Source organism: Panicum virgatum, chromosome 5N (genome assembly GCF_016808335.1).
Source record: "Panicum virgatum strain AP13 chromosome 5N, P.virgatum_v5, whole genome shotgun sequence".
In the NCBI taxonomy this organism is placed as follows: domain Eukaryota; kingdom Viridiplantae; phylum Streptophyta; class Magnoliopsida; order Poales; family Poaceae; genus Panicum; species Panicum virgatum.
Window position 1 is genome coordinate 60,876,196 of NC_053149.1, and position 137,133 is coordinate 61,013,328.

The following is a 137,133-nucleotide window of genomic DNA, read 5'->3' on the forward strand; positions in this document are numbered from 1 at the left end:
CCCGTACAGCCCGTACTTATGTGATGAACTTAGTTGCTTAAATATTGGTATGAATTTATGTGATGAACTCAATGGTCTGCAATGATCTTGTCAATTTTTTAATGGTCTGTAAACAGTGTTTGCATCGCGCACGCAAAAAATCCGATCTCCAGCAACGCGGACGCAAAATCCAGCCCCTCCGGCTATCTCCAACAGCACGAACCCAAAACCGAGACCCATTCCGGGATTTAACTGTTTAACTGTTTTTGCATCCAAATTTAAACACCCTGCTGCCCTTTTCCATGAGAGTAAATGGTACCTTTGCGAAGCCTAAACATCCAAGTTTCCATTTTGCAGCTTTGTGGTTAAAGTTTATATGCAAAAATCTTTACGAACAACGTGCAAAGAGGGCTAACTGCTAATTGAAACTGACCGATTTGTCCTGTCAGTTGACCGACGCATTCAAGCTCCGTTTTTGCATCCAAATTTAAACACCCTGCTGCCCTTTTCCATGAGAGTAAATGGTACCTTTGCGAAGCCTAAACATCCAAATTTTCATTTTGCAGCTTTGTGGTTAAAGCTTATATGCAAAAATCTTTACGAACAACTCGCAAAGAGGACTAACTGAAAACCGATGACCGATTTGTCCGGTCAAGATAACCGTCAATACTTGACCGATTTGTTCGGTCAAGTTGTTCGGAGACGGCGGCGGAGCCCCGTCCTCTTCCAGCGCTCTCCTCCGTCGGAGCGCTCTCCTGTTGGGGTCAGTCTCACCTCACGCACGCACAGTCCACTCACGGTCTCCTCACCTCACGCACGCACGTCCATTCCTCCAGAGCGCACAATCTCCTCTCCAGACCATGAAGGGCAAAATAGTCTTTTCTCATCTCTGTTAGTATCGGTTAGCTTTTTTTTCATCTAAAATGGTATGAGTGTCACAACAAGTTAGTGCGATAGCATAAATGACTCACTCAGCTTTAATGACATACACGGCACGACAACCTTTCTTAACGGCATGATCCATCCCTCTGGCAGGCACGCAGCAGCGGTGTCCCCGTGCTACGCACTACGCACGAGCCGCGCGTTCCCCAGGCAGCGAGCGAGGCATGCTACTGCGGCGCCTGGGCCTGGCTGGGGCCGGCCGGCGGCGGGGACCCGCGGCGCGAGGCCTCGCCTCGGGGGCCCCGCGGGAGGCGGCGGATGCCGTGGTGGTGGGCGCGGGCGTCGTCGGCCTCGCGGTGGCGCGCGCGCTGGCGATGGCCGGGCGCGAGGTGGTCGTGGTCGAGGCGGCGCCCAGCTTCGGCACCGGCACCAGCTCCCGCAACAGCGAGGTCATCCACGCCGGCATCTACTACCCGCCGCGCAGCCTCAAGGTGCGCACGCCCTCCTGCCATTTTCCCTCGCCAATTCAGCACGCGCGCAGTGCGCACAGCGGGTATGATTGTGCACGATTGCTGCTTGGTCGAATTCACCCCAATTGTGTATCATTTTTGTCGCGCAGAGTTGTAGACTCAGGTATGTGCTGGTTCTAGTGTCACTTCAGTCGAGTGGAAGAGTGTACCCGGCAACCAGTAGCATTTAGTGATCCACCATGGAAGTATAGATGTATCTATGAAAATTGTTCCAGATGACAGCTGACAGACTGACACATTCTTATTCACAGGTTTCAACATTTAGTGCTTGGTAGGAATTGGGGCTTGTGCTTTGCATCGCTGAAGTTCAGAGAAATATGTTGAACTCAGTGAATTTGTAGCTGAGCTTTATAGATGGTGTCTTCTATGGCAAGTGCTAAGCGAGGTCTTGTTCCTGCAGAAAACTAAGAACAGTTCCCATCATGTTAGATAATCTTCAGTGGACAGAGCATTCGCAAGTGCAACAGTTGGTGTGCTTTGGAATTTTAGACTGTTCCACGAATATTAGTATATATAGAAACTACGCATCCATTGTTAGAATAATTCTGAACTTTTAAAGTGCACAATTTTTTTTCATGCAGAGCCCAATCACATTAGTGTGTTATTGATTCTTCCTGCGGGCTGCTTCTTGTAGGCTAGCCTTTGTGTAAGGGGAAAGGAAATGCTCTACAAGTACTGTGCAGAACGAGGGGTTGCCCACAAACAACTCGGTAAACTCATTGTTGCGACTGGTGCTGCAGAGACCGGAAAGTTGGACACGCTCCTCAGGAATGCTAAACAAAATGGGGTCAATGATCTCCAAATGATGGAGGGTTCTCAAGCTATGGAGATGGAACCTGAGCTTCGATGTCTTAAAGCTTTATTATCACCTAGTACTGGGATAGTTGACTCTCATTCATTCATGCTCTCCCTTTTGGTACTTGAACATCATACAAATCAGTTCTTGAATTTAAAGTGAAAGCTTATTTATGTTGATTATCTCTGTGATGCAGGGTGATGCTGAAAATTTGGGAACAACCATATCCTATAACACAGCAGTTATTGGTGGGCATGTCGGATATGAAGGCCTTGAACTCCATATTTGTGAAAGCAAAGAACTGCAAAACCATCATGGAGGGTCTCATGTGACCCCACAGCTTGTTTTGCTTCCAAAGCTTCTGATAAACTCAGCAGGTTTGAGTGCAATTCCGCTTGCCAAACGATTTCATGGTCTGGACCAAGCATTTGTGCCCAATCCTCACTATGCTCGTGGATGTTACTTCACCCTCTCTCAAACAAAGAGTCCTTTCAGCCACTTGATATATCCTCTACCAGAGGACGGTGGTATAGGGGTCCATGTCACAATAGACTTGAATGGCCTTGTTAGATTTGGCCCAGATGTTGAATGGCTAGATGGTGGCGAGGACCCTGTGTCATGTTTCCTGAATAGGTAAGCCACTGCAAACATGTCTAGTGACCAAAGAAGGCTGTAATAAGTTATCTCCAATAACTGGCTTGTATAGAAGGCCAAAGCTATTACTCCTAATTTGCCAGTGTCATTAATGTTTGATAGAATTTGCCGCAACTAACTAGTGATGATAAGGTAAGTTATAGGTATCTGGATGGCACATGGTTGAACCTGTGTTCGCATGTGAAAACGCAATTGGGTAGTATCATGTTTCTAGTGTGTAACTAGTGGCATGATTTATTGAAACTAGAACACGGTAGAGCTTGTTTGAAATTATTAGGTTGTTTATAACTTAGTCTATCTTCGTCAGGTTCGATTACTCTGTGAACCCCACCCGATGTTCTGTATTTTACCCTGTGGTAAGGAAGTATTTTCCAAATTTGAAGGATGGGTCTTTGGAACCTGGTTACTCTGGGATCCGACCAAAACTTTCTGGTCCTGGACAACCTCCTTCAGATTTTGTCATTCAGGTGCTTTTCTGGTATCATGCGTTACAATTTTGATCTGCATCCTCTCTGTATCAGCTCCAAAAATTTATTCTTCTCACATGCAGGGGCAGGATATCCATGCTATTCCTGGGCTGGTTAACTTGTTTGGAATAGAATCCCCTGGTTTGACATCAAGTTTGGCGATTGCAGAACACATTGTTTCAAGATATTCGTGATGGGAGTCTCCTAAACAACACTGCATTGTTGGATGCTCCATGTACTGCAGAAGGATGAACCTGGCATATCAGGAGTAGGGTTCACCAAATAAAGTGATCTAGTATTTTGAGCCGTTTTCTTTGGACCTTTTGGATTCTTGTTGCAATGTAAATGTTAGAAGTTGAAATTCGTAGAAAGTTTCAAAGAAAATGAATATGATCAAAATTGAAGTAGTATATGAACCTGGAGGGGGAGGGGGATTACATATTTTCTTTTGGGGGACTATCCGACTATCAGATTAGCTTGCATGTGGTTCTAGAATAACTGGATTTCTGTGGATTAGACAGATCAAGAATAATTCTCTTTTCGGTTGTGTAAATTCTGTAAAATCCTCATGTTCTTTGTGATATTGAGAATTACGCTAGCTTGCCTGATGTACGCTGGACAACTCCACTTCTAGTCGTGGAACAAAAAAATGTGACCAAGCCCAACATTGTCAACAAACCACAGCTCATCCATAGGCGAATTTGGCAGAATAGAGAGCGATGGATGAAGACATTGCCATTGAATTGAACCAATATAGAATCTGATTTTCAATGTATATATCAAAATTTACATCGTCTCCTAATTCTGTTGCCCAACAATTTGACAAAGAGATATAGTAGATCTTGCGGAGGGCCACATTTACTGGAAATATTTCAGGACTCGAGGAGAGATGTCCAAGCGATGTGCCAGTTTCCATTTGCTGTTACGACCACCACTTCCACTTGCAATGTCACTTTTTTCTTCCCTTTGTTAATCGAATAATCGTTCACATCATCTGAAGTTCGAAGAGTGAGGGTAAGAAAAAATTAACATGTCAACAAGACAGAAAAAAGGGTAAATGTGGGCACATTTTTACCTCACCGCTTCCTCTGTGCTCGCCACTTATAAACAGGATGTGATGTAGGACTCACCATCTCATCTTCGCGGAGTTTCCTCTTGCGTCCAGGTTTCTGCCCATGTACAAGATAAAGTCAGTGATTTGAAGAGCTAAAGAGAACACTTTTTGCACATTCTAAATGGCAGCAAACAAAATTTCAAGTACCGTCATAAGGTGCATGTAATTCGAACAAACTAGTTGGTTATAGATCCCAAAATTATGCCAATTCAGGCAAGCTGCTGCCAAAATATGAAAGAGATGGACAGATTGAGTGGGTTTCACATTTTATTTTACTTGTACAGACAGTAATGGAATGTGTTCTACTGAGCACAAAAGTATATACAGCAGCCATTGCCAAGTTAAGATGGAAATAGCCAACTTCCACCTGATATTCATTGCACTGTTATTTTTCCGTTGATCTAACAGTGAGAAACTTTATTTTGCAGTCCATTCATGGTAACTCGAGGCTGCCAATGACTTAAAAACGAGGCCCATATGATACTGAAAGTTCCTTTCAGAACCATGGTGGAAAGTGGACCTTAAGACTAAAAATAGTACGTACTCCTTCCGTTCCAAATTATAGGCCGCTTTGGCATTTTTATATACATAGTTTGTGCTATGCACCTATATATACACTATGCACCTAGAAATGCTAAAACGACCTATAATTTGGAACAGAGGGAGTAGTAACCTGGAACTTTTTTCCCCTATCGGCTTAAGTGACTGAGTGAGCAACTTAGAGCATAATACACCAATAGCATTTTGTCAGCGATGTGGCTACCTGCTAAAGGAAGGTTACATTCCATCTGATACTAAAGAAATTTAGGTCCAGAAATTGATTGGTAGCATCAACCCAGACACATATTGTTTAAACCTTCAAAAGTGGCACTCGAGGATTTTTTTTTAAAAAAAATAAAAGATGTGATACCTTCAATTCTTTTTGCAAGGCCATTTCTCCATACAACTTCTCAAGCTTTTGAAGCCTCTGCTTTCTCTCTTCTAACTCCCTGTATGAAGAAGCTGTTTTCCTGGTAGGAAAAAAGCAAAGCAAATGGTTACACAAGAGAAGACAAGTTTTTCACGTAGCCATCAATGAACTAAACTGCAAAATATCACAATCCCATGTCACATATAAAATATTATAACTGATCAATTTCCAGACTAAATGGATATAAATATAAATAAAATGGACTAAACACTGAAAAATGACTCTGCAAGCATGATGCAAGTGAGTGTTAGATATAGAAGTAACACGTATGTGGCATATCCTAAAGAGAAGCGCATATTACTTCTTAATACGAGAAGGGATGTTGTCAAAGCCAGGCATATTGCTGCATTCTCCTATCCTGGATTGTATTTCTTTGGCTTCTTCTCTGAAACAAAAGAGCCAGCCATTCAATATTAACACAAGTTTAGCTAGTAGATAGTTAAAATAGTAAGCAAAATGAACACATTATCTAAACCTGTCTTCAGCAAAATAAACATGCTTGTTTGGACGCTTGGTATACAGTCGATGAAGCGTTGAGCACAACTTTTCGATTTTCTGTGGAGTGGCCCCATCCAAAATAAAACAGAATACAGCTTCAGCCACAAGCCCACAAGATGAAACTGGACTTATTTGCTATGAATAGTTTAGACGTCATCACAAACCCTTTTTTTCACTTTGAATACTCTGAATGATATATCCCATATCTTTATTTTTCAACAGCAGAAGTTCCTCTTCAGTATACTTATTTGCTCCAGGCCTAACAAAACGTATGGCACAATCAAAATTGAAACACAGGGTAGATCAAACCTTACAATAGCGAATCTAGGGGGCAGAGGGACTGCAATGTACATACTTTGGCCTATGAACTCCACCAACAGTCTTACTGTTGATCATCTTAAAGTAGAACTGACTGCAATGTACATACTTTGGCCTATGAACTCCACCAACAGTCTTACTGTTGATCATCTTAAAGTAGAACTCATCTGGGTTCCTGAATGCTGCCTTCTCCCTCAGTTTCTACAATCAATCAGAAAAAACAAAGACCTTAGATTATGACAGATACAGCATCCGTTACCACGAACTAACATCAAGTACAATAGACTAAGATACAGATGGTTAAACTTAAACAGCTAATAACACGCTAAAAGTATCTAAGTCTGATATAACGCGCAAAATCCCGACTTTCTAAGCGCCAGATACAGGCATGGAAAAGAAGCAATACCCCGATAATTTCCTCTTTGCGATGGAAAGCTTTCGACCGGACGACATAGTCCTTGTGCTTCTCAAGAAGCCCAAACTTCTTCCTCGCCTCCCTGCAAAAACCCCACCCAGACCCCAACTGAGCCCCCGAATTTCGACCAACGGCGGCGCCATGCCGCATAAATTCGAATTACAAAACAGGGAGCATCTGCGGGCGGCGAACTTACGGCTGCGCACGCTCCTTATGAGCCCGCCGCGGAATTGAGTTCCGCAGCGACGACATCTTCCTCCCCCTCCTGTTTGCTTCCGACGGAGCACAAGGAATCGGCGGAGGAGCGGATTTAGGAGGAGAGCTGCACGGCGACCGTGGGAGGAAGGACGAAGGAGGCCCATTGTAGGTTTATTCGTCTAAACCCTGCACAAGCTTTTTTTTTTTTTTTTGAGGTAAAAACCCTGCACAAGCTGACAAGCAGATTAATAGCCGTTTGCTCAATTGACCACAAAAATAAAAGGCCATCCAGCAAAGTCACGATTCAGTTTGGTATCGAAATTAAATCATATTCGCAACTGAATTATCTGCATAAATACACGCCCTACATGGCCGATGAAACTGTATGTGTATAATCCATCACTCTGCTCTCAGTTACAAATTAAACTTTTCTGACAGGAAATCCGTCATATCGCTGGTGCTGCTCCTATTTGCATTCCTGCTCAAATAGTAATTTACAAACAACTGTAAAAGTTGTAACTCTAAATGCTGCAGTTGCCGATTTGCAAGTTGCAACATCTCTATTCCACCATTGCGGAGGAACAGTTGATTGGAAAGTGCCGAATTCAGGATTCCAGATCCCCACTGGCTCATCTGCTGTCCCAGACTCCCAGCTCAGGTTTCAGGCTTCAGAATAGAATGATCTCCTATTATTTCACTTCAAGATGCTGCAGTATTTTTAGCACTGCCACTGGCAGTCTCTTGGCAAGCGATTTGGCATCGATTACCCATGGAGAACATCCTCATACAGCTTTCGGATGAACCTGTTCGAAGTCGAACACCTCAAACATCAAGCGCCGCACGTCAGGTTTGCCATACACACAGTATGCAAGCCCATGTAACGCTTGCTGGACAGAAGTTGTCGAAGGATTCCTGAGACGTCGGTTGTGTTCGAATCTGTCTTGCACTGACTCCCCATAGATAACATAGTGGTGCAAGTGCTTGTCCCGCAAGTATCGTCCGCAATACTTGTTCATCAACATCCTCCTATGCTTCTCCGCCAGCCACCTGCCCGGTGCATCTAGATGCTTCATGAGCAGCCTCTCAGCCAGCACAAGATCCTGGCAACAAAGATGTTCAGATCTTCAGTATCACTCTTGGCCCAATGAATAGTAGTGAGATGCTGAAAACTTTATTAGACACAACATACCTGAATCTTCTGGCCGACATATTCGAGTCGCTCAAAACAGAATCTTGGATGCTCAAACTTATGTTTTGACGGGTGCAAAAAGCAGAGCTGCAAGAAAACAAGCCACCATGATGGTCACTTGTCATATTGTAAGACTAGTGGAAGCAATATTCGACATATCAAATAATTAAATCTCAACATAGTTTTTCCTTGCAAATGAAATCCAGGCATATCTTTGTTAGATATGGGTACATCTTAACTGTGAACAGAGATGTGACAAGTAGAACTCTTAAATTTTCTCTTGAAAATAACACATTAACCGAAGTGGCTAGGCAGGTGTCCCTTTTCCATGTTATGAAGAATTAAGAGAATATGGAGTGCCGATTGGTTCCTACAGAACTGCAACATCTTTCACTCGATGCTCAAGAATTTTAAGCATTTTGATTTCCTTTTCTGATTTATGGTTCACGGCTTCATGTTCATTGTTGCAGGAAACAGAATTTGCAGACATGCTTTGCAGATAGCCAAAGAAACATGCAACAAAGGAGAAGAAAAAATTGGACCAGGGACATCAAATTACCTGAAGAACACAAAGGAAGAAAAAAAAATGGACTTCAAATTACCTGAACAACACAAAGGAAGAGAAAAATGGACTAGGAACATCAAATTACCTGAAGACCAAGTCCGAGCTCTATATTCCTAGCTTCTGTGATTTCGGGAATTCTGTCATTCATGGGCAAGGGATATCCTAGGGTGTCCATGACCTTGGGTCTACTGTCAAAATCCCAGATGTTTCCTCTGAATCGATGCATGCCTGGTGGCACACAAGCTCGGAAAAGCCTTGGATGAGCGAAAAGAGCATCTGGTGGTGGCTGCACGAAATGTAACAAGTTAACAACGAAGCAAAGGGTGGTGATATAGGTCCAATGATTTTAAAAGCCATTACCCTGTAGGCAGCAACGTCCTGCCATGTGAGTTGTCTCTTTTCAAACTCCACCGAAACATAATCAACATCTTCTAGTTGGCGCCTCAATTTTGGCTGACAGCTCTCATCGTCAGGGTCCATCCCAAATGCCTCGAAAAGGACTCGATAGACTTCGGGCATCCCAAAGCACAAATATATAGCCCCAAATAATGCCCAGAATACAGCCCTGATACACAGATAGACATTTGAACGAGATGTACTCCAACAAGCAACATGCATTGCTGTAAGAAATCTAAACTCAGAAAGAATGTGCAACACAATGCATGGAATCATCATGAAAATATGAAGATAAGGCTATGAGCTACATATTTTCATAGTACTCGGTTTTCTACAGTGGATTAGCAGATAAAGAGTACATATCAATACACTATAAAGGGATGGAATATAGCAATAGTTTATTAGTATGATAACATTTAGGCATACATAGAGACAGCTCCACCATGAAAGCTGCAGATCATTGGATAGGTAGCACTGAATCATATAGTGACACAGAGGGAGAAAAAAAATCTAACCCTTTTCATTCTCAATGCCATCATGCTTTAAAGCTAACAAAATACATTTAAAAAGTCAACCACCAGTGTGTAAATAGGTTAACAAGCCCTAAATCATTGACAAGATACAGCTATCAGGATATTGTTTTCACTAATTTTGAAAATGCACGACTGTATTTTTTAAATGGGCTGTAACAAAAAAAATCCACATTGACCACTAACTACTTAAAATTATTTTAGCATATGATCAGATACAAGATTCCAATTTCTACACTTCCAACAGCAAATTTTCAGCATAACAAAGAAACCCACACTTTCAGTAAATGGATAAGAAAACAGAACACTCACTTGGATGGTGGCTCCCGGTCCTTGCGTATCATCTTATCCAAATCATCATAAGGGAACACCAAATTGTGCAGGCTGGCCGCCTTGAGCCATTTGGGCAACACCTTCTTCCCAATCAGAGCGAACGCCCGCTCCCTCATCGGCCCGGGTGACTCCCTGGGGTACCTTTGCAAGAAAAACTCGCAGAAAGCGAGCTCCAGAACGTACTGACCCAGGAACCAGAGCCTGGAGTGGCCGTTCCGGACGTGCCGCGGGCGCGTGCGCTCGCAGGAGGGGTCCAGATGCTGGAATGCGAGGTAGAGCGGCACATCGAAATGACGCGCGGGGCAGTCATCGCCTTCGCCGAGCGTCTCCGAGGGCGCGAGCGGGTACCCGAGCGCCTGCTTGGCCTCGAGGAGGTACTCGTCCACCCAGGTCCTGTCGGCGGTGGAGAGCGGGGCGGAGGGGAGGCAGGACGAGAGCAGCGGGAGCGCCTTGAGCGACAGCTGCGGGCTGCTGAGGAACCGCCGGGTGAGGCGCTCGTCGTCGAGCGGCGGCTTGAGGATAAAGCGGCGCGGCGGGTGCTTCTTCTTAGGGGATACGGCCTTCTTCCTCTGCGCGAGCTCCCGGAGGAGGCGCCTCGGGCTGTTCGCCGGCTCCGATGAGGGGACCGGCGGCGGCGGAGGGGTCTGGTCGGCCGCGACAGCCAGGACGCGGACCCGGACGCGGCGGCGAGAGTTGGGGAGCGAGAGGGGGAGTGGCGTGAGGGTGAGCGCTTGGAACGCCATGGCGGGTGGTGCCATTTGTGGTGGCGACCGGCGACTGCGCGCTCCGGCTGTGGGGTTTTGCGGGGAATTTCGTGGGAGTTGCCCAGTTGGGGAAGAGGAGGAAGAGGATAAGCGGAGGAGAATCATGAGCCGTTCGTTTCTTCATCGGTGGTTGAAATGGGCTAATTGGTTCCGTGGGGAGCGCTGGGAAAAAAATCTCAGCTAACCTTCGAAATGACGTGGCTAAGCACAACACTGTTTTTTTTTTTGAGAGGAAAGCACAACACTGCTGTACCATCCCCATGTAACGGCGCTTTTTTCTTTTTTATATTTTTAAAAAATAAAAATTTCAAAAATATATGTTCGTTTTGAAATATTTCAAAAATACCCCTGGTCGCCCCCCTAGGGCGACAGGCCTTAAGTGTAATTTTTTTTCTTCAAATTCGCAATGAGGTCCCTGGGAAAAAAAAGCCCCGTTGCACCCCCAACGGGCGACAGGGGCCTGTCGCCCACCCCTGGGGCGACAGGCCCTATATATGCTGTCATTCCCTTTGTCATTTGAGCCTGCCATATGCCGCCATTCCCTTTGTCATTTGAGCCTAAAAATTCAGGAAAAAAAAGAGGGGTGAGAAGAAGAAAAACGGCGAAACTCTGCCGAATTGCGTACTTTTTGAAATGGTGGAAGGGCACTGCTATTGGGTCACGTATGTCTGGGCAAAGAATGCCACATTTGGGAAACCCGTGATCGCCGTGCTGAGCAGTGGCAACCTGTGATCTCGTACTCGCAGCTAGATACACTATGGTTCCTATTTTGAGCTATTCGAGCGTGTAGTCGTCATCATCGTCGGCAGGATCTCGGCCGCTAACTCCTACCGCACCTAACTTGTCCTTCATTAAATCACGGGAAAAAATCGTAAGAACTTCCCTTATTTCACGAGCATTATGGAACCCACAAACATAATAAGTTCGCATCAATAGTATGAATAGAAATAAATGACAAGTAAACTAGCACAATCATAAACATCGGATACAAATAAGCGGTCCACAGCTATCTCATTACAAATAAACATCAGAGATACAAACATCAGATATATCTAACCACCCCTAGGGCGTCGGACCCTCTTAGCCCTCTGCTGGGCACGGACATGGCCCTCGGAGTAGGTGAGAACATCCGGAGACCTCACCTATCGCTCAGGACACGCAAGGAGCTGCGGTGTCTGCTGCTGAGAGATCCCAAGTGGTGCTCCTCCTAGCTGTGAATACCCCAAGACATCGGGGTCACCTTGCGCGGCAGGCTCTTCTGGACTCAACCTGTCGAAGTCGTCTAAGGTAAAGGTCTCGTTATCTGGTCGAAAGGAGGAAGAAGAAGGTCCGGCGCCCGCATGGGGGTAGAATCCTACGCAAAAAATGTGGATGTTAGCGTACGCTCGTATATTTTGTCATGACATGTAGAAACCGAAATACGAAATATAAACTAACCTGTGTAGGCCGGTATCTGTGGCCCCGGTACCATCCCTGGATACGGTCCGCCAACTGGTGCTGTCCCTCTAAACATTCCAGTATGGCCGAACGCAGTAGCTGGATCGTATCCTGTATGTGATATTAGTAAATATGTAGGAACACTTGATGTAATTTTAAAGAGATATGTACGTTACCTGCACTTGGGAAGAACTGCAACGTCGGCCCGTGCACGGTCGACGGACACGGGAACGACGACGAGGTCTGAGACGACCCGTGGCTGTCTTCGTACTGCACACGGCTTTCAAAGTTGTGCACTACCTGACGCAACTGATCACGCTGCCTCGACCATGCCTCTGTCTGCTCAAACTGGGTCATTGGGGATCCGGCACGTACCCTCGTCAAGTAAGTCGAGCAGTCCGTCTCCATCATGTTGCAAAGGCGAAACTACATCAATTCAGTAAAGGTACAGTTACAAACACATGAATTATCTTATGAATATGATTATATATATATATATGCAAATATGATCAAGAGACTCACCGCGCCAGCTAGTGACTCCACGTGGTGCCGGGCATAGCCATCCTGAGGCCTCGCCTGGTGTGGCTGCGGGTGAGTGTCCACAAAAACCAGACGAGCCCGAGTCCGGGGTAAGTACCAGGTGAGGTAAGCCCTAAAGGAGCTGTCTGTGTGTGGTCCTGTTGGATGGACCAAGTGCTCGTCTGCCTGTTCCCATTGGTCCACCCACGGCTGGATCTTGGTGAGCCAATCATCAGAGCACGGCAAGCCACTCCTAGACAACCTACAAAGTGGACCACGAAGAATCGTTAGATTCGACACGAATGTATGAGCCAAGTTCATTCATAATTACCTGTGGTCCTGGCGACTGACACGCTCCAACGCGGTGGGCACCGGAAACTCCTGGCGCTGCCCAAACTGTCTCCTGACTCTCCAGGGGCAATATGCCTCAACCGCGATGTTATAAACCAGGACGGCGGAAGTAAGCCACAGGCTCGCATTCGCGGAGCAGTGCGAAGACAGGTCTGCTGGTGCACGGGTAGCCACAGCCTCTGGGCTGTAAGGCTCCCAGACAACGTCCTCGGGCGTCAGCATGTCGAGCTCTGAAACAAACTCAGGATATGCGCGTCTAACCTGCGCATGCGCTCAGGACCTCTGCATTCGGAATAAGTAACATTAAAAGTGCGCTAATGCATCATGTAACAATGAATAACAAAATTAGATGTATAAGAACGTACCTGACGCCAGATCCAGATAATTCCCATAGTGGGCCTCTCGTCCTCCTCTTCGCCGTACATGCCCCCATGGTAAGGCTCGTGGCTGACCATGGGCCAACCAACGGCTAGCCTCTCGTACGACCAAAGCTGTAGCAGTAGTGGGCACCCTGCCAAGATATCGTTCCCATGTGTCTTCATGCAGTCGTCGCAGAGTCCACGGTAAGTGGCTGCAAGTACCGCCTCACCCCAGCTGTAGGGCGGTACGTCATCGTCCCCATCCGCAATCTCCCGTGCATACGGAAGGAGAATCCTATCGACCGAGTTGCCATGAGTGTTGTTGAACATGATGTAACCAAACAACCAAAGTAGGTACGCCTCCAGCGATCTGGTCACACTGTACTCGTCTGCATCCGCAGCCAACAGGGCAGGCTGCATAAACAATTAAGATTAATGGTTTCAACTATCAATGGAACATGTGAATTGTAACAATTAAATTTATATATGGAATGAATACGTACTGTAAATTATAGGAACCAGGTCTTCGAAGGACCTGCTGCTCACGGGTGCGGGTTGATCGGACCTGCTTCTTCCACGCGGTCAACCAGGGCAAAACGGGCGAGGGAACAAACGCGGTCCATAATAAACTCATACATTTGCTTTGCAACAAAGTCGCATGATATATTGCGATGCGAGGGAAGAACTTCTGACAGCAAATAAGTGTGCTCTGTGACAATGGAATATTTCCAGTTGGACTTCCATTTTTTCTTGAATGCATGTACTCGCCATGGACATCCATCATTCACACACTTCACCTCATATTCTTTACTGCCAGACTTTACGACTCTGAATTCTCATTTCAATGATATTGCCCATAGTCTCACAGCATCTTTTACGGCTTTAATGTTTAGATATGTTGCACCTTGCACTACCTCATTCCCCCTGTACTCCCACTCCAGATTTCGTACATCTTCTGCGACATGACTGCCAAAACCATGCTCCTTCCACTCTTTTGGCAATGAGTACTGCTCGTCATCAGATGAGCCCTCATATTCTTCCATCTCTATTACGGTTTGGTCTTCTGCCTCCATCTCGTCCACAATGCTATGTATCATCTCTCCCTCATCAGCAAGGCCCTGTGGTCCCATGTTTTGGTTCCCTGTCTCTTCTGACTCATCTTGCTCAACATAATTGGTCTCTCTTTAAATACTCGGAGTTCCTTGATCTGCACAATATTGGATTTCATTTTGTGTCTTCTCCCGGATTTGAACAAGAATGGCCAGAGGCCACCCACGCTCTAGAGCTGCTTGCATGTACTTCTGCCAGTCATCAGTGCTGTGTATCATCATCAATTCTCATAATTCACTTTCTACCTCCCAATTAATAAGAGACTGGACAGTGATCACATGTGTCAACGGATCAACATGGAACCCACGCTGCAGCCACTTACATATGGAACCAAAACTCCTTTCCAGAGGTTTATCTATGTCGCTAGATGTGCGCTTAAAGGCAGAAAGATCTACTCCATTTGGCCCATACATAACATTGTATTCACCATAAAATACTTGAAACTGCATCTTGCTCGACATATCTGTATATCACATAATACTTATCGAGTTATACTCTTTACTCCACTACCTTATTCAATAATCCGTAAAAACTAAGTATGAAATTCAACTGCAACGTATAAGTATTCATAACTACGTGATGACACTCAAATTCTATACTGCATATGCCAAATTCTATTCTAAATCATAATTAATTTATAAACACATCTCTAATAGTACTGCAATTGTAATAATAAATGCGTAGAATTAATTTTCTAAACTAATTTACTACTACGTAACTACAAACTAAAATATCATTAAACTCCTACTTAAATGGTTTTACTGTAGCACTAATTAAATTAAATTACTCACCCCTACTTAAATTACTCATGCTTAAATACGTAGTACTTAAATATAATAATATATAAAGTAAATGTACTAACCTGCAGATTACAAGTGCTGAATCCGGCAGGGTTTCGCCGCTTTCCTTCTCCTCACTCCTATCTTTTTTTCTGGAATTTTCGGGCTCAAATGAGGAGGGAAGGGGAAGGTTGGAGCTTATATAGGGAGCCATGCCCCGGTCGCCTGAGGGGGGGGGGCGACAGGCCCCCCTGCCGCGCCCGTGGGCTGGGCCCAGCGGTCGCCCGAGGAGGGGGCGACAGGCCACCCTGTCGCCCGTTGGGGGGCGACAGGCCTCTTTTTTTTCCAGGGACCTCGTTGCAAATTTAAAGAAAAAAAAATACACTTAGAGCCTGTCGCCCTTTGGGAGGGCGACCAGGGGTATTTTTGAAATATTTCAAAACAGACATATATTTTTGAATTTTTTATTTTTTAAAAATATAAAAAAGAAAAAAGCGCCATGTAACGACGGTCCAATAGCAGCCCAACAAAAAAATCGCGACAAACTTTCGGCCCAAAATAGTCCAGTACTGTTGGATGGGCCCCGGGACAAGGGTGTACAGACAGGCCGCTGAACCCATGGGCTGAGCCCTTTGCTGCGGCGGCAAGGCAGCGACCCGTCCCCAGCACTCCACCAACAGTCCAACAGTCCGCCACCACCGCCGATCTGCCCGGCGGCGACCATCGATGGCGAACCCGAGGCGAGCCATCGCGCTGCACGTCCAGACGCAGCCGCCGCCTCTCCCCACGTCGGCCGCCGCCCTGCCGCCGCACTCCTCCCTGGCGTCGTCGCTGCTGCACTTCCTGAAGCGGCCGGCGTCCTTCCCATTCCTCCTCTCCCTCTTCGTCCTCCTCACATGGCTCTCGCTCCGCTTCCACCGCCCTTCCCCGCCCCCGTCGCTCGGAGGCCGCCCCACCGTCGTGCACGACCCCCAGGCCAACCTCGTCCGCTTCCCCGCCGAGCTTCACCCCACCCCCATCGCCCGCGACGGGCGCGGGTGGCTGCTCGACCCTGTCGCCGCCGCCCGCGACGCCGGCCTTCCAGGTGAGCTCCCCGTTGATGACGCCTCCCATACTCCTGAGTGTTCGGAGGTACGCTTCCGTGTGTGTGTTCCAGTTTGAGGACAGAGATTAAATTGGTGATGACTGATGAGGCAAATAGCTCCTGCTAGTTTGGTAAGATGTGATGGTAGAATACTAAATCGATGGATGATGTCATTGAATACAGTAGATTGTATTACAATTGAAGTCGATGTGGCTGGATATAAGTGGACTTGGTACATCTTTCCTGCAAACCTAGTTAATGTTTATTCTGTTGGTAGAGATTGGTGAAAATAAACACTGATTTCTGATCATGAGGCCATTGAAACTTACAGCATATATATATCATGTGTGGCTTTGAAACTTCCAGAGTCTATTTGCAATGTTTCTCATAAAACAATTATGCTGCCAGTATACCCTTAAGCTTTTGAACTTGTGTTTTGAGGGAAATACATGAAATCAATTGCCGCATCTTAGTTCTAGAATTCTAGTGTGGCTATTTGGTTGCTATATAAGGCCATCAAATCCCATTTTATTTGCATTGCGCTGATATTCAATTTTGAATGAGTTGGATTGTCTGTGGTCTATGGATGTCCTAACTCAGTGATAGGAATGTTTCGTGTTTGCAATACGTTGTTTTTACATCAAATTGGTAAAATTGGTGTTGGTTAGTTGTTACAATACACCCTGTTTCTGTCATTGCCATTGAGCTTCAAACTGAAGGGATTTCTAAATCATGTGCCATACTGTCCACTCGGCAAACTGTGTGCCGTAGAAATGCTCTGGACTGCCTTGAACCCTTTCTATCATATGGAATTTATTCCAGTTATTAAGGATATACTATTGAGATAATGGATATGTGGATTGCTTATTTGACTTGCAACTAATCAAAAATACATTTACTCAAAATTAGACATGTCGTTTTGCTTTGTCCTCTACATGGTTCTCATGGCGTTTCCTAGGCGACAAGGCGCTCCCCTTGTTTTGGGCTAAGGCGTCGCCTTAGCCTGCCTAGGCAGCTGGGCGGTGGTGACTCGCCACACCTCGCCTTACCGCCGTAAGAACCATGGTCCTCTAGTGCCCTATTTGTAGTAGTGAATTCTGGTTTGCATCCTTTCTACCTTAGTGAGGAAGTGAAGAAATAGAGAAACTCTGTGGTAAGGATGCAGTAACCAATTGTTTTTAGCTAACCAAGTTGAAGAACATTATGATGCCCTTATGGCCAAGTGGAGGACCATCAAATGCATTAACACTGTTTGTTACTGCTTACTACTGTGTCGAACTTGAGACCTCTCTCCAGGGCAGGATTGGTAGTCAGAATGAGTTCCTTGTATAAACCCACAACACCCATCACTCCAAAGAGTTTAGCTAGTAATCTTGGAAGCAACTATGTTCAGCACAACTTGATTTCAAATGCTCAGTGAATTATGCTATTCCGAGTATTTCTGTTGATGATGCTATTAGAGATTTTGTGTTAGTTGAATGTAGATATCAATCTTCCACAAGTGCAGCAAAGCGTGGAACCAAATTCCCATCAATCAATTAAAGAACTTGTGGAGCCTTTTCATTATGCAAAGCTAGTATGAGTGTATGATTATCAGCTTATCGCCATGTGTTGGAATTTAGAAAATACGCTTAATGTTCATCCAGTAGCTGCAGAGTTCCAAGTATGCTTCGATTTCTTCTCTTGGTGATTATCGTGGGGGGATGTACATTCAATTTGAGAGAAAGATCTGTCTACTCACTTAATATTTTTGCTGTTTATGATTGCATGGAATGTGCTTAAAAGAACAGTTGTGAATTGAACATAGATAAGATTGTTGAATGCTCTGATTAGACATTATTGATGCCATCTTTTCATTAGGTGGTGCATTTGCTTGTTTATCGCTGCACGTAGGACAGATCCAACCCAGTGGTTTACGTGGCAATCATCGTCACCATACATGCAATGAAACATTCGTCATCTGGGGTGCAAAGACAAAATTCAGGGTAATGATCTTCCCTTTTTTCAGTTCCTGAGAATTGTGTGCTTTCCAGTTTTTAATGTTTATTTCCCATAATCAATAGCTAGAAAATGCTGATGTAAAAGACAAGGGATATGGAGAGGCCATAATTGCGGCTGATGAGGTCGGCATTGTTGCAAGTACAAGATCAACTGCACATGCCTTGATCAATATGGATGTGCAACCTACCTTCTTCATCGGATGTCAGGATACAACGATATATCCCAACAGCTCAAATACTGACTACAAGGTCTGGAAAGATCTATGACACACACATTGTTTATTTGTTTGTATAATCTGATGATGAGGAATTGTCTGGCCAAATATGATGGGTACAAATGGGAACCGACTTGGAGCCTGGAAAAATCATTTTGGTATAATCGTAGTTCATTCTATGGTCAGCTATTCATGTATAGTTGCTGGGGGTTTGGGGGCAAAAGCAGTTGACCAAATATTCTTTTGGCTGTCATGGTTTTCATTTGGTAGCAAGGGTTGTTTTTATTTTTATTTTTTCCTCTGCTGAATATCATCGCCTAGTCTGGTGCTCGTATCTCGTTATGATCAGCTTTCTTAAATGGTGGTTGCTAAATTTGCATTTGGAGATTTACTAAAAAAAGAAAAGAAAAAGAACGTACCCAGTGCCGTAGGCTCCCGCACTGTGCGGGGTCTGGGGAAGGTTATTAGCAGGAGGTCTTTCCCACACACCGTGCAATGTGTAGAGGCCACCGTTCGAACCTGTGACCTCTCGGTTCACATGCGGCAAACACTATCACTTGCACCAGGCTGCCCTTTTTATTTGGAGATTTACTAGAAATTAGAAAATTTCTTTGAGGTTCACTTTGGCTGTTACTTGAGCTACATTTATTCCTTCTCATTTTTCAGCTGTCATTGAGTAGATAGTAAAGGTATGTAATAGCCTTTTGTTACCACAATGACAAGTATTATCGTGATGCTGGCATAAACTGTGAATCGAATGTGCATGGCTGGCTCTGTTATATCAGAAGTTTTCTTTAATGGCCTCACATCCTTTTCCTTGACTGCTCTGTTATATCAGAAGTTTTTTTTTATTTGCATGAATCGAATGCATGGCTGGCGGCCCCGGTGCAATCAGATTGTATCAATCAAATACGAAAGGGGTGTTTATCTGTTGGATTTGACGTTAGTAATGGGCTGATGGTCCGAGCCACGTGATTTGGTTGCTTGGGTTGCGGAGCTTGCGTGGGAGGAGCTGTTGACCTTGGCTGGGAGGAGTTGTGCATGAGCACAAGCAGTAGAGGCGGCGACGCTCATTGACGGTGGGGCAACAAGAAAAGAACAGAGTGTTTGGGGTTCTTCAGATCGATTGCCCAGGGCCAATTCGGACACTTCTACTGGGAAAAAAGGTGAAAAGTGATTAAAGGGTTTGGTAATGAGGGAAAAGGCATTGTAGCATATGGATATTGTTTCATAATGGCATTCCGGCAAAATCTATTTGCAGGATGGCATTTTGATGAAATCGACTTTTGATAATAGCAAAATCACAAATTTCTCTACTCCACGGTGGCACTGTACCAGGACACATTCTCTAGCAATATTCGGCTAAGGATATATTCTAACTTTTTAAACGCACAACCAGATAAAAAATTCCTTCGGAAATATAAAAGGAAGATAATTACATATTTTTTTCAGAAGGAAAAGAAAATACTTTTTGGTGTAGTAGAGTGGAAGGTGGAGAATCAGATACTCATACTGCCACCACGGCCCACAGTTTTAATACCCAATCGTCTGCTGTTGGGCTGGGCCCTTCTACCGAATAAACCCCAGCTCGCTGCTTGCAGCATCCTCAGTTCATCATCTCCCTCCCCCGTCTCGCGCTCGCGCACGAACACACGCCCCCCGCACGCGCAGTAGCCATTAACGCGTGCTCGTAGCATTCCCTGCTTCTGCTTCCCTAGTCTTCTCGAAGCTTCATCGCCATGGCGGACCAGCTCAGTGACGACCAGATAGCAGAGTTCAAGGAGGCCTTCAGCCTCTTCGACAAGGACGGCGACGGTATCGACCTCCTCACCTCTCCCTGCTCTCCTTGACTTTCCCTGGCTTACCTCTGATGGCCACACCGATCGAGCTATTTTTTTCTCGCCTGATCTAGCCCACTCCTCGTCCTCCTATAGGTTTCCATCCGATCAGTCGACGTTGGCTGTTTCATGCCAGATCTATCATGCGCCGCCGCGCTTAGGATTAGTGTCGCCATGAAGCGCTTGTCTTAGTGGAAGGCTGGCTCTGAAATTCAGCTGTCTTGATGCACGGGTGTTGGGGTTGGGCATAGCGATTGCCGGATCCATGGAAGATCTGCTTTATGAGCATTTCCAGCGTACCTATAAGAGCTTTCTAAGTTCGTCTGTCAGCTGCCGCTTGGTTTTTAATAGCTAATAGCTGTGCGGACATGCGGTTTACTTTGTTATTTGATTCATGGAATCAGATTCTAGTTCAGTCATATCACAAAGTAAAAAAAAAGGTAGAAGAATAAAGTGATGTTGGGAGAGAATCCGAACCTAACATGAACCGGTGAGCCATGTTGGCATACAATAGAACAGAGCATGCTTTTGTAAATCAAGTGATGGCAGAACGAGTAGTCAGCACAGCAATGTTTTTCATAAGCTTTTTAGATGGCAGAATGGTGAACCTCACAGTGTGTTTTTTTTTTTGATAGAACGGTGGACTAATCACACTGCTATTTACTTTAATCGGAAACAAATTCGAACTTCGAAGCCTCAACATGTCTTACTGTCTTCTATTGACGACAATCCATCATTTTTGTTTCCTTTTACTGCAAGTGTCCAAGAAATGCATTTGTAATTGTAACACACATTTTTTTCCTAAATAAACACTTTTTAACTAGATCTGTGACAATCTGATCATTGCGTAGTAAATGTCTTCATATAGATAACTCCTTAATAACTTATTTTGGCTTATAGAAAATGAAACCATGGATTCCAATTTGGGTGTGTGATAAAACCTGGGCAATATGATGTGTTCTATGTGTTCTCGTGATGAGATAATAAGATGCAAATCAAGTTGTTCCTTACTAGTAATTATCAAGTTTCCTGATGGAAATAAGCCTTTTCCATTTGATGCTGCTCATAGTTTTTTTTAAGTCAATTTTTTTCTACTAGCAGTAATAGGCTGCTAAGTTCTCTGAAAGATTGGATCAGTATGGTGGTTGAGACTGACATGGTTTGCTGAATTCGTTAATTATTTCTTGTGCTTTATGAACCAAATTGTTTGTACGATACGGTACAGTCTTGAGCATCATCTATCTGACCTTCAGTATCCATGCAATTTTGTTCGGATATTACCTCTCTCTCTCTCTCTCTCTCTCTCTCTCTCTCTCTCTCTCTCTCTCTCTCTCTCTCTCTCTCTCTCTCCTCTCTCTGTTTCATGCAATGAGCCTGTTGTCCGAAATGCCCCAGGTTGCATCACCACCAAGGAGCTGGGGACCGTGATGCGGTCCCTGGGCCAGAACCCCACGGAGGCGGAGCTGCAGGACATGATCGCCGAGGTGGACGCCGACGGCAACGGCACCGTCGACTTCCCGGAGTTCCTGAGCCTGATGGCGCGCAGGATGAAGGATAGCGACTCGGAGGAGGAGCTGAAGGAGGCGTTCCGCGTGTTCGACAAGGACCAGAACGGCTTCATCTCGGCCGCCGAGCTCCGCCACGTGATGGCCAACCTCGGCGAGCGGCTGACCGACGCCGAGGTTGACGAGATGGTCCGCGAGGCCGACGTGGACGGCGACGGGCGCATCAACTTCGACGAGTTCGTCAAGGTCATGATGGCCAAGTGAGGAAAAATGACCAGTCCCTGAACCTTTGCTCTCTCTCTCTCTCTCTCTCTCTCTGATGAAAAAAAAATAGAACGGTAAGTTGGTGACCATGTGAACTTACTCATGGCTCTCTGTGCAGACGAAGGAGCAAGAGGACGGAGGAGAAGCCGGCGTGCGGCAAGAAGAAGCCGGCGGGGCCGTCCGACGTCGGCAAGCGCCCCCAGAAATGTGTCATCCTGTGAGCTGCAGCTCCGTGTACCCGACCGTGCTCACCGTCGTGTTCCCTTCTTCCGGTTGGCTTGGCACTTGGCAGCGTGCGGATGCTCGATTCGACACCCCATCTACCTGTGGGTGAACCATGGAGCTCTGCTGCGTCGTACTCCACCCAGGGTGTGCAAACGTGTAATACTATCTGCTGGAAGAAATAACGCTGTAACGTCCGTGTTGCATTGCATATAGCCATATCCACACTGTCATGGAATTTGGAAATATAACGAGCATCTCCAACAGTTTTTTTCTAAATTTACTCTCTAAATCATTATCTAGAGAGTCATTCGAGTAACAATTATTTTTCTATATCTTTGTACTCTGCAACAACTTTTTCATATCTTATGCGTAGTCTAGGGAGCAATTCTCGCTCTCTATCTTTAGCTAGCGAGAAATCCGAAATAGAAAAAAAATCTATATTTAGATATCCAATTGAAAAGCCTGGGAGGTAATTTTTTAACCAAAAAATATACCTAGAAAGGCTCAAGCAAATTACAAATATTAAGTTCTCTATGAAAATTGAGCCCATGGGCTACTTTTCCCACGAGAAACGACCCAACGAATTCCAGCCCTCGAATCGGACCACGCGCAATCTGGACCGTTACCCCGCCTCGTCCCGTCGGGTCCGAGTCCAACATACGCACGCGTGCCTTCGGTGCGTGTTCTTGTCTCTGCTGCTCTGCCCGTCTTCTAGGGACTTGTTTGCCATTCTAAAAAAACAGCGCATGTTTTTTGAAAATAGAATCTCGCATGCATGAAGTATTAAATAAAGTCTATTTATAAAAAAATTTAGAGATAAATGTAACTTTTCGCGACGAATCTGATGATAGTAATTAATCGATGATTAGCTACAGTAATGTTATAGTAATCATCCTCTAATCACACAGTCAAAGGCTTTATTAGATTCTTCAAGGTCACTGGCACGGAAGTTCTGGAGTTGATTTTGTAAACTATTTTTGTTTGATGTCGTAATTAACCGTCAAAATATCACTATTTATATAGCACGTTAAAATCCTAGCACAACCAAACGAGGCCTAGGTATCGGGCTCGGCTTGGGCCGGAAGAAAGAAAGCGGACGACGCACCCCCTCCTTCCCCATCGATCTCGTCTTCCCCAAACCCATCACAAGCCGCCGATCCACCCGCCGCTCCACCCCCAGCGTCGCAGGGGCTCCGCCTCGCTCGCCGCCGGTCCAGATCCAGGTAATTGCTCCCCCCTCCATCTGCCCATCGGCGTCCTCGACGCCCTCACTCTCCTTGACTGCCGCGGGGTGGAGATCCACCCCGTGGCTTGACTCGGTTCGTGCTTTCGTCGGTTAGGGTGTCCTAGTTTGGTTGCACGGGTTCCTCGTTTTAGATTTTGACTGCGGATTTGCCCCTTCCTTCGCCCTGAAATCCCGATATATTTCAACCCAACCCGCCGGACTTAGGGTTTGCGGATTCGTTAAGGCGTCGCGTAGTGGACTACTGATATATGTTTGTAGTGTGGAATTTTTTTTCCGACAAACCCTTATGCCTGCCCGCGTTAATTACACCACTGTGTGTTCGTAACTAGTCAACTGGGGTTCTGGTACTTTGTTTACAGGAGTAACCCATACTAGCGGCTTAGAGGTGACGGAAACAAGTCGACAATGAGCAGCATAGGTACAGGCTACGATCTGTCGGTTACCACCTTCTCTCCGGATGGCCGTGTCTTCCAGGTCGAGTACGCCACCAAGGCTGTCGACAACAGCGGGTTCGATTCCACTGGCTTCCCAGTCTGTTTTGTTTCACTTGCTTCCTTTTGATGTGCGATCTTATGGTGATGCCCTGATATCTGTGAATAGGACTGTTGTCGGGATCAAGTGCAAAGATGGCATTGTCCTGGTAAGATTGGGCTCTCTTACTTTTATACTCTGTTCAGCTTTAAAGTTAATGGAGCCCCTCTTTATGTTTTGACTGGATTGTGATTTTGTGTTTGGTTCTTTAGGGTGTTGAGAAGCTGGTAACTTCGAAGATGATGCTGGAGGGGTCCAACCGGAGGATCCATTCAGTGCACCGCCACTCTGGCTTGGTACATTCCTATACAAGTGTCTCAAAATTGATATTGATTTTGATCTAAAAATAAATCCATGCTATGATAAATGAATATAGGAGCAAGATTGCATTTCTGCTTTTGGCCTCCTAACATGTACTGTTAAGTGTGTGTTGTAACCACAAATTACTGTATTGTCACTCACAGGCTGTTGCTGGTTTAGCGGCAGATGGCAGGCAAATTGTTTCAAGGGCCAAATCAGAAGCTGCTAGTTATGAAAAGTAAGCACATAGTCTTTTGGACCATGTGGGCATTTTTATATGATTATATTCTAAAACTGTAATGCACCAGGGTCTACGGGGAAGCCATTTCTGTGAAGGAATTGGCAGACCGTGTGGCAAGTTATGTTCATCTTTGCACGCTGTACTGGTGGCTCAGGTATATTCAACAGTAGCGGTCCATAATTACTGGACTCATGACTTGTGTTTGTCAATACATTATTTGGCAATCCTAACTTGTTTGGTTTTACATTAGGCCGTTTGGTTGTGGCGTTATTCTTGGAGGTTATGATAGGGATGGACCACAACTCTACATGATAGAGCCCTCAGGAGTCTCCTACGTAAGTTGTTAGATTAAGGATTGTGTCGTTGTGACTGCAAGGCTCCTCGCTTTAGACTTTTATTAGTTTTTGCATGGTCCTCCATCTGTCGCTTGTCCATGTTCAGTATGGATGACCTTGTTTTTCTCGTAACATTACATATTAGGAGTCTTGTGATTTTGACATAATTTTTATTGACTTTGCAAACCTGAACAGAAATACTTTGGTGCTGCATTGGGGAAGGGAAGGCAGGCCGCAAAAACGTATGATTTACCATTTTTTTCCATTTCTAATGTTCTCTTTGCTTCTTGTTCTGTTGCAATTACTTGTGAATGCATAAAACATAGTCAACAAATACTTATTGCAAGTATAAAAGCGCATATTATTAAAACCCTGCTTACTGAGAAGTGAGAAGGAAAGTACATGAGAAAGGAGTATCCTCCAAATATCATATTAACATCCAATAGTTCATAGCTTCAACATTCTTTCATTCATCTGTGCTTTTTTTTGAATGGAAGTATGGAACCTTTGGACCAATGTTAGCATATTGATATAGAATAGTGACTATATCATTAACATTGTCAAATGATCTCTCCTGCATATGCAGATATGCTTCCTTTTTATGATCATTGGATAAAGTTCGCCACTAAAGTGTAGGATTCATGTATATAATTGGAGCTCGCGTACCTCATTTCTTCATGTATATATCTTTCCCCTTGTTTCTAATAAAAAAATGGGCGAGTTAAAACAATCTGATCAAGGTAAATATTGACTTTAGCATTTGTGTTTCCTAGCCTTGTTTACAAGAATACTTTTGCAATTGCTGTTAAATAGATTCCGGATTTTTTTCCTGCAACCCTGCTAAATTCTTTTATCTTATGGATGGATCTCTGAATGATTCTAAATCCTGCTGTTTGACTATTGTCTTGCAGTGAGATAGAGAAGCTGAAGCTTTCTGAGCTTACCTGCCGGGAAGGCATTGTTGAAGTTGCAAAGATGTAATTCTGAGTTTCTTTTTTTCATTAACAGTGCGATTTTGCTGAATTCTTCCTGAATTCATTTTATTGTCTACAGCTTTGCTGGTTATTTGTTTTGCTTTAGTTCGCTTCACTCATTGTTCCACTGTTCCATGTTTTCTAGATTTTTCATATTAATTATACAACCCCTGGTAAAGGGTGTACCCAGTTATCTTTGTTTAGTCACTAGGAACTTCTGTGAGTACATTCCTTTTTATCTATACTTTTTTAGATCAAAAGTTTTGCTGGTAAGAGTGTTATTAGTAGAGAACTGCTTATCATGATTGCCCTGACATACTGTGATAGTAATGCAAGCTATTGGCATAGACAAATTTAAAAAGCAACTCTTATTACAGTAGAGGTGTGTAATGGCTTACAACTAATGTATAGTGATGCTAAAGAAAATCAAGTTTGTTGTGGGTGTTTTAACTTTGATATTTTAAGATATTGCCGAGTTTCTTGTATAATATTCTGCTTGATGCCGATCAACCTGAAAAGGCTACTGCTGTTCAAAATTGCATCCTCACAATCTACCCAATGCAGAATTTATGGAGTGCATGACGAAGCGAAGGACAAAGCTTTCGAGTTGGAGTTGAGCTGGGTCTGTGATGAATCAAACCGCCAGCATCAGAAGGTACTGGGATGTCCACCTGAAAATGGCCACTGTTCATCCTTCTGTGTGAATTTAGAGCTAAACTTGTTTGCTCACTCGTCGTACAGGTACCAAATGATCTGTTGGAGCAGGCCAAGGCTGCTGCTCAGGCGGCTCTGGAGGAAATGGATGCTGACTAAGAAACACCGACAATACGTTCGAACTTATTTCATCTTCTGGTGCTGTTGAAATCTTTGATCCCTTTGGGGGGACATACTGAACATGGCCAATTTGTCGGTTTCTTTAAGTGTCATGTGAACTTCATATGTACTTAATGGAACTAGCGAGTGATATCAGAGCTCTGGCGATTACTTTCTGCTTGATGAAAGGCACTCGCGTTCTCCAGGAAATTTTCATTAGACCATGCTTGTTTTCATCCCTTGAGCACGGGCTTTTCCACCTGTATGAGGCTGTTACTTGCTGCTGTATCTTCGAAGCGTCCTTTTTTTAAAAAAAAATTAACACCTACGCATGCTAAAATCGCGCTTCTGGTCGCATCAGAGCGAGTGCGCAGACTTATAGCTATTTGCATATAGTTGTCAGGCTTTTGTAATCTGCCATTTTTTTGGTATGTAGTCGCATATCTCGCCCCAGGGCTTTTTTCCTTTTTGGAGATTATCTCGCCCCAGGGCTTAGATTTGAGTAACTAAAAGAAGATTTGGCCAACCCATGAGAAGAAAGCGAAAGCGCGAATGATTCTTCGTAAAGAAAGGTACCACATGCTGGTGCAGGTAAAGTAATTCCCATCGCTTTCTCTTCGAGAGGAGGCAATCTAAACTCAATTTTCGTTAGAAAAAAAAACTCGCAACGTCTTGTATTTTATACTTTTTATAAATAAAAAATTTGCATATAGTCCATTTTTCACGTTGCAAGTTATGCGCGCCTTAATTAACTCGTCGAAACGACCAAAATTCGGCAAATACTATTCTGGGGCAAGGTGAAACGGGACAAGAGCAGGCGGCCAACCCAACGCCAACGCGGTCCAGCCAAGTCCAACCCAAACCACCCCACCCACCACGCCGACCGGCCGACGCGTCGCCAACGGAAACTTCTCAAACGGCCGACGGGTTCCGCCGCGCCCGTAATTCCATCCCTCCCCACCGCCGCGGCCGCGTCCTCCCCGACCCCCAACGGCGCCGTGACTCCCGCCCCGCCCCTCGCCGGCAACCATCGGCCGCCGGCGACGCCCGGCATGCCGCCCTCACGCTTCGTCCACCTCATCCTCCTCGTGACGCTCTCGCTCCTCCTCGCGCAAACCCTAGCCTCCTCCTCCTCCCCCGCGCCCGCCGCGTCGGCGGCAGGGGCGGGGGCGGAGGCGGCGACCGGCGACCCCTGCGCGGCCGCGGCGACGGACGGCGACGGCGACGTCCAGCTCTGCCCGGTGCGGTGCTTCCGCCCGGACCCGGTCTGCGGCGCCGACGGCGTCACGTACTGGTGCGGCTGCCCCGAGGCGGCCTGCGCGGGGGCCCGCGTCTCGCGGCGCGGCTACTGCGAGGTCGGCGCCGGCTCCGCGCCCGTCTCCGGCCAGGCGCTGCTGCTCGTCCACATCGTTTGGCTCTTCGTGCTCGGCGCCGCCGTCCTCCTCGGCTTCCTCTGACGCGCGCGCCCTCGCCCCGCCTCACCCGCTCCCGCAGCCGTGCTCCCCTCCCCCCCCCCCCCCCTCCCCGTATGTAAGGCTGCTCAATTCTTTTTCCCGATTTTTCGCTGGCTCGTGCCTTGGTGTATCGTTGAGCGCTGAGGAATGGTCATGTGGCGATTTCATTGCTATTTTGAGAGGATTCGGCCAGAGCCATAACCCAATTCTTTCTTAGATCTGCTGGATTCAGCTGTGCTCTAGATTTAGGGGCAGAGCTGTGATGCTTGGTTGTCAAATCTTGTAGGTTGAGATCATGTAAACAGTTGTAAATTCGCTCTAACATTTGCTTTAATCAGACTGCTATTTTTCAGAAATTTGAGTTTGGCAGTAAATTCGATATATAATATATGGATTTATGGTTCTACATTAGTACATATACATATTAATTCCGATCGACATTGAGAGCTTCTGGAGGCACTAATTCAAATGAATTGATGTTAGATTCGATTTGAATGGTTCTACGCATGTGAACTTGTGAGTGGTGATTGAAACTTCCAGCTGCTAATACCATTATTCCTGGTGTCAACATTATGTAAAATTCATTGCTTTAGATGTACTCTGCATACAATTTGGTTGTCCCACTGCCATTGCTACAAGGTTGGCCCTGTTTGATTACTCCAGTAGCATGAGTATGAGTAGCACAAATTTTGACTAAGAATTAGGGGTACTAAATAAAGTCAGTTTGCAAAACTAACTCCACAATCCCTGCGCTATTTCGCGAGACGAATCTAATGAGAATCTAATGAGGCCTTTGACTGCACGATTAGAGGTTGGTTACTGTAGCATCACTGCGGCCAATTATCGATTAATTACCGTTATTAGATTAGTCACGAAAAGTTACACACATTCGTAAAAAAAATTTGCAAATAAATTTTGTTTAGTGCGTCATGCAGGCAAGATTCTTTTTTGTGCTACTCATGCTAGTGTCATCCAAACGGGGCCGTTCTTACGTGTTGCAAGGGGAGCCTCGACCGAAAAGCTTTCGCCGTACCTCCAGTTTGCTCCAGAGAGAGCTGTTGTACACAGACCAAGCAAAATTTTGTACTATGGCACACGGGGGTCCCGTTACAACAGTTCTGTTATCATGCAACACTGATATGATTGGTAGCGCGTATTGTTGGTTCATGACCGATCGAGAGAGAATTCCCCTCCATTTCTCATGTACCAATTCACGAGGGATCGAGAGAAAATCAATTCATTTTTTATTTCAATTCACACACTGGTTCATTTCCCAACTCCAATTTCGCATATTTTTTCCACTTCGAAGGATCCAAACAACACACTATTATTTATTACCGAAATTCACAGTTCGCGGAGCGCGGAGGCCGAGTCTTCGTCTCGGAGAGAACGGGAACAGATCAACAGACACACTCCGGACACAAGCAACCACTACTAGTAGCTACCCTATCTGTCTATACTACCAGACTCCAGCCATCCACCACCCGCAACGCCACGCACGGCGATCAGATCAGGTGAAGACCCTGGCGGCGCCGGCGGTCGTAGTCGCCGGGATGTCCACTTCACGGATCTCGGTCTTGAGGCCCTTGCCGGCGGCGTTGGCCAGCGGGTGAATGCCGTGCTCTGGCCCGCTCATGTACGCCCGGTCCTCCCTCTCCTTCTGGAACGACACGTCGAACTTCTTCTCCACACCTGCAAGCAATCGATAAGATCATCAGGCTAACTTCAACAAGAGGAGTCATTGCCATTTATGCTTCTTTGGTAATACTGCGCATCATGAAGTAGGTCTCCACCAGAGAAGGCATCCACCAGAGGATGCATCCACCAGATGTGTCGGTACTCCAGGACTGGGGTACCCCCTCCTGCTGTGTCTAGGCAAGGGTCTCGTAGTTATCCTTAGCTACGCCCTGACGGCCGAGCAGCCGGACCCCTGTGGTCCGGAGCCCTACTCTCCCGGCAAATGGCCCCGGACCCGCTCCCCACGGTCGACTCAAGTCCACTCCGGTGGCCCGCTCCGGCGGAGACCGCTCGCCACGGTCGACTCAAGTCCACTCCGGTGGCCCGCTCCGGCGGAGACCGCTCGCCACGGTCGACTCAAAGTCCACTCCGGTGGCCCGCTCCGGCGGAGACCGCTCGCCACGGTCGACTCAAGTCCACTCCGGTGGCCCGCTCCGGCGGAGACCGCTCGCCACGCTCGACTCAAGTCCACTCCGGTGGCCCGCTCCGGCGGAGACCGCTCGCCACGCTCGACTCAAGTCCACTCCGGTGGCCCGCTCCGGCGGAGACCGCTCGCCACGCTCGACTCAAGTCCACTCCGGTGGCCCGCTCCGGCGGAGACCGCTCGCCACGGTCGACTCAAAGTCCACTCCGGTGGCCCGCTCCGGCGGAGACCGCTCGCCACGGTCGCCAGGAGCCAAGCCGGGGGAAGTGAAACCTGGCAACAGGTGATCCGGCCTCCAAGGGGTCCGGAGCACCCGCTCTCGACAAGAGCACGCCGACACAGCCAAGCTGCGTGGAAACACATCATAATGGTGGCCCCACCCGCGGGTTCGTACTTCTCCCGAGGTGGGCCCGGGGGCCACTGTCGGTACCCCAGGACTGGGGTACCCCCTCCTGCTGTGTCTAGGCGAGGGTCTCGTAGTTATCCTTAGCTACGCCCTGACTGCCGAGCAGCCGGACCCCTGTGGTCCGGAGCCCTACTCTCCCGGCAAATGGCCCCGGACCCGCTCCCCGCTCAGGGAGGGTTCGGTGACGCCACGTGTCCAGGAAGGAGGTAGCCCTCCGCCGAAACCGCTGGGGCCCCGGACCCCCGCCGGGTCCCGGACCCCCCATATACTATCCGGACCCCTCAGCGGGTGGAACCGACACCCCGCCTGGGTCCGGAGCCGCCACGTGACCACAGGTGCGGGCACGCGCGCGGTATTGCTTGGCTTCCACTGGAAGACACGCCTACCTACCGCATTCAATACTGTAGACGGAAGTGCGTCTTGCCACAGCAGAGCCCGAGGCGGCTTTTGCCAGGTTGCACTGTTGGCCGCGTATTACCAAGGCGCATAGTACAGTCGCTGGCGCCGTCCACAGTCTACTATGCCAGTTGGACACGACGGCTCGGCTTCGCCCGTTATGACGCCTACACGGTAGACCCAGCAGTCTACGCCGCAAGCTGCATTGCTCCAACGGGCGCCTCGCCGATGGGACAAATAAGGACTCCCCTCGGTCAGAGAGTCTACAGGGCGATGAAGCATATCCGAGAAGAGATCCTCACCCGCTGTAGCTCCATTGAAGCTTCCTGTGCAGTATACTATACATCCACGTTAGACCCACCTGTCGGGGTCTAACGACTGTGTACGCGTCCCCTTGCTCTATAAAAGGGAGACGCCCGTTAGGAAAGAACTCAAGCCCCAGCTGGGCAGAGGATAGACTCATTCATACTAAGAGCAATTCATCTCACAGTGGATGTAGGGTATTACGTTCCGGCGGCCTGAACCACTCTAAATCCGTGTGTTCTTGCGCTCTTGCCCCCAAGCTAGATCGGCGTAATCGCCTTGCGCTTCCCCGAGTACTTCCCCTCGGAGAATAGGCGGGTGCGTTCCGCCACCCGGCTATGGGTACCCCCAAAAGCCCACGACAAGATGCATTTTACATCGGAGGAGAGAGCGCGAGCTAAAAATGCTCTCCCTCTCTCCTCTGAGGCATCGACTCCGCCGCCGTCCAAGGGAGCGCCTCCTCCTCCCTCACCTCCGCGCCGCGAGGCCTCCTCCTCCCTCTCCTCCAGCTCGCGGCAAATCGCGGAGCGCGGCCTCGGCGGGGAGCGGCCGGGCCTCCTCCGGCTCCCCTCTGCTGCACTCCACTGCCCCCGCACGCCCCTGCCACATGCCGGGCCTCGCCGTCCAGCGGTGGTTCCTCAGCTGAAGCGACCGGGTTCGCTTTGTGTCTCCTGCACGGCACTGCGATGCTGGCTCTGCGACGGGCCGGTGGTGACTTGCTCAGAGAGCTTGCGATCCCGCGACCGTGGCGGGATGGGGAGGGCGGGCAAGTGGCTCCGGAGCTTCCTGTTGGGCAGGAGGGGCAAGGCCGGGGAGGCGGACCCCGCGGACCTGGCCCTGGCGCTGCCGGGGGTGGGGACGACGACGCTGGCGTCCACGCTGGGGGCCAAGGAGAAGAGGCGATGGAGCTTCCGGCGCCCGGCGGCGTCGTCGCCCGCCAAGGACGCGTAGGGCGGCCGGCTCGCACACTACGGGTCCCTGGAGCCGCGGGTGCTGGACCCGGATCGAGCAGCCCCGGCGTTGGAGCTCGCGCTACTCCACTGGCCGCGGCGCCCTCCTCCTCCGATTCGAGCTCCTCCACGGCGGCGGCATCGCGGCGCTCGACGGGGGCCCCTCCACGGCGGCGGCGTCACGGCGCTCGACGGGGAGGAGGGAGGAGCTCCACGGCGGCGGCGTCACGGCGCTCCGCGGCGGCGGCGGCGGCGCGGCGCTCGACGGGGGCGGCGTCACGGCGTCACGGCTGCCCCTCCTCTCTCTCCTCTGCACCGAGCCCCACGGCCGAGCTCCTCCACACCGAGCTCCGCCGCCTCTCCCTCCTCTGCACCGAGCTCCGCCGCCTCTCCCTCCTCTACACTAAGCACCGAGCCCCGCGGTCGAGGTCCTCTGCACCGAGCTCCGCGGCCGAGCGTCGGTAGAGGCCGGGAGCACAGAGGGGGAAGCGGCGTGGGGTTTGGGTTTGGGGACGAGGGTGACTGGGAGCTTGGCGGCAGTGGAGGAGGCGGAGGAGCAGGGGCGGAGCGGCCGATTCGAGCTCCGCCACCACCGAATCGAGCTCCGCCGGCGAATGGGCTGGCCGGCGCCCCTCCCCGCGGTGTTTGCCTCGCGGCGAATGCTTCCGTTGTTGGAGTGATCCAATTTTTGCCTCTCGAAAGAGGTACGTGTGGCTCTGGAGGAGGTACGTGTCTGCGGAGATCCATCTGTTGCGGCCGTGGGTGTGGAGACCTGGCAGCGGCCACGTGTCGTGGGGACTGCTCTGCTTCATTTGCCACGGGGGACGCGCACACACGACGGTGCGCAAATCGTGCATGGACTACACGTGTGGGGGCTTCACCGTTAACTAGTTTGCTCGTCCGGCATTTTAGACTCTGTTTGTACCAGATGATCAGCTTACAGATTATAAGCTGGATTACATACTAATTGATTGCGAAAAACAAATGAATACCAGGGTGAAATGCCTCTGCAAGACTGCAAGTAGGCAACCATCTGTCGACACGGTTCGGTCCGATCGCTCCGAGTCCGATCCTCTGAATTCTGAAAGAACCTGACGGCTGGCGCGTCTGAGCTACTCCGTACTGAAGTGAATAAGCCGCCAAACGCCCAACACGACGGCGAACCGGCTGTGCCCAAGTGCTGAAGTGCCCCGTCAAGAAACCACAAAGCGAGAGACGCGGCCGTCAGGCGAGGAAAAACCCCAAGTCCCCAACCCACTCCACCCGGCCGGAGCGCCACTCAACTCTTCCCCCGGCTCCGCCCAGCAGATCACTCGCTCGTCCATGGAGGCCGTCTCTTAACCTCCCGGCTCCCGCTCCCCGCGCCGGCCCCAAGCAGCCGGAGCCGCAGCCGCGAGGGATTCTGATCTGGTGAGCGGTCGTTTCCTTCCACTGAGCTCAGTCGGTGCGCGACTCCTCGAGACCGCCGCCGCCGCCGGTTGCTCGCTACCCCTCTTCCACGCATCGGTCCGGTCGCTTGTCCTTGTTCCCCTTGTCACACACTGGCACCTGGCGGTGGGTAGACGCGCTCCACGCCTCGCGGCTCGCCTCTCCTCTCCCGCCCCCGCCCGCGCCGGAAGTTAAGGGGGCCAGGCCAAAGATAGGCTCCACCCTTAACCGCGGCACCGCTTCACTGCCCCGCCCGTCGGGTAGGCTTCTCGTGCTAATCGCTGTGCACCTCTTCGTTCCCCTTCTCGTTCTCTCTAAACCCTAGTAGGTCCGGAATTTGCCAGCGAAAACCCCTGTTTCCCGTCGTGGTGTTGTATACTGGTAAAAAATTGAATATTTGCCAGGTTGTGTGCCACATTCTGGTGTTCGAAGCATTCTGTTGGAAGTCAATTTTGTTCCGTAGTTTCGAGCTGAATATGTTCTACGTGGAACTTTCGTTTGACTGAAAGGTGATCTTTTGTTTTTGCCAAGTTGATGGTTTGATTCGCCTATTGAAGATTTTACTTGTCTTGGTTTTGGGGAGGAGGGGAATACATGCTAGAGTGGAAGAGGAATCTAGCTACGGGGCTCGAAATGGGTTTGGTGAAAATCAGCAGAGGTGACCCCGGCGAGGTGGCCGCTGGTTGAGAAATGCGAATCATTCATCCCCAATTGATGATTCCGAATCAGAATGCAGTTAGTCATGTCCTGGACTATCTGTAATTGCTAAACTGATAGTGTTCTGTGATTAGGAGCCGCAACTCAGATAGCTATGCAGTTATCCTTGTACATTGTTCTACTGCCATGTGTTGACCCTTATCCATTATAGTCTGATGTTCTTCACTCTCGCTAAGTGATGTGTGCATATTTGATTTAGAAAACTTGCTTGCAAAGGCTGTCTAAGTTTGACCGATTTGTTAATCAGGTAGGTGAAAACATCATCATAAACTGTGCTTTCTTCACACAGGAACTCAATTTCTGCTAGTCGAGATGAACAGGCCATCAAATTTCATGCCTACTCCTGGTCAGGATGTTCTAGATGTCAAGCCTTTGAGGACATTGGCTCCCATGTTCCCTGTGCCCTTGGGTGTCAATACATTTAACCAGTCAACCTCCCCACCATTGATATTTGTCACTCCTGCTGGGCATTTTCAAGGGGGTTTTGGTGATTGGAACAATTCTGCTGCCAAGTCATTTTTCGCTTTTGGCAGCAAGGATGCTTGTGTAGGCAAGGCTCATACTTTTGGTGATCAGAATGCTGATGATGGCAAGGCTGCCACTTTTGGTGATCAGAGTGTTGATGATGGCAAGGCTGCCACTTTTGGTGATAAGGATGCTGCTGGCAGCCAGAATGCTGATATTGGTGATCAGGATTGTGCTGGAGGCCAGCCTGCTGCACATTGGTCTTCAGATGTGAGTGCCAATGCTAATGGTCCCATTGACGCTACTCCCATTTCAGCTTACAGGGCAACACAGCCTAGTATTATCTCACTGGATGATGATGATGACGATGAGAATTATGTTGCTAACCAGACATCAGCATCTGGAAGGAAGATTAAGAGGCCATCCCGACTAAGTGGATATAATATGAACGATGGTTTGGGCACTGACAGCTCCAATAGTATGAAGACTAAACGCCCCAAACCCTCTCGCAAGAAAACTTCTGCTGACAATGAGCACACCATGGTGCCTCCATCGGGTGATCCCAGGGAAATTGTGGAGGCAGTTCTCATGACATTTGAGGCACTGCGGCGTAGGCATCTTCAAATGGATGAGGCACAAGAGACTAACAAACGTGCTGACCTGAAGGCTGGTGCCATCATGATGGCAAGTAATCTCAGGGCCAACACTGTGAGGAGGATAGGGATTGTTCCTGGAGTTGAAATAGGGGATATTTTCTACTTCAGGATGGAGCTATGTGTTATTGGGCTGCATGCTCCTAGCATGGCCGGAATTGATTATATGACTGCCAAGTTTGGTGATGAGGATGATTCTGTTGCAATATGTATTGTTGCTGCAGGTGGTTATGACAACAACGATGATGATACAGATGTGCTGGTTTACAGCGGTTCAGGAGGTAATATCAGGAACAATGAGGAACGGCATGACCAGAAGCTTGAAAGGGGTAACCTGGCTCTTGAGAGGAGCCTGTCCAGAAAAAATGTAATCCGGGTAGTACGGGGCTATAAGGATCCAGGTTGCTTGACTGGGAAGGTCTATATTTATGATGGCCTCTATAGGATTCACGAGTCATGGAAGGAGAAAACAAAGACTGGAATAATTTGTTTCAAGTACAAGCTGCTGCGAGAACCAGGACAACCTGATGGTGTTGCAATTTGGAAGATGTCCCAGAAATGGGTAGAGAATCCAACAACAAGAGGCAATGTTTTACACCCTGATCTATCTTCCGGTGCAGAAAATCTCCCAGTGTTTCTTGTTAATGACGTTGACAGTGATAAAGGACCATACCATTTCACCTATATTACTCAGGTCAAACACTCAAAGCCCCTCAGTTCTATGAATCCTTTACAGGGTTGCAGATGTCTTAGTGTTTGTCTGCCTGGTGATGCCAACTGCTGTTGCGCACAGCGTAACGGAGGCAACTTACCATACAGCTCATCGGGATTGCTTGTCTGCCGCAAGCCTATGGTTTATGAATGTGGCGAATTCTGTCAGTGTTCACTCAATTGCCGTAACAAGGTGACCCAGAAAGGAGTTAGGATCCACTTTGAGGTCTTTAAGACCGGAAATAGAGGCTGGGGTCTTCGTTCATGGGACCCTATACGAGCTGGTTCATTTTTATGTGAGTATGTTGGTGAGGTTATTGATGATGCTAAATGTGATTTGAATAATCATAAAGATGATTATATGTTTCAGACATTGTGTCCTGGTGAGAAGACTTTAAAATGGAATTATGGACCTGAATTGATAGGGGAGCAAAGCACAAATATTTCACCAGACACCTTTGAGCCTCTGCCCATTAAACTAAGTGCAAAAAAAATGGGAAATATCTCACGTTTCATGAACCATAGTTGCGCTCCCAATGTCTTCTGGCAGCCAGTTCAGTTTGACCATGAAGATGAACGTCAGCCGCATATCATGTTCTTTGCATTGAAGCACATTCCTCCCATGACAGAGTTGACTTATGATTACGGTGACATTGGAACTGATTCTAGTGGTGTTCCTAGAGCTAAGAACTGCCTTTGTGGATCCTCAAACTGTCGGGGGTTCTTTTTCTGACTACGGAAGATGTGCATTCTACATATCAACATTACCATCAGTTAGGTAAAAAATTCTGATTGTTTCTTTTTTCAGTTCTAAGCATCAGCCATACTTATAGTTACTGTTGAGATTGCTGCTTTTTGTGAGGGTTGAGTTATTTCATAAACGGACAGTTTTGGTTGATACTATTCCTGTTTAGTTTCTTTGCTGTTGAGGTTTCTTATGTAAAGTCATATTTGCCACTATTTAATTTTGTTTTCGTATTTATTTTACTCAGCTGGTTACCTGATAATGTATCGACTAAGTTTTATATCCATATGTTATTAGGGTGTTTGGTTTGGGGAATCAACTTGGTTAGAATAGAGTGGTCCATCATGGGGCCCTCCATGAATTTTGGTGGAATGAGACCATTCCTCATTACTAACTAACCACATGCTTGTGAGAAATAAGATGGTGATGGATCAACTCATTCTATCCATTGCAAGCACTCTATACGTGCATCCCATGATGAAGAGGACGAAACCATTTCCATTGTTTCATATTCAGCTTTTGAAAATCTTTAAAAAAATGTGACACCCTTTCAATCTAGTCTACATATATCTGTGGAAACATGTTGTGGAATTCTCTCTTATCTATGGTCATGCATGTCTTTTGCAGATCCTTTTTGTTGATCCGAAAGTAAAAGCAGGACTGTTTCGAATGGCTCGCGTCGATGCTGTTGTGGAATCATTAATTTATTTAAATAGTGTCCTGTTTTTATTAATGATTGTTCCCGCACAAGTATGCCTTTTGCAGGCGAAGAACGTAACTTAGGTCTTGCAGGATCAATTTTGTATAGTTTGTAGTAATGCTGCTAATCATTTGGACGCTTCCGGCTTTTGGCCCTTTGGGGATAAGAGTAGCTGAGCCCTTGGTGGTCAATTATGAATTTAAGTATGCAAGATATTCTGAACTACCGCTAGTATGCTGACATCCTGTTGTCTTTCCCTGGCATGAATTTGGAGGCAACATTAAAAATAGATAAATTCTCAAATAGATCACCACATTTTTTTTCTTGTGCGTGACAAAAATATCCAAACTACTGCACAATTATAAGATACTCCCTATCTCCTCAAATATAGCAGTTTTAGGCTTTTAGCGTTCACACTTGGTTAGGTGCTGACGGTAAAAAAATATTGACGAGCATGTATGTTTAATTTGGTTCCATCAAAAATAGATTTGGACCTTTAATCGAGTATGTAGTAGCTTAATAGCAGTCTTTTCATGCTGAAGATATATATATATATATATATATATATATATATATATATATATATATATAATAGCTCTATTTAGTACCTTGGTTATGGAATAGTTTATTCCATACCCGAGCCGGCCCGCGCACCTGGATCCGCCTGTCGCCGATGGCCACTTCCGGTTTTCTGCGTCTGGTTCGCCCCGGTCTGCGTCGACATCCGGACATCCCCCACCACCTCCACCCCCGTCCCCACGCCCAACCGCCCAGCTCCCATTCCCCGGCGCCGCTGCCCCCCCCCCCGCCCCCACCCCCCTCCCCCCCCGGGCGCCGCTCGCCTCCACCGCCCAGCTCCCGTCCCGGCCTGGCACCCAATCCCCTCCTGGCGCCGCACCCCCTCCGCGTCGTCGCTCTACTCCCGGCGCCGCTCACCGCCCAGCTCCCGTCCCGGCGCCGCACCTTCCCCGTGCCGTAGCGCTCCTCCCGTGCCGCTCGCCTCCTCCAACGGTGCCCGCCTCCCAACGCCACATTTTTTTTCCAGCCAGCCCCAAATCCCTCCCGCCGCCGCACCAACCTCCTGCGCCGTCGCTCTCCTCCTGGCGCCGCTCGCCTCCTCCGACGGTGCGCCCCTCCTCCGACGGGAGTCTCCGATTTGTTCGCCAGTCGTGTGCCACTCTCCTGCGGTGATTCTTGCCCCCCTTCTATGCATCGGTGGCAACGGCAACACAAGCGTTGGATGGATCCTAGGGATCCAATCTTCTCCACGGCAGTTTGCTATTTCTCCCGTGGAGATGCTCTAGCGAGTTAGGTGCCCCGTCGAGCTCCTCGCTCTGCGCAAGTTGCCCCTTGATCTACCTCACACCGAATCCCCAAGGTGTGCAGATCGACCAAGGGTGCCCTGCGAGGCTGCGAGCATGTTTCCCATTCTAATTTCCTCATTGCGTGCAGATCAAAGATTCTTCGAGAGGATCTTAATTACCTCTAGTTTAATTGGAGCACGGCGGATGTGTGGATGGATATTGGTTGTTTTTTTTCAATCGACTGCTGTTTTACTCCCTATTGTGGTGAGATGGTGCCACTGCTGCCTGCTGGGATGACTGGATCTAACCCTGGTGCCAACGACCATTCGACAATATGCTGAATGGCAGGACCTCCTTGCGAAACTGTCAGGTAGTGCTTTCCAGTGCTGGTTTAGTCTCGTTTCCCATTATCATTAGTTAGTACTTCAGCTACTAAACATTTTGATCTGGCTCTTGCATGAGATGGGTCCAGCAAGCTGCAGTCTTCTCTGCATTTTTATTTTTTGTTAATAGTTCAAGTTATGCAGTAAAGGTTAGATCAGGGCGTCAATTACATGGTTTCCTTACAGAAATATCTTTTGTTTCCTGAAATCCTATCAGTATCTCTTCTTAGATCGCACCTATTAAACTTTGGGCATAATACCCGGTATCAATCTATCTATCTTTATCTGTATATAGGTGTTGATATTTCAGATTTAAGGTTTCTGATTGTTACACTTTATGGCATCCTCAGTAGAACCTATTATGTGACAAGTAGTTGCTCATATGCTCATAAATCTCAGATCTGATGAACATTGCTGTCCATTTGCATGCTTATGTATTCTGAAATTTCAGTATATAATTATGCATGCCACTTTGCTTGCTGCAAGACCATAAATATATTGCTGAGATTCTTATCTTTGAATATGCACATCATTGTATCTTATGAATTTGATGCACACCTCATAATTGCAACTTGCTGCCATATCTTGTCAATATAATGCACATTGTCCAACATTTTGACTGTGCACTAATGTCCACCCCACTGCCTTATCTATGTTCATGTAAACCGTGGCATAAGAGGTATGGATGAAGCTTCATCAACCATCACAAAATGCACTATTTTTGGTTGGTAATTTGACTTGTTCTGTATCTCTGGGTTGCTGTGAGATGGATTTTTTTTTCAAAATGCACCCCTTTATCTCTGAAAGCAAAGAATTCGGACCTATAACTGCTTTTTTCTTCAAATGCCAATTTGTGCTTTCTTATTCATATCTTCAGTCTCATTTCAGGATGATTGCTTGCTGGGTGTCTATATATACCTTAATTGATATATAGAAAGAACAAGTTCCGAAATGAGACTGAAGATATGAATAAGAAAGAACAATTTGTGCTTTCTATATATCAATTAAGGTATATATAGACACCCAGCAAGCAATCATCCTGAAATGAGACTGAAGATATGAATAAGAAAGCACAAATTGGCATTTGAAGAAAAAAGCAGTTATAGGTCCGAATTCTTTGCTTTCAGAGATAAAGGGGTGCATTTTGAAAAAAAATCCATCTCACAGCAACCCAGAGATACAGAACAAGTCAAATTACCAACCAAAAATAGTGCATTTTGTGATGGTTGATGAAGCTTCATCCATACCTCTTATGCCACGGTTTACATGAACATAGATAAGGCAGTGGGGTGGACATTAGTGCACAGTCAAAATGTTGGACAGTGTGCATTATATTGACAAGATATGGCAGCAAGTTGCAATTATGAGGTGTGCATCAAATTCATAAGATACAATGATGTGCATATTCAAAGATAAGAATCTCAGCAATATATTTATGGTCTTGCAGCAAGCAAAGTGGCATGCATAATTATATACTGAAATTTCAGAATACATAAGCATGCAAATGGACAGCAATGTTCATCAGATCTGAGATTTATGAGCATATGAGCAACTACTTGTCACATAATAGGTTCTACTGAGGATGCCATAAAGTGTAACAATCAGAAACCTTAAATCTGAAATATCAACACCTATATACAGATAAAGATAGATAGATTGATACCGGGTATCATGCCCAAAGTTTAATAGGTGCGATCTAAGAAGAGATACTGATAGGATTTCAGGAAACAAAAGATATTTCTGTAAGGAAACCATGTAATTGACGCCCTGATCTAACCTTTACTGCATAACTTGAACTATTAACAAAAAATAAAAATGCAGAGAAGACTGCAGCTTGCTGGACCCATCTCATGCAAGAGCCAGATCAAAATGTTTAGTAGCTGAAGTACTAACTAATGATAATGGGAAACGAAACTAAACCAGCACTGGAAAGCACTACCTGGCAGTTTCGCAAGGAGGTCCTGCCATTCAGCATATTGTCGAATGGTCGTTGGCACCAGGGTTAGATCCAGTCATCCCAGCAGGCAGCAGTGGCACCATCTCACCACAATAGGGAGTAAAACAGCAATCGATTGAAAAAAAAAACAACCAATATCCATCCACACATCCGCCGTGCTCCAATTAAACTAAAGGTAATTAAGATCCTCTCGAAGAATCTTTGATCTGCACGCAATGAGGAAATTAGAATGGGAAACATGCTCGCAGCCTCGCAGGGCACCCTTGGTCGATCTGCGCACCTTGGGGATTCGGTGTGAGGTAGATCAAGGGGCAACTTGCGCAGAGTGAGGAGCTCGACGGGGCACCTAACTCGCTAGAGCATCTCCACGGGAGAAATAGCAAACTGCCGTGGAGAAGATTGGATCCCTAGGATCCATCCAACGCTTGTGTTGCCGTCGCCACCGATGCATAGAAGGGGGGCAAGAATCACCGCAGGAGAGTGGCACACGACTGGCGATCAAATCGGAGACTCCCGTCGGAGGAGGGGCGCACCGTCGGAGGAGGCGAGCGGTGCCAGGAGGAGAGCGACGGCGCATGAGGTTGGTGCGGCGGCGGGAGGGATTTGGGGCTGGCTGGAAAAAAAATGTGGCGTTGGGAGGGGGCACCGTCGGAGGAGGCGAGCGGAACGGGAGGAGCGCTACGGCACGGGGAGGGTGCGGCGCCGGGACGGGAGCTGGGCGGTGAGCGGCGCCAGGAGTAGAGCGACGGCGCGGAGGGGGTGCGGCGCCAGGAGGGGATTGGGTGCCGGGCCGGGACGGGAGCTGGGCGGTGGAGGCGAGCGGCGCCGGGGGGGGCGGGGGGGGGGCAGCGGCGCCGGGGAATGGGAGCTGGGCGGTTGGGCGTGGGGACGGGGGTGGAGGTGGTGGGGGATGTCCGGATGTCGACGCAGACCGGGGCGAACCGGACGCAGAAAACCGAAAGTGGCCATCGGCGACAGGTGGATCCAGGTGCGCGGGCCGGCTCGGGTATGGAATAAACTATTCCATAACCAAGGTACTAAATAGAGCTATATATATATATATATATATATATATATATATATATATATATATATATATATATATATATATATATATATATATGGACTTCGACGTTGGACAATGGACATGATTTATGCCCTGAATTCCTCAAATGCAATGACACCGTTGGGTGTTTGGAGTATAATCAGGTCGAAGGAAACTATCAAATACTCCAGATAACTGATTATATATCTGGAGTATTTGATAGTTTCTTTCGACCTGATTATAGAAAAGCTCCAGATAGCCAAATGCATTGAGGTTATATTGAACCTAAAAGGCATTCAATATGGTTCATTTGTTTCGCGATAGTTTGAAATACATGTGGAAAAACTACTTCTTGAACCATGTATGCTCAGAACCGGTCGAGCTTAAAGTGAGCCTTTACGTTAAGCCTGAGGAAAGGCAACCAAGTAAAATCTCAGACGTGACAGGATTTCACATTTCACAAATGGTAGTGTCACAACCTTCCCCAGTTACATACATCGGAAAAAAACCCTAACTAACTAACTAACTCAAAGCTCGCACTATTGGCAACTAAAAATTGGCTATGCTACACAAGTTTTAAAATTGTGAGAACACAAAGGGAAAAAATTGGTTCAAAGCATCCTCGTGCTGTTCCCAACTCTGCATTCACATGTACATATGCTCCTTGACTCTCTGACCACGCGTTGAGAGCGTCGGATGTGCAACTTGATGTTTAAAAGCTTACCGGCAATCTGCATTTTGGTTTTGGAATGTCAAAATGGTTAAATAAACTGTGCCTTAAAGTAGAAGTAACAAGATTCATGAGAAATATAAATGCAACTGCAAATGAAACAACTAAACCTAAGATCCTTAAAACTTAAGAGCACTAAGTAACGGAAATGTCATGAATCTGAACAGATAGATAGAGTACAATATAACCTATTTCATGATACAAGTATCCATGGACCATGGATGCTACTGCTAGAAAAATCAATAATGTCAACGAAATTACCATTCTCCATGTAAGGTCTTCTGGTCCAAGAGGCTGAGCAGGACTTGAATACAAAAAATGTCTGGAAAACTGTGAATGAATCACAGGTAAATTATTAGTCATTAATACTGAATAACTTTCCAGGCTGTATGTACAATAAGAGGTGGATAAAGCAATCACCTTCACAAGATTAGATTGCATTTCTCTTATCCTTGTGGCATCCATTCTTCTTAGGTACTCCACAAGCCAACCAGGTTGCAAAGTATCACTTGATGAAACAAACAATGCTATCTGCACAATAGACCATATCATTGAACACTGCAGAAATGCAGATTCACACTAAGAGTAAAAAGGAGATGCAATTATATATCATCATGCTATAGTCAGTCAGCCACAAGGCTGAAAGAAACCTTGACAATACATGATATTGCAGCTCCAGCAGACTGCAATCATAACCTGCTGCATGCTTCCACATAGCACACAGCAGTTTGGTGTACATGCGAGTAATAATCATGTTCTCTTTAGTTTGCAATCAATCACTATTGCCACACTTTCTCCTTCGTTAATAGTACCATTATCAACATGTGCAACTAGCTATTCTACTGTTGACGATACCAAAGGTATCTGTCAATATTACAGGAATGCAACTACTAGATATCCTTCATTTTCTGGGGAAAAAATATGCATACCTTGAAATAACTTACCACTACAGAGTAAGAGAGACTGGTAAAGGCATGTGAAATTAGCATAAAGATATTAAAAGCTGTCTGGATCATCATATTTACCTCCCTATAGTCAAGTATTCCTTCAAAAGGAAGCTCCAGTTCATCACTTATTATAACTGGGATACATCCACTAACAATTGCATCAAACAGACGCGCAGAAGATGGGGTATCTCCGGCTGGACTCAGGCAAAAGAGAGACTTGCGCATGCCATCCTGAGCTGCAGTTTTTCCCTGAGCACCAGCAGAGCCTTCTTCTATAACTATGTCTTCTGCACTTTTTAGTTCCTCCACAAGCTTACTGCGGATCTTCCCTCCCTAGAGAGAAAAGGATCAATGAAATAGATGTATAAAAAACCATAAAAGGCACATACAAGTGGAAGTTTTGCATGCATATATTCTGAACCGTCAAAACTCAAAGAGTGGTACCAACTACCAAGAGACTTACAGCATTTCTCTTCAGTCTTCCTCGAAAGAACAGCAATATACTTCTTTTGGACTGAGTTTCTAATACACACCTAGAATCACAATGATCAACATTTGGAACATATGGAAGGATGACATCCTTTTCCAGATATACCTGTCCTGGTTTATACCTGAAATAAGACGGTGAGAGTCCTATTGATCAAGTGACTGATCAGCATGCAAGCAGTTTTACAAGGTAAAGTGGCAACAAACACTGAATACCATACCAGTTGCCAGTTGAGTCCATATCAGGTAGAAGCCATATTGCCTTCTTGACAAATCTCCGGACTGATTTAAATGACCATGGGTGATGAACAGGAATGACATGATCTCTGCCTTCTGAGCGTTGCCAAGCAGGCTGATCAGTCACCCACTTTAAAGCTTCCTGAAAGCAAGGAGTAGTTTTGATAAGGTCCTCTAGGGGGGGGGGGGGGGGAGGTGAATAAACAACATAGGTAAATATGTTAATCGATGTCCTAATGTTAATAGAACCAGACTCATGCAATGTTGTCTGCCATTATAATTTCAGATATATTTGGAGAAACAAATCCAACAACCTGCACTAATTAAATCCAGACTACCAACAGGAACGACATAATCTTTAGTTCATCAATAGATTTGCCCACATAAAACTAGTTTGTCTATGTGGATGTCCTAAAACAAACATTTTCTGAAACTTAAACCTTAAGAGATGCTCCCACACCCTATAAAGTGCCTTGCATTCTTGTTTCTCCAGCAAGAAGTAACTGATTGTTGTGAAGAATGGCACATAGAAAATGTCTGCTTCTTCTTGCCGCTGAACCCTGACGATACTCTTCAAAAGTCTTTGCGGTTCAGGCGCAATGAGATCCGCCCACAGCCAGTAGTCAATAGAATGCTGCAAATGTGAATGAAGAAACAATTTGATTCTGTAGACAGATGTAGTACAGTCCAATATCTTAAAACCTATGTGATATCTGTTACATGATTAGACACGTGATTATTTGCTGGAACAGAGTGCATTGAAAACTATGCAATATTTGTTACATAATTACACACATACGGATTATGATTCTGTAGCTAGAATTGCGGAATCAAAGTACATTGGCTTTGGTATAATGTTTGCCTCACCACCCAAAACAATGCCAAGAGTGATTTATACATGTCGATTTTTATAGTACTCAAAAAAGGCATTCTCAAACTGCTTTAAGAATAAGATGCGGTACTCTGGTCTAAATCACATTCACCTCACAACAGAGACTTGGTATAATGAAAAATCTACCAACTCTCTGGGATCTAGCATACAAGCAAGCAGCCCATTTCAGCAACTTCTCCAAGCTTTTTTAAAGCATCAGAGAGCAGATGCATCGCAGAGAAGAATAGAAAAGTATGATTATCCCACTCCAACCAGCAAGCAATCCGCATGAAGCAATGTGCTACGATTTTAAATATTTCACAAATCCGGGCGAAAGTCCCCAATCTCCGAAATCCAATACTCCACGTGACCAAATCTAGAACTAGAACCAGGCGCCTCGTATCACCTCGACAAGAGAAAACAGAACAAAATTGCAGTTCGATCTCACCGCACGCCCACCTGCTCGATGAGCCGGTGCACGGGGCTCCCATTGGACGTTAGGTTTTCAGTCTTGCGGTACGAGTCCCTGAAGCGCCTCAGCAGATCGTAGGTGAACTTGCTCGGCATCTCGTACACGTAGACCCTGAGCGGCCCCGCGGCGGGCGCGGGCCACGCGGGGTCCCCGAGGAGCCGGGCCTCCTCCTGGGAACGGATCGCAGAATCGAGGTCGCCGGGAGCGGCCGCGGAGTCTGAAGGGTGCGGGGCGGCGAGGAAGCTCTCGAGCGAGGCGAGGAAGGAGGAGGTGGTGGAGCTAGGGCTCGCGAGGACGGTGGCGGCGGAGCGGGGCGAAGAGGGCGAGAGGAGGAGGAAGTAGGCGGCGGAGAGGAGGACGAGGGCGCCCGCGGCGGCGAGGAGCCGGCGGGAGGAGGCGGAGGCGGGGCGCGCGTGCGCCAGGGAGGGGAACTGCTTCCCCGCCATGGTGGTGACTCGCTGGAGAACTGGAGAGTGAAGAGAAGCTGTGTCCTTTGCCGAGAGGAAACCGTGTATGGGCCGGGCCGGCCGCGGCGAGAGGGGTTGTGGACTTGGCCCAAAACTAATGGGCCCATTTACATATTTCTACAGATTTCGAAGTCCGTTTTTTTTTCTTGTACCAATTTTTCTCTTAAAAGTTGTAGTAAAAGAGAGAGGGTCTGTGTGGCACAACCTATTCTTCAGTGACCAGTGTCCTCACATTTTTCTATTATTGTATATTGTTGAATGTCTCCGTATACATGCATCCGATGAAAGGCCATGTTTGGTTGGAGGGTGGAAAAGTTTTGATGAGAGAGAAACGATGCTTTGACTACTAATTAGAGGTATTAAATAAAGTCTAATTACAAAATTACCTCCACAACTGTGGTACTGTAGCAGTTGCTCTAGCTAATGAGGTCTTTGACCGCATGATTTAGAGGATGATTGAGCGCGGTTACTGTAGCATCACTGTAGCCAATAATGATGAAACTTGGCTCATTAGATTCGTCTCGAAAAATTACACCCATTCCTAAAAAGGTTTTGCAAATAAACTTCGTTTAGTACTTCATGCATGCATTCGTCTTTTTGTGCAAAAGTTTTCGTGGATTCATCCAAACACGGCCAAAACCAGTCTACCGCCCACTTGGCAATTGACATGCATGACGAGGCAGAGATCGCCATCAGAGAAATTATAGATGCATGGCGTAAGATAAAGAAAACGGGGGCCTCGGTCGCTCACAACGGGGAGGCATGATCATGCGCGCACCATACGCGCGCGCCGAAGGATGTGTGTGAGTGCGCGCGCATCCCGTTTGGGTGGTGCATGGCGGAGCCAGGAATTTATTTTTTTTATTATTATGGGGGTAACTATATTAATTTATATAAAATTTTAATTAAATTTTAGATTTATAATGCAAAATTGGGAACCATAGGGCCAGGCCCCGCCCGCACCCCCCCCCCCTCCGCCCTGGTGCATGCATGCTTTGCGTAGCTAGACCAAACTAGACGCGCAGCTCGCCACTTCTTGCTATCCTCCAATACATCAAGAACGCCCAGCGAAGGATTCGTGCGTCAAGCCAGCCCCGCCCAAGCCCAACTCTAACGACAAGATGGTATGCTTTCCGTGGCCTAGCTAGATACATGCATGTTTACTATAGAGTAAATTGCACATCAGGTTTCTAAACTTATCCCGCAATTTTATATAGGTCTTTAAACTATCAAATCATCCATTTAGATCCCTAAACCGTGTTAAGTGCCCGCTCCATCCAAGTTCCAAACGCTCACTTGTAGCTGAGTGGTAGTGGGGCTCACATATCAGTGAGTGAGAGTTGCAGTACTACAAACGAACCGCTTCCGTTTAGAACCCCAAATGGGCGATTTGAGATTTTTGGGACCTAAACCACCTAGGTGAAAATCGCGGGATATATTTGGGGACCCGAAGTGCAATTTACTCTTATATATGTACATGATATCATCGTTCGATTGCCGATATATCTATGTATATATAGTTTCCAGTCCAAACCTGTAAATTTCATGCAAGGAATTTCGTAGTATAAAAGGAGTATCACGATGGAAAAAATAGATAATGATTCATTTCGATGCTCTGCTAGTTACAAACTCGGCAGGTCACGACGGATGCGTGTTCTTGTATGCATGGTTTGGGTACGTTTTGGCCATATAGGACGATCGAGTTGCGTGCTGCTTTCCTTTCTCCTTTTGCATGGTCTCATGAGGATTTCAAACGATGAAAAGCATATGCACGAGCGAGTCTATATGGTGTCTAGTATATATAGGGTATAATCCTTCCCTAACCTCATAATTTTCCTAACAAAGTGGCGAAATCGTTGACCTTAAGATCCAGAAGCTATATATCTCTACTACTAAAAAGAGGGTAAAGATCACTTTTTTTCCTTCGTCGTCCCCACCTTCGTACGTCGCCCACTCCCCTTCGTGCGTCACCCGTCAACCGCGTCCCTCGCCCAATCCCGATCCCGATTCAACAGCGTCGCTCCCCCAAAACCCGGCCCCAAATCACCGCCGCGCCGAATCCCGGCCGCGCCCTAGCGCCGCACCCCTACCCCAAATCTCCGCCGCGCCGCCAGCGCGGCGCCGTCGTTGCTCCTTTTTTTTCGAACAACTTCGGGGAGGGGGGATCCCCACCTACTTTCATTGATCGGAACACACAACGTAGTGTACATGGTCAGCCTCGGCATACCGAGGGGAGATTACATGGGTCACTCCAGGAGGAGTGAGAGGGAAAAGCTAACGTGAGATGGAACAATTAGTTGGTAACGGACGCCAGCCAGGAGCGCCAGGACTGAAGATCCTGGTGAAGACGCCGAAACCTGCAGCTCCACAAGTAAATATCTTTCGGCACGCGACGGATGATGTCAAGAGGAGAAGAGTTCACATGATCGAAGATTTTTGCGTTGCGCGCTTTCCACATGTGCCAGAGAAGTAGCAGGACAACATCAATGCAAACCGTATCTGGCATAGGGTTCAAAATTTCGGTCGAATTTCGCCAAAATTTCGGTAATTTTTTCGTTTTCGCTAGACACCGGGAAAAGAAATTTCGGTTTTTTTCGGTATTTTTCGTCTCAAAATTTAAAAATTCAAAAAAATTGTAAAAAAATATGTAAAAAATATGATTAAAAACTAGGTATTTTTCTGAGCGAGTAGCACTTGAAATAATTGAAATATAAGTTGATTTGTTGGTTAAATTGACTAAATGGGTTCGGACCCGTTAACATTTATAACCTACCCAACGCCCGTGGGCGGAGTCTCGGCCTTTCCCCACTCCCCTCGTCGCTCAGCTCTGTCGCTCCTCCATTCCCCTGGCCGCCCGCCGCCGAAGCAGCTGATTCCGGTGTGGCGGACCGAAATTTCGGCAGTAAGGCGACGGGTTTCGGCCGGTATCCACCGGATCTCAGGGCCGGGAAGGCGCGGCGGTTTGCCGCCAACATCCCGGGCGGATTTCGGTGAAATCCCGGCGGAAAACCGCCCCTTCGGGCCGGATTTTTCCGCGGGCACCGGAAAAAAAGGTATGAGATGTTATTTTGTGATGGTGAAGCTTGTTGTTGTTGATCTAAGTGAGTTAGTTTTGATAAATGATGAACTTCATACTATTTTTGCAATGGGGAAGCTAGGGTTAGAGGGAATGTTAGGATTTGTTAGTTGTTTTGATATTCTAGTGACAATGTGAAATGCAATGTATAGAAAAAATTATTCCAACGTTTTGGATATGAGTTGTATTCAATATTACTAATGAAATTAAGAGCCGATTGATTCATGTCACCTAGGTAGTAAGTGATATAGAATAGTATGTAACCATAAAAGTATTTATATATATGGACTTGCATTATGCTACTATGTGATATTCATGAACTTACACCGTGCTATTTTTCTGTAATTGTAGGACAATGCCAGACGTAGTGTGGGAGCATGGCCAAAAGGTCGGGGTGGTTTCAAATGCAAGTATTGCAGGGAGGAGAAGGGTGGGGGAGGAGCAACACGGTTCAAAGAGCATTTGGCACATAGGGGGAAAGATGTGAAGGACTGCCCTTCGGTTCCGACCGAAGTTAAGGAATTCTTTAGTGAGCAGTTGGACAGGAACAAGGTTAGAGCAAAAGCAAGGGCCCGAGAAAGAGTGCTGAGGGACCAAGCAGCAAGGGGGCGGCACACTGACCTAGAGGAGGAGGGTGGCCAGGGGCACGACGAGGATGCAGAGCTACAGGTTGCCTTACACCAGTCCCGCCAAGAGTATGACTTTATGCAGCAAGCTGGGCCACGATACGAGAGGGGTGGCGGATCTGGAGCTACTTCTGGATCTAGAAGTGGTGGTGTTGGAGGCAGTGGTGGACCACAGCCTTCGATGTTCAGAAGGAGTCAGTCACAAGTCCCCGAGAGGGTTAGGGACTACCACCTAGGTTTGAGCAGTGCTCCACGGCAGCAAAGGATTGATACCGGCCCATGGACTGTCAAGGGGAGGACATCAAGAGAGCTTCTAGGGAGGGCATGGGCGAAGGCGTGCCATGCTGTCGGTATTCCCGGCCGGAAAGTCGATGACCCATACTTTAAAGCTGCGATCGTGGAGACCCAGAAACAAGGTAACAATGTATATTTTGAGCTACATTACATATCCTTCATTGTGATCTTAATACTTTCTCTTCTATGACCGCAGGTGTTGGAATCAAAATACCATCAGGGAGGGAGATAGATGGAAAATATTTGGATGAGAATGTGAAGGAGATAGAGAAAGAGATAGAGAAGTGGAAGAACGAGTGGGATGAATGTGGAGTCACGATCATGTGTGATTCGTGGACGGGGCCTATGCGTAACTCGGTCATTAATTTCTTGGTGTATAGCGGTGGCACCATGTATTTCTTGAAGTCCATCAATGCGTCCGACAAAATACAGGACCATCAATACTTGTTGAAGGTAAGTCCATGTATCGATGCATTGTTCTCACCTTGGCATAAAATATAGGACCATACGCATATCACATTGGCAATGTTGTGCAGGAGATACGAGCAGTGGTCATGAAAGTGGAGCCTCACAATGTGGTTCAGCTTGTCACGGATAATGGTTCGAACTACAAAAAAGCCTGCAAAATGCTCTGTCACGAGTTCCCTACCATTGCATGGCAGCCTTGCCTTGCCCATACCATCAACCTTATGCTGAAGGACATAGGTAAGTGGCTGGAGTATGATGCTTGTATTAGAAGCGCGCAACGAATTTGCAGCTGGCTCTACAACTCCAACAATTTACACAGCATGATGAGGGAAGCCATCGGTGGAGAGTTGGCCAAGTGGAATGTAACAAGATTTGGGACCAACTACATGTTCCTTGAAAGCATGTATAAGAAGAAGGACCAGTTCATGACATGGTTAGTGTCACTTGAGTTCCGACGGTCCCGCCACTTCAAAAGTGAAACTGGAAGGTACATTTACGAATGCATCACAAGTCTTGAATGGTGGGCGAATATGGAGTATGTGATCAATGATGTTGAGCCTCTGTACATGTTTCTGAGATTTGCTGACATAGACAAGACACCTAATTTGAGTGAGGTGACAATGGAGTATCAAAACACGAGGCAGACATATGCCAGCAAGTTCAGCAGTGACTACCCCCGGTTTGAAAAGATCATGGCTGTGATAGATGCAAGGATGACCACAGTGATGTCAGGCTCATATATGGCCACTGCGTGTGCTCTTAACCCTTACGTGCAGTACAGTTTGGGCACATTACAGACAGTCATGGCAGTAATGCGCAATGGTCTGGAGAAAATATTGAATACTAATTCAGCAGCAATTGCATTGCAGGAATTTGAAATATTCAGGACGAAGCAAGGTGAGTTCTCTAGTGACATTGCTAGGCGAATGGCCATTGACCGGAAAACTTCACCAGCTGCTTGGTGGGCTACATTTGGGGGAGATACACCAGTGTTGCAAAGGGTCGCCCGACGCTTGTTGTCGCAGTGTGCAACCTCTAGTGGATGTGAAAGGAACTGGAGCACCTTTGCTTACATCCACACCAAACTGCGCAATAGATTGAGCCACAAAAAATTGGATAAATTGGTCTTTGTGAACTACAACCTCCGCTTGCGTCTGCAACGTGCTACTAGAGGGGTCGATCCATATGACTATGATCCAGTTAGCAGTTTCATGGATATTTCTTTGTACCGGCAGTCATCAGCAATTCAAGATTGGATGAAGCAATCAAGGTCCAATGGAGACCCAGCATTTGATGAAGACTCAGACTTCACTGACACTCCATTGCCGAGCCCTATGTTCACTGACATAGGCTCTTCTCATGGTCACGATGAAGATGTGGAGACATGGGTCGAAGAAACAATTGGGGACACACATCTGGGAAAAAGGAAGACTAAGATTGGTCCCGAAATGAGAAAAGGGAAGAAACCACGCACTGAGGAGGAGTTAGGTAGTGACGATACCACACCTGAGCCTAGTGGTGGTGAGGACATTGGTGATGATGATGATGATGATGATGATGATGATTCCAGTAGCAGTGAAGGTGATGGCAATGATGACAACAAAAGTGGTGGTTATCGTATATCTCCTACTATAAGGTTCACTGGGGAGGAGGACTTCACCCATGCAACACAAGATACAGATCATGGAGCACCTACTTCACAACGACAAACAACATCGACACGTCGACATGGTCGACAGGCCCCACTTGCATATGATGAAGATAGCTCCAACTCTGCCTCCAGTGGTCAGTACTACAACCCTTACAGTACTTCTCTCCCTGCAGGGGCTTTCTGTGGCCACCACCAGGGGTGGTGAACCCGCCACTTCCGCAGGCAGTTGCAGCATTGCCTTATTTGGATTATCACGGCTACCTACCATATGGAGCTCCACAGTTGCAATATCACCCACCTACGTACGTGTATTTGCCACCAACAGACGAGTCGTATGAGGGACCACCGGGAGAGAGATTTGAGGACTGAAGAATGCAGGTACTTATCCTATCAACATAACTTATCTATACGTTTTGCTTCCTCTACTTATTCAATTTATTTCACATAAATATTTAAATGCAGAGAATATGCTACATGGATTATTCTGGACTATGCCTTTGCCTCTGTTGTATCTTTGGATTGTAATAATTCTAATGGACTTTGGATGTATTGCGTTCTATGTGTGGACTTTGGACATGAGTTATGTGTTAAATGGTGTATTTGTCATTATTTTGTGGAATTATATATATTATGCATTATAAACTGTCAATATACACATAATCAGGGGAAATTTTGCCAAAATTTTCAATTTTTCCATATATACACATCATTTTCTGTTAATTTGCATCATTTTACGGTGACAAAACCGAAATTTCGGTCAAAATCACCAAAATTTCGGTCAACAAAACCGAAATTTCGGTCGGAATGCAACGAAATTTCGTTTTTCGAATTCAAAATCACTTTTCGGTCGAAATTACCGAAATTTAGCGGAATTTCGTCCGAAATTCTGTTTCCGCCGGATGGCGGGATTCGGTGCAAAAACGAAAAGGAGAACCTTGATCTGGCAGCATGGAGTTCAAAGGAAATTGCCAGGGGCGCCGTAGGTCGAGGGTGTCCGCGTCGAGGCCCAGGCGACGCCAAACTTGTCGAGCTACAGGGCAAGAGATGAAGATATGCTCGTCTGTTTCCATGACAGTGGAGCAACTACGCTTCTTCCAATTTCCGAATTGACCTGCGGTTCAAGTATTCCCTGGTGTTCAACCTTCCGTGACTGAGGGCGCGTTTAGTTCCCAAAAATTTTCACCCAAAAATTTTCACCTCCCCTTTAAACACATGTATGAAGCACTAAATGTAATTAAATAACAAAACTAATTACACAGTTTGGATGTACATGACGAGACGAATCTTTTAAGTCTAATTAGTGCATGATTAGCCATAAGTGCTACAGTAACCCGCATGTGCTAATGACGCGGTCAAAGGCCTCAAAAGATTCGTCTCGTGGTTTCCAAGTGAGTTCTGAAATTAGTTTTTTAATTAGTGTCTGAAAAGTCCTCCCGACATCCGGTCAAAATGCTGATTTGACATCCAAAATTTTTTGGCGGGGGAACTAAACGCGCCCTAAGGACTAAGGAGCCAAGCAAAGAATTTGACTTTAGTTGGCAGACGGGTGGACCAGAGGAGCATAATGTCAGTTTGCTGCTCGGTGTCCTGCTGGAGAAGCCGGTAAGCTCCACTTGTGCTGAAAGGTTCAGCCTTCATGCTGGCAAGCACACGAGTGTCTGGGTCATTTGAGAGCTGAATGTTGGAGACGCAGTCGCTGACCATCCGTCGTTCAGAGGAGGCTCCCTGACTGAGTCTCGGCCGGAGCTGGGGATCAAGCCCTTGGCTTAGGACTCGTTGAACCGTAGCATCAGGACGGATGCAGTGCGAGTAGAGGACAGGGAAGGTTTCAGCGAGAGATGTGTTGAGGATCCACTTTATCATGCCAGAATGAGGTGAGTGTGCCGGACGTCGGCCTCCTTCGACGGCGCCCGGACGTCGCCTGCTCCCTCCATCACTCTCACACCCCGCCGTCGCACACTTGGTGCTCGTCGTCCTGCCAAATCGGCCGGGCTTTGCTAGGCCTCCCTGTCGTACGACCCCCCCCCCCCCCCCCCCCTCTCTCTCCCTCTCTCTCTGGATTTGCTGCATCGGCTGCTGCAGCATCCCCTACCCTCGTGAATGAGGGATTGCAGGACAGAAGCCGCGTGCCTCCGCATCATCCACACCACGATGACCACACCACGATGACCTCGCCCCCACACGTCGTCCTCCTCGGCGCTGCTTGGCATGAGATGCAAGCGACCGTGGCCTTAGGTGAGTTCGTTAATCCTTCTCCTCAGCACTCGTTGTGTGATTTGGGTGAACAGGATTGTTGGATGTTTCTTCCAATATGCCAATAATTACTGACACCACCACTCCACCCTAGGATTTTTGGGGACGTACTGACGTTCGCCTCCAATGCTAATGAAGCATTCACTGACCACTGCATACCAGGTGCTTGTGTTTTTGCCAACACCATTGATCTTTTATATAGGATAATCACTGTAATGTTTTGTTTTGTAGAATGGACACTTTAAATCAGCATGTTGAATGTGCGGATATATCTACACACAAGCTTTGGTATACTTGTTCTCTGCTGCTATTCTAAATTAATTCCTTATTTCTTCTCTTATATCTATACAACTAAAAAGAGGCTAAGGGTGACGTTTTTCTTCGTCTTTCATCCCCCGTCTGAGCGGCGCCCCATGGTCCTTCGTCGTCCGTCCTCGGGGAAACAAGGAGCATCTGATCATCTCCCGTGCAATCTGAGCGCTCCCACACCCTCACCCGACCAGCCTCCCACACAGCACGCCGCCTTCCCCATCGGCTCCGCCCGACGCCCTCCCCCTCACAAAGGAAGATGCTGCTGCTCGGGTAGGTTGTGAATCTCAGATACAAACATTTTCTAACCTGCCTTGAAAGTTCTTAGTAAACAGCTTAGTTTTAATGTACCATTTATTTGTCTACAAGCCTATTACCATGTAATATATGTATTTTTTTATGGGCACCAGTAACATATGTCAAGTCCAGGATTAGCTGTCGATTTTCCTGTTTGGGTTTACCGTTTATTTTGATTTTGTCTACTACATTAAAGTAGAGTGTGCTCACTAACCTTCATATCATAACACCAGAGATTCAACATAGGAATGTGATGTGGGGGTTCTATTTTCTGAAAGTAATATTTATTTAGATTTTTCTTCTATATATTGAGAAGAATGGTTATGATCATAGGCTCAATTTATTTTTATAACCATAAACCATTTAATAACTAACCTAATATACAAAAAGATGAATACTTGCCTTGGAAAGTTACTCTGTTCCCCTCTACCTGTTTGTTTCCTAATATAGACAGTGCTGCATAATTTATTACTATTTAAAAAAAAAGAAAGTTTAACATGCACTGTCCTGACACGGCCTAATTTTACTCAGCAGCTTCTTGCTGGCTCTTAAATGAAATGTTTATAGTTCTGTGTTAGTATATAAAAAGCCCCGTTGGTAGCTGTAAACCAGCTTTTTCTTTTTTGAATGTAAGATAAAATCTTGAGTAAATCTTTTCTGTAGCTGTAAAAGATGGTGTTGCGAGTATGAAAGCATGCAATTGTTTGAACTCAGTCTGTCTTGCTATAATCAACATTTCTAAATTGTGGATATATTAACCACTCTATCTTGAGATCCATTAATTTACTACCTTCTTAACACTTTTATTTCTTCTTAACACGCCATTATGTTGAATAGTAGTAGCTTAACCATGGTATTCCTTTTCTCTATATAAACAGGAGGAAAGGAGTGCAGCCACTTAACTTGCTGGCAAAATGATCGAGTCTTTGTAATTCCAGTATGTTCTGATTAATCTCCCCCCAGTTTTTGTCTTAGAAGACTTTTGCAAGTCTTGGTTAACTTTCCAAGACCTCATTTTCTTCAGTTATCACAGGTTCATGTTTATGAAGAAGAACCCATTTAAATATTCTCAATATTTCAGAACTTGGTTACATACAAGGTTAGTTTTAACCAAATTCATGTGAATAAACTTCTGTGAATTCTTTCTCCTTATAGTGCGATACGATTGTTGCATATGTGTATTTTACATTTTCCCACTGATACTACGTGGTATTAGTACTGGTTATAAGAGATTTGTCTCGGAAAATGGCATTAAGGATGCTACCTATATTCAGTAAGTATGTACTTTTCCGAGTTCAGAGCGCAGGTCCAGATAAGATGCAAGTTACTATTCAAATTGATAGGGTACTTTCTTAGTGGACTTTGTTACTAGCTACATGGCAAAAGATAATGTGATGATTCTTATTTTTGCAGCGTATTGAGGGAATTTTTGCAGCTGGGGTACAATGTTCTCCGCTTTCTGACAGAATCTCTTTAACTATCTTTGCAGTGATTCTGATGTAGTGCCCATGAGTGATAGCCACAACAATATGATAGCTTATGGATTCAACGATGTAACGTTTGGAGGCGACCTCACAGAAGCCATGATATCCTTAAGACCGTTGAAATTCACACGCTATGGGTGCCCGAATTCAGAAAGGCCTGTTGGAGCAATATTTTATTTGATGAAGATTATGTATGTATATGGAGTAGGCTATATCCTCAACTGCGCTATACATATCCTGCATTGAGTGTACGTGTTTAACTCTTCTCTGAAATGTTATTTGCTCGTAATAGTTCACTGTGGAGAATTCACCAGGGGGAATCTATTTTGTTTACTGTATTTTTTAAATAAAAAGCTATCACATTGCACTTTGTATGTGATGAATCACATGCTGGTGTATCCTACGTGCAACCAATATGCCATTAATAACACCATATTTTTTTATACTTTGTGTATTGTTATGAAAATTATTTTTACCACTCATAGCAATGCACGGGCATACACCTAGTAAATATAAACAGCCGTAACACGGCTAGCTTTACCTCGAGAAAAAAAAAAGTTCGTACACGAACTAGATCGCTGTTCCGCTGAATTCTCGTGCAGTTTCTTCCTCTTCTTGTTTCTTTAGCGGGGTCTTCGCTCAGCCTCTGCCCTCTTGTGCCTTGGCACGTATAGAGTAGTACAATCATTTGAGTTGCCAGTTTGCATGACTTCAGGGGACTTACCAGACGGATCGTTCGATGCCACCACACCACTTGATTTGCATGCGTCGCCAGCCGCCGCCCACGTAATAACAGGGGTACATGACCACATGCACGTATGGCACACGCAGGAATGGCGGCCGCCGTATACACGCGCGCGGCCCCCGTTGCGCGACGTCGTCCGCAGCCGATCCCTTGCCGCACGCACCCACCGAAAACCACCTACGCGTCTCCACGCCCTTCGTCGACGCCACTGCCCGCCCGCCCGACGATCAGACGACAGAACCGCGTGCGCTGAGCTCATCGGCCGGCCGGCCCTCGATCGCTCGATCGGCCACGGCACGCCGGCTCTCGATCCGCCGGCCTCTTTTTTCCACGGCGCGGCTCGTCGGCGGACGGCGGCTGCCTACCGGCCGGCTTGCTTCAGCAATCAGCATCTCGATCATCCGATCCAACGGCCCGGGCGGCCGCGTGCGCAAAAGCAAATGACGTCGCGCGCACGACCTGCGCTCAGATGGGCATCAACATCATCTATCCTACAAGATCGAGTTACATTTTCCTCCCTGTACAAGCACAACCCGGTCACATGCACGCAGAGGTTTTAGCGTGTCGGGTCAATGGAGAAGTACAAGTAAAACCGTGGACTAGACTGCCACGACTCTGACCTCGAAAACGCGTGCGCGCACTACGTCGTCGTCGCTACACCTGCACGCACCAGAAATAGCAACGCCAGTGCTGAGGTACCGACGACATTGACCCGGCGCAGCAGTACTTGGACGACCCAACACATCAGTACATGGTACCAATGACTCGGTGAGAGATTTGGTCGAGGAAGCTAGCGAGCCAGGTCGCGAATGCCGAATGCACGGGTAGCATTTAGGCCCTGTTGGAGCTAACGCGGAGGAAACCTGGCGTTTGGCAATCCAACGGTTCCGTCGCAGGCGCAGCAAAGTTCAGCGAAATTCCTGCATGCGCTTCCTCTGCTGGTGTCTGCTTTTCAGTTCTCGATCTTCTCTTTTCCTGGGCACCAACTGCCGGGCGCGCGGTAGTAACTCTGAACCTGACGTAGCCAGCTTAACATGCGTTTGAACCAAGGAAAGAAAGAAAGAAAGAGATTGCAGGATCTACGCGCGCATCAGCTGATGAACGGCCACGCTGCGGACCTGACGCGGTAGTATCTTTCTTCCCCTGCCGCTGCAGTTCTTCACCTAGCGGCCTGCGCGTGTACGGTGTACCCGCGGATTCCTGGCTGTGCCCACATGCGAGGTCGGGCCGAAGGGCAGCAGTGACGGTGTCACGGCGACTACGCCCTGCGCTCGCTGCACAGTGCTGCTGCCGAGAAGCGAAGAAGAACGCGGCGGCGCTTTGCTCTTTTCTTTTTCTACTACTACAAGAGCAGGTGAGCACGAAGTGAACACTATTTTCTCATAAAAACGGGAATGAATGCAGCGAGCGCCGACCGCGCAAGTCGTCCCTGTCCAACCCGGCCCGAACGACCCATCCATCCATCTCGCCTGCCCAGTCGCGGAGGGAGCACCACCACCAACCTGACCCCCGTGGTTTCGCCGTCCTACGCGCGCCGGCGATTGGAGCTTAGCCAGGCCATGCATGCACCGGCGCGTGACGCGTCGTCGGCGTTGATCTTGGTCACGTACACAGCCGCTGCATCCGGGTCCGGCCCGTGCGTGCGGTGCCGTGCCGCGCTGCCATCGCATCCGGCCGCCGAAACATACCGCGCGCGGCACGTCCCGAGCCGGAGCTACAGCCTGCAACGCGGTGTGGTCTCCGAGCCCGGATGCACGCCGCACGTCCTGAGCTGGAGGCTGGAGCTTCTCCCCCGCGGCCCGCCCAAGGATGGCAAGCGTTGCTCAGAGCGCGGCGAAAGGCAGCGGCCGCGCTTGCCCCAACCGGGGAGGACCAGCGACCAGGCGACGGACGCCACCGCCTGCCTGCCTGGCCGCTCGGCGCTCGCTGTGTCGACGCCTCCGCCCTCCATGGATGGAGGATGGACCCAGGGGGGGCTCCCGGTTCCGGGGCGCCAGCCTGAGCGTCGCGGTACAGCGACTCAGCGCAACAGGGGCGGGGGTGGGTGGGACCACGCGACCCCCCGCAGAGGGGCCGGTGGGGCCCGCGCGCACCTCCCACGAGGCCTGCATGTTCGCCCCCGGTTGCTTGCTCGCCTCGCCCTCGCTGGCTCTCGCCCCTGCCCGCCTACTCGTCGCGTGCGGGGTCGGGGTCCGCAGGCCCGGTCTGGTCCAGGTCCTGGTTCGAGCCGCGCGGGGCCCACACCATCCCCCGCGCGCGGGACGGCCGGACCCACCGGTGGGGCCCCTCTTCGTGGTAGGCGCCACGCAGGGTTGCCGGGGAAAAAGGAAGGGCCGAAGGGGAGGGACGGGTCGCGCGTCACCCGCATCGCGCATTCGCGCGACGCGCTCGTGGGCCCGGAACCCCTCTCTCCCTGAGCGTCCGAGCCCTTCATTTTTTCCCCTTTCCTCCCCGCCGGCTCGCCGTGGCGTGGCGGCCGAAATTGCCGTGGTTGGCGTGGCGCCCGCCGGCCGGCGGTGATCGATCAGAACTCAGAACGGTTCAGACTTCAGACCTGCGTAGGTTTCTTGTTTCAGGGGCTGGGTTTCTGGCCAGTCCTGCAGAACGAGTTCCTCTGCAGTCGACTGCAGAGTGCCATTGTCACTGCATGTGGGCCCGGACGTCCATCAGGCCCACACGTCGGCCACTGCAGTCGACTGCAGAGGATCTCATTCCAGTCCTGCACGGCTGGCGCCCAGAGCCTTTGCTTCCGCGCCTGTTGCGTGCGCGGCCCGATCCATTTTGCATGCACGGCTCTTCCGATACAGGCCCTTTTTTCTTGAAAAAAAAATCCAATACAGATCTATTTTGTGGCTATCTATCGATGCGTGATGGCAGCATGGCCCTCCTTCATTTCTTTTCTATATTTTGTTTCCCTTTTCGACCCGATGTTTCTATCGAGATCGATCGCTGTGCTGAACCGTGTGGATGTAATTGTTTTATTTCAAGAATAAGTAAATTACAGAGCATGCATGTAGTATATACTACTACTCCTACACGTCCCGGTGGTCCGCGAGTCTTTACGAAGTACGTGGGGGCAGCGTGGCCATCACTGCCGCCGTACAGAGGCAGTGAAGCGCTGCAGTACTTGTAGATTGCGCGAAGATCCGTGGGCTACCGGCTGGCTCTGAATCGCCCGTGCCCTGGCCGCAAAAGTGGCTCCCGTTCCCGTAGCCCATCAGCCTGCGCCGGTCGTACAAAAGAGAAAAATACGCCCCCCGTCCTCGCCACTGACCAACCATCGTAGCAGTCTAGCGGAATTAACACCGATCGACCACTCTCGAAGCGAGTACAGAGCCACAGACCACTAGCGCCTGCGCCTCTGCGTACGTTACCGTGTCCTTGCTTTCCAGAACTGCCAGAGTTACCCTTCTCTGCTACTACGTAGAGCAGAAAAAATTACCGGCCGACCGCCGACACATGCCTGCGAGCTGTGCTGGGTAGAACGTACTAGCCACGTAGGAGTACTTACAGTTAGTACTGGGGCTGGTATGCTCTGCCTTGTATTGTACCGGTAACTTTTCTTTTTCCAGGGATCTATGCTGCAGCTTTCATGATGGTCGTGGTCGCATCGCACGCACGTATACGGGACATGCTGTAACCTTTATTTACCGCTTTTCTTTGTCCGAAAATTTAATCAGAGGAGGGGTGAATGGGAGCCAATTAAAAAATTTACGAGCGAAATCAATTTGGTCAAGTCCCAAAAATACACCCAAATCCTCTCTTTTAGAGTGTGCAAAGTGTAGCTATAGCTGAGCTAGACACCAAGCGAAAACTCTAGGAGCAAGCCGCGAAGAGATCGGATCAAGAGCGGAGAGCAAGCAGCAAAGATAGCACGGTATATGAACACCGGTTAAACCGACGTGCGAAGAAAATCTTCACCGGTTCAACCGACGTCACAGAGCCGGCAGCAGATAAGAATCACTCACCGGTTAAACCGATGCTACGGTTTAAACAGCGTCGGTTCAACCGGTGATAATACATCGGATGATCCGACAAAATCAAACTCAAGCGTCGGTGCAGTTGTCCAGAGAGGCTCCAAAACGGACCAACTGAACACCGGTTAAACCGACGAAATCAAATTCAAAATACCGGTGCTGTTGTCTAGAGAGATCCCAAAATGAACTACTCGTTACACCGGTTTGATCTGACGTAGGTGAACTTCTATATGCCGGTGTAACGAGCAAAACAGCACGCAGTCACAGCAGGTGAAGCTTCACCGGTTGAACCGATGCACGTGGAACTAATGCACCGGTGCAACCAAGCAGAAAGTCCAAAAACCCTAATAGTGCGAAAAACCAATTCACTGGTTGAACCGACGCAACATATCACAAGCGTCGGTTTAACCGGTGATAGGGAAAAGTTTGCCCGTGCCCAGAAACGATTTTTCCAGCCCGCGACTTTTGGAAATCTTGATGATTGGGAGATCAAATCAAGTCCAAAGGAGCTCAAATTTTGGGGAGATGAAGATGATGACTTCAAGAACACATCCCCAAAAGATTTCAACGAAAGTCCTCACGGATTAAGAGGAATCGGAAGAAATCGGAGTAAGAGCGGGGTTTTCCTAGAACGTGAGAAGCTTCGATTTGAAAAGACTCGTGATTCCGTAGGATTTAGCACTAGGCTAGGTGGATTAGAATCACTTCAAAGAGTCACATGATCATCAAGAAACAACCTCTCATCTCGTGCACAAGAATCAACACGGGAAAATCGAATTTCATCCAAACAAGCCACAAAATGTATGAAATTGAAACGAATTCAAAACCCCCGAGGGCACAAGGAGGAGAGGGCCTCCTTTCCCGATCAATTTCATACAAGTCTCAAAAATCTATAGCCCTAAAATCCTAATCCTAGAGAAGAAGGAAGGAACAGGGAGAAGGAGGAGACGCTAGGGAGAGGGGGCGGCTCGTCTGGGCGCCAGGCAGAGAGAGAGGGAGGAGAGAGTGGGTGAGAGATATTTAAGCCCACTAACTCTAGAACTAAAAGACTAAAATACCCCGAGACTTAACTAGACACTAGAAAGCCCGTAGGGGTAAAACCGGAAAAAGATACAAGGACTCATCCGACAGCCAAGGTTGTTTCTTCGAGTCGAAGTCTTCTCCGCGATGCCGCCGTGGGGATGAAGATCCGGTCCACGGTTTTGGAGGGTCCGCGAAACCCGGGTAGGTGGCCGGTTTTGAGAAAACCGCCAAAACTCCACGCGCGGGAAGATTCCCGCCTCCACGCCGTGGCCCTAGACGCCGTTCCCGCCTCGGCCTTCTGACGGCCCTAGACGCCGCCCGATGCCCGTCACCTCCTCGCCCGCAGCGAGGCCCTAGATGCATCAACGCCCGTTCCTCCGCCAGTCCCGAGACCGACGCCCGTGCCTCCACGACTTGGTGTCTTCAACCGCCGTCCGCTAGCTTGGTTTTGTGGCGCAAACCAAGAAACCCGCCTTCTGTCGGCGCTTGCGCCCTCGATCCAGGAGTGGACGCCATAGCTGCCGCCCGGCCCGAGCTCCGGTCCCGGCTGCCCTTCACCGCCGTCCACCGCACGGTCCATCGGCCACAGCACCTCCACGGCAGCTCTCCGTCGACACTCGACGTCTGTGTACCTGCAACCAAAGACTAAGCACACGATCACACCGCACGGTTAACAATTCAGTCATCACAATCAGAAGTGAGTACTCCAAATTCCTCACTTTGTGGGAGTGTTTGACGGGGGAATAAATGCCAGGTCCATATGAAAAAAAGCAATTTTTTGTTCATGAGTTGTTGAGGTAAAAGGGTGAAAGGAAGCCATGCACTCTATGCTGGTGCATTTACGATGCTCCTGGTAGGCTACATCAAAGTGTTTGAAACATTGTTTTACCTACGTGCTGCATTTCAATTGAACGGAGTTCTTTTGACCGGAAGGCCTTTTTTTAGCAGCATATGCAAGGTACCCCCATTCACGTAAACTAGCGTAGTTTTTATCCTCGGATATTATGGCCCTCCCATGTACTCATTTTTATTTATATTTTTCTAAAACAGATAGGTTGCATCGGATGCCAATTTTACGTCAACATTGAACTCTTCAATTAGCTTGGGAACATATCTAGTGCAAATCACAATTTCGTGAAAATCCGTGTAAACCACGACAAAAAAAATCATCTAAATTCATCAAAAAATCACACATGTAGATGATATGATGATACACAACCTCGTAAAATATCTTGTCCAAACTTGACTTCGTTTGTGAGATATAAAAATAACAAATTTCTAACAAATCATCTGGACAACTTCCTAGCTTGAAATTTGTTCTTTTTTATATCTCACAGGCGAAGTCGAGTTTGGACAAGATATTTTATGAGATTGTGTATCATCTAGATGTGTGATTTTTTTGATGAATTTAGACGACTTTTTTGCCGTGGTTTGCACGAGTTTTCACGAAGTTGGGGTTTGCACTAGATATGTTCCCAATTAGCTTTCCATAAAGTCTGTTAAAGGAAATGGTTTGCATCGGAGGAGCGACCTTTTTTTCATAATAAAATTCCACGATGCAGTACATGGAGTGTTAATAATTCGAATAAAATGCACATAGAGTTTTAATATGAAAAAAGTTCCAATATTTTGTTGATTTATGTGTGTGCCTATAAATGTTAAACCGATGCAGCAATGTTTCTTTTTGTTTGTATGTGAAGCACATCTCTTTGTGTTTCTTCAATTAGTAAGGTGCTAAGCGTAAGCGGATATGCAGACGCGCCTTTATTTTCAAAAGTCTCGCAGTATAGATTGGCAAAGCAATACTTGCCAAAAAAGCATCAGCGTCCATCTACAAAGAAGTACTACAACTAAGTCTTCACCACCCAAACAAAAGATGGTTCCACATAAAAAAAACGCCCAAAAACAAAGCTGCTCAACTCCATCCACTGCTGCTCACAATATTGTAAGTTGTAACCCTCTACTAGGTCAATTCCTATTGTATGCCGTACCACTCCTAATCAAGAGCTAGCGTCTTTTGTTGCACAACTCTAAGCCTGCAGCAGGCAGGGCAAGGAGATACGATGCGGTACAAATTTAATGGACCGGGGGCATGTGCGGTTTCCCCTCCGGGCCTGGCACGCAGGGACGAGAACCTGGGCGGCTCACCACGTGCGCCCCCCGATTTAGCAACGCCGCGAGGCTCCCTCCGTCGCCCACCAAACACCACACGTCCACACCGCCGGCCCCGCTGCTCCTCCCCATGTACTCACTCCTCCTTCCCCCGCCGCCCGCCGCGCGCCCCGCGAAGCCGGATCGCGCCGGAGCACGGCGTGTTAATTTCACCCCGGAAGCAACCGCGGCCGCCCCTTTTCTGGAGCTCTCGCCGCGGGTTTTGGCGGCCGGGTGGTGCTGGTGGGTAAAAGCTGGCCTGGCCTGATGGAGGCGTGCATGCAACGGTTGACTTGTCGTCCGCGCGAACTGGCACGCTGGAGTGTTATTCTGATCGACCCCTAACAAGTTACCTTCAAAATTCTAAAACTTTACAAGATTTTCTAAAATTTTACAAGATTCTCCATCACGTCAAATCTTTGAACGCATGTATGAAGTATTAAATATAGCTAAATAAAATAATTAATTACACAGTTTATCTGTAATTTGCGAGACATCTTTTGAGTTTAGTTAACTCATGATCGGATAATAATTATCAAATACAAACGAAAATGCTACAGTACTTTACACCTTAAAGTTTACGCAACTAAACAAGACCCTAGCAGCAAAAATTTGAGCAGCGAGGAAGAGTGACGCGATCGTCACCGTGGGCTAGTGCACCTCCGCTAAAATTAATGTTCGTTCCACGTGAAACCTTGACATTTTTTTATCTTTTTTGATAAAACCCTTGGGAATGTATCATATTGTACGGGTGTGACTGTGTAAATTGTAAATTGCCATGCGTGCTACAGAATTGTCTTTTTTTTTAAAAAAAAGAGGGACAAGTAATAAATTCTTGGTACTTGATAGGACATGCCAGCCAGTGAAAGAGAGAGAAAAAAATTTGTGAACTGAAGCCATAATATGCTGATAAATGTTGATATGTGATATCGAATCATGATGCGTCCGACTGGTATACACAGCATCGTCGAATGTCACATTGTTCATTTGGACTTCAACCTAGGACCGTGCTTTTGTTTGCATAGGTGACTGGGGCTCATGGTCTAATAATACTACAATTTTTGGAACAAAAACACACTGAAGAAAAAGGAGTGGCAGAATGGATTAGAGTTGTAAGCAGTAAGCGAGAAAGGCGCTACCATTACTATGAAAGGCAAAAATTCTCTGCATTTGGTATAAAGGCCACCTTTCCTTTGAGCAACTTGGAATTGTTTTGGGCGTTTAACTGAAGGTATCTTCTCATTCACAAGGTATATTCATCATTTCATCTACGTTCTACGCACATAATAAGGAGATTCCACAAATGGCACTTGGCTATTTTCTTTTAGCAAGTGGATCAATCCTGTGTAAACCAATAACCTTCATGTGAACTCCTTGCAAAATTTCCAACGGATGTTGTTTCACAACACACATTGGTAAAAATGTTAGCAATTTTAATGCTACAATGGAGAAAAATCATTGGAATATCATGGAAAGATTGTGGCCCCCGAATATATACACAATCCCGATCTCTTGATTCCAATTGTACGCTAGGGATGTTAACTAACCATTTTGGCTTTTCAACCATCAAACGTATAGCATTCTTCTAATTCTGCTTTTTTCATGAGTCATGACTGCTCTTTTCTTATGACCAAATCACCAAAGACTCTCTCTCTTATATATATAGAAGAATGCTATACGTTAGATGGTTGAAAAGCCAAAACGGTTAGTTAATATCCCTAGCGTACGATTGGAATCGAGAGGTCGGGATTGTATCTTCTACCTCTCGACTAATTTGTTCTTCCTTGTGTGTTTTCCTGCCTCTCACTCGACTTCTTATTTCTATGCTGCATGGCCTCCCACCTCGACCACTGTCTGCTAGAAACCAGGTAGGGGCGGAGATATATGAATCAAGGAGAGGAAGAAGAAAATAGAGGAAGAAGAAAAAGAGGAAGGATGAGGTGGTAAGTCTCTTCTAATTTTCTAGGCCGCGTTCACCACTGGCGGCAAACGAAGCTCGTCACAATAGGTGTGTGGAAACATCGCAATTGAGTCGCCTAAAGCATAGAACTTGTTTTAGATAAAGATGTATTCACATTCACAGTTTGAGTCGCTAGAGAGATAGGACTTGCTGTAAATGCAGATGTTTTCTGCAATACTAGTTCAGGAGAAGAAAATTTTTAAAGAAATTAGGGGCCTAGAGAGAGAAAATAGGTGCCCATGCGCTCACGCCCAATACCATGGCTTCTCTGGCGCTGTACCTTTCAGCTTTATAATCTGCCCCCAAGCAAATCCTCCACTCTTGCAGCCAGGCTCGCGCAGTCTCTCTCCTCCGCCTGCTCTCTCACTCCTCAAAACTCTCTCCCTCCCCTGAAAATTCTCCACATACTCTGGTTCTAAGTGGTGGCGGCATCTCGCCTAGGCGAGATCCTCCTCGCCCGGTTTCTACTCCTCTGCTCCACCCAAGTCGCCTCCTCTCCTGCAATCCTCTGCTGAGCTCACAAGAGCAGGGGGGCAATTGGAGGAGCTCAACTCAGCAGTCAGCACCACCCCCGCCTCGATCGGCACCGGCTGCTGCGAGATCGGCCAGGTAGCTCCGGTTCTTGCTGAATTCCGAATTATTTTGGGTGGCCTGGTGTGATCTGAGGGGGAAAGTGCTGAATTTTGGTTCCCTTCCTTCTCCGCTCCAATTCTGCCGTTCTTGGGACGTGGGGAGTGCTGATCACGGCATGTGGTGCTTTGATCTGTGAATTATGAGAAACGAAGCCACCGTTCTTTCTCTTCTTCTTTACCGGAAATCTCGGCTAAACTGTAGTGCTGCCACTGCTTGGAGTTTTTGAGCTGAACATGGTTTAGCCGTCAATTAAGTACTTGTTTCCTTTTCTCTCTGATGAATTTGGGAATTAGGTAGTAATTTTCATCTAGTGATACTGCTCCTTTCATTATTTTTTTGTAATAACCCAAGTGCTAATCTAATACTACTTCCACTCTGTTTTGCGTCCATAATTCAGGCGGCCTGACCGCGCCGCGATGTATCGGGTGAAGAGCGAGAGCGACTGCGAGATGATGCTGCAGGACCAGATGGACTCGCCGGTGGCCGACGACGGCAGCAGCGGCGGGGGCTCGCCTCACAGGGGTAGCGGGCCGCCTCTGAAGAAAGGGCCGTGGACCTCCGCGGAGGACGCCATCCTGGTGGACTACGTCAAGAAGCACGGCGAGGGGAACTGGAACGCGGTGCAGAAGAACACCGGCCTGTTCCGCTGCGGCAAGAGCTGTCGCCTCCGGTGGGCAAACCACCTCAGGCCCAACCTCAAGAAGGGGGCCTTCACCCCCGAGGAGGAGCGCCTCATCATCCAGCTCCACGCTAAGATGGGGAACAAGTGGGCGAGGATGGCTGCTCATGTAAGTGCTATGATGATTGCATCCTCTGCACATGACCATGCAGTTCTTTACCAAGTTTCCAGAATTGATTCGTTCTTTGGGTCGTCACGTACGTGCAGTTTTTAATTCAAGGTGTTTAATTATGTATACTTAGGAATTACCGCTTCGTGAAAAATAGAGATGACTTATTTAGCGAACTACTTCGTTTTCACGCATTGGAACTGTACTTATATGTTCATGGGGCTTTACTGTTACTGTTCTACAATAGATTTTCAAGTTTAGTCCAGTAGATGCCATCTTTGTTTTAAAAAATTAGGCCTGAAAATTTTCGTGTAGCAACCTGCTCAAATCATCCTGGTACCAGATCCTGGTCCACAAATCCTAAGTTTCTATGATCACTCCTGATCTGGAATACCACGAAATGATCACTTTCAAATATTTTTTAGCTTTGGTTTTCAACTCCATATGACCTGTCAGTGTTAGTCTTTTATGGATAAAGACATCTAGTCATATTCAAAGGTAGGAATACTTCACCTGAGCAGCTAAGATAGCTACCCCAGAGGCTGACTCTACTTTCTTTGTCACGAAAAGCATGTTGGCCTTGCTACTAGTTTTTCTTTGAATTTCAACAATCAACTGGAAAGGATGCTCAACACGGCAATTGTGTCTTTATCTCTTATCAATCCTTTATTTTGAGACTTAGGTAACTCATATTCTCATGTTAGCAAACTCTACAAATGTAGCCAGACTGTCTTTGTCTGACACAAGTTGATGTTATGGTGCTTAAATTTATATTTCGGTGTCACCAAGTAGTAGCACCATTTTTGCCATGGTCACTAGTATGTTTTTACTACAATTTGGTAACACATAAGTTCTGGTCAATTAATGCTTTCGCCCTGTGTATTTATTAAATTGTCAAAGCATATGGTATTATGTTTTGAAATATTTCATATGCTTTATCATGTATGCATGTCTCCACTAAGTTTCTATTTTCACCCTGGATAATTTTAGCCTTTATCATTAACCTTGAGCACTCTTCCCAGTTGCCAGGGCGTACTGACAATGAAATCAAGAACTACTGGAACACTCGAATAAAGAGATGTCAACGAGCTGGTCTTCCTATCTATCCTGCTAGTGTATGCAATCAATCTTCAAGTGAAGATCAGCAAATTTCTGGCGATTTTAAGTGTGGCGAGAATATATCCAATGATCTTCTGAGTGGGAACAGTCTTTATCTACCAGATTTTACCAGTGACAATTTCATTGCCAATACAGAGGCTTTACCCTATGCACCTCAGCTTTCAGCTGCTTCAATAAGCAATTTGCTTGGCCAGAGTTTTGCATCAAAGAATTGTAGCTTCATGGATCAGGTAGACCAATCAGGGATGCTGAAACAATCTGGCTATGTGCTTCCTGCATTGAGCGATACTGTTGATGGCGTGCTTTCCTCAGTGGATCAATTTTCAAATGACTCTGAGAAGCTCAAGCAGGCTTTAGGTTTTGATTATCTCAATGAAGCCAATGCTAGCAGCAAGAGTATCACACCTTTTGGGGTTACACTTTCTGGCAGCCATGCCTTTTTAAATGGCATCTTCTCTGCTTCTAGGCCCATCAACGGTCCTTTGAAGATGGAGCTCCCTTCACTCCAAGATACCGAATCTGATCCAAATAGCTGGCTCAAGTACACTTTGGCTCCTGCAATGCAGCCTACTGAGTTAGTTGATCCTTACCTGCACTCTCCAAAAGCGACCCCATCAGTGAAATCTGAATCTGCATCACCAAGGAACAGTGGTCTTCTGGAAGAGCTGCTTCATGAAGCTCAGGCACTAAGATCTGGGAAGAACCAACTACCATCTGTCAGAAGTTCAAGTTCCTCTGCTGGTACACCATGTGAGACTACTACGGTAGTTAGCCCAGAGTTTGATCTCTGCCAGGAATATTTGGACGAACATCACAGTTCTTTCCTCAATGAATGTGCTCCTTTCAGTGGATATTCGTTCACTGAATCCACTCCTGTTAGTGCCGCATCACCTGATATCTTTCAGCTCTCCAAAATTTCTCCTGGTGAGTACATATATTCGATGGCCCCTTCTTCTCATTGGCACCCTTTCTTTCAGCTGACCGCTTATTCATTTGCAGCACAAAGTCCTTCAATGGGCTCTGGTGAGCAGGCTGTAGAGCCGAAACATGATACGGCTGGTTCACCTCATCCTGAAAACCTGAGGCCAGATGCACTATTCTCTGGTAACACAGCTGATCCTTCCTCTTTCAACGATGCTATCGCAATGCTACTGGGCAACGACATGAATGCCGAGCCCAAACCTGTTCTCGGTGATGGAATCGCATTCGGTTCTTCGTCATGGGGCAACATGCCACACGCTTGTGAAATTTCGGAATTCAAATGAATTCCCTGCTCCTCCTTGAACGCTGAAGGAGGTTATGTTCTTGCCGATTGTATTGAGGTCAATGTCAAGGAAGGCCTTATTGATTCTGACGCCGCATTACTGACATAGACCCTTGAGGGCGCCCAGGTGCAGCAGCTACCAGATGTGATGATCTTCATGCGACTAGTCCTTTTGTCGAATAAAGAGCATGGAGATAAACCGGATATTTTACTTTTGTTGCTTTCTATTAGAGAACCGTTTTTGTCATCCCTGTGGTCTGGATTCCGTTGGAAATTCTTCATGATTTTTGTTGAACAATGTACTCCATATCGGTCATTTGATGTCATGCTGTGTACTATCTCGTGGATGGATTTGCTTGTGGTAGCAATTTACTGAAGCATAGATTTCTGCTAGCATATCCTTTCCGCAGCTTGGAAAATTGATGCTTTTTTAGATGTGCATTAAATTGTTATATGGAATTGAGAAGTTATATGCATGTATCGTGTATCATTTTTTTTTATGGACGACGGGGGATGAGAGTCCCCAATTACCACAGATGCTGGCATTAGCTGGTAATGGACGGTGCAGGCACCGAGTTACAGATTTTGTGTAGCCATTAAGGTTAGAAGTGCAAAGCAGGGGCGAGGTAGTCTGGTACTCCCTCCGTTCATTCCAAGAATCTTAGAGAGTCAAAGTTTTTAAAGTTTGACTAAATATATATAAAAAGATAATAACATTTATGATGCCAATTAAGTATCATTAGATTCTTTGTTAGCTATATTTTCATAGTATGCCTATTTGATATCTTAAATCTTTGTGTTTCTTTATATAAACTTGGTCAAACATTGAGATGGTTTGACTCTCCAAAATTCTTAAAATGACTTATAATTTGAAACGGAGGGAGTAGATTTCAAGGATGGTAGGCCCTGATTCAGTGAGAGCACCAATCTTTGCACCACAGTTCTTGGCTTTCGCTGCCTTTGCAAATCTGCTAGCTTTAGCTGGTGACTGAGGAAAAAGCGAGGATAAGATGCCAGGTGATGAATGATTAGGGTTGCGACATTGTGGCTTCAGAGTTGGAACCCAAAAGATGTTGCATCATCGATGACACTGCGACGCTGCACGTTCGCAGACGCCGTGTACCTAATTTCTCAAATTTTCATGCGTTGTATTCATCTTTTTGGTTGCAGACGATCAGTTTCTTTTATTCTTCGTTAGTAATTCTGTGTGCTGCACATCTATCTTTTCATCTTTTGGGTATCCTCCTACTTTTACACTTTTCTTGTCATAGCCATGCCTATTTCTTGTCATCATGCGAGCAGCTTTTCTTCAGCTACTACCCTTTGCACACATGTCACAGTTGTGAAGACCTGCTTTTGTCCTTGCGGTAGATGAGGACTGCTCCAAGGATTTTAGAATTTATTTCATCTGCATGCTTAGATACAACCTCTGATTCGAGCTTCAAGCCTTCAATAGTGACAGCAGCCTACGAGACTTGCGCGAGGATGGATCCGGACTCACGGTGCGCACCCCCATCCATGATCAGGCCGTCACGCGATGTGCGTGGCATGATCTCGGCATGAGCTAGGCCGCCCAGCGCCCACGACGGCGGGCGCTACCGCCGCGCACGCCGACCCCGTGCACGCACGCGTACCCGTCCCCGGCGGTGCGCCGCCCTTTGCGGTCGATTTTCCCGCGCGGCGGCGTGGCGGAGGTGCGGAAATCGATCAGCCGACGGACGCAGAGGCGGGCGGGTAGTATACGCAAATGCACAATCCCAAAAAAAAAACATGTTGAGGGTGTGTTTAGTTGGTGAAAAAATTTGAATTTTAATACTATAGCTCATTTCGTTGTGGTAAATAAAAAAATTAGAAGGTGCTGATTCTAACACTACAATTATATAGCTCCACTACGATTTGTATCTAGAACCAAAAATCTATGAAAGGGGCTAATTCTAACACTGCAACGACATAAGTCCGCTACGACTTGTATCTAGGACCAATACGGCGAGCCATGGCGACCAACGAAAATCCACTAAGTATGATTGGTTAGAATACGTTAGATAGTAGTAGTCATTGGTAGATTTTGTTTCCGGTTCGGCTGCCTGTTTCGGCAGCGCTGCAGTTGCAAACTTTAACTGTAACTACAGTGATTAGTGCCTTACACGACCACTGCCGCAGGAGCAGTTGCTGCAAAACCAAACAGCCGAATGAGTTGTTTAATTCTGACTCCGCCACTGGCTCCATGGTTCCGATGCCCGGGGGGGGCTCCAGCCCCTCTCCCATCTGCACTCGAACCCACCACCACTTAGTTAAAATTTCATTACCATTATTTGCATGTTTTGTCCTGTACAATCTAATTTTGTTTCTACTAGTAGCCAGGGGCGAAGCCAGCCACAAATATCACCGAGGTCTTCATGTTTATGCAACGGGGTCTTCTATTAGTACTCGCTGTAGAGTTCTATAGAATTCTGAATTTTTATCGGGGTCTTGTGACCCCAATGCTAATGGGTAGCTTCGCCACTGCTAGTAGCTGAGTAAAACATTTTTCATAATTATTCTGCTGCATGAAACTTGCTGAAATTTTTACAGTAGGTTGTTGGTTAGGTTATGCTTGCTGTGTAAAACTTTCATGACCAGAGGCTAAGTTTAGTTTTACTTTTGATATATACACATGTTTATTTAGTATATGTTTGTTTACTCGAGTTGCTTGAATGAACGGAAACCCACACCTAGTTTCTTTTATGGACTAAAGCAGGTTAGTTAATATTCTATAAATGATTGCCCACTGAAAGTGAAAATAAAATTGTTGGATTACAACTCTATAGTGTTTTAATCATGAATTGCTACCATCACATCAACTCATGCATGTGTCATGTAGATTCGACTACTCTCGCCGACGGTACATACGAGCTGGTGCCGGAGTCCGAGAGTGAGCAGCATGAAGCTCAAGTTAATTTAATTGAAGTTGCTGAAGCTGGTGCCGGAGTCCGAGAGTGAGCAGCATGAAGCTCAAGTTAATTTAATTGAAGTTGCTGAAGACCTGAACCAAAGTTCAGAAGAGTCCTAGGCTAGTTCCGCTCAGGAAGGTAAGCCCGGAGCATGTCCTATCTATTTTAAATTTATGCAACTTATTACTATTCTATCTACTTGTGTATTTAAGTTTACAGGAGTTGATTGGAACCTTAGTTGTATGATCCTAGGTACCTATACTTGAGCACTAGTATGTGTAGGTCGCTAGTTGGCTATGCTAATGGTTTGGTAGAAGTCGAGTGATTTTCTGTCACTCGCGAGAATTATAGGAGTTGGATGTTTACTACATGCTGCAACTATAAGATTTACGGGCGGGGCTGTGGTACTTGTGATGCTCCGTCTGTTTAGTGAAATTTTGATAAGGTCGCAGTGTGTGGTAGTGGTGGTTAAGCGTTTGAATGTACTAACCACATGTCGAGAAATATGGTAATCGGTAAGCATAAGTACCTGATTGGCCCGGCAAGTGGACTTTACTTTCACCTTCTTTGAACGTCGTTTCTTATGCACGCACATGCGGGTGCAGAGTCGTCGTACTCTGTAGTCGAAATTGGTGGCCCTGATCCACGACCCGGAAAGAAAGGAGAAATGTTGCACGTGTGACTCTGGGAGTAACCACGTGACGTGTGTTTAGGTCTGACTTGTAAGGTTAACAAATTCGATTCGAATCGTCCGCCTCTCACGAATAATAGGACTGCTTAACCCTTTTGCCACATAAAGTAATAAATGGAGATTATGACGATAAATCTGATTGGATGATGAAGGATAATTATTTCCCACCACGTATGAAATTAGATAGATACTAATATAGAATGGTTAATTAAACTAGAACTTGAAAGCTAAAATATGAAAATAAGGACTTATTTTTGTTGCTTTTGGGAAAAACAAACCCCTCAAGCCAAAAGACTTGCATGTCTAGTTAGAGGACTAAGTATATCCTAGTCGGGTAAGGTTTGCTGAGTATTAGTATACTCAGCCTTGCTTGTGGCTCAATTTGTTTCAGGTGATACTTTTGAGAACATGATTGCTAGTTTGACTTGGCCGTGTACTATGCCTCCTGGTTGGTCGGTGGAGTGGGACACAACTCCGGGCGATGGTGATAACAATAAGTGATGTCATGAACGGGCTTCATCGTGACATCTTGTATCGTCGTTTAGTTGAACTCGTTTTATTTCCGCTGCAAGAAACTCTGAACTATGTCTCAAGTTGAACTGGTGAACTTTATGTTTTTCGAACCTGTGTTGAACTATGTTTTTCAAATTCGAACTTGGTCTGTAATATTATTTATGTTGAGACTCTGTTATGTAAGAATTGATGCAATGTTATAATCTCTGGTCCTGCCTTCATGTGGCTATGTTTGCTTTGCCGATCCTGGAAGCTAAGTGATTTTTATCGGGATTTTACCCGAGGGACTGCCGATATGAGCCGTCTGAGGTGCGAGTTAAACCCCATTTGCCTTTGCGATGGTGGTTAGCACACTTAAGCCGGTTTTGTCGGCCGGTACATGCTGTTGATCTGCAGCTTGAAGATATTCTTGGATGAACAGATCTGTTAGGCTGGGCGGGCCTAGGATTTGAGATGTGAGTATTCAAAATTTCAGAAGGTGTACATGTTTTTTGACAGCCCAAATTTCCTAAGTTATAACAAGAATTGTTTAGGTTTGATTTCACTCAGGTCTGTTTCTGCTTGCTTGTCCATGCCCCAAAGGGCACAGACTACGGAGCGGTCGACCTGTGGAGGCCTTGCCGCCCTGGCCACACAGTAGTGCCGTGATTTGGCCATCGCGCCACGCCATGCACGCCCGAGCCCTGCACCCCTGCCTAGCTGCGATGCTAGCCTGGCCACTACCCACGTCTCATGGTCTGCCCGACTGCGAAGCCTGTGACGCCGTTCTTCAGCTCGACCGCGGAGGCCCTATCATCGTTCGTACAGGTTCTTGGGTACAGGGCTACCTTCATGGCCGATCAAGTAGTAGATTGGAAAAATGATTTCTCGGCGTCATCGGCCAAGGGAAAAAAATCTACTGTGCAACATTACCACATGCACAAGTAGATCACACTCAACCCAATCTTCTAAAAAAAATTGTACCTTCTATTTTGCGTGGAGGTAAAACGAAGGCTGCCGAGGATAAGGGGACCTACCGGCATGATAGTGAGTCGGTGAAGATCCGATCGCTGGTTGGCGATGTTGATATAGTCGACGTCGTTGAAGTAGTCGCCGGCGAGAATGACGACAAGATCTTCTGCGTCTCCTCTGGCGCGTGTAGTCGACGCGAGCGATCATGCTGATAACTTGCTGTGAAACACATCATCAACGGTTGGATCCTCTTTATCTCTCGCCTCTCACGAGAAGTAAAATAACAAAGTAGAACTGAAGACATAAGTATGAAACACTCTGAACATTGATAAATTTACAATGAAATATTCCCACGTATATATAGTCCAAACCAACCAATTGTTTTGGTAAGAGACTAAGAATACACAAGCAATTGGAGTAGAAATAGAACTTCTTATCCTCCCTTCTTTCTATACCGAGAGTCCGGTTGTTTTGCAACAGCACTCTAGCTGTTGCCTCTATACACGCCGGTTTATTGCCTTATTGGTCCTGGAAAGATCTAGTAGGTTGACTATTGACTATTGCGCACCTGCACCCGGTCGCATTTGGATCTGAATGTTTGGTCCATCACTCGGCTGAATATGACATGTCCGACAGGGACACTTTTGGTCAGATCGATCACAAAATGGCTGCGGTCACCCCCCAAGTTTCGAGCCCTCATTTCCGATTTCCAACCGCACGACTAAGGCTGACCTCACCAGCCCCCCAACCTGCGCCCGCCCGCCCGCCACCGCACACCTCGGCGCACACGTGGCCCGGCCGCGGCCCCGCCACCTCGGCGCGCCCGGCCGCCACGTCGCCCGCCCGCCCGCTACGGCGCAAGCTGCTGAGGTTAGCCTAAGAGAATGCCAGGCTGACAGTGCACGTCCATATTGCACGCAACGCAATTGACGCAGTTGCTTAGGAACAATCAGCCTGTGTCACCGAACGGGTGAAGCACTGAACCACCGGCCATTCAGACCCATTCAGCCCTTGCGGCCGTGAAAGCAAGGCCGAAATCTTTCACGACTAGTATTACTACGTCACTGATGAATCGATGTGGAGTACAGGTACAGCGCTTGACTTGAGCACAACTGGACGACGGGTCACCTTGCCGGGCAGGTTTGGGATTCGTCCGTCAGCACTCAGCAGCAGCTGATTCAGGCAACCATTGCCCGGCTGGCCTCTGCAGCTGTGCTGTGTGCCTGTGTGCAGTGCCGCTAAAGCTGTGTGCAGTGGCGAGATGCGAGCACAGTGACAGCGGAGCCTCCGCCAGCGAACCACCGGAAATTCTCACACGCTGTCGCGGTGCCGCCCGCGCAGGCACGGGGCCCACCACCGCCCACACCTCTGTGCCTCTGCCGCTGGGCCCTGGGTACCAGGGGCCCACCAACCGTCACCGCAGAAGCCATCCGCGACAGCTGTGCCAACGCAGACGGAGTAGCGGGGCCCACCACTCCCCGCCCTCGGCTTTCTGCTGCTGCTAGCCTGCTACTGCCGCGGTGCCGCCGCTTTCCCTTTTCCGCCTCCCTCCCTCTCCTCGGGCGATCGCCATCGCCGCCGCCGCCCACCGCCCGCCCCGTCCCGACGCGCACCGCCCACTCCGTCCCGCCGCGACCGGCGGCCGAAAGTGGCGGGGCGGCAGTCCAGGGCCCCCACCACTCCTGACCTCCCTGTCCATCCTCCTGCCTGCTGCTGCTGCTGGTGGTGGTATCCCGCCGCACGGATACGCGCGCACGTTTCGGTTTCACGCATACACGCCACTGCTGCTGGCTTTGACCTCGGGGGCGCGATCCCTTGCTCCTCTTGACTCGGCTCTTGCTCCCGTTCCTGCCTCAGCTGCCTGCGCCTGCCTGGTCGCTGTACATCGCCACAGGGCTCCTGTTTGCTGCCCCCTTGTCCGTTTCTTCTTCCGCTCCTCCTTGGAGTTTTCTCCGGCCTCGCTCGCAGCTGCTGCCCGCTGCCGAGCTTCCTGAAAGGTACGTGGCGCTCTTTCCGGTAACGTCTGATTCGACTGGCGGGCTTGTGGTTGATGAGCCTGGGATGGTCGATCTAGACTCGCTGATTTCTGGATTTGGGCCATGATACTGGCTTGTCAGTAGCAAAGATCTGTTTGCCCCTTGCTTGATCGGCACTGGAGGTGGCCATGTCTCAGGAGTTTGAGGGCCAAAAGCGGATTCGTTTACCCCTCGAATTGAGGATTAGGTTTTGTTATCAGAATCTGAAGCTATTAGATTGTTTGTATACTATCTCTGGTGATCAGTTCGCAAGGCTGGATTTGTGCTGTTTTGCCGATAGGTGCTTGCTGCTGTTGATCTAGCGATCAGCCAGTAAATTCAAGATTTGACTTGTGCTGTTCTGACAACAAGCGCTAGCTAATTGCTGAATAAAATTGGCTATGGACGTGTCCCATGCTTGTGCTGGGCTAGTCCTGATCCTGTTTGATTAGTCCTTGTCGATCTATTTGTGAGGGCGGTGTATACTAAAGTTGTGCGACTAGTGTCATTTTAGATCAAATGAGTAGCAAACATCTGCATAAGCTCGGGGGGAGAAAAATTGAATAAGCTTGGTCTAAGTCGCAGGGTAATTTATAATTGGGTTTATTAAATTAGTATCGCTTCCAAGTTGCTTTGTATCTATCAGTTAATCCAAACACAGCTACTTTATTCCACTCAACTAACAACTTCTTTTTCCTTGTGATTGTGGTAGGTTTGTGTTGGAGGCTACTGAGGTTTACATGCCATGGCCCTTGAGGCAAAACAAGCTGCTCAATGTATCAAGAAAGTTTTGAGGCTGTTTATTAGAAAAAGCTATAGATTTGTTTCTGAACACCCAATCCTCTTCGGTTTGGGTGTTTTGCTCTATTTATTGTACAGATCTTCGCCAGGGTTCTTCGCGTTCCTGCTTTCTTCTTCACCTGTAATTATATGTACTACTCTTCTTCTTGGAGTCCTACTAAGTTATGGTGAAATTAATCTTCCCGAGGCTGGTGAAGATCACAAGGGAACTCCAGAAATTTCAGCTTTCAAGGTTGGAAATTCATCCAGTGATATCCACTTTGAAGCAAATCAGAGACTTCCAGTGCCTGAATTCAGGCAGGATACATCAAACTTCAAAGAGAGGGAAATTAAACAGACAATTTCCTTCAAAGAGAGGGTTAGTGAGCATGTTGATGTGGATGATGATGTTCCTCTTCTGAGGAGAGCTGATGAAGAAGATGAGAGAGGCGATTGGCGTAACATACCTAGAACACTAACGCCATTTCCTTCTATGGTCAATCTTCGCCATGAGTCTGGGATCAAGGAGGGCTTGACTTTTGGTAATAAAAGAGAAACAGAAGGTTCATTTTGCATAGAAGATAGCGCTGATGGGCAGACTAACCTATTTGATGTTGCCCATCTGAGTGGTCTGAATCACAAAGATACATCCTTAGGTTTGTTTTCATCCAACGGGAATGTTAGTAAACATGTTGACATGGAGGAAAATCTGAATCAAGAGAGATTTACAGATTCAGCAGCTAGCAAAGATAGAGAGGTTTCTGAGGAGAAGCAAACTGAAGAGCATTCTGGAACTAGTAAATCAGCTTCTTCTATTTCTACTCACCAATGTGAACAGACTGTCAGTCTTAACATTGATACTAGAAATGTTGCTGAGGACAAACTGCTTGATTCTTCTCTTGGCTCACCATGGGCAAGAGTTGGCAGTCAGGATGGTTCATCTGGTTTTGACTCTGATGGGGATGAGAGTTCTTCTCCTGATGCTTCCATGACTGACATTGCTCCAGTTCTTGATGAGATTGACCCACTTCTGGGTGCCGATTCTGCTCATCCTGATCCCATTCCTAAGGATGATTCAGACACTGATTCTCATGTCTCAGAGGATCATCAAATTGATGATGATAGTAATGATGAGGGCGATGACAATGATGCTAAAGATAATGTGGATGGAAAGAAGAAAGATGATGGGAGAGAAGCTGCATTTCTTTGGACAGCAGATGATGAAAAGAATCTGATGGATCTTGGGTATTCTGAGATGGAAAGGAACCGCAGGTTGGAAATTTTGATGGCTAGGCGAAGGTCAAGGAAGAACATAAGATTTGAAATCGACAATAGTTTGATAGATGTCGACAGTAATGGTGCTGGTAGGAGTTTAGATGATTTGTCACGCTTCCGTGCACAAGTACCTCCTATTGCAGTGCCAAGAAGGAACCCTTTTGATCTTCCTTATGATTCTGAAGAAGCAGCAATTCCTGGCTCAGCTCCTTCAGTTCTTCATGCACGAAAGAACCCATTTGATCTTCCCCTTGAACAGCCTCATGACAGTGGTGTCCCCGTGCGTGATAATATAAATGCTGGAGAATCTGTGATGTCACCTCATCGTGACATGATCTTCAGAAGGCATGAAAGCTTCAACTTTGGAGGGATGGATGCAATCCAGGAGAGGCGTTTTTCTAGACTCAAGCCATATTTTGTGCCTGAAACAGTGGAATGGAATGCGAGCAATTTCCAAAGACAGTTCAGCGATAAGAGTGAGTCTAAATTGAGCTCTGTTACTGAATCTGATGTGGCTTCATCAGTTGCTGATCAGGAGGATCCTAAGGACCATGATGAAAAGGATTTGCACAGGGATCACGAGTCACCTGCTCTAGTGAGACAGGATAGTGACCTCACAGATGTTGGAAGTGAGTGCTCAGATGGAATCAACTCCATAGATGTTGAACTGGACAACAGTGACATTGATGACCGTGAGATTGCTTTACATCATTTTGTCTTTGAAAGATCCCAAGAAAGGGAAGCACATCTTGCCTCAACCAAAGGAAAGGGTCATGAAGAAGATTATACACCCAAGTCAGCTGGGAATTCCAAGATGCCATTTCATCCAATTCCTGACTTGCTTAACTGGGAAGATGGCGATGGTAAGCATGTTTGTTTGGACCACTTTGTATTGATAGCTTAATACTTCTTTTTTCAAATTTTTATTTGAATCACCTCCAATTATGCAGGTGACAGCAGCCTTGGTGCTAAACCTTCTTTCCAACTTAACACAGAAGTTAAATGCTCAGAATGGGTTTCCTCCTCCATGCCAACTGTGGAGGGTGAATCACATTCTGGGGACCTTCCAGAGTGCCTTGACAGTGATGTTGCATCAAGCTCAAATACTGTTGTCCTTGGTGGAAGCAATACTGCTAAGAAAGATGAAAATGTTGATCTCATGTCCTGTTCAAACGATGAAATGCCATTAGATAACCTGATTCATGAGTCTATGGAGCTGCCTTCTGAATTTGTCACAGAAACATTGCCGGTCATATCTAGGGACCTGCACCCTATCCCTGAGGAGAGAGTTGTCGAGAACTTCAGCATGCAAGAAAAGCATGAAACAGTAATATTTACTGAATCAGCTGCTTCCTTGATTGGCTTGCATGTAATTGAAGAGCACTTTGATGTTGGATTTGACAGAAATCTGAGCTCTGTTTCCTCATATCCTCAAGCTAGTGAAGCCATCGAATCTCCATCAAGTGAATATGCAGCAGTTTCAAATCTCTTTGTTTCCATGGCTGCTGAACCTAACAAGGTGGATATAGGTGATATGAACAACGAAGCAACTGCAGGATATCTGCTTGATTCTGATGACGAGGCTGGTAAAATCTATCCTGAGCCTATGGAAGAAAGTGGAATTGATGAAAGTTTCCTGTCGGAATTGGACACAGTCGGAGACTTTGGAGTAGAACCAATGAGACTGGACCAGCAGGTTCCAGATCAGGGTTCCCATGATGTAAACCCGGCCAACGGTGTTGCTGCATATTCCATGATTAGCCCTCAGACTTCTGACAATGTTTCCTTGACCATGTCAGAAGGCAGCACTGCAGACTCCAGGGAGCCGTCTCCAGTGGTTGATGACCTAAATGGCCCTGGATTTAGATGGTCACTTGGAGCATCATCTAATGGTGACCCTGAGCAAACTGTCTACAATCCTCGGAAGCGGATCCTTGAAGCAAGCCCATCTGAAGCCATACACATGGAGTTGAAGCAACCACACAGTGATTCAGAAGTGCCTTCTGATGATACACCAGCAGCAGCATCAAGTGAACTGGAGGTTGCTACAAATGTGTTAGTGACGAGTACAACCAATCCTGAGATGACGATTCTGGATGCGAAGTCTCTGGAGGATATTAAGAGTGCCTTTAATGTAGTTAGTGATGGTGTGGTTTCTGAACCTGCCATGGACACTGAAATTTTACACATCTCAGGTGTTGATGTTGATTCAGAGCCCAAAGAGAGTGGAGAGCTACACGTCATTGATGCAAAATCTGTGGATGACATTCATGCTGCTTTCAAGGAGCACTGTGATTCTGTTGTGAATAGGTCTTTGGAAGAAAATGAAGGTAAGGCTGGGTATGGTGACAGTGAGACTGCAGAATCCACAAAGCATGATGAGCTTACTGAAGCATTACATGCTGAAAGTCCACACAGTGTTGGAGATGCTGGGGAGGCTTTACCAATAGAGAGTACAAGAAATATGATTTCTAATGAGACAAAGACTCAGGATGAAATTGATGCAGTATTCAGTAAGGTCTCTGATAGCAGTGCCAAGAGTACTGCAGAGGCGGTGGAATCAGAGGGTTCTCATGAAAGAGAAGTGGGAAATGAACATCATTGAATGCTAAGTTGACAGCTGAAAGGAAAAAAAATAGAATGCCATCAGAGATGTTACCGAGTTTGGGAGAAAAATGCTCCTTGAAGTGCGAAAGCAGCTACCAAGTATTGATGGAGCGCTCTTGTTTAGCATCGGGAGCCTGCCACTGTGCATATACTTCACAATACCTAAAATACAAAGTTTTGATGTAGATTTTTTTTGTGAATGAATGTGTTTGTTTTAACTTTCTTTTGTTCTTTCATTTTTTTTAGTTTGATTCCCCCCTCCTTTGGCTGTAATTTTAAGAGGTGTAAGTTTTGCCCGGGCACCTCGGTTTGGTGACAGGGAGATACAACAATCTGTTGTACCATGTGATTGAGGTTTTGTTGAACTTTTTTTTTTAGGGAAAGGTTTTGTTGTACTATTTGATTGAACTGGTGGAGATCACAACAGAAGAATTACAAAAGCATCTGTTTACCACTTCACCTTCGATTTGAGTCTCTTTGACTGCTACTGTTCTTGCAGTGAGTATTTGTCTGCTACCTTCGATTTCATTTTCAGGTCCACAGCATTCCATCTGCATATTTCTCTGCTATTGCATTCTTCCATAGTGCTATACCTCCTGCTGGAACCTGACAGTGACAGAGCGTCACTGCGTCAGTATCTCTCAAGAAAGCCTGCAGAACATAGCCTGGGCTCGCCGGAGCGCCGCCTCGTCCCGGTCTTCGGGACGCTACTTCCTCCTCTCTCTCTCTGCTTGGTCCCCGTCAACCGCCATGAGATCCTTTTGCGCCTGACCATGTCCAATTCTCATTCCCAGCCGAACTGCCGAAACTAGAAACAGAGGTTGACTCTGGATATACTGCACTGGGCACTCCGAAGTCATCGCCCTCCTGACTCCTTAGTCTGCGTGCAGGCCACAGCTACATAGATGCACTAGTTCGCTGACAGAGGAATTCTTTGCTCGTAAATGCCTGGATTTGGAGAGTGGCGTGGTGACATGCATTGGTTCTGCTCCTGCACCAACAATTGGTTTTCTTTACCACTCATTTCCAATTGCTCTAATTTCTAGATGTTTGCAAGTAACCATGTTCCTCGATTCCTTCAATCAGTCTCAAGATGCAGAGGCACAAAGATCCATCATCTCTCTCAATGTAAACAACAGCGGAGCATGGTTTGAGTTGATCTGTACTGAAAATAGGAGTGTCTGATGCTGTAATGCAAATATACCGTGCATAATTAATCTCAACTCTGAACTATGAAAATGCAAAACAGACAGCCTTCGCTGCTGTCAGCCTGTCCTCTGCCATCCATCGTTGTTGGGAACCATGCGTTGCAGAATTGGATCGGGAGGCAGGCGGGCGGTGGCGAAGACGGCGACGTGGTTCGAGCCGGTGGCTCTGCGGATCTGCTGCCGAAACCAGCCGGCCGGCAACCGGCCTGCCCGGGCCTACTGATCGAGCGAGCTTTTCATGAACGATGAAGCGGCGAGGTCTCCCGCGGCGTCAACCGGCGGGCACTCGCCACCACTCCGGCCAGGCGCCACCTAGCTCCCACGCCTGCCTGACAACTAACGAGGGCAACAGAGTCGCTGTCCCTGTGCAATACACGCCTGATCTAGACCGCACGTTCCTAATCCCACGGCTGACAGGGACCCAGGGGTGGACGGTGTTTGAAATACCGTCCACCCAAGGTCGGGATTTCGCCTACCGTCCATCCCTTGCCGTCGTCGCGACGCTGCCTCCGCCGCACGCCGTGGCTTGCTGGAGCACTGCCGCGTCCCGGGAGTAAAAAGACCTCCTTTTCCCTTCCTCCATGCATCACGGGAGTATAAAGACCTTCTCAGGGGCGGAGCCAGGAAGTCATTTTTTTCATTGTTAGAGGGGCAATCATACAAATTTATATAAAAATTTAATCAAAATTTAAATTTGTAGTGTAAATTTGGGGACCATGGGGGCCAGGCCCCTGTCCGCCCCCCTGTCTCCGCCCCTGGACCTCCTTTCCCTTCCTCCATGCATCATCTCCCTGCATGTGCCACTATAGATGTCCATCCGGGCGGCCCGGCACGGCTCGAGCCCGGGCTTGCCCTGGCCCGTTCACCTCCGGGCCGTGCCTGGCCTGACACTATTTTTTAGCGGGCCGTGTCGGGTCAGCCCACGGGCTCCGCCGATGGCCCAGGCACGGGCCCACGAGTCTGTTTCGTGCCGGGCCAGCCCGCGGAGCCCGGCCTGCTTGTCGGGCTCGGGCCACCCGCGGCCCACGATGGGGGAATCGGCGACGGCGACGCGCGGCCGCGTTGGTTGCGGCCTCGCGGGAGGAGGCGCGGTGGAGTGCGACGGCGGTGGGGACGCGAGAGGAGAGGAAGTGTGGCGCTCGGCGGAGTTGCTTATCGGCCGCGGGAGGAGGCTCGACGCTCGGCGGAGAGGCGAGAGGAGATCTAGGGTTAGCCAGCTAGGGTTGTGGGAGGAGGCTCGGGGGCGGCGTCGAGGAGGCGGCGGCCAGCGAGGCGGAGCCGAGGAGGCGGAGGAGAGGCGACGCGGAGACGAGGTGACGGCGACCGGCGAGGCGGCGACAAGGAGGCGCGGGGCGGAACGAGGAGGCGGCGGCAGCCGGCGAGGCGGAGACGAGGAGGGGTCGGGGGCGCGGGGCGGAGACGAGGAGGTGGCGGGGGCGCGGTGCGCCGACGAGGAGGTGACGGGGGTGGGCGCAGACTCGCGGTCTCGTGGAGATGAGGAGTCAGGCCAGGGGTCGGGGGAGGGGGGGAGGGCGCTGTGCGAGGGGGGGGGGGTGTTGACGGTCGTTAAGTGTGAAATATGACCGTCAACTATACTCATAAAAGAAGGAAAACTATACCTCTTACTCGCATATTTGTATCGCTAACCTAGCTCCACAGTTGTTTTCGAAGATTCATAACTTCAGGAGCACAAGTCCGGAATAAGACGAAAACACGACGAATACGCAGACAAAAGTCACAGACAATCGTGTCCTGCGTAACATGAGCAAAGGAGGCCCACAAATCAGACCAAACCGACCAACCAAGCCCCGACACCGACCATCTGACATCAGGACCCACCAGGCAGTGTACCAGAGGACGGTGGCCAATGGCGGCAAGGGGTGGTCGGCCGACCCCACAAGTCAGCCATTCAGGCTGAGTTTTGGCGGGAAGCTTGATCCTATCCTCCCAAAGGCGGTTTTGCATGTTTCCATGTTTAGAGATGGCGGGAGCCGACCTCAAGAGCTATATAAGGGGCCTCCCACCACTCTAACCACACACACCACTTGAAGGCCTCCCTCTCTACACTCTCTTGTGACTTGTACTCCTTAGGGTAGTGGAGCTGGGCTAGTACTTCATCTCCTTAGCGAATCCAGTCGTCCTCGGGGTCGGCGAGCAATCCTCGGCCTCTGGTATGGCTTTGTATTCCGACTTTCGTTATATTATTCATATCGAGTTCGTTCTTGGTTATCTTGCTATGTTCTTAGCATGCTTAGCCTTGATCAGTTCTTTATCAACTTATAATAGTTGCTTGCTTAGACCAGATGATCTGGGTAAGGATATCGGTTCGTCGTGCTTTCGGGCTTGTCTTAGCATCTTACCTGTCCATTCGAAGGGTGGGGGACCCGGGGGTGCTAGGGTAGTGACTTCATATGCGGGCATGGTGCCCGGGTATGCGGGATCCTTCGGATATGACGGTGCTCCACGGTGTGACTGGGGTAGACCGCAGGTGGTGACAGCCCTGTCGGTCCACCGGGAAGCTGCTTCTCGGTTAGCGTATTCCCCGATGTTCAGGTACGGTGTAGGAGTTCATGCAAAAAAGAAACGGGACTGGATGTTCTCCAGTGCGGGTCATTCTTCCCGATGTCCCTAATTTCCCGGCACCTGCAGCTCTAAGCAATGTGGCTAACGTAACTTATCTGCTAACATGAATAGTATACTAGGAATCTTTGACTATGCTCCCACTAACCTTAGGTGTGCTTGTTTATTCTTTATTCATGAGAGTTGGTTGTTCTGTGTGTTGTTGACGCTCCTTAGCGCCCCCGATTTATATACCGCAAGCGCACGGTTTCGTGTAGCTTTTCCCTTAGAGTATTCCCCCAAGGTTTATCAATCCACGGAACCAAAGAGACAAGAAATAATCTACTAGCATAGAGATTCCTTTGTGTGAGATGGTGAAAACGAATCTAATCTACTAAAAACACGACAAACACCAAAGGTAGCAAGAGAAAGTTAGAGATAACCAATCTAGATCACCTAGATCATGCATATGTTGTAGTTCCAGCTAGATAAAGTGAAGTAAGATAGATGTGAATCTCAATGAAAAACATCTTTAAACTCAAAATCTCCAATCCGATCCCTCGATACCCCACCTACTAAGTGGCAACGGCCTGTCACGACGCCACCCCTTTCAACAAGATACCCTGAAGCAAGTCGAACCCCCTTTGTTAGTTCCGTCATGAACCTCTAGCCACCATGACTACAAGATCATGCTAAGCGATCTATCTCGATAATAGATCTAGGATGAAGCGAACCCAAAGAAAAGATCGAAATCGAAAGAGAGAACATGGTCGCTAAACATTCAGAATCACAAATAACTTCACCATGAATGATAGTACATCACAAGATCACAACCGGGGCCCTACCTTGATCTTGATGATCCTAGCTCTAGAACTCCGACGTGGTCTTCCTTGCAAGGTTCTCACGTCGGCTAGGGCAAACCCTAGACAACTAGCACGACCCTCAGCTCTCCGAGAGGTGTCCCTCTATCTTCTCTGCTCCTTGGCGTCGTCTCCCAAATTGATCTCTCCGTGAACCTTGGGGAGGGGTCTTTAAATAGCCTTAGGGAACCCTCGGTCAAAGGAGAGGTCGAACCGACCTAAAAAAGGGCTGGGCCGGCCGGCCCAATGAGCCTAGGCCGGCCGGCCTGGCACTTTCCTTCGCCGGCTCGTGCTCAACTTTCTCCCCAAGCCTCCTGGAATCTTCTAGAGTTTATGTCTTTCACGATTGCACCCCTTTAGACGTTGTTATCTTCGAGATTTCTTCGAGGAGAAGGATAGGATGGAAAATCCTTCCTTAAATATCTCTTTGCTTTGCTTAGCCCCGAAGTATCTTGATCTTATCTTGTAGGCTTTGTCTTTTGGGCTCCATTGGAGGGTGGATGTGCATGAACGGGCCTCTAATCATCATGGCCTTCGATCCTTTGTTCGGGCTTTGGCCTTCGTCTTTCGTCGTGTCATCGCGTGATCGTGGGCCTCGCCATTTCATGCTCCAAAATTGGTCAAAAACCTGCAAAAATGAAGTACCTCCAAAATATATGTGCAAACGTGAAAACGACCAATAATTGGGCCGAGGTTTAGGATGGTTAGTGATTTTGATATTAAATTCATGCCATTATCAAAGTTAAACAGGGGATAAAATGGATACTTAAGGAGCGCCAACATTCCCCCATGCTTAAACCTTGCTCGTCCTCGAGTAAGTCTTTGATAAAAATCAGCGCTGCCTTTCAGTGTCCAATCTCTGCACTTGATCATACACGAGAAAACACAATGCTCCCAAAAAATATTTTGCAGTTAATAGTTCAAGTTGTAACCAGCTTTTTCAATGTGGAATGTAGATACAAGTTAAATGCTTCCCCACAATTATTAAGCACATGCTCTCAAAATTAAACAAGTCTCAGAATTAAGAAAGTAAATTCCATAAGTAATGCTAAACCAAGATCAATAATTCAAACCTCATTGCAATTTGCTCATGGAAACTCTCAGCTCATCTTGTCTCTCAATCTTGCTAGAACTCTCTCCTTTCTTTCTCTCATAAGTATGTGTGAGGCTTTATCTGGAGCTCTGGAAAGGTTAGTCCTAACAAAAGATATTATAATCAAGATATTATTAAAACAAGAAATACTTTTTATGGATTTACCGAGACTCGTCAAAAAGACCATTGGAAAATAATTTCTTTGTGGAGAGGGAGAGAATGGAACACACACTTTGGATGATGGACATGTGCAAATGGCAACGGTTGATCCCAAGGCACAACTGAAGTCCTTGTTATCGGATTGCACATGGTTGGAATAATTGAGTATAGAATAATTTTCAAAGTATCTGGAATTTAATGAAGCTAAAGGAACCGAGGAGCTTTTCATCATTATTTATTTTTTTCTTTTCTCTCTTCCTCTTTTTTTCTTTCTTTCTTTCTTTTTGCTCCTCAGAACCATTGGCAACACAATGCACTTACTCCACCTCCCCCCATGCTTGAACGTTTGCTTGTCCTCAAGCAATGAAGTGATGATAACTTGATGGAGTGAGTGCACAAAACTTCTATCAATTCTCTGGACATAATTTTGGAATTCAAGGGAGCATCTCCTCGTGAAAGATTGAAGCCAACAGAGGAGGAAAAGGGGCAGGCCGGCCGGCCTAGGGGTGTTGAGCCGGCCGGCCTACTGCCTGTAGGCCTTCACTTCTTCGGATTTTTCTTCTGCGAACTCTTTGATGCTTCCCAAGCTTATGTTTTACTGAATTTTGCTCTTGATTCCACTATTTTGCCGTCGAAATAAATATATACTCAATATATAGGTTGTGGTCAAGGAGGTGTTTCACAAAAAAGATGTTTTTGGTTAAGGGTGGATATCCAGCGAGGTTTGCGATGTTCCCGGTATAGAAACTCACAATGCATGGATAGAATGGCTAGCAAAAGAGAGGTATGCAAAAATACGGAATGGTCAGCTTCTTAGTCTCGTACCAAAGAAGATAAATCCTGAATTAATTCACTTGAAAATAATTCTTGCTCTATGGTTTGTTATGATATATCATTTAGGCTTGTAGAAGGGTAGAGCAATTGCAAAAGGTATCATTGACAAGGTTAGCTCAAAATTAAATCCAAATTAAATTTTCCTTGACAAGCTTAAATAAGAGAGCAAGAGTAAAAGATATGGGTCTTAATTTATCATAACCTCCACAATTGAATTAGCCGGCATTTAATTAATTTTCAGATCATGTTAGAGAGAGCATTAGTTTAGTCATGCATAAACCAAGCACAAGAAATTAGACAAAGCGGCAACGATCATCATATTTTAACATGGCACAAACTTTCTATCATCATTACTAACCATATCATTAAAGCATGGGTGATGCATTTATTTATCATGGTGATGAAAATAAAAGAAAGCAAATTGCACACATGCTGAAATAAATAAAACAGAAAATTGCTACGCACACACAAGCTTGCACACATGCTGAAAATAAATGAAAAGAAATAGAAAATCCAAACCACACGTGCGAGTATTTTATTCATGGTCATGCCGTCGATTACTCTTCTTGATTGGCTCTTGCGTTGTATCCTTGGTCATAATACTGCTGAAATGCTCCTCCATTAAATTGTTCCGGTGGCGCCAGGCCTAGAAGTCCCATTTGATATGCGATTTCCGCAGTTCCATCTTCTAGTTGGGTTGTATGCCTCCGGATGGCATCTATATCTTCCATGTTTCTTCTCGCATAAGCACCCATAATTCTCATTCCTTGTTCTGGTTGAGGGAGATCAAAATATTGTGCTCCAAATGACGGGTCGGGCATCTCTCCTTGATATGACGAGGGTGGGTAGCCGTAGTTGCTAAATGGTGGGAGTGCCGCCGCAGCGTGTCCCCATGCTTGTTCTTGGCTTCCTTCCCATTGACTCGTCCATCCTTGCGGGTATCCCTGTCCACTTGAAATGCTACAACGGTATATCCGTGCGCTTGCGGATCTTTCTGTAAATGTTAAGACATACCAACACCAGCATTTCTGGCGGCGTTGCTAGAAACTAACCACTCCTAGTGGCGACGCTAAGAAATGTCAACAAACATTTTTGGCGCCGTTGCCGGGGATGGCACTAGGTGTAAAGTTATTTACTAAGTACATAAACATGGCAATATAAGTAAGAGGTTGCTACTGCTTATACAGGTAATGTGTTTATCTTTTTGTTTTCTCCTGATTGGATGAAAACAGAGTAGTGTATGTCTGGTTTCTTCTTGCCGACAAATTTTGTTGAAAATCCCGAGAAGCTCGTGAGAAGGGTCCGACCTCGCGTCATCCCTCCTCCGATCTCGCAGTCGACAAGTGAGCTAGCTTCCCAAGCACCATCAACAATCACTGAACTCATGGCCGAGAAGACTCTCTGCGACTTTTCCGTCCCCTCAGCTACCAATGCGGCAACTGGACCCAACGTTGATGTTGGAGACGTGAACTTTGAACTGAAGTCCAGCCTCATAAATATAGTGCAGGCTAGCCCATTCTGTGGTAAGCCGAATGAGGACGCTAACGCTCATCTCCAGAATTTCCTGGAACTTTGCAAGACCGTAACCATACGGGGCGTTACGGCTGACGCCATCAGGCTCCGCCTGTTTCCCTTCTCCATCCCGGGGAAGGCGAAACAGTGGTTTTATCATAATAAGGAAGCCGTCAGCACGTGGGACAAGTGTTCCACGGCGTTCCTCGCCAAGTTCTTCCCGTTGGGCAAAACCAATGCCCTACGTGAAAGAATTTCAAGTTTCCAGCAGACAGGGATGAAATCCATCCCAGAAGCTTGGGAGAGACTGCAATAATACATACTCGCCTGTCCTCATCATGGGATGGATGAGTGGCTCGTGCTCCAAAGCTTCTACAATGGGCTAACAACAACATCCAGAGTCCACCTTGATGCTGCTGCTGGAGGAGCCTATCTGGACCTCACAATTGCCAAGGCTACGGCCTTAATCGAGAAGTTGGTCTCCAACCAGGGCTGGGAACATTCCTTCCCAGCCTAGAACAAAGGGCCGAATGCATACCGTCAAGGAGACGGACATGCTCGCCGCCAAGCTGGACCTCCTAAAGAAAAATCTTGATGAAGGGAACCGGCAACAGATGCTTGTTCCCATCCATGCTATGAACTCGTACTTTACGTGTGAAGTTTGTGGTGACGGTGGACACTCGGGGAATGACTACCCCGAAACCCGAGAAGACGCAGCCTACATCAACAACAACAACACCGGGTTCCATCCACAAGGAGGCCAGGGGTGGGGTCAATCACGCCCACCATTCCAAGGAGGAGGTAACAACTATAACTCAAATTTCAATTCGAACCAACCCTTCTTGAGAGACCTTGTCTTTGGCCAAGCTAAAATCAATGAATCGTTAAACAAAAAGCTTGTTGCCAATGATAAAATTTTGGAAAGCATACATACTAAAGTTGAAACTCTATCTTCTGCTCATAAAAACCAATTAAGTTTCAACAAAATGATAGAAACACAACTGGGTCAAATCGCTGCTGCTGTTCCTGTCTCTGAGACTGGCAAAATTCTAGGGCAACCCGAATCTCCCGTCGAGACTACAAATATGGTGTCTACCGGGTAGGGCAACCTTCCCCGACAGACTTCTCGAACTAACCATGCAGGCAGGTATAATTCCCCAAAGAATGATACATGGGATGGCCTGGTAGTAGCAATTCAAGAAGATCCAGGGGTCCCCATGATCAGCTGCTCAATCTTCAATCAATACTTTGAGCATGCACTCTGCAACCTGGGGGCCAGTGTCAACATTATGCCCATGGTAATATACGAGAAACTCCTAGACCCTGCTCTCTCCCCAACATATATGTGTGTGCAGCTCGCAGACTCTACAATCCGGTATCCCGAGGGGATAGCCAAGAACGTTTTGGTCCGCGTGCGAGACTCCTTCGTCCTTGCAGACTTTGTAGTGATGGACATAGAAGGTGACCTAGGAATCGAGCTCATCCTTGGGCGACCATTCCTGAGGGCCGCCTAAGCAAGGATAGGCGTGGGAAGAGGAGAAATCTGCTTCCGCGTCGGAAAGGAGAACATGTTCTTCAGATTCAAACAGAGGGAAGAGCAGCGCATCCTGAACCGACAGGATGATGAAGGGCAGGCAATTTGGGATGCACCAGAATCCCCACAACCAGTACCTACGGCCACAAGATTAAAGAAAAGACATGCAAAGAAGGTGTGGCGTAAGGTCTCAAGCTCTTCCTCGTCCAATTCTCCAGGACAAGCCGAGCAGTGGTAATCATAGCAGGAGAAAGGTCCCGCTCATCAAACTCAAAACGACGAGCCCTTGCCGAAGGTAAATCGGTACGTATCTCATATTTGCTTTCCACCATTTTTGCTTTTATCGACTTTTTAGATTTTTCTCACTGCATATTTGAATTTTCAAAACACTCTTGCATGCTAGAAACTTTTCTGGCACTTTTTCTTTCTTTCACAAAAATCCAAAAATATTTTCGAGCATGAAAATCCTTTGAAAAATAATTTTGAACATCTTTCGAAGCAAAGTTTGGCCGGGCACCCAAAATTTCAAAACTTATAGCCATTAGGGAGCTCCTGGGCCCGGCTGTCAGCCAGTGGGCCCACAGGGGGGTCGGCCGACCCCACCTGGCAACGGCTCTCTGCCATCTTTTTCCAACGGCTAGTGATCTTTGTGTTCAGCTCCTAGCCGTTGTGCCCGGGCATTCTCCCTTTAAATAGAGGCCGAGGGGTGGGTGTTGAGCTCTCACACTCAACTCTCATTCACTCACTCTCTCTCAAACTCTCTCAAATTTTGCTCTCTGGTTTTCATTGGATTTTTGCTCAAGATTTGAATTCAAGAGATCTCTCTCTCTCTCTCTCTCATTTCTTTGCTGCAAGAAAGAAGGAGCAACTCACGGGTAAGAACATTCATTTCGGTTTCACTAACATAACCCGTTTTGAGTTGCACGTGTTTTTGTTCCATCATGAAAGGCTTAGGGCGGAAGGTTTTCGGCGCATTCAAGAAGATGACGAGTGGAAGTTCATCCCATTCGCGGGGTGGCTCAAGCTCGTACACACCCGAACTTACGCCTACACCAAGCACGATGGACTACGAGGAAGAAGAACAATATGAAGAGATGCAAGCTGAACCGCAAGCCGATGCCGTAGAGATTGACGCAGAAGATGCACCATACCTTGACTTGCGAGACGATCGTGAATGACAATCAGAGCTGGAAGAATGGAGGGACAAGGCATACCATAGTGCCAAGATCTACAAAGAAAAGACCAAAAAGTGGTACGACAATAGGATCAAGCAGAAAGATTTCAAGTCAGGAGATAAGGTATTACTCTTTAATTCCAGGATCAAATTGTTCGGACATGGGAAGCTTCGGAGCAAAAGGAAAGGACCATACTCTGTCATCGAAGCCATGCCACATGGAGCAATCACACTCCAAGATGACGATGGTAAGATCTTCAAGGTAAATGGTCATCGTTTAAAAATCTTCCTAGAACCTAATTATAAAGAGTATGATGTGATTAATTTCATTGAAGAAACCTAGCCTTGAAATCAACCGTCGAAGCAAATAGGCTAGATTACCTTTATCATCCAAGGACCCTTTTTTGTTTTGTTTTGTCCCCCAATAGAACACAGGCAGATGAATAAGTATGGGGGAGTCACCCGACTCCCAAACCGTCTACACGTAGAAACGTCAAGGTAAGTACCACCAGGTATGTTCTGCTTTTGCAATTAAACAAAGCCCTTCCGGGAGGTAGCCCGAGGATCACCAGAGCAAGTCTCATGGTGAGAGTAAAATTTAGTTCCAATAAATTTTAAGGCTCCCTGGTTCCGAAAACCAGTAGAGCCATTAGTTTATTTCTATATTTCTTTGTTTTTGAATGCAGCACCAGGTACAAGTTCAAGTGTGGGGGAGATCACTCAAGACCATCATTGCCATACATACTCGAGATCTCCCATATATGTATCGCACAACATCGTCTGCACCAACATGAAAAGGGACAAGGCAACGACACAAAATTCAGCCAACCACCCGTGGTTTGGCTGAGTCACCACTGCCTTGATCCCCATCCTCTTCAAGAACGATGGTTTGTGCATCCTCTATCTCTCAACTCTCATTGATTTATGAGTTTGAATGAACCTTAATTCTAAATCATTAAAATCAAACTCAAAATGAATCAGTGTATCCGCCTGCTCTACATGTTCCCTATGGTTGGCTTGCATATGTTTTATTCCATGCTTATCACCTTGATGCTTGTGAACAAAAATCCTTAGGAAACCATGCTTATCTAAGTAGTCGATTTTTGAGATATGGTTTGGATGATATGTTCTTCGCTCCTTTTTGTTTAAGTGCTTGGGAACTTTATTTGAAAATTTGGAAAAACCCTTTGCGAAGCTCCTCTTTGATATGCCAAAGTCCTACCAAAGCCATATGATGATACTTCTTGAAAACCACATACACATATGCTGCTTGCCTTTGCATTGAGCTTTGTCAAATTGTTGAGACCCTTGAGAGAATTCTTTTCATGCTTTCATGATCAAGATTCACGTGCACACCATATACCCCCTTGCTATGCTTCTTTGAGAAGTTAGCATTGTACCATCCACTCATTCCACAAAATAAATGCTCCACTATTTGTGTTGGTCTCTCTCTCTCTCTCCAGTTTTTGTTAAAAAAAGAAGAGAGGCATGGGCTATTGAGAAAAAAATATGGACACATGAAGGTCCAAGTATTGAAAAAAATAGAAAGAAAAAAATCTGGGCACATGAAGGTCCATGAAAAAAAAGAGATAGCCATGCTCTCAAAAGAATTTATATAGGGAGAGAGATCATACAAAAGGAGTTTCCATTGCATCCATCACAATCCATGCACGTGCACATCTTGATCTGATTGTATGACTTGTTTTTCTCTTTGGATCCGGTTTTTGACTTTGCAATATATGTGATACAAGTATGCCTTATACTTCATGCCCTACGTTGAGCTCCACATATAGCCATCACTAGAAGTAGGATGAAGAAAAGGCAAGTCAAATGCCTTGGTAAGGACATATACACATTGAGCGATATGAGAGAATCAAATGAGGAGGTAAGCAAGGTTTGTTTTGAAAACTTATTGAAAAACCCCAAGCTACTTGACATGAGGAGTAGAAGTGATTTGATTCGCGACCATTCCATTCCTCAACTACCCAAGATGGCATGATAGATACTTCAAAGTTCACAAGTGCAAGGTATGGTTTGAAATATCTCTTATGCTCGGTTCACACCTTTGGAATTCATGTTTCACCTTAGTCCTTTCTGCTTTACTCGAGGACGAGCAAAGGCTAAGTGTGGGGGAGTTGTTGATGGCTCTTAAGTACCAAATTAAGGTTGTCAACTCCTGCATAAATACATAAAATGTAAACATCAACATAGTTGGGGTTTATTACTGACCATTTCCACGAGTGTTGGTAAATATTTGTATGCAGATGAAATAAGGGTGAAAACACACTTCATGAGCAGGGAAACACACACCTCAGTTCAAGGCAAAATGTGCAACTACATACAAGGATAAAATGGCCCACTAAATAGCCTCACATGAGAAGGAATGCAGCCCACAAGCAAGGTGACACGTTATCAATCCGTGACAACACCCTCTCAACGAATCAGACGCATTCACGAGGATCCATGGGCCCACTAGAGCATCTAAACCACCTTAGGAGGGGCCCACACCCTTGGGTATGACATGGGGGCCCACCTAGCAGCCTCCAGACCAAGTTTGAGGTAGTTCGGCCACCTTTTCCGGTCGGTCGACCAACCAGGTCGCCCGACCTAAGGTCGGTTCGCCTCGGCCTCATCTTCCACGTGGAGATCCCTCATTCGATGCCAAAGGCGGTGCAAGGAGGCACCGGCTCAATCCTGCAGCCGAGGAGGCCATGGCACCCATCTATAAATAGTAGAGGGGGGCTCCAAATGAAGACATCCATCAAGTGCTCACTTGAAGCTTTCTCTTGGTTTAGAGTTGTCTTAGAGTAGGGAGAGGGTAGAGGTACTTAGGAGGGGCGCCGGTCTTCGGCGCTCTTCTCCATTTTGTACCTCTACGAGAGTGAGGGAGTAGTTCGGGAGAAGTGCCGGGGTGTCGGCAATCCTCTCCAACTTGTACCTCTACGGATGCTGCTACATTCTTCAGGTTTAGTAAGTATTCGTGGTTCCTATCTCTAGTATTTTACTTGGTATAGTTTATGCTAGTAGTGCTTGTAGTTGAGTGAGATCAGTTCTCTTACTCGCGGGTTCGTCGCTCTGTATTCATAGAGTGTTGTAGTTTACTACGGGAGCTCATACGTAGTTAGACTGCAGTAGTAATCAATAGCGTAGATGTGGTGTCTAGGCTAGGGGTTATCCTTCGTTTGCATTATATCCCACGGTTTAGTAGAGGTAGGCCGTAGGTGGTGACAGCCCTATTGGTCCTTCGTAATCCTCCATGTTCGGATATAGCGTAGAGTTGTTGGCCGGAGTCAACTGGCAGACCAGTTGTAAGCCGATGCCGAAGCGAGTATTGTACCCGAGAGATCGACCTTTAACTCGGCAGTAGCACTATCTTAGGAACCCTCTCTATCCTTCTACCTATCTTGGTGTGTCCTTGGACTGATTAAAATAGAAGAGAGTGCACACACGTTCCCTGTGGATTCGATAACCCTTGGAATACTCTGAGGTGAAAGCTACAACGGTATCCATGCGCTTGCGGATTTATTCGTGACGCTAAAATACCCAACACTTATGGATGGTGTAATGTTATTTCTCACTTTATTGTTGTGATGATTTTGTCATATGCATCACGGATATTACATCACACAAAAGCACATATATGCAACGTTGTAGGGGGAGCTCACTTAAATATGTGCATTGGCATTTGAGGCCACTTTGAAATATTTATGCACATATTTAGGGGGAGCTCTCCCATCTCTTATTTAGAATTCTTGAATTTTATTCTTTCTTTTTGAGCCCAAATTGGTATTGTCATCAATCACCAAAAAGGGGGAGATTGAAAGTGCATCTAGGCTCCTAATTGATTTTGGTGATTTTTGACAATCACAATTTGGGGATATGATGCTGTTAATAAAGTGTGTGCAGGAATAAAATAAGAAAATCAAGAAGAAGATGAAAAGAAGGTCCCCAATTTCAAAAATATGTATGGTGGATTCCTTGGAGATTCAATTTCAATTTTCATTTAAATTTGAGTATAGGATTCACCATACTATCAAGGGGGACGCATTCGAATGAATTTTAGATTATTTAAATGCTTCATATGAGATGACATTTTTGAGAGAAAACACTCACAAAACACTTCACAGCACAAGTTTCAGCACAGGGTCGGATGATCCGGCCACACAGTGCCCGGCAGTACTGCGTAAGTCCGGATGATCCGGCCCTAGGCCGGATGATCTGGACCTGGTGACTTTTGAGTGCCTGGAAGAAAGCCAGGTCGGATGATTCGGACCTACACCGGATGATCCGGACCTGGGAATTTCAGTGTGTGTTTAGCCTATTCTGTCACAAACCCGGATGATCCGAGGTTACCCCGGATGATTCGGGCACCACCAGAAAACAAACAACGGTCACTTTCGGGAGTGTGAGTATATATACCCCTTCAACCCCTTCATTTACCCCTCTCTCTCTCTCTCTCTCTCTCTCTCTCTCTCCCCGACCAACCTCGACTCCAAAACATTAAATCCTCCACTTCTCTCCATCCTAGAGCTTGATTCTTGCAAGAAAACACCTAGGGATTGAGAGGAAGTGAGATTCGAGGTGTGATTTGAGAGCACTCCGTGAGCTAGTACTTGTTCATCTCAAGAAGCATTTGAAGCAACCTTGATTCGTCGATTCACGTTTGTTACTCTTGGAGCTTTGCTCCTAGATGGTTAGAGGTACCGGTGAGCTTCCATTCCTTTGTGGTTGAGCCGCCGGAAGTTTGTATTACCCGTCCTTTGTGGACTTTTGCTAGTGAGCACCTCAATCCTCCTAAGTGGTTGATTGAGTGAGGGAAAGGGTTAAAGGGCAATCCTGCTCTTTGTGAGCACCTCAACGGAGACGTAGCTCCTTTGTGGAGTGAACTTGGAGATAAATCTTGTGTCTATTTTATTTTTTATTGTATTTATTGTTCTTGAGCTAATCTTGACTTGATCTACTTGTTAGTTGCATTCCTCTTGTGCTAAACTGTTTCATAGGCTTAGTTATATCATTTATCAACTTTGTATTCAAAGGGAATCGTCAATAGCTAAGTAAAATTCAAATCTCGTGTAAGATTTTTTTCTTTAGTCGGGTCATCCGACCCTACGCCGGATCATCCAGACCTGAGAAGGACCGGATCATCCGGACCTGACAGTTTTCAGCCAAGTTTTTCAGGGAATTTTTAAACAGTCATATTCACCCCCCTCTAGGCCTAGTATCGATCCTTTCACTTAGCCTAACGAATTACTCCGCAAGCGCATAGAGACTGATTGTAGCTTTCACCAGGAAGTATACCTGGGATATCGAATCCAAAGAACGGTAAAGCTTCGACCAAGCTCAGAGATCTTCAACCTGACACAACCAGCGAGAAGAAGATAATGGGAAGAGGGCCTAACTCCAGATAACCTACTATTCTGACTAGTTAACAAGCTAACTACTGACTCGGTCTGCTTCGGCGGCTGGAAGAGGAAGGACTTCAGAAAGGGGTGAGAGGGAAGTCCAACGGCAACCTGCACTACTGCTATGAAAACATCCGAACGTGGTGGGCTACAAAGGACGGATTGGGCTGTCATCACCTACCAACTATCACAACGGTTCCGTGGGGTGGAACACAACCTAAGGTAACTACCAAGCCTTGGCACCACACCCACAGCTCTCGAGCTACTTGCTCCTACTGTGTACTTAGATAGAAAGCAACCTCAAATAAGTAGAACTTGCTGCTTACGCAGACTCAGGATCCCGCAGATCAAAGTAAGTACTTAGCAAGTAACTAAGACAGAAAGTAAAGCTAGCGAGAAACTGAAGTTGAGACAAGGGACTTACTCAAATAAATCCCTCCGAGGCGGATACAAAAGTGGAGTAAGACCGAGAGAACTCGAGTCCGCTCCTTTCAGCTCGGCTTTCACCAGAGCGCTCGCCTCACTCTCTTCCTACTCAACACAAGTGTACAAGAGACTCACTTCTCTATGGAATGGTGTGTGTTACAAGAGGGGTGTGGTGCTCTATTTATACTACTCCAAGGTCGGTACTGAGCTAAGCGTCAGTTGCACGCAGGTAAGACGGTTATGCTTGTCTTTCACGCCAAGAGAGAGCTTCAGAGGCCGCCAGGTGGGGCCGGCCGGCCTCCCCTAGGCCGGCCGGCCTGGGGATGTGGCCGCGTGGCCACCGCCTTTGCAGGGATGCTCTGGATCTTCTCTTGAGGTTGGTAGCAATTGCGTAGCTTCAACGGTGACGGTTAGAGGCCGGTCGGCCTCTCCTAGGCCGGCCGGCCTCACCTAGGCCGGCCGGCCTGGCTCTGGCTCGGCTCAGGCTCTTGTTGCACCGACTTGTTGTTCTCTAGACCCACATTGCTTCACAAGTTGAATTGGGCTCTGATTCGTCAGGTTGTCACTGGTTTTGACCTCAACTCAACTTGGTTCAAGCCTTTCGGCCTTAACTTGTGAATTTTATAGAACCCATCTTGGTATGACTTGACCTTGGGCTCCAGTAGCTCTGCACGAAGTTTCATGGCAAAGTGTGGCAGGGGTAGGCCGGCCTGGGGTTTGCCCCATTTTGGCCCAAATTTGCAGATGTTGCTCCTGGGTTGAAGTAATTACCAAAACTTGTGGAACTTGTTAATGTTAGTAAAAATCATAGTAATATGGTTCCTAAAGCATGAAATCCGAAAGAATGTTGGCGGTAAAAATCATCCAAATCGACCACCAACACACATTACCCCTGATTATCATTCATTATCACTTACCCTTGTATAGTCAGTGGTCTTCAACTTACTTCATACGTGTCATGGTTATGGAACTTGTAAATAAACTTTACACAACCTAGCCATCCCTTGGGAAAATATAAATAACGATACTCTGAATACTTCCGGGTGAAATGCTACAACGGTATATCCGTGCGCTTGCGGATCTTTCTGTAAACGTTAAGACATACCAACACCAGCATTTCTGGCGGCATTGCTAGGAACTAACCACTCCTAGTAGCGACGCTAAGAAATGTCAACAAGGGGCGTTGGGCCATGCTATGTTGTGCTGGCGTCTGTGCTGTGCTGTGGGCTGGGCTGCTAACTCTGTGCCGGGTCGTGCCAGCCCACGGGCTGGGGTGACGGCCCAAGCCCGGGCACGGTGGATGGGCCGGACCAGCCCGCGCACGGTGGAGAGTGGGCCGGGTCATGCTCGGGCCGGGCCAAATTGATCGTGCTTGGGCCGGACCAACGGGCTACGGGCTGCATGGACATTATACGTGCCACCCCCACCTGCTCGCACCGGCCATGGCCACGGGGAGAGTAAGGAAGGAGAACCTCCTGAATTGCGGCTCGTTGACATCAGCTATCGTTTCTCCGCTGAGGTTGCCCAGCCCCAAGCGCAAGGATCTCATCGAGTTGAAGCGCTCGACACACTTCCGGTGAGCCTCAAGCCATCGGTAGCTCTGCATCTCGTGTCGCCACCAACGCTGCACTCTCCATGGGCAGCGGCACAGCGACGGTGCCTGCATCGTCGTAGAGGGAGGAGATGGAATAGACAGAGGCGACGGAGGTGGAGCTTTCTAGGCGGCTGTGCATGGCTCTCGGTGCCAACTGCCAAATCGGACAACCAAGGATAGATTTCAGGCCGAGGTCGATGTTGTCGGACTCAGCCGGCCACGCCATGTCTTCCGATGACTGCGCACCCACGTCTCCGACCACAAATCCAATCCTGCAAGTGACCGTCAGCCCAATCCTGATTCTACAGTCGACCGTGAGTTCCCAAACTAACAGTTGACTCAACCCCCGCTTCCTTCCCACTCTGTGCCCTTCCCCGCCTCCTTTTCTCCTTCCCCTCCCCACTCCATTCCTCCGGCAAGGTGCCCATGGCCGCGGAGCCCGGGCGGAGGTGCCCATGGCCGCGGATCTCTTAACTCCCTCCGGCGGAACGGCGAGCCCGGGCGAGGCCGCGGAGCGGCGCGCGGCAGGGAGGCGACGGCGGATCCGCGGCGGAGCAGTGCAGCGGCGCGCGGCGGGGAGGCGACGGCGGATCCACGGCTGTGGAGTGGTGCAGCGGCGCGCGGCGGGGAGGCGGTGGCGGATCCGCGGCGGCCGAGCAGGGGAGAGGCGCGCGGCGTGCCGGCAACGGCGGATCCGTGGCGGCGGGGCGGCCGGCAACGGCGGATCCGTGGCGGCGGGGCGGCGGCGGCGGATCCGCGCCGCTCCGGTGGCGCGCGGCGGATCCGCCGTCGCCATAGGTAGGGTTTTTTTTTCTCTTTTTTCTATTTTTGATACAGATTCTTTTTACCTGAGTTTTTTATTTTTGGATTTAAAATTTTTCTCTTTAATTTTTCTTCAATTTATTTCGTAAATTTTTCTTTTCAAATTTTCTCCCGTTATTTTTTCCATCTTTTTTTTCCAAATTTTTTCTTGAAATTTTTTCAACCTTTTCTAATTTTTTCTTGAAAATTTTCTCTCTGTCTAAATGTTTCTTTTTGATTTTTTTGGTTAGAAAACGACAAAAAATACTAAAAATGAAAAAAAAAACTAACAGTCCGACAATTTCTTTCTGTCTAAATATTTCTCTGTCTCCCTACGGTCGACCGTAAACTAGTGTAGCCTAGGTTGTAGGCCCTTTGGTCCACCAGTGCACTTAGCTCCCCAGTTCTAGAACTCGCACCCTAAGCGTTTCAGTGGAATAATAATAAGTGATCATACAGCAACGATGTGTACTCAGACAATGACATGATATTACTGGTAGATACAAATATTCTGCTTAACAGAACCTGCCCGCCACATGAGTCCATGCACTAACGCAAAAAATAAGTGTGCATATAAGTTACCTCTACTGGTTCCCTCCTCTGATGGTTCTCATTGCTTCTATCTTCACTACATGATGAATCTCCATCTGACAGGAAAGGCATCTCCCATCAAATGCACAAGTAACATATAAATTATAAGACCCACAACATAAACATAAAGGTGTACAGGAATCCTTCCTTAGTTGTTGCAGGCAATCCAGGTAACATTTTTTTATGATTGGGTCACAATGAAGGAAAATCATGGCAACAGAAACAAGGTAGTTCACATGAAGATTTGGAGAGAAATTATCCCGGAGTAGGCAATAGGAAGGACTCTGAAGCAAAGGTTGGACTGCAAGGGCACATTTCGGAACCAACTCACAGCTAGGCTAGCAGTTTACGGTGATGCAATTTGGGCAGGTCTGTGAGCTGGGTTGGGTGAACTACTTTAACTCTGCTTATCCAGTTTTTGGTTGAGAGCTACGACAAACCGGCTAACTTGCACGTGCAGATCAATTAATCGGCTAGCTCGTGTGGGAAATAGAGCTGATTGCATTGTGTCGCCTAGGTTTTCAGAGTCGAAAAAACAGATTTCAAAAAGGCAGTTTCAAAATACGCTTGTAAATAAATTGCTTTTAGAAGGAAGATCAATAAATAGTAGCAGCCAATTCCTCTTGATATTCCAGGGAGGACAGCAGAATCTAACAAAATAAAAATTGGGGTTTAGAGTCGATGGAGAAGGGGAAAGATGCAGCGCATCAAAACGGGAGCAGAATTGGATAGGGTTCAAGATAACCGGATGATGAGGAAAAAGGACTCAGGGAGAGGTGACCCTGGGCTGATCTAGTTGCCGGCAGCCGGCAGCAACTAAGGCGGCCACTAGTCGGTGCCCTTGTGGGGGAAAGAATACCTAGGCCGTAGCGTCCAGCTACGGAGGGCGTCGAGGACGGCCACGGACTCGCAGATGTCTCAGATGTTTTAAGTAAAGTTGTAGTTTTCGAATTCTTGATTAAATTTTATGTTGAGCAACTTTTGATTCCAAATGTTTTTGTGTTCAAATTGTACGTATAATATTGATTGTGTAGAAGTAAAGGATGGAACGAGTTGTGATTTGATTTAATTAAAATCCAAGGGTTTTTCTAAAAGAAATCCTGAGAGAGGATCAGGACGGTGGGGTGATTTTATGAAAACTTAAGGCTTCCTTTGCAAATTTCCTCGAATATGGACTGTTGGACTGCTGGTTGATTTTGGAAAAGTTGAAGGCTTTTTAGCAAAATTTCCGAGAGAGAGGAGGTTGGAGTGCGGATTGATTTCTCTAAATGTCGAGGTTTATTTTTGCAAAACGTAGGGGAAACGCAAGATCACAACCGTTCGTCCCACCCATCCGACGGCCGGGAACTAGCCGCGACATGGGCGCTCTCTCCAACCTCCTTTTGTTGTGCAAATCGTGTATAAAATATTGTTTAGGATTTGTTTGGCTGAGCTCCGATTCCTCTAAAAATGGCTTCGGCTCCAGTTTTTCTGGTGGAGCGACTTCCCTGGTAGAGCTAAAGCTGCTTTGAAAAACGTTTGGCAAAATAGGACCACCTATTGGATTGAGGTTGTAAAATATTGCATTTTCCTATATTTTTCTTTTACATTCTCTTCTTTTTGTTTTCCTTTTTTATCCTCACCTTTTCTTTTCCTCGCTCTTTTCTTTTTTTTTTCCTTCTCTCCTCCTTATCCATTCGCTCAACTTCACATCTCTGTCTCCTTCCACCTCCACCGGTGGCCCACCCCACCTCGCGCCCCTCGCCGGACTCGTGCCCCTCGTGCTCTCGCCATCCCACCTCGCTACACCTCAAGCTACCGCCGCTGCCCGACCTCCCTGCTCTGCGGCGAGCTCCCACCGGCCTCTAGGCCTCCGCCCGCGTCGCCGCCTCTCGGCATCCACCACCACCACAGCCTCCTAGCCTCTGCCAGTGCCGCTGCCTCCCTTGCATCCTCCTACGCCTCCTCCTTCTGGCGGCCTAGCCTCAGCATGCCTCACTGCCCCTCATGAGGACAATGCGGTCCATGGGATGGGAGGAGCTCCACAGAGCTTCGCGGAGCCACGATTTGTGGCTTCAGCTTCGTCGTTCCACTCTAGAGAGCAGAAATTCCGGGGCTCCATCCTCAGAGCCGCGGTGGAGCACCCCCGTTTGGCAGGGCTCCACGTGGAGCCGGAGCTGGAGTCTGTTTTGAAGCCTTGCCAAAGAAGACCTTATTCTTTGGTTACTATCGCATCCACTCCCTAATGAGCGTCGTTCTATACGGCTGGTTTATTAGCCAACCAGCCAACAGTGTTTTTCTCTCACACCAAATCAGCACCACCCACCAGCATTTTTCTCTCACAACAAATCAGCATCAGCCACCAGCAACAGCCGGCCGAACAGAACCATATCTTGAATATTAAAAAAGAAGGAATATTAAACTACAATATAAAACAAAAAAGGAGGAGGCTAGACACTATCTGGCCATATCTTGAATTCTTGATGCTAGGAGAATAACTCTTCTTAGTTCTATGGATAATCATTACAAAATATTCCGCTAAAATTGCCACGAAAACCGGGCAGCTCTTTGAACTATAAAATTATCTATTTAACATCCTCATTTCTGAAAACTGGATCACTTTTCACATCTTCTCTAAACTAACGTCAGATTTGGTGACATGGCGTCAAATCTAGGTGGTTTGTCATCATTATCGTCATTCGTCAATGCCATGCTCTAATGCCAAACCGTGCTGCAAGTGAGCTCGTGCGACATAGGCTTGGAGAAAGGTGACGAGCACGACCAATGTTCCAATAACCGTAACTGTACCACGTCATCAAAACCACCTAGATTCGACACTATATATATGTCGTCAAAATTGTTTTTGTTTTAAAGCATATACGTGAGTTTTTACTTCTATAGTGTGTTTTGTAAAAGAAATCGATCCAATCTTGAACAATAAGGGGATTAAATAGATAAATATTCATGGGTTATTCATAGTCAAGGTAAAATATTGAGAGGAGTGATTGGACCTTTTCATATAGAAAGGAAGTCTCTAGTTTTAGAGCAAAGCTAATGGGTGCGCTCGTGGCCGGTGAAAAGAAACACCATGTCACTCATATGGAAAAGCTGTGATGATGGACCCTACTAATACTTAATGATTCTTGTGCTTCGGCAGCAGAGACGAACGAATGGGAGGTGAGGGAGCGGTGGTAGCGGCCCCACAAGCATGCATGCATGCGCTCGCTTCCTTCCGGCGACTAGCAACTCGCCTGATTTCATCTCTCTCCTCGTTTCTCTCTCTCCCACGTTGGATTGTGCTAATGTGTCATTGCATTTCGCCCGCCCAGTCAGCCCCATTATACCTGTTCTTAGTAGAACTACCACCCTTTCCAATATGGGGAACCCTTCATTTTTCTTCTCTATTTTCCATTTATTTGTATAATAGAAGTGCGTTGAACCGAGCACTGCTTGGAGGTTTTTCCTTCCTTTTTTATATTAGAGGAATGCTGGATATCGTTATATCTGGAGTTCAATTGCAAGCTGCAGAAACAATTTAGGCCTAGCAGCCATGCTTTATAACAGTAACAAGAATAATTGCCTAAAAGCAGGGGAGGAAGATGAGCAAAGGCATGAAAACACACACTGCTAGAAAAATCAACATTAGTACCGGTCAGCAACCCCCTTTAGTATCGGGCTGTTGACCGGTATTAAATGGTACGTCATTTAGTACCAGTCAAAATGCCCGGTACTAAAGCGGACGTTTAGTACCAGTCGGTAACACCGGCCGGTACTAAATAATTTTACTGCTAAAAAAATATATATTGAACCCCCAGAGGCCCGCACACGCGCAACGTCTAAAGCGGATTTCTCAAGCGTAAATGCGCATGCGCGGTCGCGAGGATTTGAACCCACGACCTCCGGCCTCGCACGTAGTTTCCTTACCATCCCACCTATGCACCACATGTGACTAGGTAGAAGATGCATTCCTTTTGAAGTAACCCGTAGAGGATCATTTAGTACCAGCCCAAGACACCGACCGGTACTAAATGCATTTAGTACCGGTCGGTGTCTTGGGCCGGTACTAAATGACCGCGCCATTTTAGTACCGGCCCAAAACACCAACTGGTACTAAAAGATGACATTTAGTACTGGCCGGTGTCTTGGGCCGGTACTAAAATGTCTCAGGGGACATTCAAATTTGTACCCGATACTAAAATGACCTTGGGGCAATGTTAGTACCAGACCAAAATATGCCCGGTACTAAAGGCCATGGACGAATGAGCCATTTTCTAGTAGTGACATTACATTCATGTGAAGTCACTACGTCTGAAAGATTGAGCAAAACCTAATGACTGTTAGCGAACAGGATGAAACAACACACAAGCAATGCATAAAAAATTAGGCCTGCACAACAGACAGCTAAACACCAGATTCGTTCGTAGCAAAACTTGGGCCACCAAATCTAGCAAACTACCAGTACAAAACAGAGATTGTCCTACAATCCATGGCGCGTCGTCTTGCACAGAGAACTCACCTGTATACGGAGTACTAGCTGACCAACAATCTGTATTACTAGCTTCCATGGTAACCTGAACCACAAATATAGTAGTTCCTCTATTCTTTTTTGATAGTTTTTTTTCAAAATTAAATTATTCTCTATTGAGAATCCTATTTGGGTTGAAATCTTGGACATAGTATGGATGACCATTCGATTCCCGTGCAGAGTAACTTCTCTAGAAAAAATGATTGGACTGATGACCACATGGAAACCGCAGAGCCATAATTAATGAGATGATAAGCATTGTACTGTCAAAAGAGAATACAGGGAGTAGTACCAAATCACTCACAATTTGTGCAGAGCATACACAGTGCCGGCCATAGGCCACCACGTGCAACGGTCGAGAGCCCAAGCCATGAGGGGGCCCAAGCTCATCAGGTATGTATTATGTACGTACAATATGATTACTGATCAGCTGGTTTATGTGAGCGCAGTTTAAGAGGCCAAGAGCTAAGCACTAAAGGTGCTGCAAGTAACTTTGCCGGATTCTTTGATCTCAGCGTTTGAGATTATGAAATTTGTTATGGCTGCAGATTGCTATCCAAATATTTTGGTTGCTTATCGAATCCTCTTAACTGTACCTATGACTATAGTTTCAGCTTAAAAAAAATTCTCAAAAACTAAAGTTGTTGAACAACTATTTGAGATCAACTATGTCACAAGAAAGATTAAATGGCTTTACAATATGCAACATCGAGAAGACTATATTGGACACTATTGATCTCAATACCGTCTTGATGATTTAGCATCAAGAAACGTCATAAGAAGTATCTTTTGTGAGCCAATTGATATTATGGAGTGCAAATATATGGTAATTGAATTAATTTTAGAAGTACAAATAAACTATTGTTTTAGTCTACAATGTTTTCCGATAATTATCAAATATGTTAATTGTTGGAAGAATGTAAGGCAACCTTCTAGAGTATTCTCCACCAGGCAATAAGAGGATATTTTCATAGAGCATTCTAGAATTAGTAATAAATAAATTAAAAAATCTTGTAATATTTAGGAATTCTCTAGAAGTAGGGGCACATGTCACCACCCTATGATCCTCCTGGGCCTATAAATAGAGGATCTCTCCTTGTCATGCCATCTATCTAAGAGTATGGTAGACGAGAAGGGTGAGTGCTATGATAGCCACAAAGAGAGGGTGTGTTGTGTACTTTTTTGTAATACTATTGTGTTTTAATAAAATAAGAGTTTTGTAAGTGTTAGTCTCCTAGTTTCTAAATACTTAGTGTATAAGTTGTGATTTATCGTAGACTTGCTCTGCCACCCAGGATCAAAAAGGGTCTGGCTTCATCGTAGGTAGGCTCTGCCTCCTGGAAGCTAGTTTCATCTATTGGTAGGCTCTGCCACCCGGAAACCAGAAAGCGGCTCTACCGTCAAAATGATCTTATACACTAAGTAGCTAGAAATTAAAAAAAAACTAACCGACTCTACAATGAGTTGGTATAATTTAAGTGTAGGTTATCAGTTTAGTGGGTATTAGGACCACCTCAGTTCCCAACATTAAATTAAAAAGATATCAGTATATTTGTTTTCACTTTATAAGGAAATAGCATAAATATATTATAAAATTTTATATAAGGTCTAGACTCTCGAGAGGCCATCACGATGAGTTCGCCAGAGGGTCTTCAAAAAGCTAGGTCCGGCACTGAGCATACACACACCTATCTCTCGTACATAAAGATGGTACTACTAATCCAGCCCAACAAAAGGTTACTTAGCACTAATCCAGAAAGAAGCAATATGTGAATATCAATTCTCATGCCCAACCATGAAACCCAATAAAGAACGTACTCCATCTGTCATGAAATATAAGGCATTCCAATATTCTTGAAGAGTCAATTTTTTTTAAATTTGGTCAAATTTTTAGAGAGAATCATAAAATTTATGGCACCAAACACATATATTTTAAAAATATATTTAAGGGAGAATCTAATGGTACATATTTAATATCAAAAATATTATTATTTTATTTTATAAATTTGGTCAAATTTGAAAAAAATTGACTCTATAAGAATGTTGGAATGGCCTTATATTTCAGGATGGAGAGAGTAGGCCACAGCATAAGCAACGACGGACGGACAAGCACAGATCGAGGGGGCGCATACAAATTATACCTCAGTGATGGGATTGGCCTGGCTCTTGGAGCGGTGGACCTGTTGGACTAGGGACCCGAGCCTCAAGGAGGGCAAACTAGCTCTGGTCTTTGGGTGCATTACTTGGCGCTCCGCGCTCCACTTGGCGGACTCGGCGCGCCTGCTCCGCATCGAGCCGGAGGAGGGGAGACGCCGCCATGGTTTCGGGAAAGTCGGAGGAAAGGATGACGATCGTTCGCCGAATCCACTGGGTCCTCGCAGCGCCGACCGCCGCTGTGATTGTGTGACAGCCCGATGTGCGAGTGGAATTGGGGGAGCAAACAAAACGGACGAGAGGGTCTTCCAGCGCAGGGGCTATGCCTCGCCCGTGCTACAAAAGAGATTCACTGCTTCAATTCAGCCAATCACGACCCATGATGGCCCAATCATATATCTCGAGCTGGTGCTCTACTCGCCATGACTAGGATTGGGTTTGTAGAGGGAGTGATGCCGGGAAAATGGCCTGTCAGAATGGCCCGTCTTCACATCAGCAGAGACAAATTAAATTTTGTTTAATTTAAATAGAACATCGTAAATAAATTTAGGTATTGCGAGTCCATACTTTCAGAATTATTATATTTGCATAAAATTATGTTAATTACATCTCTGGCAGTTGACTGGGAGACATACACCTAGAAATCTTTAAGTCTTCAGGATACTCCGGGCAATTATTATCTTGGTCTGAACAGTGTTTATGCAAGGGTGAGTACACTTATGGTTGGTACTCAACAAGTGGTAGTGAACAACTATATTACATGCAAGGCTCAGTCAAGGGTAAGGCTGACATGGTTTGACTGTGATAAGCAATTTTAATTGGGCAAGTTTTATTAGCAAGAATTAACTAAGTGTAAGTTTATACCATTAACCTAAGTAAGAGTAGAGTAACAACAGTATCATCATAAGTAACCCATTGATTTAGATCATCTTCAAGTTTAATTATCATATGAGGGTCCAAACCGGTCATGACCGTGAGCATGGCTGATACATCAGTTTTACACTCTGCAGAGGTTGTACACTTTACCCACAATTCGTATTCCCCTGTGTCGCCCGGGTTTGCAAGGCCTTTAAACACTTCCTTTGGTGGGTGGCGAGAGGTTCACTACGAGGCCTTTACAAAGGTTCCCTAACTCATGACAATCCGCTAAGGTTTCAAGCCAAAGCGGTCATAACCATCCCTAATGGTCAGCTCCTTAGCATAAGCCGCTACCCCAAGAGGACCGAGCTATACCCCGTCGATGCATCCCCTCTTGCCCTTTCGGTAAGATTGTCACAAGATAGAGTTTCTAATTAATTAGCCAAGACCAGAGCCATGTAGTATTGTTGTTGCAATGTTTTCTGGGTGGTTCTCCATGTTCCAATTAAAGCATATGATCTTGCTTAACAAGATTAAGCAAAGAACATGAAGTAACATATGTAGCTTTTGTATCAAGTATCTCTAACCATGATCCAAGTATAAGCAACTAGCATAGTTACCCAACATAAATAAAGTACCCAAGTTGATCAAGGATGGACAAAGTAAACAAGGCATATCCTTAATTGGGTTCCCATCATGTTATAGACTCATGCATACAATAAAGTAAATGTGAATAATTTGGGACAAAAGTATGATCAAGGGCCACTTGCCTTCCTCAAACTAATGCTGCTGTTGCGTGTCTTCAAATCCTTGCTTGGGCTGCTGCTTGAACTGCGTACCGTCTATCACACACATACATTCAAGCAAACAAATGCAATAAATAAGAAACAGTACACCAATCAATACAAACAGTACAAAATAACAATATAGAACTATTGTACGTGTCGCAAGGATCGTGTGAGCACAAGAATCGCTTAAAACGGAGTTAAAATGAGAAAATTATGGCCAAAACAAGGTTCTAGGGGTTTATCTACAAAAGATTTAAAAGAACAGGGGCTCTGGTAAAAGAAACCGAGGACTTAAAACGTATTTAAACCTATTTTATAGGTGCTAGCACACAAAAATATAACCCCTGGATGGTGGGTTTGATTTTATAGAAATGCAGGGGCTGAAACATAAATAATAGGGCTATTTTGCAATTAGTTTTGAACTGCGATGGATGGCGGGTTGATTTCAAGAAAACTGGGGGGTTTTTTGCAAAAAGACCTAGGTTGACCAGTATGGGCTGGGTTGACTCGAGCCCGAACATATCTAGATTAAGCCTAATCATAGGTCGGGCCGGGCCGGGCCGGGTTCGGGCCGAACCAACAGAAGCCCGACGTCCTTTTTTGTCGGCCCGCACTCGGCCCGACCCGAGTATCGAGCCAAAAAAGTTGGCCCATGCCCGCCCGATGCACGGCCCGACGGCTCGTGGGCTGACCCGGTGGCCCGACCAAGGAGGGCGCTGGCCACCTGCACCTAGCCGCACCCTGCTTCCCGCTTCTGCACCTGGCCACGGTTGGTCACGCCTGGCCGCCCGCCGCCGCTCACGGTCCCGTTGTGACCGCGCCTGGCGACCCGCCGCCACTCCTGGCCCTGTCTTGGACGAGCACCGCTGCTCACCGTCAACCCTGGCTGCGCGCGCGCCGATCTTGATGAAGACGCGGCCCGATCTTCCGAGAGGTAGTAATTTATTCTCAAATCTAGATGACAAATTTATTTGGAACGAGCTCACCTTATAATCAATGGTCGTATCCGAAGGTATCGTGCTCTCATCATCAAGGCCGCGCAGCGGCGGAGCTCGCCGGCGTTGGTCGGAAGGGCCATCCGGGCTGGGTTTAGGCTCGGGATTAGGCGGAGAAGGAGAGCGCGCGATGGTGAACTCAATTAGGGGCTTTAGAAGACGGATTAGGGACCGGGATGGGGCGTGCGACGGCGAGCGGCGGCGGCGCCGCGACGACGACGCGGCGGCGAGCAATCCCGAGCGGAATAGAGGGGGGGAAGGGGGCGGTGAGCATCTTTACCATGACGCAAAGTTCCGGGAAGGTGAAGTGGTTGAGGGGAGATGGCGGAACGGCAGTGAATCACAGAGGTCTGAGCTCGGCAATGGTGGCGGCGCGAATTAGGGTTTGAGGCGGCAGCGGCTGCGACCTCGGACAAGGAGTCAAGGAGGGGGGTCACGGCACCTTTTATAGGTGTCAGCAGGGGCCTTGGCGTGCGGGCCTGGCACTCGGGAGGCGCGCCCCATCGAGCTCGGACTCGAACCCGAGTCTGGCTCCGTTGGGAAGACAGAGCTGGCGGACGGGGACCATGCACTAGCGAGAAAGAGGGGGGAGAGGCGCAGTGCTTGGCTAGAAACGAAAACTGGGCCGGGGTATCGGGCCGGCGGAGGGAAGGAAAAGAAAAAAGAATGGGGAAAGGAAGTGGGCCGGCGGAACTTGGGCCGCAGAAAAGAAAAAGAAAAAGGAAGGAAGGGGGAGATTGGGCTAGGCCAAAAGAGAGAAGGGGAAAAGGAGAAGGCTTTGCATTTTTCTAAAATAGAGCCAAACAAATTCAAATCGAATTCAAATTCAGAGAATTCAAATTCAAATTGAACTACAAATAATAAAACAATGCAAAGGCAGCATGAATGCTCAAAACCTATTTGACCTTATATTTTTTATGGCTAAATAAATTATTTAAATTCTTGATAAATGTCCTAGAAACAAGATAAATCGAAGTAAACCTTATCGAACCTATAATTAAATCAATTAAATTTATTTGGATTTCTAAATTGAAAATTAGGGTGTTACAAGAAATTTGTACCCGGATTGAAAGTGGTCGACAGTATAGGAAGACCACTGAAGTTATACTATGACAACGAGCAAGCAAGCAGTGTTTTATGCTCATAACAACAAGTCGAGTGGTGCTGTCGAACACATCGACATTAACTTTTATATTGTTAAAGAGGAAGTCCAGGATCAAACAATTTGTCTAGAATATATCAGTACTAAGAAAATGTTGGCGGATCCGCTTACAAAAGGTCTACCACCTAATGTGTTCAGAGAACACTTAACCGTCATGGGGTTGAGGGAAGGCCTATGATTTCTGGACAAAGAGGGCCCAAGAATAAGATTATGTTTCAAAACAAAAAAGTGATTGTGGCTGTTAATCTGACGGTAATAACTATTACGAGGCGTGCTCTATCCACTGATCTGTGATGGAATGGAGCAAGTTCAGATAAAGAATAAGAACATAAGAAAGAGGAGATCAAGAGGGAGATTGTTGGATTGGTCTCTCATGATCTGTTCCAAAGGCTAGATCGGGCCTTGGTCTAGCGCCCTGATCGGGGGCGCCAACCCTTCTATGGTTGGTGAGGCCCCGTCACGCTGCGCTATATAGAGGGGGAGAGGACCCCATGGCTCGATATCCAAGGTTCGCCGCCGCAGCCGTCCCCTCCTACAGACCTAAGCCCGAATCCGATCTAGGGTGTGTAGTGGCGACGGGAAGCTCCGTCGACGCCAGTTCTCCGATGCGCCTCTTCGCCCTCGTCGCCGGCCAGTGCTGTTGGCGACCCGAGGGCCGCCGTCACCCACACCGACCCTCGCCGCTGCCGGACGCTCTCTTCGCCGACCCGGACTTCGCGCTCGCCGTCGGGGCCATGACGAGTTGACAACACCGAGCTCGAGCGCCTCCGTCCCGCCTCCCGCTACTACTGGATCCGGTTGATTCCCCCCTCTCTCTCTTGTATTAGATCTAGGCAAGAACTTCTAATCTACTTGTTTCATAAAAAAATTTTCTGATCTACTTGTAAATTCATGTCAAGAATGTGTTATCTGTCCCCGATCTATGCGCACAGAGCTCGATCTTGGCTAAGCCTAGAACCTAAGAATTTAACAAAGTGATTTATTCAGGGGGCGCCGGCGAAGACGGCGAGGTGGTTCGAGCTGGTGGCCGGCTGGCCACGCATATCTGTGGATCTGCCGAAACCAGTCGGCCGGCCAATCTCCCTGCCTGCCTGACTGGGCCTAATGATCGGGCGAGATTGTCTTGAACGATGAAGCAGCAAGGTCTCGCACGCCGTCGACCGATGGACACTCGCCATCGAGCCCGATCACCGCCGCCACGGCGTCCGGCTCCGGCTGCCTCCAGCTCCAGCAAGGGGCCACCAACTCCCGCGCCTGCCTCTGTCCCTTTTTAAGTGTTGCCATCGGTGTGCGTGCCACAAGTTTGACTCAATTTGTTGAAAAAACATGCTACATTTGTATTTCCAAATAAATTTGTTTAAAAACTAGATTAAAAGATCTATCTGATGATATTTATTGTGTATCATAAATATTAATATTTTTTATATAAAATTAATCAAAGTTATTTCTCAGGAAGCGAAAGCGATAGTTATTTAGGGACGGAGGGAGTACATGCCTGACCACCACACGTGCCTCATCCTACGGCTGTCAGAAATCCAGAGGTGGACGGGTCCACCCCTGGTCGGGATTTCGCTTACCACCTCCGCGGCAGGGCGTAGCTTGCCAGAGCACCGCCGCGTCCGGGTAGTCTATAGACCTCCTTCCCTTCCTCCATGCAGCCTCTCCCGCGCGTGCCACCCGCTTGCGCCGGCCATGGCCACGGAGAGCAAGGATCGCAGAAGCAGCAGCAACCTCCTGATTTGCGGCCCATTGACGTCAGTTGGCGTTTCACCGTTGAGGTTACCCAGCCCCAAGGGTGAGGATCTCATAGAGTCGAAGCGCTCGACGCACTTCTTGTGAGCCTCAAGCCATCGGCAGCTCTGCATCTCGCGACGCCACTCGCCACCAACGCTGCACTCTCCATGGGCAGCGGCACCGCGACGAACGGGCCGGCGCCGGCGTCGTCGTAGAATGTAGAGAGAGGAGAGAGAGAGAGAGAGAGAGAGAGAGAGAGAGAGAGAGAGAGAGAGAGAGAGAGAGAGAGAGAGGGAGAGAGAGAGGGATGGAGGAGGAGCTTGCCACGTGCCTGCGCATGGCTGCCACAATGCTAAATCGGACACCCAGGGATAGATTTCAAGCTAAGGTCGATGCTGTAGGACTCTCTGCCGGACCCCACGTCTTCCGGCGGCTGCGCCCCCTCGCCCTCGACGCGGAAGCCCATGAACAGACCGAGGCGCCCCCGGACCAGAATTTGCAGGAGCGGATTTCTGTTGATGGTTCAGGACTTCAGGTACACGTTCTCGTCAAGGAGGGATCCACGGAACGAGATCCTCTAACATTTGGTTCTTAGCAGCAGAGGGACGTTCGGCTGCTCTGGAACGTAGGATGGTCATCTAACAGCGCACGCATACAGTAAAGAAGTCCATGACCATACGGCCCACAACTCAGCCCAATATCATCAACCCAGTTGCCTGTACACGCCCTTCCTTCCTCACGCAGGAAAGAACGGAGCGGACAGCGGCGTCCCCGCCACCGTGCCGCCGCCATGCCGCCGGGTGATGCGGCTCTCTTATCTCCGTCTACCACCGCCGAGTGCCGCGCTTCGCTCTTCACTAGCCATCGAGGTCAGATGCTAGATGTTGTGTGGCGCTTGTCCCTCCCATCAGCTTGGCCATCGCGGAGCTGTTCTGCTCGGTCGTCGCCGCCGCCGAGGGGCCCGACCACGCTTTGGAGTTGGGACTGGCGAGGCGGTTCGTGCGCGAGGGGCAGCACCTCCACGAGAAGAGCCACCGGTGCTGTCGAGGCCAAAAAATCGCGGAGGAAGGGCGACCACCTCACAGGAGGGCAAATGAAGCAAGCTGAGAATTCAGACTTTCAGATAGTGGCACACATGTAAACTGAAACCTATTGAATGTGATTACTGAATGCGTTTGGCAATTTGAGCCTTATTATTGTGTCAATTTGAGAGTATGATTGTTGTAATTGTGTTAATCAATTGCTATCAATTCAGGATGGCAAATTGAGAATGTGGTGATTTTTCTGTCAAATGTATTTTAGCACAGTTATAAAGACAGAATGCACTCATGAATCGTTACAGTTCTGAAACCTATTTTTCAGGGGCTACATCACTTCAGTGCTGTCAGTTTGAGATAGTATGCATTCCAATTCAGTTCATGCTTTCAGAACTGACATGCAAAAGTGCCATGCTTCTGCAAACACTTCTGCAACTGTCTTTCCCATTGCAGCATCTTGATCTGTATAAAATGTTCTAGGTTGCTTCCCACTATGAGCTTTTAGAAAAGTCTCAAACAACCACTTAAAGGATTCAAAAGTTTCATCATACAAGAGAGCAGCACCAAAAACTACAGTTTCTCTACAATGATTGAACCCGACAAATACACCAAAAGGCCTGCTCTCCTTGTTTGTTCCAAAAGTAGTGTCAAAACTAACAACATCTCCAAAAATGTGCATAGTCCATGATCATTTTAGCATCAACCCAGAATATGTTTGCTATTTGTTCTTCACAATCCATTTGCAATGCATATTGGAATGCTAGATTTTCAGCAATTTTCTCTTGAAAATACTTAAGCATACTACCAGCTTGGCCATATGCCATCTCTCGTTGTCGCTTGAACCGCAAATAGTTCTTGTGATCACGAAGAGTGTAGCTAAGATTGAGTGGTCCACCAACTTGGAGACTAGCCAACTCATGTGCAGCTTTTGGCCCAATTCCCGCATCATCGGCCCTTTCAATTTCAAATGCTTGTAAATCTGAAATTTTCCTTTGTGAGACCATTAAGTGCAAGGTTTCTGGAAGGTGTAGTTGATGATTGTGTTCCAAAACCAGTTCGGTCACTTTCAAAATTTCCTTCTTTCGGTCCATTATCAGATTCATGTGCACTTGACAATCAATTCTAGTTTCAGCTCGAGGGCACTTGGTTAAATGGTCTCTTTTGTCTTCCAATCGATGACCCTCATTTGCACAAACAAACTTATATGATGAGATCTTCCCATCGAATTGTCTTTTGTTTGTGTACCGTTTTCTGACCTCAAAGCCTTTATGTCCACCGTAGCTAAGCCAAAATGCCCAAGCCTCATCCGAATTTCTAAATTCGATGCCAACATTAGGTACAAAACTAGGCAGCATGTCTCTGTAATGCAAAAATATATGAGAAGGTGCTCATGCAATTGCAGAGAACAAGCAAGGAATAACATGGGATTGGGACAGCTAAAATCAAGTTGATATTACATAAAAAATAACAAAGTCGGTTTATTACTTACAAAGCATGATGCTCTTTGTTAGCCTCTTCCTCCAATATCAACGCTACCTAGGAAAGCTTCAGCCGAATGCTTCATGAGAAAAGGGAAAGTTCCATCTGAGTTCAAACAATTTTTGATGAGCCTATCATGTTAAAGATAGCAGGAAAAGGTAGATTAAGACTTACGAGGTTGAAGAGCAGAGCAGCTCTTCTCTCCGGAAATCAACTTCTTCACACCTATCCTCCTCGCGACATTTGCCATCGGCCTCGCGCCCTTTGCCGTCGTTCTCGCGCCCTTTTCTGTCAGGCTCGCGCCCTTTGTCGTCAGCCTCGCGCCCTTTTCCATTGGTCTCACGGCGTTTTTTCTCATCTGACTGGGCCGCATCTAGCTATTGGGCCGACAGGTCCACTCTGTTTCTGTAGCGTTGCTTCTTGCCATCTGATGCACAATCGACGTTCCAGAGCAGCCGGACGTCCCTCTGCTGCTGAGAACGAAACGTTAGAGGATAAGAGGATCTCGTTCCGGATCCACTTCCACCTGGCAGTGACTACAAAAGGAAGCTACAAGAGGCCGACACCCTCAGTTTTCGTTGCTTTTTTTTTATGTCAGAGAAATGTAGGGCCTGTTTAGTTAGCAAAAAGTTTTGGACAACGTTTACAACACTAATTAGAAGTATTAAACATAAATTAATTATAAAATTAATTACACGGATGGACGGAAAATCGCGAGGCGAATCTATTAAGTCTAATTAATTTATCATTAAATGTTATTTACTGTAGCACGACATTATCTAATCATTGCATAATTAAGTTCATTAGATTTGTCTCATGATTTTACATGAGGGTTATAGAATGTGTTTGGTCAGTTATTCACGTTTAATATTACTAATTAGTGGTCAAACGTTTGAAGTTACTGTAGGGCAAGAAAATATGGTCGTTGTTGATTGAATGGTGCTGTAATGCAAATATGTAGTGCATAGCTAATCTCAACTCTGAATTACGAACATGCAAAACAGACAGCCTTTGCTGCTGTCAGCTTGTCCTCTACTATGTGATCCATCGTCCACTAGGACCTATGCGTTGCAAACTTGGGTCGGGAGGCAGGCGGGCGGCGGCGAAGACGGCGACATGGTTCGAGCCGGTGACTATGCGGATCTGCCGGAACCAGCCGGCCAGCAAATCTCCCAGCCGGCCTCTGCCCGGGCCTACTGATCGATCGAGCTTGTCATGGACGATGAAGCGATCGACAAGGTCCCCGTGCCGTCCACCGGCAGACACTCGCCACCAAACCTGAGCACCACCGCTGCGGCGTCCGGCACTCCAGCAAGGCGCCAGCTTCCACGCCTGCCTGACAACTAACGAGGGCACCAGAGTTGCTGCCTGTGCAACACACGCCCAACCTGGACCGCACGCGCCTGATTCCACGGCTGATAGGGACCCAGGGGTTGACGGTAACCCCTGGCCTCGCCGCGACGCCGCACGCCGTGGCTCGCTGGAGCGCTGCCGCGTCCGAGGAGTCGTATACCCCACTTCCCTTGCTCCATGCGGCCTCTCCCCACGGCGCCACCCGCTTTGCAAGAAAAAAGCAATAACAAGCAGAGTCCGGCAGCAGCACCCTGTTCATGGGCCGGTTTTTCCGGTTTCTGGTTTGTTTCCAGACCAGCCCGATGGAAATTTGTTGTTCCGGGGCGGATTGGTTCTACACGGGCTCAAAGACAGTTAAATACCATGTTGGGTTGGGCTAGTTTCACCGGTTTCACGGGCTGGCGATTCAATCATCTCGCAGCACGCACTGCTGGCTGGTCCTCCAGCAATTGGATGGGAACGAACAACAAAGAAGGGATGGAAGGTAACCTTGTTCAATGCGGACGAATTGGAAGCGGAGATTGACCCATCGCCTCCTTGCTCTGGGAGATCCTGCGGTGATTCCAGGTCCATGTTGAAGGATCCAGCCATCGAGGCAGCAGCATCCTACTGCTCCCACGCTGCCTCGTCAGCTAGCACGGCCTCGACCTTGAGGCCTTGAGCAACACCATTGCGCGGCATCTTCGTCCTGGCCACAGGGCCTCGCCGCCGTCCGCCGCAGCCGCTGAAGCCGCCTCCGCCGTCCGCCGCAGCCGCTGAAGCCGCCTCCGCCGTCCGCCGCAGCGCACCAGCTGTCCGCCGTGGCCAACTCCTCCGTGCGCCGCAGCGCACCAGCCCTCGGCTGCGGCCACCTCCGCCGTCCGCCGCAGCGCATCAGGCACCAGCCATCCGCCGTCCGCAGCAGCCGTCCGCCGAAGAGCAGTCCCCACCGCCGCTGGCTCTTTTTTTTTCTTTTGATCTATCACGGTCTCGGTGGTTTTCACGGGCCCACACCGCAAACCAGCGCATGACCGCTTCCGTCGTATGGGTCAAACCGGTCTGGCTCCAACCCGTGCTAGAAATCGGGAGGACGGGTCCATTTGGGTTGGGTATGGGCTGGCACTCTGGTTTTGCTAAACCGGTGAACAGGGCCAGCTCATGCTGGCGCACCAGATGCACCCCGCGAGGCAAATGCGTGAATCTCGCTTTGCTCAGTGGTAGGCACCATCGATGACTACGCCGGAGAACCATCAGCGCGAGAGGGCGAACAGAAGGAAGCGAGGCCGGGGGCGCCGCCGCGCCGGTCTGTCGGTCTGGGAGGACGACTACATGCATCCTATCGCTTGGACGAGCTGTGTTTCATACGCCGATGTGACATGCGCCCCCGACGCGCGCCAACTGACACGACTCCTTGCTCGGATGCGTCTGTACCACTGTACCTGGCCGGCGTTGGCTTGTCGATGCGCGCAGCACCCTCCTCCAAATTGCAGAATGCCACCAGCCTAGAAAGATGACTGCTCTTTTACAACAGCCGTGGTAATGAATATTCAGGTGGGGGATTCACTCCTCTTCCGGGGGATTCACTCCTCTTCCGGTGACCTTCAAAAAAAAATTGTTGGATTTGATTTTTGCCCTTCGTTTTCTTTTTTAGCTAGCACATGCTGAATACAAGAGCTCATGAAAATGCTTCAAGCTTCGTTCTTCTTCTTCATCCATAATCAATTTTGCATTGTCTTGATTCATCTTGAGTCCATTTCATCTTTCGTCTCCTTTTGATGTCCGACTTATAATACTGACACGAGTGCCAATATCTTATCAAAGCATTCTTTTATTGGTGGGCATTATCTTGAGCCTTGACAGAATAAACTGGTTTTATCTCTGGATTGGCGATTGGCAGTGTGGACTAGCACAACCCCGAGACGTGGCGCCGAAGGCTTCCGCCGGCCGCCGGCCGCCGGCCGCGCGAGCGTGGGGCGCATTACTCGGGCCTTGCCCCTGCCGGTGCTGGTGCGAGCTTTCCTGGGGCACCCCTGACCTGAATCCTAGCAGGAGTAATCTGACTGCGACCATTCCCCGATGTTTGACTAACATGTTAATTGTTGGATCATACAAGAGGCCAGCCCATCACCTGGTTATGTGTAGCAGCTTCGTCCTCAACCTTCGTGGTCCACTACTGTCAGCCGCGTTCTGGGCTGTGCGGCAGCTGGCCGCCGCCGCCGCCCGAAATGGTTGCCAACGAGCAGGCTACAGAGGTGCCAAAGGTCAGCTGCAGCATGCTTGGTTCAAAGTTAAAGGGCCTCGTTTGGTTCGCCACGCTAAGATTCTAGCATGCCTCTTCTCATCTCCATATGAAAGACCAAATGAAATATATTTGCAAAACCTTTTCAGAAATGGGTGTAATTTTTCGCGGCTAATCTAACGACAGTAATTAATCGATGATTTGCTACAGTGATGCTACAGTAACCGTCCTCTAATCGCTCGGTCAAAGGCCTCATTAGATTCTTCAGGGTCACTAGCGCGGGGGTTCTGAAGTTGGTTTTGTAAACTGGCTTTGTTTGACACCATAATTAGCGGTCAAACTGTCACTATTCACTAGCACGCTGCAAATCAAACAGGACCAAGGGATACCCATTGACCAGAGGTCTATTAGAACTATTGCAAAGGTGGGAGGCTTGGTTGGGAAAACACTTGAAATTGATGAGGCCACAAGGATTAAGCCAGAGTTTGTCAGACTGAGAATTGCTTGCAGAGACATCTATGAAGTCCCTTCCTCAGCTGAAAGAAATCTTGGTTTGAACATCTTTGATTTCTTCTATGAATTAGAGGAACCAGAACATCTGAAGAAGGAAGCTCAAAAGACTCCTGTGATGGTACCTGACAATGAACCACAACCTCAGACTAAAAAGATGAGAACTGAAGCTGGTCAAGCAATACCTAGTAATACAAACAGAACTCCCTTCCCTACTGGTGCACCACAAATCTGTCTTTCTCTGCACCTGGCAAAATGAACTACTCCAAAAAAAACTGAGGTTCATTCTGTGCCTTTCACATGTGTTGATCTTCAGGAGAACCAAGAAGAACATGAAGCCATTCCTGCTGCAACATATCAGCCTAACAAAGATGTCAGTGAAGAGGAGGGTAATGAAAGTAGTGATGATTTTGAGAGGGAAGTTAACAAGATTCTTGAACCAGATGAAGTATAATCCAATCCCAGGACATGTGTTTGGATGCCGAATCAGCAACAAATACCAATCTCCAAAGCTGAAAATGTTCATCCTGACTTGCTCAAAAACATCATACCCGACACAATAGAAAAATCCAATGAGGGTGGAGATTTAGACTTCACTAAAATAATCAATCCTTGTGAGATTCTGCAGCAACAAAGGGATGAAAGAAGATGGAGTCAAAGGATTCAAGCTCAATCCAAGGTGGAATCCAAGGATGGTCCTCCGGAAACCAAAGCCAACAAATTCGAGAAGAGACCACTTTCAGGTAATCCCATACCCGCTTATAATTCTTTTTATGTTCTTGAGAATGAAGAACTTGCAGATAGGGTTATTTGTCTAGGGGTTCCTAACTTGGATAACACTTTTGCAACTGTGAATGTGTTAAAAGAACTAGAATTGGCTAGGAGTATGTTAAATAAAAAGAATCAAGAGTTTTCAACCCAAGTAACCTTAGAACAGATGCCTCTTTCTGAGGTAGTTACTTCTGTTGAGAATGATGAAAATTCTGAAACACAATCTATTTGTAGTGACTGGGTAGACACTGAATCCATCATAAGTACTGAGTTTGAGGTGGTCACTCCTAAGAGAAATAGGAAACCACCCAGAAGGCTCTCTTTATCTCTTATTCCAAAACAAAAGAGGAAAGGAACAAGCAAGACAAAAACTTGCCATTCCTTTCAAAACTCTTCCACTAACAGGGAATCCTTGGTTCTTCAAGCTCTAATTCTAAATTAAATAATTCAGTGATACAAAAATGAAAGGGCTCGTCTGGAACTGCAGAGGCATCAAGAAAAAAGGTGTCTCCTCCTTCCTGCGAAATCTAATCCTAGAACACAAATTTGACATCATAGGTTTGCAAGAGACTATGCAAGTTGATATTGATGACTCTATATTAAGAAAATTGGACCCATCTCAAAGTTATCTATGGAAATTGTTACCTTCTAGAGGAAGGTCTGGAGGTATTCTAAGTGGGATAAGAGTAGAATTCTTTAAAGTGGGTTCTTTTAAGGAAGGGAAGTATATCCTACAGCTGAATCTCTGGGACAAAACTCACAAAATCAAATGGAACTTTATGAATGTGTATGGATCACCACATGAGGAAAATAAAAGCAGAATTCCTTACAGAACTGGCTTCTTTTTGTGGCACATGTCAAGATCCTTTCCTGGCAGGAGGTGATTTTAACCTGATCAGGTTTACCAATGAAAAAAACAAATCAACTATTCTATCCAAACACTCTAGGACTTTTAATTCCATCATTTCTTGTTATGATCTTCTGGATCTCTCTTTGGCTGGGGGCAGATTCACTTTGTCCAATAACCAAGCATCACCCACTCTAGAAAAACTAGATAGAACTCTGGTTAGTCAGAGTTGGGAGGATGTCTTCCCCAGAGTTATGGTGTACAAGCTGCCTAGAGAAATATCTGACCACAACCCTCTCATCTTACAATCTACCCAGCAACAAACTATGAGGAATCTTTCTTTCAAGTTTGAACTGATGTGGTTAAAAGATCCTGATTTCCTCTCACTGGTTAACAAAATCTAGAGTAAGTCTTTTCATGGGGACACAGCCTTTGATAGAATTCAATTAAAGTTGAAAAGATTCAAGTAATTCTTTAAAGGCTGGGGTTTCAGTAGACAAGGAGAACAGAGAAAAACCAAAATAAAGTTACAAGAAGAACTTTTGGATCTAGAGTTACTGGAAGAATTCCAAGACCTAGATCTTGGGCAACTACAAAGGAAAATGGAGTTACAGAAGCTTCTTTTAGAGATCTTGGGGGAAGAAGAATTTTATTGGTTTCGAAGATCAAGATCAACTTGGCTTCATAAGGGTGATAATAACACTGAGTTCTTTCATCGAGTTGCCAATGGCAGATTAAGGAAAAATACTATTATTTCTCTGCTTGATGGGGACAAAACCATTGAAGATGATTCTAATCTCATTAAACATGCTACTGAGTTCTATAAATCTCTTTTTGGACCTGCTCCTGGGAATGCTCTTCCTTTAAATGATAATCTTTGGAATACTCATGAGAAAGTTAACTCCCTAGAGAATGATGAACTTACTAGACCTTTTTCTGAATCAGAGATTAAGTATGCTCTTTTTCAAATGGAAACAAATAAGGAGCAGGTCCTGACAAAATTCCTATAGAGTTTTACCAACACTGTTGGGAAATAATCAAGGAAGACATTCTGCAACTCTTTGAGGATTTTCATAATGGGAGTCTGGACATAAGTAGGCTGAACTATGGTATCATCACTCTCTTACCAAAAGTTGCAGATGCTGAGAAAATACAACAATACAGGCACATCTGCTTATTAAATTGTTTATACAAATGGATTACCAAAGTGTTGACCTTGAGACTTGAACCTTTGACAGATAAATTGATTTTGATTAATCAAACAACTTTCATGAAGGGGAGAGATATCATGAATGGTGTAATGGCTCTACATGAGATTTTACATGAGACCAAAAGAAGAAAAGAAGTTGGAATAATACTCAAGCTTGATTTTGAGAAAGCATATGACAAAGTGAGCTGGGATTTCTTGTTAGACTATCTCAAAATGAGGGGCTTCTCTGATACCTGGTGTAACTGGATCAAAAAGGTAGTTTCTGGTGGCACAGTAAGTGTTAAGGTGAACAATCAAACAGGACCATACTTTGTCAGCCATAAGAGAGTGAGACAAGTGACCCACTGTCACCTATTTTTTTCAATTTCATTGCTGACTACTTGGCTAGATTGGTCAGACATGCTCAACATAATGGAATGCTCACTGGGCTAGCTGACCATCTGGTCCCTCAAGGTGTTGTCATCTTGCAATATGCATATGGCATCATTATCTGTCTGAAAGAAGATATGGACAAAGCTAGAAACATGAAGTTGCTGCTATATATTTATGAACTCATGTCAGGGTTAAAGATAAATTTCACCAAAAGTGAAGTAATCATGCTGAATGGTGATACTGATGCTGAGTTGGCCTATGCTGATTTGTTTAATTGTCATACTGGCTCATTCCCTATTAAATATCTTGGGGTACCTGTTAGCCCAAGTAGGTTACATGTCAAAGACTGGGTTCCTTTAGAAAAAAAAGAATGAAAAGAAATTGGCTGTGTGGAAAGGCAAATCTCTTTCAATAGCTGGGAGAACCACCGTGATTCAATCCAGTTTGTCCAATTTCTTCATTTACCATATGTCCATGTACTTACTCCCAAAGACCACCACTGACAAGTTAGATAAACAAAGGAGATCCTTCTTTTGGCAAGGGGGATGTCAAAAAAGGAAATACCATCTCATCAGGTGGGATGTTATTAATAAGAGTAAAAATCATGGTGGCTTGGGAATCAAAGATATCCAGAAGATGAACATTAGTCTTTTGTGCAAGTGGTGGTGGAAACTGGAAGTTGGATCTGGACTCTGGCAGACCATTGTTAAAAAGAAATACTTGCAGGGAGATACAGTGGGATCTGTAAAACATAAGCTGGATGATTCACCAGTTTGGAGTGATCTTCTAAAGATTAAACATATTTACTTAAAAGGGAGAGCTATGTTAGTCAGAAATGGGAGAACAACCTCCCTCTGGACTGATTGTTGGTTAAATGATAAACCCCTCTATGCTGTGGCCCCCACTCTATTTGATCTCTGCTGTGACAAAAATATTTCAGTGTATCATTTCCTCACAAAACAGGGGCAGCTTAACTTTAAACGGTGGCTGACACCTATTCTTTTTTATCAATGGTTAGGTGTGGTTAATGAGATTTACATGCATAACTTTCAAAACAATGAAGACATTCCTCGGTGGAGATGGAATAAAAATAACTGCTTCTCTACAAAATCTGTGTATGACTTCTTGAATAAAGATAATTCAGGGAATCGGTTTAAACATGTTTGGAAAGCCAAAATTCCATATAAGATAAAGATTTTTATGTGGTTAGTTGAGAATAATGCTATTCTTACCAAGGGCAATCTACTTAAAAGACATTGGGTTGGAAGTCCCACATGTCATTTCTGCTTTGAGAATGAATCTATAGACCATCTGTTCTTTCAATGCCCGGTGGCCAAAACTACTTGGGGAATCATTGGCACATGCATAGGAACTACTACTATTCCTAGGAACCTTCAACAATATTTCTCCTGGATCACACAGAATCTTCCAGGGGGAACTGCAATATACACTTGTGCTTGTGCTGCAGTTTGCTAGGCTATCTGGAAATGTAGAAACAAAGCTTGTTTTGACAAGAAAATAATCGCAAACCCTCTTGTTGTCATAATACATGTTTGTTCCTTCCTAACATATTGGGCAGGTTTATACAATTCAGAGACACAAGGCAAGATCCTGAAAGGAGTACAAGCTCTACTGGCCTGCGCTAGCAAGATGATGGCGACCCAACCGATGGCACCGGCAAGAGCAAGGTTTCTCCCTCCGAACTCAGATGAGACATCGGATGATGAGAAATCTGGTTGAAGGAATCTGGATGCGTTTGCTGCTCATGTTCTGCTCTACTTTGGATTTATGCACTCTTGTCTGGGTCTATGTTGCATCTTAAGTCTGTGTTCTAGACGTATTTTGCTGTGATCTGGGAGCCCCGGATCAGAACCTGGCAGCTTCTTCTAGGTTGTCTCCACTCTAGATTTTCCCCCAACTCTTCTTCTTTAAACCTCTTCAGCTCTTTGTTACCTTGTCTCTGTAAACTTTGGAATTTCCGTTCATGTAATGGAAATGGAGTCTCCTCACGTCAAAAAACGAGCAGGCTACAGCTTGCAACAACGTTGCTACTGACCTACTGTACCTTGGACCAACCTTCACCGTATCAAAGCATCCGTTCAGTTACCGTCCGTCCGGCTTGCTGGAACCGTGTTACGGTGAAGCGGATAAGGTCAGTGGAAGTATGATACAGTTACGAAGATTATAAACTAGGTAATCGAGCTGGAGGAGTATTATGATGATAACACTTATTTCACATTCCATAACATTCTCCATCATCTCTTCATAAAAAATTTTGTCATACCAACAAATTTAATGCTCGTGGCATTACATGGGGGGCAGCTCGACGCGACGCTCGTGAGATGCGAACGCGCTCTGCCGTGCCCCACGGTTTGCTTGCGTGCGCCCGCCGCACCGCCCCCAGCGCGCCGCGACACACGGTTTCAACTCGTCGCCACCCGATGGCGTCGCCTGGGCCCCCGCGCCCGCGCCCCGCCACCGTATAAAAGCCCCTCCGCTAGCGCCAGGGGGCCTTGCTGCTCGGTGCTCGCCTCTCCCGTCTGCCGTCTCCCCTCCCCGTGCTCAGCTCAGCTCCAGCTATCCCAGCTCCACGCCCCTACCTCTTCGCACGTCCGCCGCGGCTTCTCGGGTTGACGACGCCGGCCGCGTCACGAGCGCTGAGTCCGCCCCACAAGATACCGGACAACTCGAGAAGAAAGCATCGCCGACGACGATCGCTAGCGGCCAGGCAAGGTGCGTCCCGATCGCTCTCGACCTCTCGATCGATTGATTTGCCGATGCGTTCGTTTGCGCGTGACGAGAGCGGGTATTCTCGCGCCAGATTTTGTCCAGAGCGAGAGCTGGGTCAATGTTGTCCTACGTGCTTTGCTAGTGATCGAAATGCTAGATTTTTCTTTCTTTCTTTTTTTATGGCGGATCGAGGGTTGTGTCAGTTTTGTTCCCTTGCTGCTGGCGGTTCTCTTCCGATGTGAAATGAGAGTGTGAGCTAAATCGCTCAGAATTCCTTGTTTGTTTGGGGCACTGATTCTGTTTTGAAGCCGCCAAAGCAAGGCATCCTCTCAGAATTCTCTCAAAAAACACGGCATGCTTCAATTTTGTTTTCAAAAATCCGATTCGCACCGAGGATTCATGCGCGTGCGTTGATGCAGATTGATTCGCACGAGCGCCTCGAGGAGCAGCCCATGATGCACGGGAATGGGCACGGCCGCGTCCACCCGTTGGCGTCCAGCTCCGACTTCTCCGGCGAGATGAACCAGTCCGTGTCCGCGCCGTCCTCCGACCCCTCCTCCAGCCCGCTCTACAGCTTCCACTTCGAGAAGCCCGTCCCGCAGCAGCCGCCGCCGGCACAGACCGGCACGTACGTGGTGCAGGTGCCCAAGGACAAGGTCTTCCGCGTCCCGCCGCCCGAGAACGCGCGCCTCTTCGAGCACTACACCCGCCGCGCCAAGCGCCGCAGCCGCTGCTCCTGCGTCCGCGTCTGCACCTGCCTGCTCGCCGCGACCGTCGCGCTCGCCGTCCTCCTCGCCGCGGCCGCCGGCGTCGTGTACCTGGTCTTCAGGCCCAGGCGGCCGTCGTACACCGTCCGGGCGCTCGCCGTGTCCGGCCTCGCCGGCGTGGGCAACGCCTCCGCGGCGCCGGCCGCGTTCTCGCCGGGGTTCGACGCGACCGTGCGCGCCGACAACCCCAACGGCAAGATCGGCGTGCACTACGAGGGCGGCAGGAGCCGAGTCTCCGTGTCGTACGACGGCGTGCCCCTGGCCGACGGCGCGTGGCCGGCATTCTACCAGGGGCCGCGTAACGTGACGGTGTTCGTGGCGAAGGCCAAGGGGTCCGGGATACGGTTCTTGCAGGGCGTGCGCGGGCAGATGGCCGCGGCGGAGCTGCTCCGGTCGGTGCCGTTCGACGTGGACGTCGAGGTGCCCGTGCGGCTGCAGCTCGGCGGGGTCAGGACGTGGGCCGTGCCGGGGCGGGCGCGCTGCACCGTGGCGGTCGACAGGCTCGCCGCCGACGCCAAGGTGGTGTCCAGCTCGTGCGACGTCAAGGTGCGCTTCCTGTCCTGGAGGAACTGAACTGAGCAAACAGAGCAAGTAACAAGTGGCTTTGCCATCTCTGCATTAGAAGAGCATTTCTGGCCTGTACCGGGATACATTTTGGTCCTCGTTTGTAAAGTTGGTTTGCTCGAGTAATACGGATCATAATATCAATATCGTGCATTCTGAGAAATTGACTGTTTGAGCTGTTTTGATTTGCTCCTCTGTCCAAGACGTGTTACTAGTAACTGAACAATGCATTTTTCTAACAGGGTATCACATGAACATGTTTCTTGTATGTACTCCTACGAACTGCACCTTACAGTCACAAACATTATCTTATCAAACACACACACACACACACACACACACACACACACACACACACACACACACACACACTTGGAACCATGATTGCGCTCACACAAGCCCCATGAAAAAAACTGAACATTCCGTGATCAGTATCCAGTACCACGGAAATGGAGTGCTCTCTCAAGGGATGAAGGGAACGCGTTACTCTGATGTAACATCACGGATTCACAGTGACGTTGTCGCTGACAAACTTGAACATTGTCCGCTCCTGCACTTGACCCCAAGTGCATGATCGACAACAGCATATTCAGTGTAGACTGCAGAGGCATATCAAACGTACTATCGGGAGTTCAGAGCTGAGCCTGGCGCGATTAGACAGACCTGAAACAAGGAAATGGTGTAGCCTGCTGGTAAGTCAATTCCTCTAATATCCGGGCAATTGATGATAGTGTCGCCCACGTCGTGGCCGGCTGATTGTGGAGTATTGCGATCTCTGCTAGTATTTTCTTTTTCCTTTTTGGAAGAGAACTAGTACGCTGAACTCCGTGACGGCAGTGGTGCGCCTCCATGAACTCGAAACAGATGCTGGGCCGAATCACAATGACACGAGAGATGGCCATCAGCGAGAAAAGATTTAACAAGACTCAACGGCCCAGCAACGATAAAAAGGAAGAAAAAGGCGAGACCTAACTATAGCGAGCAGTGGCAACAGCGCCCCGGAATCATGAAAGCCAGCCGGCTGCCACCGGTCCGGTCCCGTCGTCAGAAACTGATGGAGCACTCCGGGTAGGGTAGTTCCACACTCTGCTCCATACACCGTGCATCATTATCCCAACACGGTCAGCGGAGATCAGTTCGGATAAGCGAGCTCCCGTACGTACCAGCTTGGCTGTTCGCGGCGCGTCACCTTGTCAGCGTGTGGCGCGAGACGAGCGAGACGTCCTGATTATATTCGCTGTAGGCGGGCGAGACGGCGCCATCCGATCAGTCCTGGCGCGCCTGGCCTCGGATCACCAGCCGGCCGTGCCCCCTGCGGCTTCGTTCCGAATGGGGCCGGGCCGCCGCCGGTGCCGCAGCAGCGGCGAGCCAGAGAGGGGATGCAGCAGCGCCGCCGCCGTGGGTGCTTTTTTTTCGGAACATGCCTGAGTATGTATTTTATTAATAGAAAAGCAATACGACCAATACAAATTTTAATAGAAAAAAGTCTACCTAACCCTCTCTCCTTTGAAGGGTTGTCTACTTCACCACCTCAACTTCAAAACCGGTTATTTAACCCCCTCAACTTTGCAAAACCGGACAAATAACCCCCAAGCGGTTTTGGACGTTGGTTTGCTACAGTAATCCGGTTTTATATTTTTCTTTTATTATTTATTTTCGCTGAATCTTTGAAAAATCATAGTAAATCGTAGAAAAATCGAAAAATGGAAAATCCAATTTTGTTGGACTCCACATGATTAGATCTACATAATGAACATATAATATGGTATTCTTTAGTATAAAATTTTTATCATAGATTTAGATCTATGCTTTTTTATAATTAAATGAAATAATTCATATCTGTAGCTTCTATGGTTCAATTGTAGTGAAATTTTTACGGTTAGCAAATTATTGTATGCTTGAACTACAGTAAAAATTTCATACTCATTGGATCATGTATAACTTAGTTATAGATAAAGCATAGATTTAACAAGCATAAACTGAAATAAATCTATAACTAAGTTATACGTTATCAAATGAGTATGAAATTTTTACTATAGTTCAAACATACAACAGTTTACCAACCGTAAAAATTTCACTACAATTGGACCATAGAAGCTGCATATATGAATTATTTTATTTAATTATAGAAAAGTATAGATCTAAATCTATGATAAAAATTTTATACTAAAGAATACCATATTATATGTTCATTATGTAGATCTAATCATGTGGAGTCCAACAAAATTGGATTTTCCATTTTTCGATTTTTCTACGATTTACTATGATTTTTCAAAGATTCAGCGAAAATAAATAATAAAAGAAAAAGATAAAACTGCATTACTGTAGCAAACCACCGTCCAAAACCGCTTGGGGGGGTTATTTGTCTGGTTTTGCAAAGTTGAGGGGGTTAAATAACCGGTTTTGAAGTTGAGGGGGTGAAGTAGACAACCCTCCAAAGGTGAGGGGGTTAGGTAGACTTTTTCCAATCTTAATAGACAGAGGCTATTAAGTTAAAAACAGAGCCGCCACCAGCAAGAAAAACGGGGAAGACAAGGGTAACCCCGCGAACCTAGACACGACCGCAACTGAAACCTGCAAAAGGATATTACAAAGCTAAAGGTGCAAGGATCGGCAACACAACAAAGATAGCAAAGCATCCACCCGACCCACCAAGACGGCAAAGCATCCGCCAAAACAATCACCAAGACGACAACGGCGGCAAAACATCCTCCAAAACAGACGGCGGCAAAGCATCCGCCAAAGTAGACGGCCGCAAAGTATCCACCAGTGAACAAGGCGGCAAAGCATCAGCCAAGACGACGGCCAATGCAACCTAGACATTGTAGACGAGCGAAGGCGGGTGCAAGAAAAGAAACTCTCCGAAGAGAGCATACGACCACCACCAGAAGAGCTTCCAAAGCGACGCCTCCAAGGAGGGAGCGACGCCACAGGCGCCGTCGTTGTCCGACCATAAAGGTCAAGGCTTTAGCCTGGAAAGCACGTCGGTGAGGAGGGAAGAGGTGGGAAAGATGACGCCTTCAAGAAAGTGAACGGCGCCCGCAGGCGTCGTCGTCATAGGTCCACGAGAAGACCCAAGGCTTTCGCCTACACCTCAGTCCCTCCCCAGAGCCGAGGACCGAAGAAACGCCACCACAATGAAGTAGAGCCCGCCAGCTGGCCACCAGAAAAGAGCAGCAGACTGGATGGCGCGTGTGAGGCGACGACCCGGCGGTGGAGCGGCCACGGGCTACGGCCACCCGAGCTGCCGGAGGCAAAGCACTCAGGAGCACGCAGCCAGAGGCCCCCTACCACGTGCCCACCAGAGCGCGGTGCGGCGACAGGGTTGTGGCCACCCAAGTGTCGGCCAGGGAGGCAGCGACCAGCAGAGCGACCGCCCACCCGAGCGCATGGAGCGGCGCAGCACCAGCACCCCACAAGGGGAGCCCCAGCAAGGAGGCCCGGCCACCGGCGGCGGCGAGCCCCAGCAAGAGGAATCCCGGCCACCTGTGGAGTCCAAGTGGGAGGAGGGCCGGACCCCAGGCAAATCCACCTAAGGGAGCATAGACCCAGACCGTGCGAGCCCCGATCCGGCGAAAGGGGCACTGGATCCAGCCCCAGACGGCCGGCGACCCGCGGCGGCGCAGGGAGAGCCCAGGTTCGCGAGGACGTAGAATAAGGAGGGGTAGGAGGAGGGATGGCGCCAACCGAGCCGGCTTCGGCACGGCAGCCGGCCGCCGCCGTCGGCGGCTTGCGGAAGGTGGTGGGCGGGGGCTGCGAGTCGCCTGCAAGGATGACGCGGGGTGGGTCTGCACGTTTTTTTTTCTTCTGCTCAAATCTGCCGTGGGTGCTTCTTCACCTTGCAAATGGGTTGGAAACCAAACTATACCCACACCAATCCATTCTCATTATGAAAATTAATATTACCCACACCACTTCAAACCACTACCACCACCATAAACCAATCCAACCCAAATATTTCAGCTTATGATGTAATAAACTATTAGCCAAACTATGATTACAACCCAATAAGAACTCATTTTCAAAAAAAACAAATTATAGTGTAGATTTTGCCACACCGTTTTACACAGAGTAGCTGTCAGTTATTCCGAGTTATCTCCAACAAATTTCAGTCAATTTCGATAAAATTTTATAGTGTGAACGCGAGGTTTTATTTCTAGGGTCCGGCTCTTGACATGGGAACCACATGTAATTCTAGCCACGCTGCTTTACACAGAGTAGCTTCTAGTCATACCGAGCCATCTCCAACAAATTTCAGTTAATTTTGATAAAATTTTAAAGTGTGAACGCAATGTTTTATTTTTAAGGTCCGGCTCTTGACGTGAGATCCACGTGTAATTCAGGCCACGCTACTTTGCACAGAGTAGCTCCTAGTCATACTGAGTCATCTCAAACAAATTTCAGTCAATTTCGATAAAATTTTATAGTGTGAACGCGAGGTTTTATTTCTAGAGTCTGGCTCTTGACGTGGGACTTATGTGTAATTCTAGCCACGCTGCTTTGCACAGAGTAGCTGCTAGTCATACCGAGCAATCTTCAACAAATTTCATTCAATTTCGATAAAATTTTATAGTGTGAACGTGAAGTTTTATTTTTAGAGTCCGGCTCTTGACGTGGGACCCACGTGTAATTCGGGACACGCTGATTTGCACAGAGTAGCTTCTAGTCATACTGAGTCATTTCCAACAAATTTTAATCAATTTCAATAAAATTTTGTAATGTGATCGCAATGTTTTATTTTTAAGATCCGGCTCTTACAGGTCTGTTTTGCATAAAGAATCCATTTCACCCTACCCTAATCCACTCCATACCATATTTATATAGAACTCACTCCATCCCACTTGATTAGATAATATAACCCATTTGAATTTACTCAAACACAATCCATATCAAAAGCAATTCATTAAATCCATTTCAACCCAAACCATTATCAGGTGAACTGCTTCATGCAGCAGCTGCTGCTGCGTGCCGCGTGCGTTAGCGCCGGGGGCGATCACTGCCGGGCCACCGTGCCTGGCCGGCGGGTCAGGAATTCAGGATCGATCCTTTTCCGGCGTGTTCGCTCGCGGCGGCCAGCACCAACGAGCTAATGATCAGCCCAGGTTTAGTTGTGAGCGTAAATTTTTTGAAAGAGCATTTTTTTCATATTTGAAGTATTAAACATAGACTAATCATAAAATTAATTACAGAACTCATCTGTAAACTTCGAGACGAATTTATTAAGACTAATTAATGCGTCATTAACACATGTGTATTGTAGTCGTTATTATAGCAATTTAGTATCTAATCATAGCCTAATTATGCTCATTAGATTCGTCTCGTAATTTACAAGCAAACTATGCAATTAGTTTTTAATTTCGTCTAGATTTAATACTTCATGTATATAAAAATCTCATTCGATGCGATAGTTTTGGAATTTTGAATTTTGCATCGGTGAGATCGGCGGCCGGAGGCTGGGCGCAAAGCCGTGGAGCCTAGGATGATAACGACTCTGATCTGGAGTTCTGGACGACGGTCGGATGCGCCGCCGGGACCGCGCCATGTGGATGATAACGAGATCGTTGCGCCGATGACTCTAACCCGAGCTACAGCCAGATGGTACGCCGATGGGACTGCCCGCCTGGATCCTTACGGGTCTCTATGATTGCCTAGCTTTGCAGCTTCGCTCGAGCACGAACGTGCTTGTCGCTCCGCTGGTTTCGTGTGTGCAAGTGTCACTGCAGGCTGCTGCGGCCAGGCCCCGCCGGCAAGGGTCGTCAGGACCGCACGCTACGTGGGGACGCGGGGAAGCCACCAGAGTTGCGGCGCCGCGGCACGGCTTCGGCGGTTGGCGCTGTCTGGACGGGAAGGGATGGGGCGACTCCAGCCCGCCGCGCCCTGCCAATCCCGGGGCGGAGGAAACGCCGTGCGTCTCCGGCTTTGCTGCCGTCGGCTTCTAGTTCTAGCGCCGGTGACGCGACGGCCCTTGGACGCGGAAGGAGCTAGCCTAGGCGGCACCGCGCCGAGTGGTGGCTCACTTGCCCCCGGCGTTTTCCCGTGGATCCTCGTCACGGGCATCTGCCGACCTCGACTCTGCCAGGCGCCTGGAGCAAAGCTACGTGACCGCGACGCCCAATCAGATAGCACGGCAGGGGATTGGAGTATTCTCTAGAGCTGCAGCCAGCAGCAACATCATGCGTGGTCACGTACAGGAAAGAGACAACCTACCGTGGATTTTTTTGAGGAATCCCGTTGATCTTCTCGCTGCTCCGGCCATTCCTGGCGCTCTGACTCGAGGTTGTTGCGGCGATTTTTTTCCAGCAGGTCTCATCCGTGGTGATGGGAGCTAGGATTTTTAAAGTCACGGTCATTGGCTGTTAACGTCGGAGCAGTTAGTTTTCCTACAGTACTGATCGTGTTCTTTTACCCTCCTCCAATCGCAGTGGTGATTTGAACTTTGAAGCACTCCAAAGTCGCAACCGGCCAGGAAACAAAGGTAACGTCCTCTTTCACTTGTGTGCCGAATTGTATCTACTCTAGGTGTCGATCGGAGCAAATTAAAGCATGGCTACGGATTCTACGGATACCAATCCTGTGGCACGGCATGGCAAAAAGGATTATGTATCCTTTAGCGAAACATCATGCGTCGTCACGTACAGGAGCTAGAGGTGGTAAAGAATCTTAATTTTTAGCCTATATAATATAAGAGCCGGATTCTAAAAAACCGAATCTAATTTTATACAATTTTAAATTAAAAATATTAAAAGTTAAATTGGATTGTGAAGAAAGGATTAGAAACATGGTCCTTTACCACATAATACTACAGCCTACCGTGACTTCTATGAGCTCTTGTCGATTGCTTGGTGGCTGTGGCCATTCTTGGCGCTTTGACTCATGGTTATTGCTGCAATTTTGTCCAGGTCTCAACCGCGGTGATGGGAGCAGGAGTACTTTAACTCACGACCATTCGCTGTTAACGTCAGAGTCCTCGTGTTTTCAAGTCTAAATAGTCCAACTCACCATACATGTTTTAACTAAGAAGGAAGACGAAATGACCAACTTATCCTCAATTAATCTCGCAACAGTGTATTTGTATTACTCCATCCATTTTGTTTTGATAGCTACATTTTACCTTGATATAATGACCAAGAAAAATAATATTGCTTATCATATAATAAATTCAACACAGATTTTTTTATTGGTCCTCTAATATTTTAACTGAGAACTTCTCATTACTAGTGTTATTTATTATGATAGCTCATGCCAATAGTAAATCAGTCTGTTCGGCTGAAATTAATTGGCTGGAGCTGGCCTCCTAATCAGAATCAGCCCAGTCCAGTCAATCAATTTCAGCCGAAAAGGCTGAATATAGCTATCATTTATGAATATTTGAGTTCCTGAAATATAGCTACCAAAAAAATGGTGGGAGCGGAAAGAGGTTAATTAAAAACACGATTAATGCGAGTAAGACCAGAAAAAGGCAAAGGAAATTGCCTGAAAATTGTAGGGTAAATATATATTGAAAAAGTTGTAAAGAAGGATAAAACGATTTCCGTAGCTTTACATCATGACGATTTTCGTAGGACTGTATTTTTTGTGAATTGTCGTACAGGGACTCCAGAAGGTTTTAATTTAAAATGAACAAAAAAGGATTGGGTGCACAAAACAATAGGAAAATTGGCCATCTGCCGCGCGCGGTCACAGCACCGGGTTCCGTTCTTCCCAACTTTCCCCTATCCCCGTAAACGTCGTCACGGGGCCGCCACGCCGTCGCGGAGGAGCACCAACGAATCACCTCGCCGTGGCGGGGCCCGCGTTTACCTCCACCGGGAATCCTACCACTGCTCCGCCGGTATTAAAGCAGCGGCGAGCGGCCGGCGCGCTTCTCCTCGCACTAAACCAAAGAGAAACCGTGGTCCCGGGAGCCCAAGAGCGAATTTTTTTCCCCGCAGCTCCGTTCCTCCGGTCCTCCCCCCTCCTCTCGCGCGAATTCGTCGCCCGGTCTCCGGAATCGCGGCGTCATCTCAGATTGCTGGGCGTTGAAGCTGAGCTTTCAGACGATTTCAGAGCCCGAAGGCGCCGGTTTCTTGGCCGTTGTCAGGGTGGTCTCCGGCGTGCCTGCGGTTACCGGCTCTGCGGGGCTGGATCCGGCTGGGCCCCGGCCAAAGGATCGGGTTCTTGGAACAGGGCATTACTTCGGACTCTCGAGGTGTCCGTAGCGGCGCTCGGGGTGAACTTTGAGGTACTCCCTGTCTTCTTGGATTAGTTTGACTTATATGCCGAGTCATAGTTAATTCTCTCTGCAGTTTGATGGCTTGTGGTCGTTTCTATGCATTGTTTACTGTTTAGAAGTAGTAGTATACTGCCTGGCGATTTTAATGATAGTTTTTCAGCTTCTGGTATGATGATGCTTTGCTTAGTTCAGTTCGTTTCGTGTTATGCATCAAATTTGTGTGATGCATGTTACTCTATGCAGTTAAGCTTGCCCTCCTCCCCTGTAGAGTTACTAGTTGTTTACTGTAGTGGTGATTCTTTTGTTTCAGAAAACAGGTTGAATTCGAAGACCTGAAGATTTGTTTACTGCGCGGGCCGTTAGGGGCCATGATGAAATGAAAATTCAGGTGGGGGATGCTCTCCCCTTCCGTTGACCCTAAAAAAAAGACCTGAAGATTTAGCTAGTTCAGAACTTCAAACCAGTTTCGAAAATAGAAGAAAGATTCAGCTCTTTCTTAGCAGTTTCAGAGTTCTTCAGTCGGTTGAAG

General features: G+C 47.1%; 14 protein-coding genes, 1 long non-coding RNA gene and 1 other non-coding gene across 33 annotated transcripts in view; 12 read left to right on the forward strand and 4 right to left on the reverse strand.

The window, feature by feature from the left end:
- The first annotated feature begins 968 nt into the window (after positions 1 to 968).
- On the forward strand, positions 969 to 3,916 carry LOC120673284 (L-2-hydroxyglutarate dehydrogenase, mitochondrial-like). Of its 4 annotated transcripts, none has more exons than XM_039954053.1 (5): positions 969 to 1,352; positions 2,026 to 2,307; positions 2,384 to 2,820; positions 3,149 to 3,308; positions 3,392 to 3,916. In XM_039954053.1, exons 1-5 carry the CDS (start codon positions 1,086 to 1,088, stop codon positions 3,500 to 3,502), a joined length of 1,257 nt encoding a protein of 418 aa, XP_039809987.1. In that variant the 5' UTR covers positions 969 to 1,085; the 3' UTR covers positions 3,503 to 3,916. The 4 variants fall into 4 exon arrangements, with proteins under 4 accessions (XP_039809987.1, XP_039809989.1, XP_039809990.1 ...); XM_039954055.1 differs by having other exon boundaries at positions 1,021 to 1,352; positions 3,225 to 3,308; positions 3,441 to 3,889; XM_039954056.1 differs by having other exon boundaries at positions 1,023 to 1,352; positions 3,225 to 3,308; positions 3,392 to 3,861.
- Positions 3,917 to 4,018: 102 nt separating this feature from the next.
- On the reverse strand, positions 4,019 to 6,998 carry LOC120673286 (probable U3 small nucleolar RNA-associated protein 11). Of its 3 annotated transcripts, none has more exons than XM_039954060.1 (9): positions 6,820 to 6,997; positions 6,615 to 6,705; positions 6,318 to 6,409; positions 6,056 to 6,149; positions 5,868 to 5,947; positions 5,694 to 5,777; positions 5,333 to 5,432; positions 4,439 to 4,477; positions 4,019 to 4,302 (listed from the first exon to the last, which is right to left on the reverse strand). In XM_039954060.1, exons 1-9 carry the CDS (start codon positions 6,873 to 6,875, stop codon positions 4,294 to 4,296), a joined length of 645 nt encoding a protein of 214 aa, XP_039809994.1. In that variant the 5' UTR covers positions 6,876 to 6,997; the 3' UTR covers positions 4,019 to 4,293. The 3 variants fall into 3 exon arrangements, with proteins under 3 accessions (XP_039809994.1, XP_039809993.1, XP_039809995.1); XM_039954059.1 differs by having other exon boundaries at positions 4,384 to 4,477; XM_039954061.1 differs by lacking the exon at positions 4,019 to 4,302 and adding an exon at positions 5,096 to 5,185 and having other exon boundaries at positions 4,384 to 4,477; positions 6,820 to 6,998.
- A 131-nt stretch (positions 6,999 to 7,129) lies between these two features.
- On the reverse strand, positions 7,130 to 10,694 carry LOC120673283 (ribonuclease III domain-containing protein RNC1, chloroplastic). Its single transcript, XM_039954052.1, has 5 exons — positions 9,814 to 10,694; positions 8,936 to 9,140; positions 8,661 to 8,861; positions 8,011 to 8,097; positions 7,130 to 7,921 (listed from the first exon to the last, which is right to left on the reverse strand). The coding sequence occupies exons 1-5, from the start codon at positions 10,590 to 10,592 to the stop codon at positions 7,604 to 7,606; spliced, it is 1,590 nt and encodes a 529-aa protein (XP_039809986.1). The 5' UTR covers positions 10,593 to 10,694; the 3' UTR covers positions 7,130 to 7,603.
- Positions 10,695 to 15,779: 5,085 nt separating this feature from the next.
- LOC120672455 lies at positions 15,780 to 18,790 on the forward strand. Its single transcript, XM_039952852.1, has 3 exons — positions 15,780 to 16,237; positions 18,098 to 18,222; positions 18,301 to 18,790. The coding sequence occupies exons 1-3, from the start codon at positions 15,880 to 15,882 to the stop codon at positions 18,502 to 18,504; spliced, it is 687 nt and encodes a 228-aa protein (XP_039808786.1). The 5' UTR covers positions 15,780 to 15,879; the 3' UTR covers positions 18,505 to 18,790.
- Positions 18,791 to 20,013: 1,223 nt separating this feature from the next.
- LOC120672456 (calmodulin-3-like) lies at positions 20,014 to 22,614 on the forward strand. Of its 3 annotated transcripts, none has more exons than XM_039952856.1 (3): positions 20,014 to 20,267; positions 20,387 to 22,055; positions 22,178 to 22,614. In XM_039952856.1, the coding sequence occupies exons 2-3, from the start codon at positions 21,484 to 21,486 to the stop codon at positions 22,278 to 22,280; spliced, it is 675 nt and encodes a 224-aa protein (XP_039808790.1). In that variant the 5' UTR covers positions 20,014 to 20,267; positions 20,387 to 21,483; the 3' UTR covers positions 22,281 to 22,614. The 3 variants fall into 3 exon arrangements, with proteins under 3 accessions (XP_039808790.1, XP_039808788.1, XP_039808789.1); XM_039952854.1 differs by having other exon boundaries at positions 20,015 to 20,267; positions 21,686 to 22,041; XM_039952855.1 differs by having other exon boundaries at positions 20,018 to 20,267; positions 21,686 to 22,055.
- Positions 22,615 to 23,330: 716 nt separating this feature from the next.
- LOC120672454 (proteasome subunit alpha type-3) lies at positions 23,331 to 26,940 on the forward strand. The gene is made up of 11 exons (XM_039952851.1): positions 23,331 to 23,507; positions 23,890 to 24,039; positions 24,131 to 24,170; positions 24,274 to 24,357; positions 24,526 to 24,599; positions 24,670 to 24,756; positions 24,853 to 24,937; positions 25,133 to 25,179; positions 25,849 to 25,914; positions 26,476 to 26,566; positions 26,653 to 26,940. The coding sequence occupies exons 2-11, from the start codon at positions 23,936 to 23,938 to the stop codon at positions 26,722 to 26,724; spliced, it is 750 nt and encodes a 249-aa protein (XP_039808785.1). The 5' UTR covers positions 23,331 to 23,507; positions 23,890 to 23,935; the 3' UTR covers positions 26,725 to 26,940.
- A 630-nt stretch (positions 26,941 to 27,570) lies between these two features.
- On the forward strand, positions 27,571 to 28,592 carry LOC120671875. The gene has a single exon (XM_039952136.1). The coding sequence runs from the start codon at positions 27,777 to 27,779 to the stop codon at positions 28,179 to 28,181; it is 405 nt and encodes a 134-aa protein (XP_039808070.1). The 5' UTR covers positions 27,571 to 27,776; the 3' UTR covers positions 28,182 to 28,592.
- A 5,012-nt stretch (positions 28,593 to 33,604) lies between these two features.
- On the forward strand, positions 33,605 to 38,053 carry LOC120673696 (histone-lysine N-methyltransferase, H3 lysine-9 specific SUVH1-like). 2 transcript variants are annotated; one of them, XM_039954664.1, is made up of 3 exons: positions 33,605 to 34,082; positions 34,829 to 37,146; positions 37,741 to 38,053. In XM_039954664.1, the coding sequence occupies exon 2, from the start codon at positions 34,852 to 34,854 to the stop codon at positions 37,099 to 37,101; it is 2,250 nt and encodes a 749-aa protein (XP_039810598.1). In that variant the 5' UTR covers positions 33,605 to 34,082; positions 34,829 to 34,851; the 3' UTR covers positions 37,102 to 37,146; positions 37,741 to 38,053. The 2 variants fall into 2 exon arrangements, with proteins under 2 accessions (XP_039810598.1, XP_039810597.1); XM_039954663.1 differs by having other exon boundaries at positions 33,605 to 33,804.
- Positions 38,054 to 42,897: 4,844 nt separating this feature from the next.
- Positions 42,898 to 46,748, reverse strand: LOC120675725 (probable arabinosyltransferase ARAD1). Its single transcript, XM_039956932.1, has 8 exons — positions 46,233 to 46,748; positions 45,363 to 45,536; positions 44,887 to 45,044; positions 44,643 to 44,790; positions 44,258 to 44,512; positions 43,653 to 43,763; positions 43,494 to 43,562; positions 42,898 to 43,233 (listed from the first exon to the last, which is right to left on the reverse strand). The coding sequence occupies exons 1-8, from the start codon at positions 46,689 to 46,691 to the stop codon at positions 43,114 to 43,116; spliced, it is 1,494 nt and encodes a 497-aa protein (XP_039812866.1). The 5' UTR covers positions 46,692 to 46,748; the 3' UTR covers positions 42,898 to 43,113.
- Positions 46,749 to 48,996: 2,248 nt separating this feature from the next.
- Positions 48,997 to 52,470, forward strand: LOC120675023. The gene is made up of 5 exons (XM_039956112.1): positions 48,997 to 49,083; positions 50,140 to 50,830; positions 50,905 to 51,161; positions 51,245 to 52,073; positions 52,412 to 52,470. Exons 1-5 carry the CDS (start codon positions 48,997 to 48,999, stop codon positions 52,468 to 52,470), a joined length of 1,923 nt encoding a protein of 640 aa, XP_039812046.1.
- A 1,955-nt stretch (positions 52,471 to 54,425) lies between these two features.
- LOC120675783 lies at positions 54,426 to 57,540 on the forward strand. Of its 6 annotated transcripts, none has more exons than XR_005675483.1 (7): positions 54,426 to 54,839; positions 54,910 to 55,062; positions 55,175 to 55,242; positions 55,312 to 55,662; positions 56,565 to 56,623; positions 56,720 to 56,785; positions 57,176 to 57,540. It is a non-coding gene; the product is annotated as an uncharacterized LOC120675783 (long non-coding RNA). The 6 variants fall into 6 exon arrangements; XR_005675482.1 differs by having other exon boundaries at positions 54,427 to 54,839; positions 54,942 to 55,062; XR_005675484.1 differs by having other exon boundaries at positions 54,427 to 54,839; positions 54,947 to 55,062.
- Positions 57,541 to 67,337: 9,797 nt separating this feature from the next.
- LOC120675526 (transcription factor GAMYB-like) lies at positions 67,338 to 71,228 on the forward strand. Its single transcript, XM_039956728.1, has 4 exons — positions 67,338 to 67,635; positions 68,057 to 68,447; positions 69,470 to 70,490; positions 70,566 to 71,228. The coding sequence occupies exons 2-4, from the start codon at positions 68,076 to 68,078 to the stop codon at positions 70,829 to 70,831; spliced, it is 1,659 nt and encodes a 552-aa protein (XP_039812662.1). The 5' UTR covers positions 67,338 to 67,635; positions 68,057 to 68,075; the 3' UTR covers positions 70,832 to 71,228.
- A 6,143-nt stretch (positions 71,229 to 77,371) lies between these two features.
- LOC120672078 lies at positions 77,372 to 83,046 on the forward strand. Its single transcript, XM_039952368.1, has 3 exons — positions 77,372 to 77,912; positions 78,643 to 80,848; positions 80,936 to 83,046. Exons 2-3 carry the CDS (start codon positions 78,676 to 78,678, stop codon positions 82,588 to 82,590), a joined length of 3,828 nt encoding a protein of 1,275 aa, XP_039808302.1. The 5' UTR covers positions 77,372 to 77,912; positions 78,643 to 78,675; the 3' UTR covers positions 82,591 to 83,046.
- An 8,009-nt stretch (positions 83,047 to 91,055) lies between these two features.
- LOC120677035 lies at positions 91,056 to 91,162 on the reverse strand. Its single transcript, XR_005676100.1, has one exon. It is a non-coding gene; the product is annotated as a small nucleolar RNA R71 (small nucleolar RNA).
- A 35,701-nt stretch (positions 91,163 to 126,863) lies between these two features.
- Positions 126,864 to 128,562, forward strand: LOC120672200 (NDR1/HIN1-like protein 13). 2 transcript variants are annotated; one of them, XM_039952509.1, is made up of 2 exons: positions 126,864 to 127,064; positions 127,481 to 128,562. In XM_039952509.1, the coding sequence occupies exon 2, from the start codon at positions 127,514 to 127,516 to the stop codon at positions 128,399 to 128,401; it is 888 nt and encodes a 295-aa protein (XP_039808443.1). In that variant the 5' UTR covers positions 126,864 to 127,064; positions 127,481 to 127,513; the 3' UTR covers positions 128,402 to 128,562. The 2 variants fall into 2 exon arrangements, with proteins under 2 accessions (XP_039808443.1, XP_039808442.1); XM_039952508.1 differs by lacking the exon at positions 126,864 to 127,064 and having other exon boundaries at positions 127,475 to 128,562.
- Positions 128,563 to 136,111: 7,549 nt separating this feature from the next.
- Positions 136,112 to 137,133, forward strand: part of LOC120674333 (F-box protein At5g46170-like) — a 2,390-nt gene continuing 1,368 nt past the window's right edge. The window contains exons 1-3 of one of the 4 annotated variants that reach the window (XM_039955504.1): positions 136,112 to 136,613; positions 136,915 to 136,992; positions 137,108 to 137,133. The exon at positions 137,108 to 137,133 is cut by the window's right edge and continues 1,368 nt beyond it. The gene's annotated coding sequence lies outside the window, so the exon portion shown is untranslated. The other 3 variants (XM_039955506.1, XM_039955503.1, XM_039955505.1) reach the window with 3 other exon arrangements.

Bases quoted from the DNA above. Each gene is read 5' to 3' on its own strand.
- LOC120675725 (XM_039956932.1), bottom strand. From the start codon at position 46,691: ATGGCGGGGAAGCAGTTCCCCTCCCTGGCGCACGCGCGCCCCGCCTCC. The intron at 45,537-46,232 runs GTGGGCGTGCGG...TCACATTTGCAG, and splicing joins TGCACCGGCTCATCGAGCAG to CATTCTATTGACTACTGGCT. The intron at 43,234-43,493 runs GTAATTTCGTTG...ACCAAAATGCAG, and splicing joins AAGACCTTACATGGAGAATG to ATTGCCGGTAAGCTTTTAAA.
- LOC120672078 (XM_039952368.1), top strand. From the start codon at position 78,676: ATGGCCCTTGAGGCAAAACAAGCTGCTCAATGTATCAAGAAAGTTTTG. The intron at 80,849-80,935 runs GTAAGCATGTTT...CCAATTATGCAG, and splicing joins TAACTGGGAAGATGGCGATG to GTGACAGCAGCCTTGGTGCT.
- LOC120675526 (XM_039956728.1), top strand. From the start codon at position 68,076: ATGTATCGGGTGAAGAGCGAGAGCGACTGCGAGATGATGCTGCAGGAC. The intron at 68,448-69,469 runs GTAAGTGCTATG...CACTCTTCCCAG, and splicing joins GGGCGAGGATGGCTGCTCAT to TTGCCAGGGCGTACTGACAA. The intron at 70,491-70,565 runs GTGAGTACATAT...ATTCATTTGCAG, and splicing joins GCTCTCCAAAATTTCTCCTG to CACAAAGTCCTTCAATGGGC.
- LOC120672454 (XM_039952851.1), top strand. From the start codon at position 23,936: ATGAGCAGCATAGGTACAGGCTACGATCTGTCGGTTACCACCTTCTCT. The intron at 24,171-24,273 runs GTAAGATTGGGC...TTGGTTCTTTAG, and splicing joins GCAAAGATGGCATTGTCCTG to GGTGTTGAGAAGCTGGTAAC. The intron at 25,915-26,475 runs GTAATTCTGAGT...TACCCAATGCAG, and splicing joins ATTGTTGAAGTTGCAAAGAT to AATTTATGGAGTGCATGACG.
- LOC120673696 (XM_039954664.1), top strand. From the start codon at position 34,852: ATGAACAGGCCATCAAATTTCATGCCTACTCCTGGTCAGGATGTTCTA.
- LOC120672455 (XM_039952852.1), top strand. From the start codon at position 15,880: ATGGCGAACCCGAGGCGAGCCATCGCGCTGCACGTCCAGACGCAGCCG. The intron at 16,238-18,097 runs GTGAGCTCCCCG...TCTTTTCATTAG, and splicing joins CCGCGACGCCGGCCTTCCAG to GTGGTGCATTTGCTTGTTTA. The intron at 18,223-18,300 runs GTAATGATCTTC...CATAATCAATAG, and splicing joins GTGCAAAGACAAAATTCAGG to CTAGAAAATGCTGATGTAAA.
- LOC120675023 (XM_039956112.1), top strand. From the start codon at position 48,997: ATGGAACAATTAGTTGGTAACGGACGCCAGCCAGGAGCGCCAGGACTG. The intron at 49,084-50,139 runs GTAAATATCTTT...CTGTAATTGTAG, and splicing joins CGAAACCTGCAGCTCCACAA to GACAATGCCAGACGTAGTGT. The intron at 51,162-51,244 runs GTAAGTCCATGT...AATGTTGTGCAG, and splicing joins ACCATCAATACTTGTTGAAG to GAGATACGAGCAGTGGTCAT.
- LOC120673286 (XM_039954059.1), bottom strand. From the start codon at position 6,875: ATGTCGTCGCTGCGGAACTCAATTCCGCGGCGGGCTCATAAGGAGCGT. The intron at 6,410-6,614 runs GTATTGCTTCTT...GATTGATTGTAG, and splicing joins GCAAAGAGGAAATTATCGGG to AAACTGAGGGAGAAGGCAGC. The intron at 4,478-5,332 runs GTATCACATCTT...GTACATGGGCAG, and splicing joins CCTTGCAAAAAGAATTGAAG to AAACCTGGACGCAAGAGGAA.
- LOC120672456 (XM_039952856.1), top strand. From the start codon at position 21,484: ATGAACCAAATTGTTTGTACGATACGGTACAGTCTTGAGCATCATCTA. The intron at 22,056-22,177 runs GTGAGGAAAAAT...CTCTCTGTGCAG, and splicing joins GTCAAGGTCATGATGGCCAA to ACGAAGGAGCAAGAGGACGG.
- LOC120673283 (XM_039954052.1), bottom strand. From the start codon at position 10,592: ATGGCACCACCCGCCATGGCGTTCCAAGCGCTCACCCTCACGCCACTC. The intron at 8,098-8,660 runs GTAATTTGATGT...GTTTTCTTGCAG, and splicing joins AGCTCGGACTTGGTCTTCAG to CTCTGCTTTTTGCACCCGTC. The intron at 7,922-8,010 runs GTATGTTGTGTC...CTTTGTTGCCAG, and splicing joins ATGTCGGCCAGAAGATTCAG to GATCTTGTGCTGGCTGAGAG.
- LOC120672200 (XM_039952508.1), top strand. From the start codon at position 127,475: ATGCAGATTGATTCGCACGAGCGCCTCGAGGAGCAGCCCATGATGCAC.
- LOC120673284 (XM_039954053.1), top strand. From the start codon at position 1,086: ATGCTACTGCGGCGCCTGGGCCTGGCTGGGGCCGGCCGGCGGCGGGGA. The intron at 1,353-2,025 runs GTGCGCACGCCC...TGCTTCTTGTAG, and splicing joins ACCCGCCGCGCAGCCTCAAG to GCTAGCCTTTGTGTAAGGGG. The intron at 2,308-2,383 runs GTACTTGAACAT...TCTGTGATGCAG, and splicing joins CATTCATGCTCTCCCTTTTG to GGTGATGCTGAAAATTTGGG.
- LOC120671875 (XM_039952136.1), top strand. From the start codon at position 27,777: ATGCCGCCCTCACGCTTCGTCCACCTCATCCTCCTCGTGACGCTCTCG.